At 44.5% G+C, this 144179-nt stretch overlaps 1 protein-coding gene across 1 annotated transcript; it reads right to left on the minus strand.

Moving 5' to 3' along the window:
- Positions 1–7440: 7440 nt before the first annotated feature.
- On the minus strand, positions 7441–114413 carry LOC121837867. The gene is made up of 13 exons (XM_042293721.1): positions 114328–114413; positions 102400–102572; positions 102217–102306; positions 98401–98524; positions 98121–98177; positions 97896–98005; positions 86837–86908; positions 63396–63538; positions 60542–60591; positions 32457–32565; positions 11022–11169; positions 7599–7712; positions 7441–7485 (listed from the first exon to the last, which is right to left on the minus strand). The coding sequence occupies exons 1-13, from the start codon at positions 114389–114391 to the stop codon at positions 7441–7443; spliced, it is 1299 nt and encodes a 432-aa protein (XP_042149655.1). The 5' UTR covers positions 114392–114413.
- Between the last annotated feature and the right edge of the window lie 29766 nt (positions 114414–144179).

Raw genomic sequence — 144179 nt, forward strand, 5'->3', positions numbered from 1 at the left:
CCGACACCCTGTTTATAAGCAAGCCCGCGTTCGCCCACACCAGGTGTGAGCAGTGTGCGTGCGCAAAAACCAAATTCGCGTAAAGTGAAGCGTCTGCGCTGTGCCGCCGACAGCGCCACCGCAGCTGCGTGACGTCAGTGCCACGTGCTGGTCTATACAAGATAACCATGCTTCCCTGCCTTGAAAGTTACAGCCTAATGACAACCAGTGTTCCCATGTTATCAATTCATTATAAATATGCAGCAGCGTAATTCTTTGTAAAATTAGTACAGCTCAAATGTTTGTGCGAGTTGTGAAAAAGGGCGCTACGGCACGATAAATGATAGGGTAATATAGATTATGTCATTCTATGACACATCCTGTGGACTTGACGCATTTCAAGATTTTCTCACATTTGCATAAACTCGACAGTGGCCAAGGCTTCCTTTGAATAGGTAAATTCAACACGTAAAAAGCTCCAAACAAGACGCATACCGCCTTCAAGAATGGCATAGGCTCTTTAAACATTGGCCGATGCTCAGTGACAAGGAAGCAATTGACGTTGAAGACGCCTCCTGAAAAAAATATGAGCTTGCATCTCAGACAATTTGAAACTGCAGGAACGGTGGTTATGTTCCTTACAAACAGTCGGACTGAGGAGCCAAGATTAATGCATACAATTTTGCAGTCCGTGGAACAGTGGTATTACGTGCCCTCCTGAGTGCCGCCGTGCAAGTATTGAGCGGAGGTATATTGCTTTATTATACACATAGAATATTATGAGCATAAAAATGAATATCAATACGATGGTCTTAGACCATCTGGTTGGGGGGAATCAGCGTACGGTGACAAAAGTGCGTTCTGTGAAATCAGAAATTCATCGGCTGCATTATGACTGCTAACCAACCAGTGAACGCGAAATACGCAGTGGTGATACACCAATGGGAATCAGTTCATCGAACGACGTTTCCTCGACAGATCGTTTCATCGACAGTTCTAATTAACGTTTTTTTTTGTTTTTTTTTTCTTTGTTTTTTTTGTTTTTTTTTTTGGGGGGGGGAGGGGGGGGGGGGGTAAGCTGCATGAGACTGTCGCCGCGAAGCGACCTGTACAGGTTGGTTAGGTGGGTTAACATTTTTGTAACGAGCAGCCGCAGACTGGCGCCGCGAAGTGGTGTGAACGCAGGCGGGGGTGTGGGTTTACGCGCACTTCGGTGATGCACGAGTGGCGAAACGTCCCTACAGCATGAAATTCGCGTAACGAGTGTCGATGAAACGTTCGTGTCGACGAAACGTGTCCATAAAAAGTTGTCCACGAAACGTACTTACCGTCGCGAAACGATAGGGACCCCTCGGCAAAATGTGAAGGCTACAGGGCGCGCGAACAACGATGCGAAACTAGTAAAGCGCACCCACGCACTGAGACGATGCGTTGTCACGTGCTTTACTGCAACACTCTTGCCAGCCAGCACGCGCGAATAGCCTACCAATCGCTACAAACGACGAACCGCGCGTCCCAGCGAGCTCGCGACATGACACAAGGTTCAAACGAGCACCCGACTTGAGCTTTCAACTCTGAGAAGAACGTCAAACACGAACTGAGATAGCGGCGACAGTCATTGAACCCGAATGTTTCAAGCGACGCAAATCCGTGGTTTCGTTTCGTTCGAGGAAATAAGTGTCAAAACTATGAACGTATATATGACAGTCCCCAATCAATGTTAATAAAAAGAGCAGAACAAAGTCACCGTTTTGATAACAACAAGGAAAGCTCGCACAGAAACCACCAAGCACCTCTAACCCTCGACAAAACAAGCGCGGCAGTAACGGCAGCAAAACGAGCGAGCGGAGATGGGTAGATGAAGAGATAGCGGCTGTGTGATTATACTAGACAAAATTCTCACCTCGTGCTTTTCAATTGAGCGGTAACTAGCGCCATCTTGTTTCGGAACGTTTATCATTAGTTGTTTGACAGCGCAACAAATGAACCTTTAAAATGTGAGAACCATTGCCTATTAGTCTAAACCAAATAAAACTATTTTCAGCTTGTCGCAAAACAATTTTAGTTGTTTAAAGAATCGTAACTTTAGATTTACGGATAAGTAAATCGTATTTCAGATTACGGATGCCTCTCCGTAGCTTTTAATGAAAAGCTCTACGTTTTTTTACGGAACGTTTTACCGTGCACACCAGATAGAAAGATATAAACTTTCTTGCCTAAACCTCTCGGACCGAGTCAAGAGCATTTCAGTATTGCAGCGAGAGGTTCCAACAATGAGTGCATCGCTCTAAAAAGTGCTTCGGCTGTATATGCAGGTAAACCAAGCAATCGTACATCAATCGCCATACTTCAGTTCTGCTCACCTGCCATGCAGAGTAGTTTCGCGTCGTAGAATCCTCCTTTCGTTGGAGCGTCTCCGGCCCAGTAGTACACATTGTCGTCTTCAACTACACCGCTAAAGTGCCTTACATCGTCGGAACTTACAACAGGCTGGGTCTTGTCGACTAGAAATTCTACTAAAACGTAAGACATTGTAGAGCCCGGGCAGGATCGACAAGTTGGAGCAAGCGGGCAAACAAAACGAGTCGAGATTGATCGTTCATGGAAGCTCGGCAAAGAAGTTCGGCGTTTCGGCGGGCTTCTGATCAAGGTTGTCGGTCGGTTGCGTGTCATATCTTTAACATCAGCGGTTTTATGGGCTCACGTCCCGAAATCGTTTTCTCGTGCATAGATTATTTTTCGCGTTCATAGATTTGACGAAATAGTGGTATCCGAACGAACTTTACGTCCTTTGACCGTACGTCTGTCTGCACGGCAAAGCTTTTTGACGTACAGTCAGAGACAGCCGATGTACCATCAGAATCGCCACCAAGAAATCTTGATGGCACTTCGCGGCGGCCGACTGCCACCTGGAAACCATCAGAAAGCCGACAAGCGGGGTCTGACTGGAGTTTGACTGTCGGTCAAAGTAACTTGTTGGACAGTCAGACATGCTTGACGTACCGTCAGGCACAGTCAGGGGTCCACTAGAAAACATTGACTGCCAAACAGGGTTACATTGATGGATTTTTCCTTCGGGGCGAAATCAAAAACGCATACATATTTGAAAGCTGTTACATTTTGTTTCTTTTTGTCATTCACACTTTGTTAAGCTTCAACACTCAAAACGTCGCTGAGTGCGTGGGCATTCTAAAACTTTTGATATCTTGGTACCATTTTGTAGTTGTTTGGGTGTCACAAATATGCCCTACGTTGGTGCAATATAGACGAGTGGCGGACGAGCAGGCAGAGACAGAGTAAAAAAATGAAAGCCGCTTACAACTCCCTGTAACGCCGAATTAGAGCGCAGCTCTTGAGGAGGAGGAGGGAAGGGCACTGGGGGGGGGGGGGGCGGGGTTAAACTAACCAGGGGGGGGGTCACGTTACCTTGGGGGTCACGTGACCCCCAATGCCGATGATGTCATCACTGACGTCACTGATGACGTCATCAGTGACGATGACGATGCGGGTACCGATGACGTCATTAGTGACGTCACTGATGACTTCACCAGTGATGATGACGATGACGATGCGAATGTCGGTGACGTCATCAGTGACGTCGCTGATAACGTCATCAGTGATGATGACGATGACGATGCGGATGCCGGTGACGACATCAGTGACGTCACTGATGACGTCATCAGTGATGATGACGATGACAATGCGGATGTCGGTGACGTCATCAGTGATGATGACGATGACGATGTGGATGCCGGTGACGTCATCAGTGATGATGACGATGACGATGTGGATGCCGGTGACGTCATCAGTGATGATGACGATGACGATGCGGATGTCGGTGACGTCATCAGTGATGACGATGACGATGTGGATGCCGGTGACGTCATCAGTGATGATGACGATGACGATGTGGATGCCGGTGACGTCATCAGTGATGATGACGATGACGATGTGGATGCCGGTGACGTCATCAGTGACGATGACGTCATCGGGGGGTCACGTGACCTCGAGGAGGGGGCCACGTGACCTCGAGGAGGGGGCCACGTGACCTCAGGGGAGTCACGTGACTTCGGGGGGTCACGTGACCCCCCACGAGGTCACGTGACCTTGGTGGGGGGCTCGCGCGGTGCATTATGGGACATTTCCCATGATGCACCGCGCGGTTACGCCGACGCCGACGGCGACGGCGACGGCGACGGCGACGCCGACGCCGACGGCGACGCCGCTCAAGCCGGAAACGGGCCCCTAAGAGCTGCGCTCTAAAAACTCGATCTTTTTATCTTTTCGGAAACATATAATTGATTACTTGTAATTGATCGTAGAAAAAAGTGAAAGCTGCTTACAACTCCCTGTAACGACGAATTACAGCGCAGCTCTTGAGGAGGAGGAGGGAAGGGCACTGGGGGGGGGCTAAACTAACCGGGGGAGGGTCACGTGACCTTGGGGGGTCACGTGACCTTGGGGGTCACGTGACCCCAATGCCGATGATGTCATCACTGAGGTCACTGATGACGTCATCATTGACGATCACGATGCGGGTACCGATGACGTCATTAGTGACGTCACTGATGACTTCACCAGTGATGATGACGATGACGATGCGGATGTCGGTGACGTCATCAGTGACGTCGCTGATGACGTCATCAGTGATGATGACGATGACGATGCGGATGTCGGTAACGTCATCAGTGATGATGACGATGACGATGCGGATGCGGGTGACGTCATCAGTGATGACGATGACGATGCGGATGCCGGTGACGTCATCAGTGACGATGACGATGACGATGTGGATGCCGGTGACGACATCAGTGATGATGACGATGACGATGCGGATGTCGGTAACGTCATCAGTGATGATGACGATGACGATGCGGATGCCGGTGACGTCATCAGTGATGATGACGATGACGATGTGGATGCCGGTGACGTCATCAGGGATGATGACGATGACGATGTGGATGCCGGTGAAGTCATCAGTGATGATGACGTCATCAGTGATGAGGACGATGACGATGTGGATGCCGGTGACGTCATCAGTGACTATGACATCATTGGGGGTCACGCGACATCGGTGGGGGTCACGTGACCTCAGGGGAGTCACGTGACTTCGGGGGGTCACGTGACCTCGGGGGGGTCACGTGCCCCCCACGAGGTCACGTGACCCCGGTGGGGGGCTCGCGCGGTGCATTATGGGACATTTCCCATGATGCACCGGGGTCACGTGACCTCGGGGGGGTCATGTGCCCCCCTCGAGGTCACGTGACCCCGGTAGGGGGCTCGCGCGGTGCATTATGGGACATTTTCCATGATGCACCGCGCGGTTACGCCGACGGCGACGGCGTAACCGCGCGGAAACAGGCCCTCAAGCCGGAAACGGGCCCCTTAGAGCTGCGCTCTAAAATAGTAGTTGAATAACAGCGAACGTTACCGAAAAAAGAAAGTAATTATTTTTAGAGCGCAGCTCTTAGGGGCCCGTTTCCGGCTTGAGCGGCGTCGGCGTCGCCGTCGCCGTCGCCGTCGCCGTCGCCGTCGGCGTCGGCGTAACCGCGCGGTGCATCATGGGAAATATCCCATAATGCACCGCGCGAGCCCCCCACCGGGGTCACGTGACTTCGTGGGGAGGCACGTGACCCCCCGAGGTCACGTGACCCCCCGAAGTCACGTGACGCCCCTGAGGTCACGTGACCCCCTCCTCGAGGTCACGTGACCCCCGAGGTCACGTGACCCCCGCCGATGTCGCGTGACCCCCCGATGACGTCATCGACACTGATGACGTCACCGGCATCCACATCGTCATCGTCATCATCACTGATGTCATCATCAGTGATGACGATGACGATGCGGATGCCGGTGACATCATCAGTGATGATGACGATGACGATGTGGATGCCGGTGACGTCATCAATGATGATGACATCAATGATGATGACGTCATCAGTGACGATGACGATGTGGATGCCGGTGACGTCATCAGTGATGATGACGATGACGATGTGGATGCCGGTGACGTCATCAGTGATGATGACGATGACGATGCGGATGCCGGTGACGTCATCAGTGATGATGACGATGACGATGTGAATGCCGGTGACGTCATCAGTGATGATGACGATAACGATGTGGATGCCGGTGACGTCATCAGTGATGATGATGACGATGTGGATGCCGGTGACGTTACCGACATCCGCATCGTCATCGTCATCATCACTGATGACGTCATCAGTGACGTCACTGATGTCGTCACTGGCATCCGCATCGTCATCGTCATCATCACTGATGACGTCGTCAGCGACGTCACTGATGACGTCACCGACATTCGCATCGTCATCGTCATCATCACTGGTGAAGTCATCAGTGACGTCACTAATGACGTCATCAGTGACGTTAGTGATGACATCATCGGCATTGGGGGTCACGTGACCCCCCAAGGTCACGTGACCCCCCCTGGTTAGTCTAACCCCCCCCCCAGCGCCCTTCCCACCTCCTCAAGAGCTGCGCTCCAATTCGGCGTTACAGGGAGTTGTAAGCGGCTTTCACTTTTTTTAAATAAAAGTAAAAAGAAAGAAAGTAGAAAAAGAAAGCGTTAAAAAGGTAAAATAAAATGTAACCGATTACAAGCAATCAGTTACTTGTAACTCGTTGCGTAGAAGTCTGGACTGACGAGTGACGCAACAAGGGTCACTATGGTCGCGAGTGACGTCACGAAGGTCAATCGTAAAATTCACGACGAAGGTCACAACTTTCACAGTGAAGGTCATGTGAAGGTCACGACCTTCATGTGACTCGTACGAGGGTCACGAGTGATGTCACAAAGGTCACTAGGGTCACGAGCGACGTAACGAAGGTCACTCGTGAAGGTCACGACGAAGGTCATGCCCTTCACAGTGAAGGCCACGACCTCCATGAAGCCTTCACGAGTGACGTCACGAAGGTCACGGGGGTCACGAGTGACGTCACAAGGAAGGAGGGGAGGAAGGGGAGGAGGGGGGGAGAAGGTACGGAGGAGTTGGAGGGGCGTAACCTCCTCTCAGTACCCTCCCCTCCTCCTCGAGAATTGAGCTCTAATTCGGCATTACAGCGAATTGTAAACGTCGTTTAATTTTTAACCATGCAAAGTCACAGGAGTCCTCCACGTACCGACCCAATATTCAGCTTCCAGGGCGTGCTATCCCGGCTGGTTTTCTTATCACAAACACATGCGAAAGTGACACATAATTATAGAAGTAGAGCTCAAGCTTGAAGGATAAATTTATTATTAGAGCTTAGCTCTGGGTATTCACCACAAAGTTTGCAACAAAGCTTGTTTTAACGGTTTTATTGTGCTCAAAATCTTTGGTGCCTAGACTTCCAAAAAAGTAATCTTTATTCTTTTCTTTTGGTGAGAAACTAAAATCGTGTTTTGCGTGCAGAGTTTGACCTCAAGTGTTTTCTTTTGAGTCGACCAACAGGGCATGGTTGTTATTCCGACACAACACATTCCTCAGCTATGCAAAGCATCGGAGGCTGAAACAATGCGAGCATGAGAACAGTTTATTTCAGACTCAAGACGGCATGTAATTTGAGGGTGGGGGGTCTATAGTTTTATTGGCAACAAGAGAAGTGAAGTTGTAACTCACCTTTGTTTTTCTGCAAGGTGTCCCCTCCTCTGCTGTTACATTCATACTCCAAATAAAGTCATCTTCATCAGGAGGCGTTTTACAATGGAGAATACACCTCTGTAACATATTGTCCTGCAAGGAATATATTGTACAGCTCTTTTCGTATGTCTTAATAGAGCTGTTCAACTTTAAATACATTGGATAATTCACGGGGTACATGAGCTTTTGGAAGGAAGCGCCGGGGGGAAGAGGGGGGGGGAAGGTGGCAGGTGTCTTAGCGTGTTACAGCGCCCAAGTTGGGAGTCTAAGAGCGTGAAAACTAGGCCCGCAGAACCGAGGTATCCAGTGCTAGATATTCATCCTTGCTTCCGTGGATATCTAAATCGGAGTGTACCTTCGCGTTGTGAAATCAGTACTCGAAATGGACTTTAAAGGGCCACTGCCAACTCCCGAAATCTCTACTTTCATATTAGAGTCTTTGTGAAAACCGTATTCTAGAGCATGGCCGGACTGGAAGCGCGCGCTCTCTTTCTCTTCTTACGGCCTTTGCAATCGCCCGGGAGTCAATGGCATTTTTTCTCCGTAAGTAGCTCACTTGCTTGCCGCCAGGGGCGCAACCACCTCACCCCACTTCACCCCACTCGGAGAGTCCCTTCGAGCTGCTTTGCGCTGGTGTTCGAGCTTCGTAGGTTGTTGTTTTGGCAACTTTGGTGTGGTGTCCGTCGATGGCTATCTGGTGAAACTCAGTGAGTTTGGGTGCGACGCCTGTGTTATGCTGTTGACTACGAGTTGATCATCTGTTCGTCTTATTGCAAGGCCAGGATAAAAGCGGACTTCATTATCCAAATCCTAGGTTCCTCGCACTTCTGGACAACATTGCTGCTTTTTTTTAAAGGCTGTTAAGCACGTTCCGCGTACAAATGTGCACGAAGTTCTTCAACTAGATAGGGTGCAACCCTATCTTGAAGACGCTCCAATCCTAAGTTGCCCAGAGGGCATTGACAACAGTCACTCGAAGCGCTTGGCTGGTTTAATTTGCAACAAGTTCCTGAGAATACTTCTGATTAACCATGCAAAGACGGTCACGGACAGAAACGAAAAATCAGCTGGATATGTGCACAACCCCTCGACGAAGCACTTTAGGCTGTATTATGCACTGTGCGAAAATTGTACAGACTACTACACGGTGCAGGCGTACAAGTCTCTCGAGGCCTACGATTACTTCGAGCCTGTTTCAGCGCAGCTGGCGGGATCTGGAGAGAGTTGGTCTGCGGAAGTGCATTTAATAACCGATCAAATACACACAGCGTCCCTCAAGTCAAGGTATGATATTTTCTGAACCTCATAATCAGAAGGCACAACAAGCGGTAACGCTTTGTCCGTTCTACCGCCGACCTCATTCCGTTTGTTAGCACGGGCATAGCGAGCCACAGACAAGCGCTTGGCCGGTACTTTGTGCGCGAAGACCGTGGGAATAAAATATGAGTGCTCTCGATAAGGCGACGGTTTCTCTGTACGTAAGCAAGCCTCGGGATGGAGATTGAAATGGAAGCCACAATAGCTTTCAAGAAAGTGCTTGCCGGACAAACGGTCGTCTGCGCGAGGCGACAATTCTTTTCGACCCACAGATATTATCCACCTTCTGCGCCTTTCACAGTCCGCCGCTAACTTGTGAAAATGAAATCCGATACTTTTGCTGTACCTTTCGCTGCAATTAACGGCTAACACAGATTTGCGGGACGTTGAAATGTTGTGACGTCCATGCAAAACATGCTCCCTTTGGCCCACACCACCCGGCTTCGGTGCGATCGCAGCGCCGCCGCAGCTCTGTGACGTCAAGCCCACGTGTCGGTCTATAGCAATAATTTTATGCCACTAAATAACGACTGTTTAAAAAAATAAAAATAAAAGGTTATTTTGCAGAATAACAAGATTTACCGAGTTATATTATTGATCTCCTTAGATAAGTTTAGTTTTCTTAAAGTGTTAGTATCATAATTTACGGAGTGAGTACGTATATATATATATATATATATATATATATATATATATATATCAGTTTGTCGAACCGAAAAAAAATACGGGTTCGGTTACGGTTCAGGTTCAGGTAAATTTATTTTGTTCCGGTTCAGTTCCGGTTCGATTAATTCGATCCGCGAACCGGTTCGGAAATTATAAATCACAAATTGCAACATCAAAATAAATTACAAATAAAACATCTGAAAGTAGCATATACGAAACGGGATACATCGTAGTGTAAGGCTCAGGGATTTCTACCAGGAATGGTTTCTTTATGTGCACTCAAAGGTTACCTCACCGACGTTTACGTATTCGGACTTCATCTAATTGGGTCCGACGCAGTAGCTGTACAATCCGCGACCTCCTTACAAACCCACTTACAAGTAGAACTCGCTAACTATCCCGCCACCTCGGCGTGAAAGCAATTGAAGGAACAGTAGGGAGAAAATACAGCTTTCTTTATTTGAACTAGCCTTCGGTAACTCAAATTAGACCCTTCAAGAAGTTTTCATTAAACAAGATACGGAATATGAAAAACACTTCACCGAACGCAACGCCAGAAGGACGTAATAGGATAAATATTAAAATAGAAGAGTTCGCTGTCTCACAAATATGTTAGCTTCTAAGTGCCTATACGAAACCGGATGCATTATTATCAAACTCCACAGCCTTTTCTTTTCTCATTCCGATGGAAGCAAGCTTCAAGAACTCGCGCGTTCTAGAAACGTGTTATGAAATGAGCACACCGCAGCATTTAGGATTTACGAGATTGTAGAAAAATGAAATCCCGTGACGCGATTTTTTTTTTGCACAGCCTTCTAATTTTCTTTTTTCCGTGCAAGCCGCGACCAGCGCAATACTGGTTCCTATGTCAAGATTCATGAATGCAGCGTTTGTCAAGATTCATGGATGCAGCGTTTATATTCCTAAGACTGAGTGGAGAAGAAAAACATGTAAGCGAGGTGTGTGTCAGTTGACGGCGCTTAAAAAACAAACGGCATTGATAACACATTCATTGTCAACAGCGCGTGGCCGAACCGTTTTGACATGAGCCGGTAACCGTTATTTTTTTTCCGGTTCAGTTCCGGTTCGTGTTCATCGCGATAACAATATAACGGTTCGGGTTCGGGTTCAGTTCCGGAAAAAATACCGGTATATACATATATATATATATATATATATATATTAGTTTACGAACTTACAACAATTCTGATGGGCCATTTTATTTCGGATATGTGGATGTCTAGATGTACGAACATAATTTGAGATAATTATAAGGTGTTTTATAAATATATCGTTACCTGTTCATTCCGGTTTGGGACGTCCAAGTAAAAAGCATTATCTAAATTTGACTTTATGGATATTCATTCACCTGTCGTCGCAAAACCTATACCCATAACATACATAATGCGCTGTTGTTACCTCATCTTGATGAAATCCACCAGCATGATTGTGAGCTAGAAGTTTCTTCTCACAAATTTCGTTTGGAGTTGTAAAACTGGCAGGCAGCCTTTTTGTATCTAGATTGGTGTCATGCGTTTCAATTCTCAGGCATTCAAAGTCGCTCTCTCTAAAAGAAATAAAGGCAATATAAACAGGCAGTTTATCTTTATAAACGGTTGTGAATCAGATAACACAATTAGAAAGTGCCGTTTGAGACGGCATTTTTAGCGTAATTCCGAGATCAATTGACAATAATTTAGTGTTGGCTGGGAGAAAAAAATATTTTTTAAAAATTGATTTGTACTTTTTCTACTTGTTTGCTGCAACATTGAAAAAAATGAAGGAAGCGCCAACCAATCAAAATGTGGCTTCAGGTGACACCCTGACAGGTGCGGAGTAGAACTGAGGTTCCCTTTGTTCTGCTCTGGTGTGCTGCTGTGTGGCTTTCATGGAAGTGGCTCGGGGAGACTGTAGTTATTATTCAATCTCGGATAAAAGTCTAACTGACGTTATAAATACGTTAGTATCTGTCTAAATGGTGCTTGAACTTTACAGTTTTTAGCACAGCGCTGTTGCAGTAATTGCTGCGCGTTAACGCACGAGATAGGAGTTAGAGAAGAAACCAAGTCAAGACGCTGAAACGGGGATCGGTGTCAAGCCAGCCTTACCGAACATGTTCCGTGGACACTCACACTTATAAAACCACGGCATGGCGTGTAACGAACACCATATTATTGCTCGCATCCCACTGAATGGCGGGTTGGTCATTAAGCACGCCGAAGAACGAACCACGAAGCAAGAGACGTGAAAACAATAGGCCACGTCCGCATTTCTTAAAGAGATCCTTAAAAAAAATTAGACAGTCTGGTTGAGAAAAGTTTGTCGAAAAATCACTTTTATGCCAAAAAAAACTATTTAGAGCAATATTGGCTCCGAGACATCTAGTTTAAATTCTGCGCGTACAGTCCATGATGTCGCGGAATGGTCATGCACTCTTTCCACCTCAACGAGATGGTCATACACTCTCTCCTGCTCAGTGTGACTGACTGAAACGCGTCTCTCGCCGCGAATATTGCTTTTAGACATTTGTTTTCGCGTAAGATTATTTTTTAACCTGCGCGTCCCTATCAGACTGTTTGAGAAATATATTTTTATTTCAGGGGTATTTTAAGGATGAGGACCACGGCGGTCATTAAAAATGACTATATGGTATTATAACGCTTGGTCTCTACCTGATGAATTGGAATATATTTAATATATACCAGTGTGTATAATACGAAATTATATTTATATTGATATCAAATGTACGCATGAGTAAATTAAAAATAAGCCCCACGAGAACATGTTAAAAGTGGCCCTTTACATGTTCCTGAGTAGGTTTCTCACTTAGGGCGCTTCCAGAAGATGCAGCTTTTCTTTCGGAAATAGCGGAAAAATGAAAACCAGCTTGCAAAGAAAATCCTAGAGTCTCTGGCTATTGAGGCGCACGGGGATGACTGCGTGAGTGCCGCCTCCATGACGCTATTTCCGAAAAAACAACTGTATCTTCTGGAAGCGCCCAAAGTGAGAATCCTAGTCAGGAACATGTGAACGCTAGCCACCAAATATCATACCGAAGAAGTTACCCCTGGGAACTAAATAGTATAACTCATGAGGGTAGATGAAAAAGGAGAATTCTAGTAAATGGTGTCCTTCATGAGGGTAGATCACTCTCCCCCTCGCCACTGCTGGGTACTAATGGTTATTTCTACTTGCCGGTTCCCTCGAGCTACCACTTTTGCGGTGTGAAACTAACACGGTGAACCGAACGCTCGTGGCACATGAAATACTGGTATGGTCGCGAACGACGTTATGGGCAAGCTAGAACGTACAGTCTTCGGATATTACTACTAGGCGAGATCGTCACACGTTGACGCCATCAAGCGGCAACGCTCGCAACTACGGTACCCTTGGCAGTGGGCAACAAGCGCTTAGCTCTAACCGGTGTTTTTGTCGCACGTGGAGCCGCCTTCGCATCGTCGTCTTCAATTTCTCTGATCAAAAAACAAACAGAAAAATCCGGTTTATTTTCCCCACAGCTGAAGCGCACCGCTAGAGGCGTAACTATTTGATCTCTTCCCCAATAGTAAAAAGATGGACTTTGGTTTAAACAAGCACACATTATTGTGCACTTGGAAAAAGAAGTGGATTTGTATTGGGCTTGACATTGTGCTTGAGGACCGAGCTGATCTCTCAAATAATTCACGCCACTTCCAACCCACCTCATATATTTTCAATATTTCTCTAGTTACGTAATGTCGGCCTTAGTTTAACATCTATGCATATATGACAAAAAAGGAAACCTCTGCTTTAATATGTAGATTCAGAGAAATTACAGCATTATTCTTCATCGTGTGTTACTTACCCTACAACATGCCGTATGATTTGTTTGGAGCATTCTGACAAATGGTAGATATTTTTGTTTTCCCCGATCGTGACTGTTGCGGCCATTAGAAAGCCATCCCTCCCCGAACATGATTCGGCACCAGGAGAGTCTGGGAGGTTGGGAGGCGCTTCATCCCCGTCATGTGGGCAACCAAGCCTGCGCGTCAAGAGAGTATATATTTTTAAATATTCTAATCTTTAGTGCAGTGTATATTCCAAGTTCATAAAAACATAGTGACATGGCGATATTTACGGACAATATATTAAAAGAAAGTACCTCTATATATACGTGACCGCTTTATGCTCTTTTTTTGTGTTGGACAACCCTTCAGCGCTTTAGTGCGAAATGCAATAAAGCGCCGGCTGCAAACAGCTCCGTCGCGCTGTGTCGCAAAAGGGACTCAAATTTAGTTATTAACACGTGACCCCCTTACGTTAGACGATGGTTGCCTTTCCGGCGGAGATCGCGCATCCGGTTCCGGTATCATCAGATTTTTAGAACAAAATTTGACAATGAATAACTCCAATTGCATGCTTGACCCAGCATTTTTGAAAACTTGGCTGGCCATCAATATTGATTGTCTCTATTTCTTCAATATAAAGATATACTATAAAATGTCTAATTCAAAATCGATCCGTGAATCGTCGTATCATCCACATGTCTTGGTTTCATTCTCTCCTGAACATATTGTCCGCCTGGCGATAAAAAAGTATTGTGTAACGCAATTAATTCTTACGCCGCATTCACACTAGCGGCTGAGTAAAATTTTTAAAGTGGTTGCGAACGCCGCTGCTGAAAGAATCAGTACAATTTCACGCACATTTGATGATGAAAACGAGTACATCCGCTTTACGGATGCAATTCGAACGCCAGTGTGAATGCAGCTTTAAAGAGACACTTAAAGTTCCGGCAAGCAGACGTTGCAAGCAGCTACGAGGAGGCACAGCATCGCTTGGATTGGCTTGGATAAGTCGTATGCTGCACGTACGTGAGCCGCGAGCCAGCTCTATAAGGAGTATTGACTGGGCGCCATATGTGTGGGTGCTGTTTAGAGCGCATGCTCAGAAGGAGCCCACATAAATAGGCTGCTAAGACCGGCAATCTTGAGGGTGCGAAATGCACGTTAGAAAAGAACTGTGGAAGCTCGCCATCAGCACTCGCTCAGCAGTCCCGCACACAGCTATGGCCGCCAGTGAATACTTACTATACTCGGGGTTCAATTTTAGGAGTCCCGAGAGCAGTAGAACGGCATGCAAGTTTAGGAAATTGGCGATCGAGCACATTTCTCAAATTGTATCAGTACGCGCTATGGTGTTATCTTCTATCCGCGCGTTACATACCGCTTTTAAATTTAGAGCCGCTGTTGGTGTGTACAGTTCCTGGCTAATAACTTTTTGTATTTGACGGTGTTTCCAGTTGTGGTATACTGGAAGGGACGGCATTCCAGCAGGCGGCGGTGGCGCTAGCCCTGCGTGCGGCGCGCCACCAGACCTCGCGACCTCCAGGAATTCATCATTAAAACATCGAGCCTTCCACCAGGAAAAACCTGTCTCGGCTCTCTCGTTCACGATATAACACTAGCCAAGGCTGATAGTCTGTTTGAGCAAAAATTGGTCCGGGTCTTTGCTCAAGTTCAAGTTCAAGTTTAAAGACACCCGTCGGATGTTTTACATGAGGAGAGTTTAAACAAGTGAACAAAAGTTTAGAAAAAATCTAGCAATAAGAAATTTAAAGCAAGCAAGGACCAAAAGAAAAAGGATACAGCATATAAAAAAGGTTTTGCACTTGTAGCGGAACAAAAGGTGCTTACTATCGAATACCCTATGTTCAGTCAAGGAATTCCAGTTGTTGATGCATTGTGAAAGTGGGAAAAATCTGTGCCGAATAGTGCGTGATTGGAATCGTTCTATTTTGAAAGAATGATCACACCGAAGAAATACGGAGAAAGGAGGATGAAAATAAGTGGATCCTAAATGTAGAAGGTTATAGTACAGGTTATATAAAAAAACACAGTTGAGACAGTTTTCCACGTATATATAAAACCAAAAGACTGGATTCGGATTTGAGTTCTGACACGCTCGTGAAAATGAGTAGTTCTGATGAATGAATCAGGCCGCTTTGTTTTGTGAGAATTGGAGATTATTAAGCAAGTCGGCTTGACGATGATTCTAAATTATGCTTTCGCATACTGGCTGTGAATGAACAAGTGGTTTATAGGCTGTGAGCTTAGTAAAAGGTAATGCTTGATTTAAATTTCTCCGTAAAAATACAATTCTTCTCGCTGCCTTCTTTAACACGGTCTGAATAGGAAAATTCCACATTAAATCTTCTGTGACAGTGATTCCAGGGTATTTGTAACAGGATGTATTTTCTACAGAGGACGAGTTTAATAAATATTTTGCATTATGTTGACCAACATTAGGATTAATTAAGATGACTTGGCTCTTAGAAGAGTTTTTTACGGGAGCACAGTAAATAAACACGGGGGCAGAGCGAAAATTGCACGGTATTTCATCTGTGCGCTGTCTCACTTGTTATTTGTATTGTCCTGCTATTTTAACACGCCATGCGTTTGACCATATCGCGTATCAGATATAATAATTTTTTTTCGTAAGGGTCTTTTAATTACCGACTTTATGTGGCCACTCCACACCTTCTACAGCTTTTTTTTGTTTTTCTAATCGTTTGGTGCGGCAAAATAAATCAAAGCATGAAATCATGTAACACATTATCAAACACGGGGGGGGTCTCTTTCCACAAACGCAGTGTTTTCGCACTATGAACAAACTTGCAAAAGTAATGAATTAATGGTGCCAAACTGACTTAGTTTTTAATACTTTGCAAAGGCGTATGATCATGTTTCCCACCCTAAACGTCTCCGAAAATCAAGATGCTTGCTCGAGAACGATCAAATTGTGCGTTGGCTAGACATATATTTGACTAGGCGCCAACAATTTGTACAAGTATAAAATGTTTACTCTGAGACTGCTGGTTATGTCAGGAATACCCCGATGCTCTGTGCACTGTGCTCGACTCTTTGTTGTTTCTTGTGCTCATCAACATTAGACAGTCGATAAATCAATGCAGTGCATTTTTTGCAGACGACTGTGTGTTGTTCTCAGGTATAAGCTGTGCAGAAGATCAACATACTCTTTAAACTGTCTTCATACATTCATACACCTTAGAACTGGTGTTTATTTTGGAAAATGGTATGTAATGTTACGTTGAACACATACATTAACTATACATAGTGGTTAAAGCTTCATAGAAATTGTGAATTTTAAGAAGAAAACTTTGCTGCTGCACTTTCGGAACAAAAGTAGCGGCTTACAAAAGTCATCAAGCCCTTGTTGTAATTTGCCAATTCTGTGTGGGATGTATACACAAACATTAACATCAACCATCTAGAAAAAAATATAGAAATTGATAGACAGTCGTGTTCATTAGGCGAAATGTTCAAGCATAAAAAAGTTTTAGCGATACTTTTAGTTTTCCGAGTCCAGACTCCTACTTTAGAGCGCACTTAATTGGATAGTTTGACGCGTACTATATATGTACAATTCAAAGCATGTTCCAAGAATGAAGCGATGCTACCGCTAATCGGGTTGACAAATCTGGCGATCTTCAAGAGTCTTCCACGCTCTTGAGTTGCTCTACCTCAGTGCGCACAGGTGTTTGAGCTTCTCCTCAACTACGTTAGTCCTCCTCGCCAATCCCTCGGGTCACATGACCTCACCATTAACCAACGAGCGTCGAGCACCTCAGCCCCTCTCTAACCTATCAACGAATCAGTGTCCAGCCTCGCATCCACCTTTTTATCTGGGCTTCACGAAATGCCAAGCACCAGGCCAAAAAACGTTTTAGGTTAAAAATTAAAAAAAGAGAAAATAATTGAAGGCCAAAATTTTACACGCTACTCGATTCCATCTACACCTCCGCTCAAGCGGATGGAGGAAAAAAAACAAAACAAAAGGGAACCGTTCAAAAGGCACCTGGCTTCAGACACGCCTCTCGGCGATTCCTCCACGGTGGAATTCTTCGAGATTTTTCTCCTCACTCCATCATTCCCGGGGATGTCGGAAGACGAGATTATACCAGATGTATCGTATAAAACCGAATTTTGGTGGAAAATATAAATATATGTGTTCGTATATCTTTAAAAAATCTGCTTTACAAGCCCTCCAATGCTTCTAAAGCAGATGCTTTTAAATTCACTGATTCATGAATCAGTGAATTTTAAGATTTTCTCTAGTCAGCGTGAAAGTTTCAGTTGTTTTGTCGTTAAAACAAACACAAGCGCTTTCCAATCTGGCAACAGCGTGGGCAGAAGAACAACGGCCAGTTTCTCTTTGCACTAATTGCGCTAAGCATCAAGGCATTTTGAGGACTGGTCTTCTACAGTGCAGAACACATCTAGCTTATAGTTTAGATGCGTTCTTCACTGTGTTGTATTAACTGGAAGTTGCAAACTAGCCCAGTGCTTATCTTTGGCATCCCTCGAAATGTATCCATCCCATTCATACCAAGTATTGATGCCATGTGACGACAGCTAACATATCTTTTTTTTTTTATATTTGAAATAACGTGAAACAACAGTCATCTGGCACAAAGAGCACAATAAATCTTCCAGTGTCAGTGAAAGTCACATATTCACCACGCTGATTTCAGTTTGAGGTTGACGGCCGCATTTTTGAACGCTACTTGAATCCAACTCCACTTTTACTCAGTCGAGTAAATGAAAAAGGAACACTCATTTAAAAGGCATCTGGCTTCATAGACGTTTCTCTGCGATTCCTTCACGAAAGAATTCTTCTAGATGTTGTACTCTACTTTAGCGTCCCGGGGATGTCTGGAGACGAGTTTATACTGACATATTGCCACGCGCGTCGGCGAGCGACCGCGTGCGTGGCCGAGTGGTTTTGCAGGTTTTACACTGTTCGCGTGTTAACGTACAGAAACTGCATCGTGTTTTTGCGGTGTTCATCTGGGGCTCGTCTTGGGAGCGAACAAGCAGAATGAACCTTTTCAGAAGAAATCGCGAGGGAGGTCTAGGCTTATCGCACCTGTTTTTTGCGCCAAATAGTAAACCGTTTCTGTTATTTTCGTGATGTTAGTGATCCGTTTTTGCGTACGGTTTGTCAAGTAAGATTAGGTCGATGTTTGCCTGAGTTTGTTGTTTCCTCGTCCAGTGTGCCCGGCGGTATTCATGGGTACCTCAAAGAAGTAGTCGCATCATGCCGCTTTTTGGCGGCCCGTTTCTCTTTGGAGTATTTGAGCGTAGTAACCCGTAAGCGGTTGTATAAGGATGTTTGCGATCCTGTTTTTCCTGTTCTATTGTACAGGACCATGTACTCTACAGGCCGTGAAACGTGTGAAAAAGATGTTAGTTCCACCCGGGGTCAAGTCTTTTTTCTTTAAATTGCATACCGGTACATTACCGGTTAAAACGTGAATGGAAGAAAGGGGCTTGTTTGTCCCGTGGGGTGCTCATTGTTTCCTATGTAAAAAACCAGAGACTATTGAACACGTCTTCTTGGAATGTTGGGATGGCGTCTTTCCTTGGGATGTCCTACAGCGCACCTTGAAGAAAAACTTTCCACTGGACTCTCACGGGATATGGTACCTGCCGATAGAAAACGAGGGTGGTGCCCCATTCGATCTTGTTATGTTGCTGGGCCTGCATGGTATCTGGAGGTCTCGGATGGCTGTCCGCCATGCAGACCGTGATATGCGTGAAGCTAAGGAGTATTTTCGTAAAATTAATATTTCATTTATTGAAGTTCATAAGGCTCAGAAGTGCGAGCCTGAGTGGCTGCCGTGCATTGAAGAGCTGGTGAACATGAGCAAATTTTAGCCCCGCACTGCTAGCCGCAAACCGGCTGAAAATTTTAGCATTACCTCTTGTATGCGTACTGTCTGTGACTTTAGCTACTGTGTACTGTCCAAGTCCGGTAATAAAAAAAAAAAAGTGTGCGTGGCCGAGTGGTTACCGCGCTTGACTGTCGCGCGGAAAGTCTAGGTTCGATTCAGTCAGTGGAATCTTCTTTTATTTATTCTTTCAACATTGCATTCTCGCGAGTTCGAGATCATTGTTGTCTGATCGAATTCCAAATGTTCTAGTCGTCGAACATTCTGGGCCGATTGTTCTAGAATAGAAGCCGACGGGCGTACATAAGGGGCTCCGCGTGGCGAGCAGCGGTCAGTCTCGCTCCAGCGATCGATCCTGCTGTTTCGCCGACATCGACGCCTGCGACGCTACCTTACTTTTATTTAGTTCTGGGCACCAGTTCGCCTTATTAAACATTTAGTTTCTTTAGCTATTCTTCGACTCATCATTTATCATTCGTGCAATTTGGTGGAAGTGCGGGGTAGCATATTATGTCTCTTCACCGTATCCTTCCGAACACCCTTTCGGCAGAACAGCGCCTCCAAAATATTTACTTCGCGCTGGAGGGAACGGCAAGACAGTGGTTTGAGAACCACGAGGCTTCCCTCACGACGTGGGAGACTTGCGTGGAGGAGCTAAAGCGCACCTTCACAAACCAACACCGACGTAAACGAGCCGAGGACATCCTTCAAAGAAGGCGCCAAGGTCTGAACGAGAGCGTGACAAGCTTCACTGAAGATGTTCTGCGCCTGTGCGCCCATGCCGACCCTGGAGCCGCCTATGACAAGCAGCTGCGCGTCCTCATGAGAGGCGTGAAAACCGAGATTTTTGGCGGCCTCGTTCGCAATCCACCGACGACCGTGGATGAATTTGTTGCTGAGGCAACGAACATTAAGCGAGCACTGTCGGCCAGGGCGGGTCGTTATCAGAGACTCGCCGGCGTAGCTGCCACCTCATCCCTTACATCTTCCCGCCCTGACCTCGGTGAAGTTGGCATCGAGAACCTTTCGGAGGTCATTCGGGACGTGGTTCGAGAAGAACTGAAGTGGTTGCTTCCTTATCCAGAACGACCCGCCGCTGTTTCAATCGCCGAGGCTGCTCGCGAGGAGGTACACCGGGCCCTCTTGCCAGAGGTCCCCGTCGCAGTGGCTCCCGAACAGCCGGTCCTGACTTACGCCGCCGCCGCCAAGAGAGCACCTCCCGTCGAAGGACACTACGAGCCAGCTCCCAGAGGTGAGGGACCGGCGCCGCAGTATGCTCCACGCTCAGAGCAGCGTGGTGCGAGGGAGACCGACGTTTGGAGGACGGCCGATCGACGCCCACTGTGGTGAAGCGGACCATAGCTACCGACGATGCCCCTACCGTCAGCTGAACCTACGAGGGTTTGCGGCCAACAACCCACGACCACGTCTTGGAGAGCGACCTCGGGACATCGAGGACTACCTCCGCCGCTCTTCATCTCCTGAGTCGCCTCCCCGCCGAGCCCGTTCACCATCTCCTCGACGCTTGCCATCGCCCTTGCGTCGGTCTCGCTGAGAAAGACGCCACCTCCCGGCAATGCCGGGAGGTGCGTTGCCGATGACGAACGATGCCGAGGTCCTCCAGGATCGTCGGAGCTCTCCCAGTTTAACGCCGCGACGCCCCGAAACGACGTTTCTGTAACAGTTTCGTGTAACCTCGGCGTTATCATCGACGGCCACGACGCGACGGCACTCGTCGACACCGGAGCAGCCTATTCCTTTTTGAATGGGAGGCTCTTCCGCCGCATTCGAAAGGTCATGACGCCGCGGTATGGACCTCAAATATGAACCGCCGAAGGACACCTCATTACACCAGTCGTGAGATGCACTGCTCGCATCAACATCCACGGTGAGACGTGCCCTGTGAAGTTCGTCGTTCTACAAGACTGTTCCAGAGACGTCATTCTCGGCATGGGTTTTCTGTATGAATACGGCGCCGTCATGAACCTTAGTGAAAACAAATTGACGCTGCGCAAGCCTGTTCCGCCTTCGGAGAAACCCCGAACAGCGTCAGCCGCCGTCCGAGTTGCTGCCGACCACGTGAACAGGCCGCCACGATCAAGTGTTGTCGTACCCGTCGTGGCCGATACAGCTACCTGCGGCGAAGTTGTTTTGGAAGGCAACCTTCAATTGCTCCTGGGAAGAGAAATAGGCGTCGCAGGAGGAGTGGTTGAACTTCAAGATGAGCGCACCGTGGTCCTCGTGACGAAATTTCGACAAGAATCGCAACACCTCACGAAAGGTGCTTCTGTAGGCCACTTCGAGGAACTTCGGAACTCCTCCAAAATTGCCGCAATTGCTGAAGAATCAACTCCACCTCAGCAAGATATTACGCCGCCAGTGCAGCTCGTCATTCACCCCAAGCTTCCAGAGTCGAAACGACGGCAATTGACTAACCTCCTCGCCGAATATAGCGACTGCTTTGCGACGTCTTCATGGGTGGCCCAAACCGCCGTTGAGAAGCATCGCATCGTTACCAAGGACGACGTGCTCCCTGTACACTGATCGTCGTACAGAGTTTCCGTAAAAGAAAGGTAGGTCATTCAAGAGCAAGTGCAAGAAATGCCGAACGACGGCATAATCCAACCTTTAAGCAGTGCGTGGGCCTCTACAGTGGTGCTGGTTAAGAAGAAGGACGGAACGACTAGGTTCTCCGTGGACTACCGGCAGCTGAACGCGGTGACGAAGCACGACGTCTATCCACTCCCTCGCATAGACGGCACGTTAGATCGGCTGCGCCACTTTCGATACTTTTCATCGGTGGACTTGAAGAGTGGCTACTGGCAGATCGAAGTCGACGAACGGGACCGCGAGAAGACAGCTTTCGTCACGCCGGATGGACTGTACGAGTTCAAGGTCATGCCCTTCGGACTATGCAAGGCGCCAGCAACTTTCCAGTGTGTAATGGACACTGTACTGGCAGGACTGAAGTGGCAGAACTGTCTCGTCTACCTTGACGACGTCGTATTTCAAGTGACTCCGACGAGCACTTGCGACGACTCCGAGCTGTTCTCCAAGCCATAAAGACCACTGGACTCACCCTCAAGCCGTCAAAGTGCCGGTTCGCTTATGGCGAAATGAAATTCCTAGGTCACGTGGTTACTAACGAAGGCGTCCGTCCAGACCCCGAAAAAACTCGCGCCGTCATGGCATTTCCAGGGCCCACAGACAAGAATGCTGTGCGAAGATGCATTGGTCTTTGTGCCTACAATCGACGCTTCGTTCCGGGTTTCGAAAGGATTTGCGCACCGCTCACTAAACTCACGATGGACGCCGAGAAGTTCGAATGGGCCGAGGAGCAGCAGCACGCATTCAACGAGCTGAAGCAAAGACTCCAGACGTCTCCTGTTCGTGGACACTTTAATCAAGACGCGGAAACCGAGATTCATGCGGACGCAAGTAACGAAAGACTTGGCGCCGTACTGGTTCAAGAGCAAGAAGCCACCGAGCGATTCATCGCCTACGCAAGTCGAACACTGTCCAAAATGAAGAAAGATTACTCCACAACTGAAAAGGAAGGTCTTGCGGTCATCTGGGCAATCAAGAAGTATTGCCCGTACTTGTACGGTAGCCGTTTCCGCGTTGTCACGCACCACCAGTCGCTCTGCTGGCTTGTGAACCTAAAGGACCCGTCAGGACGTCTCGCTCGATGGAGTCTCTGACTGCAGGAGTTCAACATGACTGTGGTCTACAAGTCAAGCCGCAAGCACAGCGACGCCGATTGCCTGTCCAGAGCCCCTGTCAAGACATGTCCCGGCAGCAGCGACAACGATGACGACAAGTGCTACCTAGATGCAGTGAACACCGACGACATGGCGCGAGGTAAAAGAGACGATCCTGAGTTGCGCGCGCTAATCGAGCACCTCGAAGGACGAGGGGGTACTGTCCCCCGTGTCTTCTGGAAGGCCCTGCCGACTTTCGTCTTCCGACAACGTGTACTTTACAAGGAGGACCTCGGGGACAACAGCACGCCGTGGCTGCTGGTAATCCTTACCGGCCTTAAAGCAGAGATCTTCCAAGCCTGCCACGACGACCCGACGTCCGGACACCTTGGTTACAGCAGTACTCTGGCCCGAAGTCGTGGAAATGTGTTACTGGCTCAAGCTGCCGAAGACCGTTCACTTCTACACACGGTCGTGCCACGAGTGCCAGAGACGCAAGAAACCGCCGACGAAGCCGCCAGGTCTTCTGCAGCCGATTGGTCCTCTGAACGCACCGTTCCAGCAGATCGGAAGGGATCTACTTGGTCATTTCCCACCACCGACGCAAGATAACAGATGGATTATCGTCGCCACAGATTATCTTATGCGGTACGCCGAAACGAAAGCCCTTCCTGCAGGGGCTGCTGTGGAAGTCGCCAAGCTGAATTCTAAACCTAATTCCTCTCCTTCCCTACCACGGATGCTCATTAATTCCTGCAACTCTGCCCTGTTGTTAGCCATTAGTACTATATCATCCGCATACATAAATCCCGGTAAGCATTGCTGAATTTTTTGGCCTAGCTTACTGAACGAAAGGTCGAATCCAAGCCCACTCTTTCTAGTTTATCCTCCAGTCCTCTCAGGTGCAACATAACAGCAAAGGCGATAACGGGCACTCTTGCCTAAGGCCTCGTCTTATCTCTATTTTCCCCGTCGCCTTTCCTTCCCATGTTATAATCACCTTATTATCTTCGTAAATGTTCCTTAATATTGCTGTTAGTCCTTCATCGAGGTTTAAGCCCTCCACTATGTCCCACAGGTTCTTTCGGTTCACATTGTCATAGGCACCCTTGATATCCAGAAATGCCAGCCAGAGCAGTCTGTTTTCTTTTTTTCCGCTATTTCTATACACTGTGTTAGAGAAAATATATTGTCCTCCAACCTTCTCTGTTTCCGAAACCCGCTCTGTAACTCGCCCAGTATGCCCTCGTAATGTACCCATTCCTCCAATCTGCTCTTTATGATCTGCATTACCAACCTGTAAGTAGCTGGTGTCACGGTTATGGGACGATAATTCCTAATATCAGACTGATCTCCCTTTCCCTTATATATCATACTCATCCTTTTAAGCCTCGAATCATCTGGAATATTTCCTTTTGTTATCATCGTGCTCAGTACCTCCTTTAGTCTTGCCTTAGATTTAGGACCCAAATTCTTCACCAGCTTGATTGGGATACCATCTGTGCCTGTCGAAGTGCCACTTGGTACTCTTCGGTCCGCCTTTTCCTATTCTCTCTGTCCAAAATCCGCGATGTCACAAGCTGGACTGCTACTTCCTTCGGTTCTCCTATCTTCCACATGTTCCCGAAATTTCTCCTCCATCGCTGCTGCTATATGTCGTATCGCATCATCTCCCTCTAGTTGATCTCCCTGATGCGAGAGTATGAACCGCTGAAGATACAGAATATTACAGTTGAGAGAGCTAGTAAATACAAGTACCTAGGAGAATGGATATGTGATGGTGCAGAATATCTCAGTGAGCATGAAAAGTATATAATAGGTAAGGGCAACAGAAATGCAGCTGTAATGAAAAATAGAGCACTTTGGAATTACAACAGGTATAAGGTGGTCAGGGACATTTCGAAAGGGGTCATGGTGCCTGGCTTGACTTTTGGAAACGCAGTACTATGCATGAAATCCGAAGTGCATTCAAGACTAGAAATAAAACAGCGCGGAGTAGGTAGGCTGGCTTTGGGGGCACATTGCAAAACCCCAAACCAGGGAGTACAAGGACACATGGGATGAGCGTCATTTGAGAGCAGGGAAGCTGTGAGCAAGATAGAATTTGAGGAGCGGTTGAGTCAAATGGATGGGGAGCAATGGGCAGGAAAGGTTTTCGGCTATTTATACATGAGGAGTATAGACACAAAGTGGAGACAGCGCACTAGGAAATTAAGAGGAAAGTTTTTAGGCTATACTAGAGTTACGAAAGAGCAGGTCTAAGTTAAGAAGAAAGTTAAGGCCACAGAAAGAGATCGGCGGCTAGAGGGAATGCAGACAAAGACGGCTCTGGAAAGCTATAGATTAGACAAAACAGTTATTGCCAAAGAAAGCATTTATGACAATTCTAGGGGAAGCTCATCGTTGTTTGAAGCGAGGACGGGTGTTCTGCGAACCAGAACATACAGAGCGAAGTGTCAGGAAATGAATACAGTCTGCACTGCTTGAGGAGAGGAGGACTAGACGGCTGAGCACTTGATACTCTACTTTAAAGGGCTTCACCCTATGGCTACCGAAGACAACATAGAATTAATAAAGTCATTGGGTTTTAGAGACAGCGAAGGAAGAGTAGATTTCAAGACACTAGAGATTACCAAGCAAAGATTAAGTGAATGGTGGCAGAAAGCGAGAGAAAACTAGGTATTTTCTTATTAACTGATGGCAAGGGGGTTTTATAGCCTCACTTTCTTTTCAGTGCGGAGTGAATATAGATTTAACATTTAAATATTCTAAGTTTAAATGGTAAAACATAATGGCTAGGTGGCGTAAGCTACCACCCGATCCAAAGCGCTCAGCCGGATTCATCCATCCATCCATCCAGCTCCGAAAGCTGCGGGCTCAATTTTTGAAGGTCACCTCGAATGGCAGCGTTGTCATCTCGAAAGAAGTGAACCGTACTGACAAGTTGGTCCACTTTTCGTACGAGCGCTGTTCAAAGCCACCCGAGTCCACAGGCGCACTGCCCAGGAGCGTCCGGTCACACAATATCCTCGCCATCAGTACTCACGGAAACCACGATAGGCTCACTTTTGAGAATTCCAGCACTGTCCGGGTCACGGCGCTTGGTGGACGTAGCACATCTGTACGTTCTCACTCCGCTAGACATGTAGAAGCCATAATCGTCCCCCTCAACATTACGGCATTTATTGTGAAAGCGGCGCTTGCAGATGCCAGTACAATCCAGGAATCGTTGACGGCAGAAAACCTGAGCGGAGCACTTTCCGCACACAACTTTGCTCCCTGTGATTTCGGCACGAAACGACTCAGAGCATGATAGTTCCGCGACAACAAATATACAGGTGACAATCACACTGATTGAAAATGAAGTGCAGAGTCTTAAAATGAACGAGCACCTGCTTGTTGCGTCCGCCGTGGCCTTAATCAATTTTCACCAAGTAAGTTCATCCGACGTTGAACCACTCTTCGAGCTCGACGCTTCATCTCCGCTAGTGTTGATGACAATGCTGCCCACAACGTCATGAATGATCTGGTTCACTTCCACCGTCATGTCCTCTTCAGCAATATGATAACGACGTTACCCCTTGTCCGGTTCTTCGGAAGTGCCCCCCGTTTGCTTTCATGCTCGAAACACGTCTGCAGCGCCTGACGAAATATGTACTTTTGCCTATGTGTTTGATGATAAAAGCATTACCTTTATATCTCGGATTTTTTTGGGAAGTAGTAACACCCGAACTCTCCCCTTAGCTCGTACTGGCGACCGCAGTGTTCACCCAGACCTGGAATTTCGGTGTAGTATACTGATGCTTTTCGTTTGTTCCGCGAAAAGTCTACCACGCCACTGAATATTTTTCGGGCACTCTATCAGGCGCGCATTTCTTGACCATTTTTCTTATGTGATGCAGAGGTCTTTTGGCATACAATGCAGCGTTACTATTTATTTATTTATTTATTTAGTATACCCTCAGGGCCAAAGGCATTAGAGAGGGGAGTGGTTACAATCAAGAAGAAATTAAACAAACAGAGTACAGCAAAAATGGTAATACAAATAAACAAAAAAATGGCATATAATCATACAATGTTAGCTAAGGCGTTCTTGAAGTGATGGGAGTCTTCGATAGTGGCTATTAAAGCAGGAAGGCGATTCCACTCGTCAGATGTGCGTGGCAGAAATGACTGAAAGAAAGCGTTAGTCCTGGCTGATGGAATTCCAACCTTATTAGCATGATCAAACCGAGATGAGATGTACTGAGGAGGTAAAATAAGTTCGTCGTGCAGATGTGAATGGTAAAACAATTTATGAAAGAGACTGAGACGAAAAGCTTTACGGCGAGATGCGAGAGATGGCAGGCTGAGGCTAGACTTCATTGAACTTATGCTCGCGGTTCGGTTATAGTTAGAAAGTATAAAACAAACAGAAATATTTTGGACCATTTCGAGTGAGTTTATTAGGTTTTCTTGGCTGGGATCCCAAACTGACGCGGCGTATTCCAATTTAGAGCGAATTAGTGTGGTGTAAAGCAGTAGTTTTAATGACGAAAATGCTCGGGCAAAGTTACGTCGAAGGTATCCCAACATCCGGTTAGCATTATTAATCACGTATGTGGTATGGGCTGTCCAAGTCAGATCATGCGAAATATGAATGCCAAGATACTTGTATGAGGATACAGGGTCAAGAGGTATGTTATTAAGGCAGCATTTTGGCAATTGGCAAGGTTTTCTGGACACATGCATTAGTTTACACTTGTTAATATTTAATTCCATGCGCCATGCTTCGCACCAGACAGAGATAGCGTTAAGGTCAGATTGAAGGCAGATTATGTCATTATCGCAAGTTATTTCACGAAAAAGTACGCAGTCATCAGCAAACAAGTGAATGTGGGAGGAAACAGTTGACGCGAGATCATTAATGAAAATAAGAAAAAGAAGAGGACCAAGCACCGAGCCTTGCGGTACACCAGAGTGGACACTGCGCGGCTCGGATGTTATATCGTTAGCTGAAACAAATTGTGAACGGTTAATAAGAAAAAATTCAAGCCACGTGAGAAGTTTGTGATCAAGGTTTAGTTGACGCAGTTTATAGAGCAGCAGCTTATGACAGACCTTATCGAATGCTTTGGAAAAATCTAAAAATATGCAATCTGCTGATGATGAGTGGTCGAGGATGATATTCATTTTATGCATGAAGGACACCAGTTGTGTTTCACAGGAGTAAGTTTTTCGAAAACCATGTTGCGCGAATGTAAAAAATGAATTCGATTCGAGAAAGTTAGCAAGATTGGAAAACAGAATATGTTCAAGAATTTTACAGGGGATACTGGTGAGTGATATGGGTCGGTTGTTGAGTGCAGAGGTCTTGTTACCTGATTTGTGGAGTGGAATCACCTTCCCGACTTTCCATTCCGCGGGTAGAAAACCATTGTCGAGTGACTGCTGAAAGATCTTTGTTAGTATGATAGAGGAATAAACACCTGTGCTTTTTAAGAATTTTGGATTAACTAGATCGCAACCGGGGGCAGAAGAAGGCTTTAATGATCTAAGTAGGTGTTCTACCCCAGCTGGCTCAATCAATATGGGAAACATTACTGCGTAATCGTACGAATGAACGAAGGGTAGAGAGGGATCCGCAGATTCTGAAAAGTTGCGTATAATACATTCATTAAAAGTGGACGCGCCCAGGTTAGATGGGATTACATTATCAGTATCGTCGATGAGGATTATTTTATTATCATCTTTCGGATTTATAACGCGCCAGAACTTTTAGTGTCGGTTGTTAGCATTAAAGGTAACGTTTGCTGTTGAAATTCTTCCTTGGCTTTTTTTACTGCTGAGACATATTCGTCGGCAGCCTGTTTGTAAGGTATCCAGCGGTCATCATTGGAAGATCGCTTGGCTGATTTAAAAAGACGTTTTTTTTGTTTGACAAACGCTTGATGTGAAGATTGTACCATGGTGCGTTACGATTATGACGAACAGTATAAGTAGGGATGTATTTATTGGTTAGCTCGTTAACTTTCGCCAAATATAGATTCCAGTTAGCTTGTACGCTACGAAGATTGAAATCCTCCAAAAATATGTCAAGGAAAGCTGATGGTTCATTATTGATAGCTTCAAAATTAGCTTTTTTATAGTTTCGAAAAGTTTTCGACTTTTTAGGAGCTAAAGGTCTCGACAGGTTAACGCGAAATGAAAGGAGGGCATGGTCGCTTAAACCAGGCAAATAGGTAATGTCCGAAATGAAATCAGATCTAGAGGACAATACGAGGTCAAGGGTACGTGTTAGCTGCCGACTGGGTGATTTTCGTAGGCTGCTTGACAACTTGTGTAAATGAAAAAAACAGAGCAAAAGTCTAAAAACTCCTTCGCTAGAGAGGAGACAGGGTGCATCAGGGGGGTTCACTGTTCCATGTTATGTTCGGGATGTTAAAATCGCCAAGCAAACATAAAGGCAACGTGGGAAAGCGCGATGAAACAATGTTTGTTGCGTCGTGAAGCTCATTCACAAATGTGGAGGAATAAGTGGGGGGACGATAACACGCGCCAACAATTAATTTTTGATGAGTTAGCTCAATGAGAGCCCACACAATTTCAAGGTTACTGGAAATATGAATGCATTGCGATGGAAAGTCTTTGGAAATGGCCAGAAGGACGCCACCGCCCTGACGAAAGGTGCAGTCGCAACGATAAATGGAAAAATTATTAGCGCTCGAAAAAATTTCACAATCCCGAACATACGAGTGCAGCCACGTCTCGGTTAAAACTATTACGTCAGCATTGCAGGTGTCTATGGCAGAGGTTAAGGAATCGTGCTTGTTAACAATGCTGCGAACGTTAGAAAAAAGAAATGATACAGACGCTAAGTTTTGTCCACTGCCCCTCGCGTTTCCCTACGTGGTGGCACGTGCCTCGGTGCTTGGATGACGGTTCACTTGTGCCAGTAGTGGCGCATGCTCGATTACGCTATCACTCAGCAGATGGTAGACGTAATGCTTGTTGTTGATGATAACTTTGTTGTAACGCAGCTGGAAGGTGGGTGCGCCCGGTTGGTTTTTCGCAAACGCGATTAGCTTCTTACGCGCGTGTCGCGTGGCGGGCGAGAAGTCTTCACTGACCGTTACGTTTGTTGCTTTCAATTTTGTACGCGCGGAAAGTATATTCAATACTATCAATACTATAGGAAGGTGGTTGTGATGCAATATATATTTTGATATTTATTTTAGTTCACGAAAGCTGTGGTGCCGCAGAAAGGCAAGTTGCTCATGCCATTGTTCTTCTCGACATTTTACTTTTGCAGCTTCGCGGTTTAAGGACCTCGTTTGTCCGTTAGAAGCCATTGCAATCCTTTTATGTATGCCGAGGTAAAAGTTTTTGAGCCTCTTCTCCCACTGAGCCTTCTTGCCTCCTCGAAACATGGTTAGTCTAGATCTAACATTCCCGTCTTTTTCCAACGCGGTCATCCACTTGAATAAAGCCCTTTCACCTACATTGGTTAAATCTGTCGTTTTTTGAACGACACTCCTAATGCTGACTGACTTGCCGCTCACCTCAAGGAGGGCTCCTAATACATTCTGTGACATTGTTGGCTTCTTTAGAATAAAAACAAGGCTTAGTGCAGTGGTGGATCGATGACTCGGGTGCTACCATTTTTTGGGAAACGAAGCACCAGCTGAGCACTGTCCTCCGCTTCATTTGAATTGAAACCAAGGCATATTTATAATTTGAATATAAAGTAAAATAAAGCACCTTCTGAAAGAACTAGCCTATTACTTTAAAACAAATCCTGTTTGCTGTTCCTAATAATATATGCTGTTGGTTAGTCAGTAGGAAGTATTTCTACTATTCTTGTACATTTATCAAGGTCAAAAGAACACCAGGGATTTTAGATTGAATGCCCACTTCAGCCCGTTTCAATCTGGATGATCATCGTACTTCCGTGCGGCGTTGTGTCACTATTGCGCGATGTGCGTTATATACACCAGACTGGCGGTGGTACTGTACTGGCTAAATGTCTCATCTACATCTGATAAAACCAGAGGCCAGCTGAGGCGGTTAACATCAGGCTGTGTAAGCACACACAAAACACAAGTACAACTTTTAAATAACCACACTCAATTATTACCATAAACCAAGGCGGGCCTTTTACAATTAGGCAAGGCTAAAGCAGTTTAGACGTTTTCAAACTTTCTGTTCTCTTGAGAGAAATGGAACCAAAACATGAAGCGCACGAAGTAACTTTGTTACGTTGAGCTCTACTTAGCCTGCGTGCATCCGGCCGACTTCACTATGCTGTACATAATTTTTTTTTAAATGAAATATAGGTGGTGATGGGCCAGCGCGTCGTTGCACGCCCTGCCGCGTCTTTAGCAAGAAAACCTCTCAGGCAGGCCATACTTGTGCATTACATTACGGGCTACTGCGATGCCCTGTTCTGCGCGTGGAGCAATAGAGTTTCTTTAACACAACCATAACTGAAATAGGCTTATTACTTCAACACATACACTTTTGTGAATGTTGAAGAAAATCATAACACATTATAAAGGGTGTTTTTCAAAATGCGGGCCGAATCCCTCCTGCGAAAACTCCGCATCGTATATAAAATATTAATGCCGTAGTAGTCTGTGCCAAAGGATCCGTTAAAGAAACTTGTTAGCGTTCAGTGTAATCGGGTATTTATCAACTTGTAATTTTTTAATGGTATGATTTTTTTTAGAAACCTGATGTCCATCATCGAAAACTAAGAAATCTACGCACATTTTTCGGCGTTCCGAAGAAAGGCTCTAGGTTTTGTTTTCTTATCGGAGCGCCCTCTTCCCTCAAGCAAGCAATCATGCTTCCCGTGGTCCAAACGAGCAACGTACGTGCGCCGCCAGGCATCGCACGTAAAAGAGGTTAGATAAGAAAGAATCCGGACTGCCACATAAGGTTAGCCAATTTTACTTCGGTGCCAGTGCAGAGACTCACCTTTACGTGCGATGCGTGTTGGCGCACATGTTTTGTGCGTTTTGGACAAGGGGAGTTGGATGGCTAGGGCGGAAATCTGCTCCGATAAAAAAGCGAAACCTAGAAACGCGTCCGAATTGATAGCTTTGTTCCGGAACACCGTAATATGCAGACCACAACTTATATCATTATATAATTAATGATTTCGTAGTCCCGAATAATTCGCACCAACTTTACGATCGAACAGTACGTTTAAAGGTAATAATTAAAAGCTTTGTTGTTAAACCAGAATTAATAACCGAATGTACTGAACGCCAAAATATTTTTCTTAATGTGCCTTTTGGCACACACCACTACAGCCTCAAACATTTTTTTCTGCAATACGTAGTTTTCGAAGAAGCGGTTTGGCCCGCGCTCTCAAGAAACACCCCGTATATCGCATTGAAGTTTTTGCATGCATATATAAGATCTGTTGCTACTTACAGGTGTCCAAGTTCATGAGCAGTGTAGTGTACTCCGTCAAGGGTAAGGCCATCATCTTCCACGATTGCCACTTTTCCTGCTTTGCAGATAGTCCCACCATATGCAAAACCTAAAGGGAGTGTAATAATATATTATACATTATAAAAATGAGATATTGATTCCTTCTTGCATGCAATAGGCAAGCGACAAGGTGCTGCGAACGTGTCACTATTTACACATTTTCAGGTGGGAGACGTATTCCTAATTCTGACCCCTTTTCAATTAACTGAAATTGTTCAATTGCTTATAGTTGAAGTTTAACTTGCTCCTACATCTAAAACACGCAGCACAATTAATGCATCACTTAAAAAAGATATAAAAAAAGATTAGCATCAATGCACTTCAGAAAGTGAGCCATTCATCGGTGTCTTGTTTGGCTCATACGGGAAGGTAACCTGGAGATATCTTAAAAGGCAACCACCACAAAGAAAATTTAGAAGAATTTCTTCTACCTAGAGCACAAAAATTTGCGCAACGTGGTTTATTTTCTAAGGATTCATGCTTCGTGATTTGGTTTTTGGTGTTTTCATTAGCCAATTCCACTGTCTTATTTTGTGCGCAGAGATAATGAAATGCACGGGATTTGCCACCTCCAGCGTGTTTTAGGTCGCCTGTAGGTTGAAGTGTTCTCAATGAACTACCTTTTACACCTGGCCGCATTCCGTGATAAACTTGAAACTGTTGTATGCTATCCATGTCATGCAAATAAAGTGCTCACTTGTAATCCACTTTGTCTATTGTAGGCTATGAATCTTTTTATGCAACCCTGAGGCATATAATTGCTGCAGAATAGCATGCCTTGTTCCAGTAAGGATCAATATTTGTTCATTACACCCCCTTTGCCTCAGCCGGAAGTGTTCGATTCTGCCCAAAAGGAAATAGGAGTGGTACTTCTGTGGTTGGTGCCTTTCCGAGTCTCTGGTGAAGTCTTGGCGTCAGAACTAGCAATATTGTAATATTTCTGTGTCCACTGAATTCAGAGCGAATCAACTGGGACATTTTGAAAAAACGTTTTAATGCGTATAGTTCATATCGTACAAGGGTACGACTCTGGCAAAGTCATTTTACACTATGTTTTTTTTTTCGTCTACTCTAGCTTCCGAGAACGGGATTGGATTCATGAATTAACATGCTCGTAGACGCGTTAAAAAACCAAAAGTTATTAAAGGGGCAGTGTAACAATATTAATTTATAATGCATTTCTCTTTACAAGGGCTCACTTGCGCCAGTGGGACCCAAGTATTGTCATACGCAGTGCCACTTAGCAAGAAACTTAATTGTTGCAGTGAATTTCCAAGGACAAAAGCCAGCGTTTCTTTTCCAATCTTTCCTTCGCAGAACTTGATGACGTAGGTAGTAGCTTGCAGGTCTTAGTGTCGGCATATAGTCCCCTAAATGAAGATACTCTAACACGACTTATAGATTGAACCCGAGCATAGCGTGAGCACTTGGATTATGTGCTTGACAATCAATAGCTCTACAAGCATTCGGGAAGTCGCTCATGTTCAACCCCTGAAGTGGTGACAATAACCGAACCCTTAGAATGTCTGGAACTCGGCATATATCCGGCTCCATATCAAGCGGCCGCTCGTTCTAGCTGCCAGCTAAGGGGGTTAATGCTGTTTTTTTTTTTCAACGTTTTTTTCTACAATTAAAATAGGGCGCAAAAAGCTACTACCGTGTTTCATTGGTTATAAATGCCATGTATTCATTCTACACGGTACTTGCGCAAGGCACTAACATCGTTGCACGACCCTTTAAGGGGGAATGTAACACTATAACGATTTAATTTTAAATCGTGTAAGAAAAAGTCGTGATTCAAAAACGGCGGAAAAATTTATATGCCGGGGAAACTGTTTCTAAATCAAAACTGAATATCGTGCTTCCGGCAAATTTTTGTTCTCAAGTTTTTGCCTAAAAAAGGACAAATTTCATTTTTTTAGATTTCGGTCATTGTCACAAGTCGTGCGTTTAGGTTTTCCGCCAGGCTCCAATCCATTTCACACAAGAAAATTTTGTGCAGTGTTTTTACAACTGGAATAGTGCCAAATGACCATAAAAATCAAATTATGCCTTTAATTAGCTCCGTAATGTCTTAGAAAATTGTCAGTTTGACACTTTTCTACCTAAAAATAATAAGCATACATTTTGTGGCATTCAAAATAATGGCATAAATTATTTGCGGCCACGAGCGTGCCTGAAACGCTAAGCGTGTGCTTTACAGTGTAAACTTATCAATCAGAAATCGTGATAGCCAGCCGGCGACACTCGGGCTGCGTCAGCAGTGGGAGAGCCAACGGTTTCACCCCGTCTCGTAATTTGGCAAAGGGTGAACAACAGGCACCACCCTGTGCACGCCGATGGCTTCGATATGTGCTACTTATTCGAGCGAAACGCACACATGTTGGAGCATGACACAGCAAAAGGCCTGATACTTCTTCACAGCATAAGCGCACTTCGGCGATACGTAGTCACGTTCCGATTGGCCAGCCAGGGTCGTAGCTCCCGCCGTACCGGCGTGTTATGCGATCACTGCTTCCTGGCCTACCCAGTATTTCTCGCTTCAGGCACTAAACTAAGCGACGCTACCAGAGGGATAGCACACGTTTGAACAGTGCAGCCGTGTCACTCCCAGGTATTCCCAATGTTTCTTGCTTTAGTCGCGAGATGGCGCCATCCAAACTGCGTTGTAGGTTGCTTTGTGGCGTTTTCAGAAAAGATCGAACAACCATGTCCGGCGACATTTTTTTAAATTTTGATGAAAAAATATTTTGCTGGCTCCGTGCATAAAAGTAGTGCTTCCTTAAACAAAAAAATTGTTTTCGCGAAAAAAAAAATTATGAGCACCCTCCCAGTTGCGTGCGCGATTTGCGATCGGGATGTTGGCATTTCAAACGGCTTCTCAAAAAAAAAAAAACGGTTCAGTTTTTGGTTTTTGTTTAGAAATATTTACTGACAAAACAGATAAGAAAGGATTGACAAAAGGTATGAATCACAAAGTATTAGTGTCGTTAGTTTCAGCAACCAAAATCGAAAATACGGCACATTGCGCAATAACGCCCTTGATTGGTTTCTTTCCTCCGTACCCATAAAAGCTAAGGTCTACACACTTTGTCAGTTTGTTACCCTGTAATTACCTCATATTTGCATGAAACATTATGTTCCTGGTTTGTAGGAGAAAGTTACTAGAATTGCCCAAACAGGGGCATATGACGAAATATGCATTATTTTAAAAATTATTTTTGAAAAAAAAAAAAACATTTTATCTTTTAACTTTTTTTTAAACTCTTCAAAATTAAGGCTTATATATGTTCTAACGGAATCTGCAAAACACATCAAGCAATATTTGTGTTGCTTTGAATTTATAAAGCGAGAACCCTTGCCAAATTGACGTAAACGCGGTTTCAATGAATGTTGCGTGCACACACCTATTCTTCACAATTTTATTATTTTTTCAAAGCGTAAAAATACTACAGGGTGGTCAGAAGAAAGCAAGCTGACAGCACAGAGGTTGGCGGTAGTTTTAAGGAAAAGTTTTTTAAACATTTCTGTACAACCGACCCAAACTTCGCACGGGCCGGGGTGATCGAGAAGCGCTTCCCTGTCACACGCTTCGCGGTGCCTGTTAAAACAGCCGGCGTGTAGCGCCTCCGAGCACGCGACGTAATTGAAACACCCGGAGCAACTTTGCAAACAGATCAGCCTACAACATTGGCGGTAATATGATATAGGAGGCAGGGCGCAGCAGAACGTGCGCCGGCTCTGAGCGCCATTAGAACAGCTCCCGCGGAAAGCCGCACAACGCAAAGAAAATAAAAATACTGCAAAAAATATAATACCCTTTGACTGAGATTGTCTTCAGATAGGATCCAATGAACATGTCCGGTCGGCATATTATTTTTCTTAATTTTTACCAAAAGACATATTTTATTTGTTGTGCACTAGCAAAAACGTACTCATTTTATTTTAACAAAGTAAAATTATATTTTGAGGGACAAATATCACAAAGTCGCTGTCGGAATGCGCTCACGTTTTAGCGACTTGCGTGAAACCGAAGCTTTGGATGTTAGAAAAAAGAAATCGTTATCGCATTAGGTTTCATATTTGTTTGTGCGGAGACTGCACATCAAATAAAAGGAGGTAAACATGTATTATCGATTACAAAGCAATTCAGAGCTCTATGGGTCCGCATCTTAAAAGACTGGAAACATATTTTTTTTAAATGATTCGGACGCCTGTGTTAAATATGTGCATAAATAGTCATTAAAATTGAAAACGTCAATCTTTCTAAAAAAAACACTCAAATGTGTAAATACACTCCCCGGAGAATGGGAAAATTTCGTAATTCTGTCCAGCTAGCTTGCACCTTTGCATTTAATTGCATCCAAATCAAGCACAAATGTAGGCAGGTTCCTGATCTTGCAATAATTGGAAAATTAGTTTAACATAAATGCCATCCTATTTTCTTCTTTTTTTTTTTAACAGGTCAAGGCTCCTAACCAGTTCTATCAGGCCCTTCGAAACCTTTTCGCAATATATTTGTGTGTTTGAATCTACAAAGAGATAAATCTACAGAATTGCCATAATGAGAGTGGAAAAAGATAGGACGTTGGCGACTTCAAACAAGGGCAAGAAATGGTCCGAAAACTGTAGGAAGTCTGCAAACAGAAAGCACTGTGACAGGAGTTCGTGAAAAGTAAGAATTCATACGAAACTTTACAGACGCGTTTGAAGCACAAGTCAACAGTTTAAATACAGATTTCTCGATTTATCAAATTAGTGAATTTCGGAGCCTATCCTTCGTAGGGAGGCTAGGCTACTGATGATAAGGTGTAAATAGTGATAAAATCACGTTTAAAGTGATGAAATTGAACAGAATTTAGTGAATCAAGATGCTGTGCGGACTTTCAGCGCTTGTCGCGTGCATTCTTTCTGCCGGACTCTGACTTGAATCGGTCAGGGCGCTCTCCTGGCACTCCGTGGTGGAACATTTTTTTTCCTGTCTTTCCTGTAGCGACCAATGTTTGTTTCTTCTCAGTGGCACCGCAACCTCGCGACCTCAGTCAGCTTTTCGCAGACATATAAGACTTTACATTCAAAAATATGTTTTGTGCGTCTACTGTACTTGCTACAAGGAACTGTGGTTGCGACGTGCCGGGACGCGTACACTGCCACAAGTGAGGAGACTGAATTGCAAGCGCAGCAAAAACAGAATCCCACTCCTTTGCTTTCATGTCCTTGAGCGCCTTCACCCCAGTTACCGGAAGGCGGATAACCTTTACGTTCGGCAGTTTAGCGTTCAGTGCGGCAACTATCTCTGACGCCAACTTGATGACCGACGTGGTGGGCCCGCGGAGGTGTTACAAAATTGCCTGGTTCTTGACAAGGACACCGATTAGATCGTAGGTACTCTTGCCATGTCCAGTTGCGGAAAACATTCACTTCGTTGACCTGAACTTGCTGCTCTGCAGTTTGTATTGTTGGTATTTATTCTTAGAGGGGCTTGCTGCACAATTACTGACGTAGGTCACACGACAATACAGTGGAACCTTGTCCTCAAGCCACTCGTGTACCTTGCTAACAGCATAGCATGCGTTGGTGGTGTCGTGGCAAATGTCGTAGCGTGTGACGGCACAGCTGCAGGTTCCTGTTCTCGTCGCGACCATGCAGGTGAATATGGAGACTTGACTTGTGCTCCAGTCGTACGACTTGATTCGCTCAGGAAGGACAGTCGCACAGTTCGCCGCGAAATTGAAGTGGAGAACAATGCTAGATTTCCGCAGTCAATTCTTTTCATCGCTTATCGCCTTCCTCTGGAAGCGGCTGATATAATCGTACGATGTCCGATTCCTGACATACTCTTGAAGGTGTTCCAGAAATGTATTCGGGTTCACTTCCTTTTTTATTAGATCGACTTTTTCACAGACTGTGTAAAGCACTTCCTCATTTGGAATTTCAACGTTAGGCGCCTCAGAACACCCAACCGAGGGGCAGGCGCTGCACTTTTTAAGTAAAGACATGGCAGAAGGTGGACTGCACAGAGAAATGCCATGGAGGTCTTTGGCGTTCCTTATGACGCCTGCAATTTTTTCCAGGGCGCACATGGCGAGCTTCGGGCTAGCGCACAAAATGCACAGACAAACTTCATTCGAGGGAATGTGCAGAACCCATTTTAGCTTCAAAGAATAGAATTTCGTAAGGCCGATGGCTGTGTCTGGGTGGGCGGTCTTATACATCCGATAAGCCTTGCAAATTGACCGCGTCATCACACGTCTCGCAATATGCTCTATCGTTCCGTCCGCCATGACGCAAACGACGTTGTTTTTGTTCCGACTGTGCTGTTTACAATTAAGCTCATCTTTGGTGTAATAGTCCATCGCTACTCGCAGTTCCAGCTCGCTTGCTCTCCTTCTGTATGGGTCAGGAATTGCCCACACTCCCAGTTTTTCTTTGTAATGTCTTGATTTGCGGAGCTAATAGCGGTTGGTTGAAGGAATAACATCTTGAATTTCTTTCGTCGAGAGCGGCTCCGGTAGCAGTCTAAAAAGACGGCAGCGCTCATGGCATGAGTCCGAAGCGCGAAACGCAGACCTAAGGTTCCTCAACCACACTGAGCAGGCGCAATCAATGCGGGGGTCAACCAATTAAGCCAGAGGGTTACGAATCATTTTAAAAAAATTTGAAGAACTGTCGGGCGCTAAAAAGGGAAATTAGAGCTGTCTCATAAGACTTACGCTTGCTTGAAGGAATAGTAGACTAAATATCATGCAACACCGAGACGACTCGAGCTTTGACTATGACGTCGACGCTTTAGATAATCTGAAGCGCAGGAATAGTTGTATCTTCAAAAGCATTCCGAAAGAAGCCAAGAAAATGTGGGCCAGAACGGAAGAAATAATTACTTCTTTTGTTAGAAACAACTTGGCTTTAAGGTCCGGCGAAATTGAAGGAGCCCTCCGTGAAGGCAAAATGAATATAAATTTCTGCCGCCCTATTATAGTAAAGGTACTGAACTTCAGAGAAAAGCAGGCAGTCTAGAAAACGAAGCTAAGAATAAGAACTTTGTTTCCCCCATATTTTGAATTAAAAAAAAAGACTACTACATTGTAATACGGGATGAACGTATGAAGCTTTTGGACTGCGCAAAAAACTCATGGTAATTCCCAAACACGCGTGCGCTTAGCTTCTGATCAATTATTTTTGGATGACAAATTGTTTTTAGTTGATTGTGAAACTAGAGCTCTAGATAAATTGCAAAGAAGCATGCCAAATAAAAATTCAAATTGACATAAAAGCAAATGACCACCTCGCGTGATTTGACATTTCATGCTGACAACCTTCGAAGTGTAATATCAAAATAGAAAACGCTCGCTGATATGTTTTCAACTTGCACTCTTCATGTCGTAAAAAGAACGGAAACATTGCTTTTCGATGATATATTGATTAACTATAGTACATCGTTACAACTTCAGTCCACACGCAGCTGTCGCTACAAGTTAATGAGACCAACCAATTAGAGTCAGAAGCTCAAGTCCTACGTCTTTCCTTACAATGCTTTCTTTGGTGATAATAAAACATACAGAAACATAAAGAACACCATTATGGTGCACTTTGGACGCTGTCTGATTGGTCCCAAAGCTCGTAGCGTCCGCTGCGTCTAGACCTAAGGTGAAACCAAGTACAGTACTTGACAATAACTTCCCGATTCATAGAGAGGACAGAATACAGTCTCGAGGGTGTGGTGTTTTCGTTGCTGTCAAGAATATGCTTAGCAGTTCGAATTAAGACCCATGATAACATCGAAATACTCTGGGTGTGTGTTAAGGTGATTGATTTTTTCATTCTCCTCGATGTCTGAACCAAGCCTCTGATAAGTTATCTCGTTTTGTTGAAGAGCTGTATATTCTACTGGACGTGTCAACTCCCGTTACCCAAGTTCGTCAATTTTTTTTGGAGGCGATTTTAATTTCCCCGGAATCGACTGATACACTGTCAATTTGAGGAATGTTATAACATTCTACAATCAACCGTATTTCCGTACTCCTGCTAGCTTCTGTCTTATCCAAGTGGTCCTTACACCCACTCATGAAAATGACATTTCTGACCTGTTCTTTACGACCTTATCCAAATAGTTTAACAGCCTCCTGTTTTGAGGAAATTAGTAACCATAATGCAGTTTGTATCCACTTTAACCTGCCTATGTCAAGTGAATGCTTACAGTCAAATGAAATCCAGGAGTATTCCAAGCATTTATCCAGGAGTATTCTAAGCAAGCATTTATAATATAAATGCTTGCTTTGAACTGTCAACGCTAGAATGGCAAAAGAATTTTGACTATATACCGCTTACTTCTGGACGTTTCTTACACACAGGAATTTCTGCACCGGACCGGAAAAGCACACAATCAGAACTGTCCGGGATGTGATTGTGTGGAAACAATATCTCATTTATTATGTGACTGCGCACTTTACGATGCAGAAAGAGAACACCTAAAGAGCATTCTCTCAAATCTAGACGACCGGCCATTTACTACGTCCAAAATACTAGGGGCCTGCGACTCTCCACTTAAAAAGGAGAAAGCCGCAAACGCCCTTCTGCAATTTTTATTAGAAACTCGCCTCGAGTTTTGTTCGTTAAAAGTTATCTATTGTACATTATTTCCTGTCGTAGAGAGGACTATCCGTTTTACAATTCCTGCAAGTGTACATGTGCGCAACTAAACTTCGCGCTGGCGCGTACAAAAGCTCGAGTGTTTTGGGTTATCATCGGTGGCATCCAGCACGTACTTTCAGTATCTTAGTTTTAGTGACATATCGGAAACTGCGGCACTTCCTTGATTATAGATTATGCCCTCACAGTGTTAACGTGAGTGCTAGAAGGTTACCTTTATCTCCTCTGCTTTTTATATCCTCTCTTTTTTATCTCCTCATCCCCTTCCCAACTTATAGCAGCCAACCGAGGCAGGCCGCATTGGTTAACCTCTCTGTTTTTCTCCTCCTGCCCTTATCTTCTTCTTCTTATTGTAGCTTTGCCCATACCCATTATGTTTTGGCAAATATTAAAATAAACCGTGACGGCATTGACAACATCATTCAGAACTTGTTCACCTGTCTTCCCCTGGGGTTAATATTAGTTAATACAGAGGCAACACGTGACATGATTCAAATCCCGTGCGTTTTTAGATAAAGGTCGATTTCAAGACAGCAAGGCGGAATATGGGTAGCATGTAAGCAGTACAATAAGCGACTCCAAACTAAGTCCGTTCGAGTTCCTAAACGTGATCTCGTTGTTAAATTGTTTGCAATCTCTAACCCACAGGTTCCGTATAAAATAACGCAGGATGTCTGCGTCGTTCGAGAATTTCCTCCAGACTAAAGAACTTCTACTGACAGTTGCTCAATGGCCGCTTTACAATTCCAAATGAGGAACAAATACCTAAAAAAATCAAGTTTAGGAACACTAGCGCGCTTAATGTGGAGTCGATTCTTGAACTGCTACTATGCTACCAAGATTGCGTATTAGTGTATCTTTAAGTCGACCTATTTATACAAAAGCACGGGATCTGCATCGGGTTACGTGTCGTCCCTGTTATTTGCGTTTTTTTTTTTTGCGGAATTTGGCCGAGGTGTTTTTAACGATCTAGAAACAGGTAGATGCTAAGATACGAAGGTACGTGGATAGTTTTCTAGTGCTAGTATCGCAGCCCACTGTGTTGGATGTCAATGTTATTCATAGAGTGCTTGGGATTTTCTCGTTGAATCCGCAGGACTTACTTTTACTCACGAAAGATTGACGTCAATTAAAACTGCAATTTTTAGGTTTAAGTGTAGATTTTCAGGAAGGGCACGTGCGCTGAGAGTATCGACCACGCCCAAAGAAGAGGGTTCCCCGTCAATTAAGACCACTATAAGTTGATAAAAAGCGCGGTTGCTTCCTCTTTCATGGAGGCATTCATTGCAATATCGTGACAGCACACCATGAGTTGTTTTCAACGAGGCGGACGCCTAAGATCGTGGGCTACCCTGACCGTTTTCTTCAGGAAATGACCGAAACACTTATTTTTAAGACGAAGAAAAATAATGATGAAGAAGCACATATTTCCAGAGTAAATGTGAGACCCTTTGTCATTTCATATAATGTCACAAATGACAGACGACGAGGCACGCGAACACGGAATGAACTAAAGATTTACTGGCGGCGTACTTGTGCCAGAAGTGAAAAAAGAACACGTCGAGAAAGCAGCAGGACGCGACGGTGCGTCGGCGGAACAGCTGGCTATTGGGGAGGAGGACAGACCGTGACGCCCCAAGGGGTTAACTTTAGAACTACACGGATGGGGACAACAAATACAATGACTCGGCGCTCGGCCGACATAACCGAACGCGACGTCAGCGTTCGGCTGCAGTTCGTGTTCTCCGGTAAGGGGGAAGAGGGGCTCTTTTGTTTCCACTACGGCCTGCATGAACAATGCAGCATGCACGGTCCCAGCTCAGCACAAAAGCCGGAGTGGGTCAAGCTAGCATTCTCTGAGGATAGATCCGGCACTTAACGTCGCTTTGTCGATTGTTAGTATTTTTTACATTAAACTGTTCCCCGCGCTCTATTCTAGAAGATGACATGGACATGCCCATAAGGCCTGTCGGCATGTGCACAGGCCTTGTGTTGAGTAAACACCGAGGGTGGGGAAAGCAAACGGGTCAGAGCGCCCCCTATAGTTCGATCTCCTGCCCAATCGCGAGAGTGAGAAATAATTAGCGAATCAGTCGGCAATACGGCGCTCGGCTTTTCATCTCCTGTGCTCGTCATCTCTTCTTATAATAGGTCAAGAATGGTCGGGAAAGCGCTAAGGCGAGACTGACTAGACAAGGTCACACTGGCCTGCTTATCGTTTACGCTCGGGGAAAAAGCGTACGCGAATGGTCTACATAAACAGAGAAGCATATCTTCTCGATCATGCACGTGGCATTATACACAAGGTTTAACAAAACCCAAAAGGGGGCGTCGCATTTTGATGTGCTGACAGCGTTTTCGGCCCGAGAAAAGCTGTCTACTCGTTGCCGAAAACTTAACAACAAAGAAAATGAAGGCGATATGTGAAAGAAGAAACACCCTAAGCAGTTCGTAGATCGTGCCTCCTCAGCCGTGTATGAAATTACTGACCTGTGGTAAAGCGTACGTAGGTCAAACGGCAGGTGCGTCAATGACAGGGAAAGCACGTGCTGTCGGTAAGAACTTCTTTTTCGGGCAACCTGGCTATTTATTGTGATAGATGTCCTTGCGCTCCTGAACTTTAAAAGAAACGAAAATTCTGGGGAAGTTAATATATAAGATCTCGAAAATATTCGTATGAGTCCTTCAATTTCAAAATGTAAGGGGATGACAGAGGCATCATTGCCCCTACAGTTTATTTACCAGATAAATAATTTCATATCATGCTTGAAAAGCCCGATTGGGTGTAAAAATAGTTTGTGTTGCATCAGTAAAAAGTCACTTGAAAGTTTCCACTTGTGTTGTGTCTTACACTCTGCCCCTGACTTGAGGCGCGTATTGTCAAAAGGAACTTTGTACCAACTACTTCATCTGCCGCTACGAATAGGAAGTTCCACAGGTATCAGCATTGGGCCCACTATTTCTCCTCATTTACAATAATGTCATACCTACTGAAATTTCCTCTTCACTCAGATTCTTTGCAGTCGATTGTGTAATTCATAAGTAAACATTAATATATCCAAATAAAGAGACCTGTCCTTCTCATCAAAACTAGTCCAAGTAACCTTTAGATACCCAACAAGTAATCAAATCAATCGACCAAGAATTATCTTCCAAATATTGAGGGGTTATTTTGAGCGAAGATCTAAACTCAAAGGATCATGTTTATCATGCGACTAGTAAGGAAAGTCGCTTATTTATTTATTTATTTGTTTGTTTATTTATTTTACCCTGAGGGCCAACGACATTAAGCTTCATACGACAAAATTTACATCTTGCACCTCCTAAGCTGCTTACAGCTCATATCTTACATGTTTGGTTGCAATAAACTATTCTTGCATCAAATGACACGCTTCACAAATTTACTTAATGAATCAAATAGACTCAATGCAAAGCCGGGAGGCTGCACTTATTTTTAAAGATTACTCTCGAAGCACAAGTGTCTCGAGGGTGAAACAAAAAGTCGAGTTACCCCTACATTCTATGACAAGACATGTTTTCTAACTAACCTTCGTCAATTCCATTGACTACCTTCTAAGTGGGCTTTGCGTGCACAAAGAAGCGGCTGTTGGAAAATGGCGAAATTTCGCGCTTGGGCAGTGGGCATGTTACAAATAATGTATTTTGCCCTAATGGCTCACGTACACAGCCTGGGACGTTTGGAGGGAACAAGATTCTGATTTTCATAAGGCAATTTTTGAAAGTTTGTTTTAGACACCGAATTGCCAAAGTTTTCGTATTAACGAATTAAGCATGTGTAAGAAGACCCTTATATATTACATATGATATGTCACGTACGTATCAGCTTTACTTCATTCAATTGTGTGTTAATGGAAGCCGACTAATCCTGTCACAAGAAATATGTAAGTATAAAACAGGAAAAAAGATGAAACTACCCAGCTTTGCACCTTGGAGTAAAGCTTAAAATATATCGTCTCTTCCAACGTACCGCTTTGAGATAACAAAGCATTAAATAAAACTTGATCCTTATTGCATATTATATAATGTACGAAGGGTCTTCGTACGAAGAAAATTAATCAAAAATAATATGTTAAAATTTGTACTTTTAAAGTTTTCTCTCGCAATCAAATTTTTTCACTGAGTGAACTTTAGCTTATATACATATAGTGTACTTCTTGGGTTGGTATATCTGTAAGCTTTAATTTGATTTTAGGATTTATAAATGTGTTGCTAAACAGCCATGAAAGCTACACAAATGCGGTTCGTGGAGGTAATTTATATGACCAGGGGTACATAAAATATTAGGGTAATCGTCACAATAAGACAAATAATTAACTAAGATTTGTAATCAAACTTTTTATTTAGTGAGAATAAACGTAAGTTTTATAAGAAACTTGCTGAGGGTCATTGGCAATCACTTGACCAGTGAACTTTAGAAATACTTTAATCCGGTGACAAATGCGATAGTGCGCTAAAGTGACCATTTGTACGCTACAGAAGGAAGTCTACCCTACCAAAAAAAACGGTTTAAAAATAAACCGGAATGAATCCGGAATTTTAATCCGTCATATGGGCCCCTAAGCAAACCGGATTTCTAGAAACCGGAAATGAACCGGAAATACCCAGTCCGGAAACCCAACCGTAATTGGTCGAAGCGGAAGCTGAACCGTATCTGGCCAATCCGTAGAGCTTCACCGGAGTGGGTCTAACCGTATATTAAACCGTATCAGGCAACACCTGAATATAATAGAAGTAGTTTAATAGAGTGACACACCTACTGTTTCACCTTCCGATGTACTGCAGCTGATGCTACAAGCCATCCCTTACAAAAATGTCATATCTAGACTTATAATGAAAATACCGATATGGATATATAAGGAATGGGGCAAATATGACCACATATGCATAATCAGGCCATATATGGATAGATACAGCCATATATGCCCAATTCCTTATATACCATATATAGACTGCTTTATATGATCCCGTGTTTGGGCCTGGCAAATAGGGTACCCACCTCATATAAAGCAATTTTCATGTGATGCTCCTTCTAGCATCACATTAAAATTATTGCCATGGGGCAGGTACCATACTTCCAGGTTCAGACATGGGATCATATTATGCGTTTCTATGAATATCCACAAATATACATTGTACTTCTATCCCACACTGCCAAACGTGTGTTTACGTAGATACATCGGCAGAATAGGCCACTGACCAATCTTTAGTGGCCTGGCTCGAAATTTGTAATTCCGACAAATATGTATGCTACAAAAATCAAATGCAGGCGATCGCTAGTTAGCAAACATTGTAACATATCATTCGACGTCTGAAAGTCACAGCCCTTTGGCGAGATTGGTTGTCGAGGGAGCAGACAGATATGGTTTGCAAAAAAAGTTTTATACATAAAAGCGCCAAAATTCCAAACAAGGACTTCCGCCGTTCAAGAAAAAATAATAGTAATATCACACGAACAACCATTAAAATAAACTAAATATGTAATAGCACACAGACTCCTATTAAAATAAAACAAAAGGAAGGCGACAATTAAGCTGTAAACTATACGAAAGTTCCAAAGTCGTTGATCCTTACTCACAGGGTAAAGTTCTGATTGAACACTCCGATCGAGCACAGCAGTTTTGACATGGGCTTGCTTGCTAGCCTCGTCGTTGAAGTCCTTCCTTGCACCGTGCGATGTTCAAAGTCCCCCGTCGCTCCTCGCTGGCCTTGTTTGTCCGTTCAGTCCCGAAATCATCCCTTGTGACCGACACGTCGCACACACACACACGCACAGACACCATTGTTCGCCGGAACCAATACAAGATGAAAAGTTCATTACTGCTCCTTGAACACGACGAGGTCACCGCCGTTTCCCGGACTGGAAAATGACAAGGGCATCATATTTTTAACTAAAACTTAATAAAAGAAAAAAATTAATAAATAATGAACACATAAGTAACAGAAACCCGGACTAAATCATAAGAAAAAAATGAAATAACGAACACACAAATAAAAAGAGTAAAAACACAAAGGACTTACACAGTAAGCCACATTTGTTCAATTAAAAATGATGTTTAAGCCTGATAAAAAAATATTCCTGCTGCGCTAACCATAACCACTATGGTGTGTAAACTATGTGACTTTGAGCAATGCAGGAATATTTGTGATCATAATCAAATGTCATTGCGAACTCAAAACATGTGGCTGCCTGCCTAGGTCTTTCATATTATTATTTTTCTGAATTCTGTGTTCAGTATTGTGGCTGCTCAGGGCCAGGCGGAACTTGGTGGTGCTTTTTCCATTCCGACTTTATTTCGGACAGCTTTGTACCCATAGGGAGAAGCACTAGCTTCTCTACATAATCCCACCCCTTCTCCTTGGAGGTACCCTCCGTGTATGCTGCAATTGGAAGAAAACAAACAATAATCAGCAGATATACACATTATTAGCTACATTGTTTTGTAATAATTTTTCTAAATAGGCCCCTGGCCTAGGGCAACACAAGACCTTTTTTGGGCGATGTAAAGTTTTGACCCAAACAATTTGTTCCGCATTTTGCAGAACATACCCTGTAAAACCTTAAAGTGCACCATTACGATTTCGGCATACTTTACATCACCATTGTGCTTCCTATGTGCATGACATTTAAAAGCCACATCCGCAAACCCTTCACAATAATTGATGCGTATTAAGCAGTGTGCTTTATGTGGGGCCTTTAAGTGCAAAGCATCCAAAGTGCGCGTCCGTCTGCATTTGCACAGTATACAGAAGAGGGGAGAATGCGGGCGGACTGCTGTTTTCACTCCTTGCAGCATATAGCTCAAGGATTCTCTAATTTTGCTTATACAGGGCATTTCACCGCACAGAACGTACAAACACAAGCTTGGAGATCGCACACGCAGTCTCAAAAAACGATTACATCGCGTTTTTTTTTTGTTTGCACCATAAAACGTTTTGTAATCATAATCATAACATCAATGGGAGTACAAACGATTGCATGAAAGTTCCCAATTGGGTCTGTTTTATACCGCACAGCCACTGTCTATACACAAATCAACTAGCTTTACACATACCGCTCAGCACACCACTGCTAGGCTGAATCAGATAAGTGACACACTTGCCGAGCTTGAAGTACAGTCGTGATCTATACAAAGGTGAACAAGCAATTGTCGACTGCTCAGTACTGGGAGCATCATCCAGCAGCTGACTTGCTCTCCTTTTCAAATGCCTTGCGAACCAAAAGTGGTAAGTCGTCGGATAAGGAGAGAACGTCACCACACACGAAACTGAGCCGTTGATACTCGCCTGTTTACCTTCATATGGATCAAGTCTCTGTCTGGCCAAAGTAGCCAGTGTGTGTGCAGCACAAACGGCTTTATTGAAATCTCAAAAGGATGAAAGTTCAGAACAGGCTTGGTAAGGTTTCACATTGCAAGTATGCCCATGCAAATTTCACCTTCTAGAACACAAAAATGCATTTCAAATTGTCACCCAAGACAAGCTGCTCTTACACAGCTGTATATATAAGGCAGCTTACCCATCAACAACTTTTGCACACTGCCATGGACTGAACCTCGGCTTGGTCGATGCTAGCTTCTGTTCGGCGAGGGCTGCACTGAGTAGAAAGATGAAAAATGTGCCGTGGATAATGTGAAACAAACAAAAGCAATTCTAGCATGCACAATTCGCTAGAGGCACTGACAAATAAAAATCAGAGGTTAGGTCAATTATGTTAACGCAATATACTTCAAACGCGTACCATGAGTGCTGGCAAAATATTTGCTGCCTTCAATCTAGATAAGCTTGTAAATGTACACGCCAAATAACAAATAACTTAAAAGCTGAAATATATTTCGATGGAACTACAAAAACCGAAGACTAGCTCTGCAAATATAATGCTGTCTAGTACACCCTAGATGTGTAGAATCGGACTACAGCGTCCCCCTTACAAAGACTGAAGCAAAACAAGTATAGAGTCTGCAGTGTCACTACAACAGAAACGATGGTATTGTGATCTCGTGGAGATAAAAGTTCGAAACAAGTGTGACAGGCTTTGGCATGACAAATATGCCAATGGCATTATTCATTTTTGTATATTCTACGGTGACAGTGCAGGGAAACAATCACACAACAGATACTCAGAAAGACAAGCACACGCGCTAAACTTATAGCTCTTGTGTATTCGACTACTTCATTCTTCTCTTCAACGTCTGGATAGACTTTCCAGAACGTGATAAGCAGAAGAAATAGCACAAAATACAAAGAAAAAAGCGAAAGAAAAGACAAAAGAAGAAAGAAAACCCTTACACATCATCATTCTCTCTACCGCTATTGTTTAGATAGAAATTGAAGCTCTTTGGTCGACAACGCTATAGAAGGACTACTTACACACTTGCATACCTGCCAAGTTCGGAGAAATCAAATCCGGGAGAACGGGGAGGGGGGGGGGGGGGGGAGGGGGGAACATCATTATTATTTTTTTTTTTTAGTTTGACAAGAAACCCCGTAAAGAAGCACTCTGCGCTAATCACACTGTCTTCGCAGTTGTTTTGGAGTAAACTGCCAGTGGTGCCCTTCCCTTCTACGGCACGAGCATAGTTCTGATGCTTTCGTGAAGCGATGTGTATCTTGATGTCAAGCTTGCCGCCATGCGAAACGCTCACACATCACAGGCGCACATGGTACAGAATCCATACTTGTCAGCTTTTCGCGAAGCGACAAAGCACGGAAAATCAGTCGCGTATGATCTCAGAAATACTTGTAAGTACTTCTTCTTGGCTTTTGAAAGTGTCATCGATCGTTCCAACAGATCAGTGGTTCCAACTAAACTCGGGGAAACACGAAGAGTAGTTCGGCGTTCCGCACCTCACTCGACGACCTGACAAAGCCAACTGAAGCCTAGCGCACCCATGGTCATATAAGCAGTGTTCCAAAATGCGCTCTAACTTCAGGAGTAGAGGTTTCGTACCTTGGCGTTTGAATAGAGAGTTTTCGCAGACCGCGTTGCCCCCTCCGCTAACGTTTCAACTGCGCCTGCACGCCGATAGCCTTGACTGTGGAGTTCCCGTTATCGTAGCGGGTTGCGGAGGGCCTTGCGGGACGGCGAAAACGATCTACGAAAACTCCCTAATATCTACCCTCGTTTTACGCTACTGCTCTGAGTTGTCACGTGATAACCCGCCGGAGTAACCTAAACCTCGCAATGACACACGCGTCATGATTATAGCAATAAAACGTCATAAAAAAAAAAAAAAAACTACGGTGGATATTTTCCGGGAAATTTTCCTGTCAATCGTACAACCACACGAAATTGTCAAACTCCGGGAGTCTCCCGGGTAATCCGGGAGAGTTGGCAGGTATGCACTTGTCCTTCGGAAGCTCTATTCTTTGCGCTTTCATTATTTCTCTTGTCAATTGGTCTCAAATCATATCTATTATGGAACAATTTTCAAAATGTGCTATGCAACCACAATCTTGACAGCAGACTCCCAAATGCTCAGCGATGACTCGGTGGTTATTATAAAAATGTTCCCTTAAACGATCACTCAAACACCTGCCAGTCTGGCCTACATACGTCTCACCAGACTACTTATGTAGACCAGACTGGCAGGAGTTTAAAATGATCGTTTAAAGGAGCATTTTTATAACACCCACCGAGTCGCCGTTGGACATTTGGGAACCCACTGTCCGGAGTGTGGTTGTGTAGCACATTTTGAAAATTGCTCCGTAATAGTTAAGAGTCGAGACCCATTGCCAAGAGAAACAATGGAAGCGCAAAGAATAGAGCATCTGAAGAACAAGTGTGTAAGTAGTCCTTCTATTGTGTTGTCGACCAAAAAGCTCCAATTTCTATCTTCAGGATAGTAGTGAGGGAGAGGGATGACTTGTAAGATCTTCCTATTTTTGTATTTCCTCCGTTTCTTTTTTTTCTGTTCTTTGCTTCTTTCCTTGTATTTTGTGCTATTCTCCTTATCACACTCTGAAAAGTCTATCTAGACGTTGAAGAGAAGAACGAAGTAGTCGAATACACGAGAGTTGTAAGTTCAGCGCGTGTGCATGTCTTCCTGAGTATCTGGCGTGTGAATGTTTTTCTGCACTGTCACCATAGAATATGGTTCATCAACTCGCCCAAGCATCCATTCTATCATTTCTGCAACATTAAAATGACTCTGAAAGTGCGAGCACCTACAGGCTGTATTCACGCAAGTCTTGCAAGTGTCGAGTTGTAGGTACAGTCGGCACGGAATGAAACGCGAACAGTGGGTGCATGGTTTTCGCTAGATGCTGCACCACCTGAACCAGATGGGAGCTGCAAGAAGATGGCTCCTCCTTCGACGTGTTAGACTCTTGCTCAGTGCATCCAAACCTTCGGTGTTGCGTCTCTAGGTGACTCAGCGTGGGTCGAAAACCATGCGCTCCTTGTTCGCGTTTCATTCCGTGCCGACTGTACAGTGCCCTGGTTGTGTCCATGTGCGATATATGACCAAATACCACAAGGACTAACACTGCAAACTTCTCCGAAAACCAATGGGCGCAACGGCGAGCGGTAAAAGTGGTGGTGTTCGCCACTCTCGCCGTTTGTTTGTGTTTGTGTGTTGCTACTAACAAGCGCACCAATGGGAAGGCTTCAGCCATTATTGGGAACACTAAATAAACAAATACAAAACACAGATACAACACAGCAATACTGGATGCAATTAGTGACGCACCTCTGTTGGGGTTCTGTGGATATTTTTACAGCGTGTAGTTGGTGAGCCATTTCAAGTTGCGATGAGTTGGTCGCTGTAGGTGAGCAATTTAGCCAGTGCAGTATGACTGCTAGCCTGGAATCAACAACCTGCACCACGCAGTAGTGATACGCATGCCAGTACGATGCTTTCTAGATCGAAATGGACAGGGGTTCGGACTGAACCCAGGATCCCAGGGTTCTGCAGCGCAAGCTTTCGTTCCACGTGCTCCAAATGGTGTGCGCTTGCCCAGTCGGCCACCGACCCCCAACGCAAGGCAACGCAATGCACTTCTGTTGTAAACTCAGCATTCCGCTTACGAATGAAATGCGCAGTTTCCCTAAAGGCTTTCATTCCACGTGAGTGGCAACAGAATTGCTAAAGGCCAGCCCATAAATGCAGTCTGTGTCAAAAACAATCCTAGCAGCAATAAGTTGCTATTATATTGCTAACCTTACCATGAACAGCCTTGGCAGTCTTTCATGAAGCCAGGACTTCAGCAGGGGAGACTGTCATTTTGTGTCGTCTCAGGTCACTCACATCAGGATGGCGAAAGTGAATGCCAACATCTAATTGAGAAAGGCTGCAGTAAGTACAAGAGATGAAAACACAGATATTATTTAATGATAAAAAATATCACGGACCAACTTGAAAAAATGCACGAAAAGACAAGGACGAAAATACAGAAGCACGTAGGACACAGACTGGTGTACATTCGCAACTCGATTGATATTACACAAAAGAAACTAAGAAGATAAGAGAAATCAGAAAGGCTTTACTCGGAGAATGCGAGCTTCAGGAACCGGGACGTGAGGCAAAGATGTCAGGTAGATTGTTTTACAGACACTCTAGAACTAGCAACAGCCTTTCCATGTAGTAAAGTGGTGAGTTCATTCTGATTGAACATCTTGAAAAATAGTACCCAAAAAACAAGGAATAAAGGCTAGGAATACATACACTACATACGAGTGCAGACTCCCAACACACATACATTAGATAAAAAAAAAAAGGATGCGTTAGGAGCTTTAACAAAAATTCGAACAGGTCCAAGTGGGCCGTGCTAATTCACCCATATGCATAATACTGTAAAAACAATTTCCTCGGCAGCTCACGTAACCGACGGATGTACGGACACCATTGGTTGCCCCATACTACGAATAAGAAAGGCCTAAAATAATTATCTTCTATGTTTTTATAGTATCTGCTAATTATTGACGTTTTTCCTAAGGATGACATACACGAGTAGTGTAAACAGTGCATAGGTATGTGACAATCCATCGTAGATTTTAGAGAGAGATTGAGCTCTCAATATGTACTAGCCATCTATCTGTTACCTTCACTAACATAAAAAATTACGTTTTCGTTTTTGTTTTTTTTAGTCGGCTTTTGCTAACAGGTAAATCAGCGCGTTCCACTTGGGCCTGTGCTCGAGCCCTTCCGCATTTATATTTCTCCCTTCTCTGATTTATGCGAGTTCAGTTTGCGCTTGAATGAGGTCTATGTGTTACTTTCCCTGTCTCCTTGATTTTTTGCGAACTATTTTTCAAGATGTTCCATTAGTACCAGCTCACCACCTTACTACAATCATGCAACAACTAAAAACAATTACGACTTGCACCATTCGCTAAAGGCAATACCAAACGAAAAAACAGGGATTTGGTGAGGTATGTCTAACACTATATACTTATACTGAAAAAAAATATAGATACCAAAAAATGGCGAGACACTACCTTAATTCAGGACATGCTTGTAAATTTCCCTAGAAGCTTGTAATTAATACTTGATAGCCTCTAAAAAACAGCAGTAGGAAAAGAATAAATGCTTCACCATTTAAAGCAGCCTGAGTGTTTCTGGAGCTGTGAAATTCGTTGCACGTACGTTGGATCATGCAAAACACGTGTACAGCAAATGATATTTAGAGCTCGACATTTCGCGAGGAATAAGTGCCGGCGTCAAAAATTATTTCGCGGGCACAAATTTTTGCGATCGGAAGTGGTGTGCTATGCATTAATAACCATGGGGTGAATTCATTGCGGCACCAATTTTTGGCAATTCTTTTCTGATTACGAATCGCGAAAATGAAATCGTTTGGAGACGACTGGGCGGTGGAAGCTACGGGCTTGCTCGATCAATCAATCGCTGCTTTTTGTCGGGTCCAGCTCTCCGCATGCAATGGCGTCGGCGATGGAGGGGCACCGCACCGCGCGCTTCCAGACATTCTAGTTTACCAGTAAACAATACGGCAGAGGGAGGCCTTTGGGGAGGCAATCGTCCCCCATCCGCTTTGACCCCCACCCCCGCACCCCCCGTCCCCAAAGAGTTCCGCCGCTACTGATGAACCTTGAGCGAGTACAGTCTCTGCATCCGGGAAAAAAGAAGAAAAACAGCCTCGCATAACACCATTCGCGCACAATTAATAATACTGGTAAAAGCAAGCGATCTACAGACAATAACAAGCTTTCTGAACGCAGGAAATAAGATAGCCCTAACGAACAAAGAAACAAACTTACTTCGGTTCCCGTGCCATGATCTTGGCTGTTGAGCCGATTTGACGAAGTTCCACTTCTCACAGTCGCTTCCGTCTTTTTCGGACACGTTTGAAACTAAGGCAAACTCCACGCATCACGACTAATCGGGAAATTTAACCGTTATCCGGTCGTGAACGCAGACATTCAAACGCACACGGCCGATACGGCCGGCAAACCGTGCGAAACATAGGCTGTTGATTCGATGAGATTGTTTTCGTATCTTCAAAACGTTTCAAATAAAAGGATACGCAACCCGCGATATAAAACTTTGCAGACGTCATTATTGCCATAATATTATGAATAAGTCGTGAACACTTAGCAAAATATTAAATATGAAACTAAGTGTACAACGGTTCGAATCGAATTCAGCAGTCATGTATCCTTCCAGAAAACTCACTGGGAGAACCTTGCGACTTTAGGCTAGTGTGCTAACGCGCCATCTTGCAGAGCGTGCGGACGTTGGGTCGAATCCCGGAAACACCCATCCCTTATGTTTTTGTTTTTTGTATTAGTTTTTTTTATTTTAAATATTTTTTTATCTTTTGTGTTAGTTTTTATTACTTTAAATATTTTTTTCTCGCCTACTTGTGTTAGTTTTCATTATTTCTAATATTTTTTTCTCGCCATTTTGCATTAGTTTTTATTATTTAAAATATTTTTTCTCACCTTCTTGTATTAGTTTTTGTATTTTTAAATATTTTTTTTTCTCACCTTTCTGTATTGGATTTTATTATTTTAAATATTTTCTATGTTTTTGCAGTCGTCGGCACCGTTATTAATGGGTAATAATCACGGAGAAGGTGACAACAAAAAGTGCGAGCCTAAGTTTGAATCGTTGCAAAGCACAAACCGTGGCCCTCTTGTTTTGCCGGGATAATTCATAACCGTAGGCAAACAGTACAAGTCCTTTCAAAGAAGAAAGAAATGTAATAATAATGAGCATATTGCGAGCAAAATGGGAAAATGTGTAAGTGGTAAAACTGCCACAGTAATGCAGCTGAAGTTTCCATCTTCACCCACTGTCGAATCAAAAATACCGTCATTTTAAGGCAGTAATATAGCTGAGCTCATAGCGCGCTACGTATTAAGCACAGCTATTAATATTCTGACTTCCGGAAAGTAGTATCTAATTTGTTCTCGTAGATCAGTGCTATCCCCCGCGTGCCGCCAGGTTTTATTTATACAGGTTGCGCTCCGCAGTTTTACTTTTTTTATTAGGCCTAGACAAGTTTTTATTCCTGAGATTCAAGTGCAGCACGGATAATTAAACTAGCTTTCAGAAATGGCATCGTTCAACGTTGTAACAATTATTTTTCGTAGCGTCAAGGGGTCACATTCACAAACCCGGCAGTGTGAACATCCACAATGCAGTGGTGTTTCTCGCTTTTTTGCGTTAAAAAAAAAAAAGTTTTTTTATTCGCGTTCCTCTGGAACGGTATGTCGTATAACATAAGTTATCAAAGCGACAGATATCGTTTGGCTATGGAAACATTCGAAATATTTCTGTTAGATAATCGTAACTACCACAGAAAGCAGTTGATTCCTGTCTGAAATAGCATATTTTCGCACTCAATTTCGTAGCGTCATAAGCAATAAACACATCTCTTATTTTTCTAGTCTCTGGAAAGTAATGTTTATTATTGTTTTTGTAACTCAAAGCGCGTGCTCAATCATGCCACTTTTTTTTTTCTTCATTTTTAGGCTCCGTTATACCGTTTTTATTTTTTATCAGGGCCAAACACCTGCGTATACCACCGGACCTTAAGTATAGTACATCAAATTAAACTAGCTTCTTGAAAAAAGTAATGTTCGGCGTTGTAAAATTTATTTTTCGTGGAGTCGGCGGTCATATTCTCAAATCCTCTGCAGCTAATTTTCTTCACCGTACTGTTTTTTCTTGCGTTTTCGCGTTAAAACACGTCAGCCTTGCCATGCTGGGATAAAATACCCTAGCGTCGGCAGTCATTTAGGAAGGATTGATCAACGCAAACATTTCCACTCGCTATCCATGAATTGCCACAGTTTGTCAGAATCTCAATGACTTGACTTCATAGTGAAAAAGGCGAAAAAAATAAAACGATGCCGGTCATTAAACGGATCTTCCATGACGGGGCTCGCCAGCTTGAACACCAAAGCGCCGATGCCGGCCAGTCACTGAACTTCCATGTAAATACTGGCCATCAAAGGATATATTAGCTTTCACTTCACAAAATAATTTTAATTTTTGTGATTGTTTTCTGTTCAGATAAATTCTGGATCACGGTTAATATGAAACATACACTTAACGCCAATGTCAAACCGGTCACATTGTTTTTTCTTTCTGTGTTGTCTCAAAATCTAAAAGACTAAATGAATACCAGGTTTTCTTTTCCGCCAGCTCTGCATGACAGTCAATTTACCTCGTTTCTTCATACTGGCTACTGCATGTCAGGAACATTGGTGGTTTTGATAGAACCGAATTGGATGGACATCTGAGAATTCTAACTTCTTAGTTATTACACTGAAGGCGACACGTACTGACACATGTAGCGATGTAGGAGTGTGATAGATTTAGAAACAGACTTTTTTTATTATAAGCACGACTACTGATTCCAACCAAGTATCCTTAATCCTAACGTTAGATTGAACGGAAATTGTATTACCAGATGCACCACTCGCTGAAGGTAACTCTGTCAAATTGCCACAATATTTCAAGATCCGCCCTCCAAACCATACCTGAGAAATTTTTTTTTTCGGCTGCTATTGGTTAAAACTAGTTACCGGTAAATACTTTACGGTTACGCTTACGGTTACGTTTTTTGTTTTTTTTTAATTTCAAATAACAATTTTCTTCCTGTTACGGTTACTGAAAATGTTCGTTCCTAAATGGTTTTCGGTTTCGGTTACGGTTTAAATCCCTGCTTTGCGTACCTATAGTGATAAAAGCCCGTGAAATTGCCTGTAAGTACACCATAATATAATGTTCAGCATGCAGGCATAAACAAGGAGACCGCAGGAAAGCTGTCAAAGATACTGAAATGACACTTTCCGATTGTGTGTACATCTAGCTGTGGCATTGAATTAGTTCTTGTTTTTGTTTGTTTTATGTGGAGAAAAGTATATAAAAAAGGTTATTTGACAGTTATCAAGCAATTATTTAAAAATAATTAAAAAATAACAAAACGTAGTTTGAGCATAATAATGAACAAGTATTGCAGAGTGCATAAAAATGCTAGAAGGAATCAGATGGCGATGACTTGCACAAAAATCGCCGTGATGTCGCCTTTTTGGCGCCGCATATCAGCTGGCTGTCTTCTGCGGTCTGAGCTTTGATCGACGCAGCAGCCCGTACGTACGGTATCGGGATGGATTGTTTGCAACTTGATATTTCAACCATACGCTTGAAAGTCTTCGGCATCAGGCGGCTGATCCGATTTTCTTTGGAACAAGATATGGCAAAGTATGGTTTGTGCAAAGCGGATATTTTCAGTCTAGACTTTGTCCAATTTGTTTTTTAACCGAATTTGACAAGGAATGGTTTGTTCGAACCGCATATTTGTGTCTGGAATTCCTTCAATTGTACTTTGAACCGGACTCCAAAAATCACGGTTTGTTCGAACCAATTAGGAAAATCACGGTTTGTGTGAACCGGAATTTGACTGTCTGGAATGCCTCCAATTTGACTTTGAAGCGGATTGGGAAAATCACGGTTTGTGCGAACTGGAATCTGTCTGTCCGGAATTCCTCCAATTTGACTTTGAACCGGATTAGGAAATTCACGGTTAGAGCGAACCGGAATTTGCCTGTCCGGAATTCCTCCAATTGGACTTTGAACCGGATTAGGAAATTCACGGTTAGAGCGAACCGGAATTTGCCTGTCCGGAATTCCTCCAATTGGACTTTGAACCGGATTAGGAAAATCACGGTATGAGCGAACCGGAATTCACCTCTCCGGAATTCCTCCAATTTGACTTTGAACTGGATTTGGAAATTCACGGTTAGAGCGAACCGGAATTTGCCTGTCCGGAATTCCTCCAATTGGAGTTCGAACCGGATTAGGAAAATCACGGTATGTGCGAATCGGAATTCGCCTCTCCGGTGTGACTCTGGTTTGATCTTAGTCCGGATTTCACTTTCCGGACTGATTTCAAACCGTTATTTTTGCTAGGGTAGGTGCTCTAAACTCGTCAAACACAAAGTTGGGGCCGTCGTTAACGCAGCGCGCCGATTCCACTATTCCGACGATGATTTCGCGTTTTTTTCGCCTGCTGCCAATCGGTTCGTTCCACGAGCATTCGGCTCCAACTTTGTGTCTAACGAGTGTAGGGCCCTAGGGGTGCAAAAACGCGTATGATAAAATGCGGAGAAACCTCGCGGGCACGTTTTCGATCCCCAGAATTGTGCCATTTGCTTAAGTGGTAACTTTTGCGTACTTCCGCGCTTCTCACGCCCTACTGATAGAGTTTCAATGGCACTCACAAAGGTTAAAATTGAAACCATATACATATTTTCACTAATTAGAAATGTATCAAAAATGTTAGGTAACTATTCTAGTTACAATGATGACTTGCATCCTATATTGTGTCTCCTGGCCGTATAACTCATTTGCACAAACCGCATTCCTATGCAATACACGGCTTTAAATAAAACTCTCTGTAAAGCTTAAAAACATTGTATACTTTGTCATGGCATTGAAGTAACAAAAGTTGTCATAATTCAAGGCAGGTCAGTTATCATCAGAGCGGCTAGGTTCTGAATTATTACATAACACAACTATTAAAAAAAAGAAACAGATGCCAATTTTTTATGTTTACTTGGCACTTCTATAGTAGTTGTAAAAACCATGTACAAATTTTCCTGTCGAGTGAAAAATATCTGAGTCTCGCGAAGCACTGCGTGACTTATGACCGTCGGTGAAATCTCAAAATCCGCCTTTGGTTCTTTCGTAACAAAACAATATATTAAAACGTGCACCAAGGGCGCTGCTTTCAATTTCTGCCAGCAAATCTATTTTCTCTTATATTTGTTTAATCATGCCTTTTTTTTCTCGCACGATTTGAAATGAGCTTACCCGCTATTATACCTTTTCTCATGACTCAATTATTATTGTATTATTGAGGTTGCGTTGTAGGGACGTCTTTAGCGAATTCAGAAGTAAAACAAATCGTGAAATGTCAACTCTTTGCTGAACAATATATGATAGCAGGACACCTTGAAGGCCATGGTTATCACTGCTTCCTGGTTGGAACCAAACCTCACGTGATAGAAAATAGAATATTTAAAAAAGGGTGTGACTCCTCCCCTGAAAGAAGGCATTTGTATGCTTGTTTTTTCTAAAAGTGTTGTTGAGCTGCGTTGGTTATTAGTCATGCATTTTTAATTTATATATCATTTACACAATTGTTGAATATTACGAAATGTTCGGGGTGAAATATTAATGGCAAGATTTATGCAATGCTTCAGGTAAAAAAATAAGGTCTCTTGCCAAGCGTTTTGTTTAAGAAACAAAAAAGAGAAAAAACATATTCTAGCCCGAAGACATCTGAAAAGTACACCATATGGGGAGACTGTGCAAAGCAAGAAATAACTCATTTGTCACCAAAATATTGTGAGCGAGTCTTGAACCTCTGCAATGTTGTAGGGTGGATTATCGGAATACTTATCACAGATATACCAGAAACCTAAGAGGAAGCATTAGTTTAGAATAGAAATACGTTCCAGTAGAAATCATTTGGCTTGTGGGTACCGCTGCTCTTGGTAAGGGAGAAGGCATAAAAGTAGACATTTATAGGCCTCATACATTTGAAATTTAGCCCACACAAACTGCTATTTATTCTGATTTGGCCATCGATACTACTACTTATGCAGTAAAGTTCTAGGTGTCGCAAACCTAGTAAATGTACTTAGTCGGAAAGAAGGGTTTTGCTATATCGATTCGCGCCGCAGAAATGACGTGTTACCATATTCTATTTCACCAATAGATTTATCTCTTTTTTTTTCGATGACCCTTTCTTTTACCTCTTAGCTTCCATGTGTTTTGTTTTTACTATACCCACATTTTTGCCAATTTTTTATTTAGCGAATATATGGAGGACAACCCTGAAACATGAGGGTTATATTTTATAACAAAAAAGTTTCTTACCATTTAGTGCCGGGTCCAGGATTCCATTCTCAATAGTCACCAACTTTTTGCTGTACGAGGAATTAAACATTAGTAATATGTTATTCAACTACACTATACTCGTGTACTGTATCCTGCTTACGCGATTGTCAAGATAAAACTATGAAAGATATAGTTTATTTTTAAACCGCATGATTATTTTGTACGTAATTGCAGATCTGTTAACACTACTTGACTCAAAATGTGGAGATAGAAAAATTTTAAGGTGTTTGATAGTTTTCATAACACTGAGGTGTACACAATGAAAGGCGGAATATAAAGAAATTTTGAAGTAGGAAGTTTGAAGATTTAACAACTCAGCAGGAAGCATATCGTCGATAACTTTAGCGGGGAAATGAAATTAGTGTATAATTATAAACAACAACACATTTTCCCGATACGTTTAGCAGAAAAATTACGTGCTACACTTTTGCATTACACCTTATTTGAGCTTTTTTGAGAAATCATAAGAATAAACACATTTTGTTTAAAAACTCTTGATCCAATTACAAACATGCCCCTTTACCCGTACCCGGTAGGTCAAAACTCGGCGACTAGAGGATTGCGGAATACACAGGGCACGCTTAATTTAAATTATTTACCTCAAAGGCGTCTTTTGGGAGCACATTAAATGAGGGGGTGGGCAAAAGTACAAGACACAATAAAAATTAACATATGAACATAATATCACCGGTCAATGCGGAACAAAAAAAAAACCTCATGCGGACAGAGAATATACAATATTTAGTTCTCAAATGGACATAAAAAAATATCAATAAAGAAGACTACAAAGGGATTCTGAAGCCTTTCAAAATACATAAGTTCGCACAATTTCTTAAAATCTAAAGGATTTATGTTGATTACGATTTTATCGGGACCATTACTGCATTACGAAATACACAGTAATACAGGCAAAAATAGGAAGGAATTGTTATGAGATATGGTTTCCTTAAGCTTGCACCAGTTATCTGTTCTGAAGTAGATATAATGGGAAGTATGACAGTAAGAATTTCTGAAGTGTGATGTACCCTACAGCATTTTATGAAATAAACACATGCGGTTAGTTTTACCTGCGTCTGGAGGCTAATGAAGTGAGATCAATATTAGTTGTTTTAAGGCGGAGACGCGACTTAAAGGCGAAAATCGTTTGTGAGCTACCCAAAAAATTGCTTTTCATAAAAACCATGACTTTATTCTTCACGGTATGCATTTATTGTCTTGAAATTCCACATAACTATTAAAAAAAACGTAAATAAAAATGATGCAGAAACCTACATTGAAATTTCCGTGCTCTCCTGTGGTGTGACGTTACAAAATGGTACATATGTTCAGGTCGCACAGGATAGTCTTAAACAGAAAATGTCGAGCGTTTCTTTGGTGATTGCCGCTGAATGAGCTTCCAAGCATTCTTTTCCCGCAATCAAACATCTTGTAATCAGTTGGGAGCGTGGTTTACTGCCCACTTTGTACCATTTCTCTTCTCACGCTGCAGTTTTACGAGTAAGGGCTCTCGGTTTTAAAAAGACGAGAAGAACGAAATGCACAAATTCAATACCTTCGTAAAGAAAGCCAAACCTTCGTTTGGCTTCCTTTAACCAAGGTTAAAGGAAGCCAAAGCAACTACATTGTTGGTGTTGTTCACAGAACAACGATGAGGAGATATCTGCACTCAGAAGCAAGTGGCCCAGAGATGAAAAGCTGTGCAATAACGAGAATTTAACACGGAGAACTATGATCCCCCTGTGAAACACTGAGAACTGCTCTAAACAAACGTCAGACACGTTTGTATGGAACAAGAAAGGAAATACTATTTTCGTACACCAGAAGGAAGCTGCAGCTGTAATTCACATCCAAGTCGAAATATACCTAAATAAAATAAGTCAACGATGGAAAGAACGTTCGTGCCATTCAAAGAATAAATGACAACACTAAACGCGCCTCAGGGGAAACCTCAGGCGGAATAAAGCTAAGACTATTTACAAAGGCATTGTGATCAACTTATGATGCTGTTGTCCAAAAATAGCTTTCCTCGATGAGTTCTTTTTACGTAACATAAATATGGAAGAAACATGTAATACGTTCTCCCTATACAGTTTTCGCGCCTATCTACCGTCGCCTAGCGGAAGGAAAGCGTCGTTTGATATTCATGTTCGTTAGTGATAATTATTTATCAGTATCAGAAAGATTTGAGCGGGCGCAAACATGCGCTCCGATAAGAAACCGAAATCTAAAAACGCGTCCAAATGGGGCGTTTTTACAGAACGCCGTAAAGTGCAGCCCCGGCGTTATATCCTTCTAAAAGCAGTTGATTTAGTGGTTTTCATGATGCTCTACAAGATTCTAATTGGAACTATATGGCTTTTTTCACTAATTAGAAAGTTTATTAACGAATTTTAATTACTTATCCGACTTATCGGAAAGATTAGCCACCCACATAATGTCCGCCTGGCCGTATAACCCACCTGCACAAACCGCATAAGTGTAGCTTTCACGGCTTTTTTTAAACAAATCTGAAAGAATAAACAAAAACCTGTATATATATATATATATATATATATATATATATATATATATATATATATATATAATTTTTTTTTCTTAAGTTGCGATACCTTGCTTCGTTCTAATGATATAGAGTTCGAGCGTTTCTTTGGTCTTTTTAGGCAGCTTTAAGAAACAGCTTACCCTGAACATCGTAAGGAACGTGAATTTGAACATGAAACTGAAAATTTGACTGACCATTTTGAAACGGAGCAAAATGCATTTGCGATGAACAATTGTATGGCAAACTCGTAAACCTTCAATCAAATTAAAAGATACTGACGAACCCACTTACTCTGTTGACAGAATGACAGCATCATATGATCCGTATGATGTCCCTTGTACCTCCTTTTTAAGGTTGGAAAGTGTAGCACTGGCTTCGAGATAGGAGGTGCCACTATACTTTATTAATTTATACAACTTCTTCTTTAGGCCGTTCTGGAACGCAAAATAAAGATTAAACCAGAACGCACCTTTAGGGGGCTAGCAAGTCAGAGGAGATTTTTTTTTTGTGCGTATCAATTAGGACGCTTATGAGCCATCTCATAAATTTTAAATAATGCTTTCATAAAAACACAAAAAAACAACAACGCCCCTTTTGCGAAGTCGTGACCTGAGTTCTGAAATCAATTAAGTAGCACATTTAAAAGGAGTTTAGAGAAAGCATATTAAGAAATTATTTTATTACCAGGAAGAAACGTCGCTATTGTGCAGTGCCCCTCAAACGTAACGCCGCCACCCCATTACAAAAATAGTATTATTTTGCGAGCGGCTCAAAGCCAAATTTGTCACTACAACAGATGAAATATATTTATCAGGCTGGGTTGTGATTGCGGAGTAAAAACTTCACCACGTAGTTTGACCGGTACGCCTTGGACTAGCACAACACTTGTCAAAAACCGCGTCACTTCCGGCGGCGTTCGGTTCTGGGACTTTCTACATACGCGGAAAACTTTAAGGACGTAAGTATGAATAATCCACCAATACCAGAAATATTTGTGTGTTTATCAATACATTTTGGTACACATTTGGTTCCCATATTTTCCTATCACCGAAAGTTTAGCCACGGGTTTAAGAAAAGGGAGGACATGTGCCCCTGTACGAGTTCAGTCCATCAGCCGTATTCATCAGTCGTGACTAATTAGCGCTCTTTTAAAATTAGTATCGCGACTAAGTAGTAGCGAACTGAGAGAAAAGATCAGCGACTAAGGATCGACTAGTTCTGCGAAAATTCACAAGCGCGAAGCTAGCGGGTGACCATCTACTCAGAACTAAGCCGCGGAAGTGACATAAAAAGTTATATGTCGCGCGCACGCGTACTTAAACGCCGCTGCGTAAATGGGTATTTTATCGTATAAAAACTGATATTTAAATGTTTATCAGGAAGAAAAAAAGTTACAATGAGAGTCTAATTGCCCGAGACAAAGTTTAAGAAAAATAAAGAAACGCAAGGAACAAATACGGAAGCCAACTTGCCAGCGACATAAACAAAAAAAAAGTGAAAGCCGCTTACAACTCCCTGTAACGCCGAATTAAAGCGCAGCTTTTGAGGAGGAGGGAAGGGCACTGGGGTGGTTAAACTAACCAGAGGGGGGGTCACGTGACCTTGGGGGTCACGTGACCCCCAATGCCGATGATGTCATCACTGACGTCACTGATGACGTCATCAGTGACGATGACGATGCGGGTACCGATGACGTCATTAGTGACGTCACTGATGACTTCACCAGTGATGATGACGATGACGATGCGAATGTCGGTGACGTCATCAGTGACGTCGCTGATGACGTCATCAGTGATGATGACGATGACGATGCGGATGCCGGTGACGACATCAGTGACGTTACTGATGACGTCATCAGTGATGATGACGATGACGATGGGGATGTCGGTAACGTCATCAGTGATGATGACGATGCGGATGCCGGTGACGTCATCAGTGATGATGACGATGACGATGTGGATGCCGGTGGCGTCATCAGTGATGATGACGATGACGATGTGGATGCCGGTGACGTCATCAGTGATGATGACGATGACGATGTGGATGCCGGTGACGTCATCAGTGATGATGACGATGACGATGTAGATGCCGGTGACGTCATCAGTGACGATGACGTCATCGGGGGTCACGCGACATCGGCGGGGGTCACGTGACCTCGAGGAGGGGGTCACGTGACCTCGGGGGAGTCACGTGAATTCGGGGGGTCACGTGACCTCGGAGGGGTCACGTGCCCCCCCCCCCACGAGGTCACGTGACCCCGGTGGGGGGCTCGCGCGGTGCATTATGGGACATTTCCCATGATGCACTGCGCGGTTACGCCGACGGCGACGCCGCTCAAGCCGCAAACGGGCCCCTAAGAGCTGCGCTCTAATATGGAAGCGCCCGTAAATGCGTTTTTTCTCGCCGTCTAGCGCCCTGCTGAGATCGCTTTAGCGGTATCTCTGGCGGTTGACCATGAATATTTACACAATATTTGCGCCTCCAATTCATTCTACATGTGTCCCCCAGCGTTTCGAGACAGAGTAAGTGCTTTGTTAATGCTGGCGGTCAGAGGTGATACGAGTCGGCCATTCCTGGATCTTCGACTGTATGTGCTACCATATCACATCTGTTGGTCCCATGAGCCCAGGGGAAAGAATCCTCTTCTACCATTCAAATCTGCACATTCCAAGCTTGTAAAAAGAGGTATAGTGAGGTCATGCCTTAAGAACTCTCTTAGCAAGTCATGCTTACATTCAATGCAGGCGAGCTTCGAAGCTCAAGTATCAAGGCTAAGGTCCGCTGGATATCCTCTACAAATATTGACGTCGGTAACCGAGGTTCTCCTCAGAGAAATCAAGCTCAGTAGCGCCGCAAAATTACCCAGAGACAGGACAACCAGACCGGTAGTCGTGCCATATATGCATAATCTATCTCATGGTCTAAAGAAAATAGCGAACAGAGTAAATGTGAATGTAGCGTTTTCAGCACCACACAAACTTCAGAGCCTCTGCAAAAAAGTAAACACCTCAATCAGCACCGTCAGCTGCGCAAAGAAACACAGATCCAACTTTGTCCCATGTGTTGAAGGGGTAGTCTATTCGTTTCCCCTTTCCTGTGGAAAAGAGTACATTGGACAGACGGGGCGGTGTTTAAACGACCGCCTGCGAGAGCACAACAACAGCATTGCCAATGCCAACTCCGGTCACCTAGGTATCCACTGTAGGGATTGTGGCTGTTTTGCGCGACTGGACAACTGTGCTGTGTTAAGCAGGAGTAAAAACCAGCTCACCCGAAAAATTATAGAAGCGGAGAACATTGCAAAACGAGAAGCCCAGTGCGTTAGCACTCCGTCCTTAGCTTTATCGGAGAAAGAACTACATTATTTAGACAGAGGGTGTTTAAGACAGTAAGCCAGTATAACTACTGATTTTTGTTTACATCTTATATTATTTAACAACTAATTTCTGTAACTCTTGGACTTTTTGCATCACTCAAACTATTTACGCCGAGAGTGTAGTCGACAGTTGGCCAGCATATCACCTGGTTTATACCTGTTCGTGATTAATTTTGTAATTATTTCTTGTAATTTTTGTATCTCTTGGACTCTGGTGCATTAGTATTAGTCTCCTTTATTTTCCTTTTCTTTGTATTCTATTCATCTGTTTTCCTTTTCTTTTTCTTTTGCCTTCCCCCATTTGCCTTGTCTTTCCCCTTTTCTTCTTTGGCAACCTATTCTTTGGGGTCGAAGAAGAGGAAGTTTGAAATACAATTCAGTTGATAGTTCAGCGCTGCGTGAGTGCATTTTTTTGTGTGTTTGGATTTTGAATAACTGTCTACTTGCGCTGGTTCGTGATGATGTCAAAACAACTCTCGCGTCGTACATTTTGCTTAATCAGTTTTTCCGGGGATAGTCCTTTTTTTTCTTTTTTTTTCTTTTTTTTGCCATACAACGCCTGAACATAAGGTGCACAGCATGGCAAGCCGCACTCAGTTTTGCCCCAGCGCTCGATCCTGCTGTTACGCCGCCATCGACGCCTGCGACGCTAGCCTTTTTCTATTTTGTTTTTAGAAACAAGTAATCCCCATTAAACATTTATTTTTCTTCAGTCATTCGTCCCCTCATCAATTGTACTTGGTAAAATTTTTTGTTGAGGTGCGGGGTATGACTGAATGAAACTAAACGTTTCATGGGGCGAACTTGTGCCCAAAACAGAATAGGAAAATAGAAAAATAAATAGAGAAAGGAAATAGGGCTTTTAGAACAATCGGCATAGAATGTCCATGGTGAGACCTACTCCATGAAATTTGTTACTCTGCAAGACTGTACATGGTACATTATCATCGGAAAGCACTTTATATGCGACTACGTATTATGTAATCAATCGCGGAGTAAACCAGCTGACGCTACATAATCCTGTCCCACCAATGGAGGAACACAAAGTGACGTCATCCGCGGTCGGAGTCCTCGCAAGCCACGTGAACTTACCACTGCAGTTTAGTGTTTTCGTACCTGTCGGGACCGATGGAGCTTCTTGCGGCAAAATTCTCCGGGTGGGAAGCCTCCAGTGGCCTCTAGAATGAGGAATCAGCTTCGCAGGAGGAGTAATAGAATTTCGAGAAGGGCGCGCCATGGTCCTGGTTACAAATATCTGGCAAGAGCCGCAACACCTTACAAAAGGTGTCGGCGTGGGCCATATCTACGAACTCCAGAATTAAGTCGCAGTCGCTGCACTTTCGGAGGAGCCGACTTCATCGCAGCACGAGAGAACGCCGTCCTCAGAGCTTGACACTTAGCGAATTTGGCAAGTGTTTCGCCACAATATAAAGGGTGCGACAAACAACGATAGCAAATCAGTCGTCATACCGAGTCCCCTTGAAGGCAAGGGTAGTGATTCAAGGTCACATCGAGGAAATGCTTGACGACGACATCATTCAACCATCAAAATGACCGAGGGCGTCCCCAGCCGTCCTTGTAAAGAGGAAGGGCGGAACCCTGGAGGTCCTGGATGGACTATCGTCGACAGAACGCTCTAAGAAGGACGTCTATCCGCTCCCCCGCATAAACTATACATTAGACCGGCTGCGCCACGTCCGATATTTTTTGTCGATGAACTTGAAGGATGGTTTCTGGTAGATTGAGGTCGACGAACGCGATCGCGAGAAAACTGCTTTCGTCACTCCCGACGGTCTGTACGATTTCAAAGGGATGTCGTTCGGACTCTGTACAGCACCAGCCATCTTTCAGCGTGTCATGGACACCATGCTGTCAGGTCTGAAATGGCAGAACTGCCTTGTCTACCTCGACGATGTTGCAGTATTTTCACGGGATTTTGACGAACACCTGAAGCGACTGGGAGTCGTGCTTCAAGATATCAAGACCGCCGACCTGTCACTCAAGACTACAAAGTGTCGGTTCGCCTAGGGTAAACGAAAGTTCCTTGGCCACGTCGTAAACAACCCAGGTGTTCGCCCTGACCTCGAGAAGACCATGCCATGGTCACATTTACGCCGCCGTCTCACAAGAAGACCGTGAGACGATTTCTCGGGCCCTGTGCCTACTACATGCGGTTTGTTCGGGACTTTGCCAAGCCATCCGCACCACTGACGCACCTCACAAAAGAGGCCGAAAAGTATGAGTGGACGGAAGAACACCAGCGGTCATTCGATGAGCTAAAACGAAGTTTCAGACGCGCCCGACTCTTGGCATTTTGTTCAGTTTGCTGAAACAGAGATCCACACGGACGCCAGTAACACCGGACCTCCCGCGGTACTACTCCAAAGACAAAAGGACGCAGGGCGAGTTATCGCTTACGGAAGTCGGACGCTGTCTAACGCTACAGGAACTACAGAAGTAAAAAGGTGTGCCTTGCTGTCGTCTGGGCAAAGACAAAGTTCCGCCCGTCTTTGTATGGAAGTTCTTTTCGCGTGGGCACTGAAAAACACTCGCTCTGCTGGCTCGCGAATCTGAGGGCTCCCTCCGAACGCCTCGTACACTGTTAGCAAGTCCCGTGTATTTGGCGAATATTTGGGGTGAAAAACACGCTATTCACACAAATTACCATAAATTTACACGATGAGTAACGGATAATTCGTTCAGAAATCATGCGAGGTTGTAAAAAACGTGTTTTGGTTCGGTCATACACGCATAACCGTGTAGCCGACCTCGATAACGCGCATCGACCCCGGAGACGACCGCGGCATTGCCGGCTATCGAAGCACCGGAATGCTTGGGGACACACTTAGAAAGGACCGTCGAGACAAATGCCGCGGAAAGAAACATGTCTCGGAGACAGATATGCACCAAAAGCAATTGCGCCATGTCTCAGGACGTTGGCGAAACCCGCGCTTACCGTGCTCGCCGCCATCTTCTGGTCGATGGCAATGCGGCTTCCCTCATGTCGCCCATGTTTGTATTTAGTTTAGGGGTCCTGATAACAGTTTCTTAGACACCACAAATAAAGTCATGGGTCTAATCATTCGTTCCAAACAGCTAAAATGGATATAAAAAGCGTGTCCTCGATGTGAACACGTGACATTGCAGTTGGTTTCGTTTTTGCTTCAACATTCAACTGCAAGCGATCTAGCGACGGCGCAAGCGCAACGCCGATGTACGCTGGAAGCAAGCGCCGGTTGGCTTTTGTTGTTTTTGTTTGACCGGAGAAAATCTGGCAAGTACGCATGGCGCCGCTGGTGCCGCTACTGTTTTGGTTTGACGAGACGCGAGAAGTTTCGCATAGAGCTTCGGAGTTTGCGAGCACATAGTGAAGACGTGACCGGAGAAGTGCCCCTGTGATGTTCCTGGAAGACGGAAAGTAGCATTCGTAATCGTCGTGTGTGCTTTGAAAGCGAAGGGTGTCACAGGGTCCACGAGTTTGCAACCACAAGCCAAGGTTCACGACAGCGCGGCGTTGACTTCGGCGATCTCGTTCTGTTTGGTGCAACCCGGCGATGCGAAAAAGAGCTGAAACATTCGTCGTGTTTGGTGCGGTGCTTTGTATTCCGGGTCTGTTTGAACCACGCGTTTAACACGGAGCGTAAATTGTTTGGTGCGTGGTGGAGGTTCAATGGGTACAGTCCCGTCGTCGTCAGCTGATCCGGTCCAGCTGGTCCGGGAGGACGCAGCGTGCGTTTTTAAAAGTAAATCTTCCTTCGTTCCGTTTCAAACTGTGGAAGTACCCCGACACATACCGTGAGTAAGAAGCAGCGGGCGTTTTCAACAAAATTACGTTGTTTTAATTGAATAATGGACTCCGGATTGTTGTCTTAAATCTGCCGTTTTTTACGCTTCGTGTTGGACTGCGTTTGCATAGCGACGCACACCGCTCGAGTAGATGATTCGGTCCTGCAACGAGTTTGTTGCGCCAATCATACGGCGTGAATAAATTAGGGCAAGGTTTCCTACCTGCCCACAGATGCATGTACTGAGACCATTTTTTATGTTGTGAACATAGTGCTCTTTCTTTATTTTGGAAGACGCGTTGGTGCATTTATTATGGTACAATCACTTGAGAGTTGAGAAATTGGAGAGCGAGCAAGCTTTCCCAACTTTGTCTCTCTCTCTGGCACTGCCCTGTTTCAGTTTCAGTAGGCATATCTACTAGCAGGTACAAACTGCTCTAAAGCAGGTAAAAAACGGGAAGCTTAGGACGGTGCGGACTCCGTGTTTCGCGCTTTTCGCAAGGTGACAGGGTAAATGCTTTTGTGAGATATGCGGAATATGCAAGCGATTTTGTTATGCCCGTCGTTTGCGTCTCTCCAGCAAAATGAATAAGATGATCTACTACAAAGGCGCAATCACAAGCCAAGATTTAAGATAGTCGTTTGCTTCGGTGATCCGTGTAGCTGTATTTTACCCTGCTCTCTGCAACACCGTGTCATGACGAAGAGCTGGTACGGTCACGGTTTGTGCTGGCCTCCCGGTTGACAGAAACCTGCCTCACCCGCATCGGCACCAAGTGCGCTTGGGCTGTTGATGCTCAAGCCTTTCATCCGCGGCTTGTCGCCAGCTCATCCTGTTGCTCAACGGTGAGGAAGCGGGGAGAGTAACCTCGGAAGTGAATATAAATCCTCGTGCATTCAGTTATCCGGTGTCAAAGTGTGGAAGATGTCCAACGTGTACTGAGGGCGGGAACTACGAGCGTTTTGCCTTGCTTTTATAACCGAAACAAAACCAACGAGATAACTGCCTGGCGTACTCTAAAATGACGGAAGCAATAAGTTTCAACAGGTCGAGTACGTCACCGGGGATGTAAGGCGAGACGGTGCACACTGTTTAAACGCTTGCAGTATCCACGAGTGGTACCAGGAAAGCGACGTCAACAGAGAAGGAGCTCGCGATTCAGCATAGTACACTGCTACGGGCCCGTGTATCTTCAAAGTTCGGGGTGGTGGCAGTATAAAAAAAAGACGCATCAGCGCCCCACACCAGTGTTCACGAATAACACCGGTCACAAACTCCCAAGCCCCACCGCTCTTCTCGACACCGACACGACATACGACAACAAACTGCATCAAAACGCCCCAAAAGTGAAGGCGTCTGCTCCCGTACTGCAACTGCTGCAACTAGTGGAAGTGAAGTGTTGGGCGGATGTCCGGATGTCCTTCACAAAAATATATAAAAAATGCTTTGCGCAATGATCATTTTCATTTATTATTGTATACGTAATGACAAAATCCCAATAATTTGTTTTCCTATCTGATTCAAGCTAGTCGGACTGCTCATAACACTGGTCAAGCAAGAAAATAAAAATTTGAACTTTTTCATGGCCGGTTTAAGATTTATTCCTAACATATCGTTATTTATTGCAGCGGACTAACATTATAGATTTTGCCTCCATACTTTTTAAATGCAAACAGTTCTAACACACGGCTGTCCATTGCGCCGTGTTTTGTGTATTCTTCTATAAATCTGTAATGGTCAGCGACCAAAGAGCTCACCCACACATGTCAAGCTTATATGCGCCGCGGGGAGAAATGGATATCGAGTGGGAAGTGTCGGGCGTAGTGTCGGTTGCTGTGTTTGTGTACATGTGGGTGCTGTATACTGTGTTGCCTGCATTGTATGTAGGGTTGCTGTGTAGTCGTAGTCGTTCGCAGCGTTAACAGGCTCGTCTTTTTTTTTTAAAAACAGGCTGCTAGAAATCTCGATAGGTGGCGCAAGTTACCGCCCAATTTTAAATAGTTTGGTCAAGTTATTTATCCATGTAAGTTCAGCATTCGTTTTTTTTTTTTTTATTAGCGGTTTCTTGAAGCTACCAACGCCGGACAACGGACGTAGCTACCTCTGCAAGTAGCTACGTCCGCCGCTTGGAGACTTTACTGTGTATAAAAGACATCGAACGAGAACTAACGCGCCCTGTGTGCTTTCAATTCGGCTGAAAGGCGCGCGGCTCGCTGGGCTCGTCTCTCGCCTGTTCTCGGCCGCTGGCCGCCATGTTTCATAAGGAACACGCTCGAAACGGTTTTGCGGAAGGCAGACACGGTGTAGCGTGTTAAGTTTGCACAGCACCTCAAGTGTAGACGAAAAACACCGATGGCCTCGTGTAAAACGAACACGTTTCGACGTGTCCGCTATGGGACAATGGTTTACACGTCTGGGCGTGTTATTTTTGCTAACAGTGTACAGTGGGGCCTACGACTGCAGGATTTCGACATAACGGTGGTGCACAAGTCCGGCCGGAAGCACAATGACGCCAATTGCCTTCAAGGCCGGTCCTGTCTTTACCGAATACGACGAAGATGAGTATTTACACGGCGCTCTTGATATCAGCGACATGACAGCACTCCGAAGAGACGTCCCCGAACTGCGAGCATTCATCGAGCCCGTCGAGGGACAAGAGAGTACGCTTCCATGTGCTTTCTTACTAATTCTGCTTACGTTCTTTATTCGACAAAAGGTGGTGTATAAGGAAAACTTGTGCGACAACAACAAAGCGTGCCTGTTGATTATCCCTTCCAGACGAAATCTTCCAAGGGTACCATGACGACCAGACGGCGGGTCACCTCGGGTACAGCAGGACACTTGCCATGCTTCGTGAAAAGCACTACTGGCGTAAGCTGCCGAAGACCTCTCATCTCTGCACTCGATAGTGGAGCGAATGCCAACAACGCAAGGAACCGCCCACGAAGCCATCTGAACTTCTATATCCGCTTCCGCCTCCAACTTTCTCGTTTCTGCAGATCGGAATGGACTTGCTTGGACCGTTCCCACTCCCGGCGCAACGGAACCGGTGGACGATCGTCGCCACGGATTATTTCAAGGCTCGTTTAGTCACTTGTAACCGAGAACGACCGAGAGACAAGACCGGTTTTTAGGCCTCTTGCGACGTCTTAGGACCGGGTGCGTTGCTGCGGAACTGTACCCGAGACGTCGGAAGAGGCTAAAAAACCGATCTTGTCCGTCTCGGTCGTACTCGGTTGCACGGTTGTGAACGATCCTTCACACCATACCCCGAAAACAAAGCCGTTTTGTCGGGAACTGCGGTTGAAGACTCCAAGCTTTTCATCGAGTCTATCGTCCTTATAGCGCGGCGCTCCCAGGGTTTTAATTACAGATTAATGGTCATTGTTTTTAGCACAGTTGAAGCAAAAAATTCTTCGTCTGAGCCACACCAGCCATCGTCGCACCCCGGCATACCACCCGCAGGCGAACCGGCTGACGGAGCGACGCTATAAGATGATCGCCGGTGAAAAGTTCTCGAACGTCACGAACCCGAAGCGCAAGTTTTTAGAGCGCAGCTCTTAGGCGCCCCTTTCCCCGTTGAGCGGCGTTACTCGCGTCGTCGCCGTCGACGTTGGTGTAACCGCACGCGCCGTATAATGGGACGTCACAGTTTCCCCGCTAAATTTAGTAGAGATACTGAATGCGCAGTGTTGCATTATGGGACGCCACAGACCCACACACCAATTCAGTTTCCTCGCTAAATTTAGCGGGCAAACTGTGACGTTTGCCCGTGGCGTTAATTTCCCAGCCAAATTTTTGCGGGGAAGCTATATTTTTTTTTGTTTCTTTATTTATTTATTCTTATTTTCAGTGACCCACCAACAGCTTAACGCCTTCTTAGTGGTGCAGTTATCGATGAGTCAATAAGTAGAAAAAGGTTGAACAGGATAAAAGCGAAACGTTAGGAAAAAACCAATAGCCTCAACACACATTCCAAATTTACGCTTTTCATCAAAAATATCAATACTAGCATTCCCATAAATCTGTTCTAAATGATTATAAGTCAGTTGTAGGCGTTTCATGGGCGCTGCATGGTAAACGTCGGTCAGGTAAAACAAAGTAGAAAGTCTGCAAGCCTTACGAGGAACGTGTAAGTGGATGTGACTGAATAGCACTGGGGAATCAATTATAGCATTTACAATCTTATACAAATATGTCAGTTCACGAATCTTTCTGCTGTTGTGCACCGAGTCTAACTACACGAGTTCACAAATTCTATCATAACTATAGAAATATTTCGGTTGAAAATAACGATCAAACAAAACACGAACGAATCTACGTTGAACACTCTCAATTACACCTGAATTCGTCACTCCAATACAGTTCCAGACAACTGAGGCATATTCAACACGAGTACGCACCATTGAAGAAAACAAACGTAAAATACAAAGTGGTTTCGAAAACCGCGTGTCACTCGTGTAATGCCTCCCAGCGCTCTAAAGGAAGCATTCGTAATTGTAATCACGTGATGATTGAAATTAATTGCAGGATCCATAAAAACGCCTAGGTCAGGGATGACCTCAACGCGAGTAATATTGGTGGAATCTAAAACTTAGGAAAAACTGAGAATTTCACGATTCCTAGAAAACGACATAACTTTCGTCTTTGACTTATTTAAGTGTAGGTCATTTGAAAGGCACCACGCCGAAATAGAATCTATATCACGCTTTGAGAGGAGGGGCAAAGGAGGAGGAGGAGAGTACAGAGGAGGAGGGGAGATATGGAGGAGGAGGAGGGTACGGAGGAGGAAGAACACACGGAAGAGGAGGAGGGTGCAGAACCAGCTTGCATGGAATGTGATCTCCATTTGTACATATATATATATATATACTATATGTTTCTTTCTCATATTGTTTGGCACGGTATATCGTGAAATCAAAATACGTGCCTCTAGAGCTGCGCTCTAATTTTGCATTACAGGGAGTTGTGAAGGTCTTTATATTCTTTAATAATTATTCGCTACACACTTTATTTAAAGCGTCGAACGTTTTATAAATCGAAATATCTCTTTAACTTTTGTGTTAGTTTTGTTTTGCTCTATTTCTGATCTTTTTACGTCGAAACAACAACAAAAATATCTTAATTTCGGATCAAATTACATTAAAGCGAATCATATACAAACTTTTTTTTGTCTTTTGCAGACGCCACAAGGCGGTGTTCCAGTCTTTGACGTCCCAGCGTACTTCGCCTCAAGAAAATTTCATTGGTATCGTCTCAGTGGTACACTACAAGGTCTAAGACATTAAGGCATACTACAGTGCAGGCTTACTCAACTTTCCTGACCGCAAGAAACCGTGTCGTCAATCGCTTCAGAAACTCTTGTTCGCCCTGCTACTGGAGCTGGTTATCCAAGTAATGGACGACAATGACATACGATTGGTTGATCAAGGGAAAACGTGTGCGTGACCTACGACGCCGTCTGGATGCACGGCAATACGACCTCCATAATACAGAACATTCAACTGCGAATACTAAGTCAGCGTAATTGCCCCGCGGCCTCTGGCGCGAAAGGTAGCTCAGAACAAACACCCTCGTGATGAGCACTAAGAACGTTCGAGACAACAATATCGGTAATCCGAAATTAGAGCGCAGCTCTTGAGGAGGAGGAGGGAGGGTACGGAGGAGAGGGTATTGCCCTCCTCCTCCTTTACTCCTCCCGTCCTCCTCCCGTTCTCCTCCCCTCCTTCTGCTCTCCTCCTCCTCTCCCCTACTCCTCCTCTTCCCTGCTCCTCCTCCTTCCACCCTCCCCCTCTCCCCTCCTCATCCTGTCCTCTACTCCCCCTCTTCCCTCCTCCCATAATCATTCTCCTCGCATACTCCTCCTCCTCCTCACATCATGTTCCTCTCCTTCTCCTCCTCCCCTCCTCCTCCTTTTCTGACCTCCTCCTCCTCATTTATTACTCCTAATCCTCTCTCTGTCCTCCTCCTGCATACGTGGTCAATTTTCCCGCTAAATCTAGCAGCGAAACTGAATTCTCTCATAGATGACGTGACACCGTCTTGTGACGTCATTTTCCCCGCTAAACTTAGCAAGGAAAATTATATCGAGTTGGAGTCACGTGACGTCAATTTTCCTGTTAAATTTAGGGGGGATTGAATTGCTCTTAAGGTCACGTGACATCATTTTACCGCTCAATCTAGCGGAGAAACTGAATTTGTTCGTAGGTTTCGTGACACCAAGTCATGTGATGTCATTTTTCGCGCTAAATTTAGCGGGGGATTGAATTGCTCTTGAGGTCACGTCACGTTAATTTTCCAGTTAAATCTAGCGGAGAAAATGAATTTGTTCATAGGTGACGTGAGGCACCAGGTCATTGACCTCATTTTCCCCGCAAAATTTAGCGGGTTAACTCAGCTAGCTTTCTGTAGACCTAGTATTCTCGTATTTCTAAAAAGAGTAGGCTGATGCCATTCAGTCTAACCATGAATGCTACCAGAAGGCACCATCGGGAGCCTTCAGTTCCTTGCGTAAAGACTGTCGTGTATGAGAGACCCTTAGCATGCGGGATCAAGTACGTGCGACAAACCTGGAGGTGTGTTAACGACCGGTTGTTAGAATGTAAGAGCAATATAAGCCCAAATACATCGAACTCAGCAATTGCAAAGCACATTCCAGAATGGAACAATTGTTCTCCATACTCGTCAGAGACGGAAGTTATACAGAAAGAGCAGAATGATATCGAGACAGTCGTGAAAGAAAGAAAAAGGATAAAGTATATCGTAAACTGCATAAGCCCAGCCTCGGTGCAACTGAGAAGTCACGTCAAAAAGTTCATCAGATTGTAAACAACACCTTCGAGTTTCCTTTTTTTTTCTTGATGAAGCGAATGATGCTGGGGGCGGTGTTAATATTTAATAAGCTTCGCCCGGGTTGGGGAACAAAGCGCACTAGTCGCCGTGTTCCTGGGGTCACTTAGATGTAGGTTCCGGAACCCTCCCCCTTCGTCCTTGATGGTAACGACATTATATATTGGGATTGACCGCGTGGTCTCTTGTAAGTGTAAGTATTATCTGTTTGTGAAAATGGTTTCACTATAAGAGATCTTTCCATAGAAGGTGGTTGAAAATGATGGTTTTGTGGGTTGGACCGTTTGGTTTCTTGTGACTGTTTCTGCACTTTGCATTTGAAAATTCTTACAACAAGGAGGTCTTTGCGTAGAAGGTGGTTCACAGTGGCTTTGTTGGTGCATATACAATACTTGAAAAATAAAACCTTTAGCTGAGGTTGATTCGTTACCTTATGCGCTTGTTCCTTCTACTAAAAGTTGTTTTGTTATTTTTATGTACCACAGTCTCAATTGTTAATCGACATGATTAGGTATACCACAAGCTCGCCTGCGCACTTATAGTCTTTTTGCTGGGTAACTTCGTTGTCGATCCCCGAGAAGAGAAGTGGGTATGCCATCTTCCTAGATAGCTATTTGGATTACTGGGCATTAAAGCGTTGTTTCTTTACGGTTGTCCAGATATGTATTTTTTTCTATGTCTTTCTGGAGGTCGTCATAGTCCTTTATCGACTTAATATGTCAAACAAGAGTGAGGTGGTCTGCTTATAGCACATGAGTTGAGCTTATATGTGAAACGAGAGCACCGCTGAACAGCAAAAAGTGTAGGGCCAAGAACATTGACTTGTGAAATTCCCTATATAACAGATTTCGGTGGTGAGGGGGTGCCTCTCTGGTTTATGCATTGTACTCGACGGAGTATGAGGTCTGATGGCCAAACTAGAATTTTGTCTTAAAAACCGAAGCTGGTCTTGTGGGAAGGAAACTGCGAGGAGGGTTCTTTCTAGATGGAGTGCTCAGTCTAAACTCGTGAAAGGGGAAGTAGTGAGATCATTAATTGGCAATGCACTGAAGAAATCTTGTTTTCATTGTGTCGGGACCACTTTCGGCATTTGAATCAAACGTCTACAGTCGGCTGGGTATAGTTTAGAGTTTATCGTTTCAAGTGTACGTAGACTGATTGTACGTGCACCGGGCACCGTGGAGGAAGTTCAAGGTTGAACCTTTGCGGAGATTCCTTATTTTCATGGTATTTCTAATAGGCAAAAAGCTTTAAGGCGAAATTTAACGTAAATGCTGTTTTTAAAACAGGCTTATGCTTGGACGAGCTTACCCCGTTTACCTTCAGACGTGATGGATGTTCCGGGAAAAAAACATAGAGATCCCTCTGTAACCTGTGTCGCAAAGGTGGTCTATAAGATATATTTTGATTGCGGGTTGTGTTACGTTGGACAGACAGGGCGTTGTTTAAATGACCGTCTAAGGGAACACAAAAGACGTGTAAAGAATACGGTGCAGAGTTTTGAATTGGCAAAGCCCGTTGGTTAGTGTAACTTTGATTCCGCTTTTTCGGATGAAAATTCCGCCTTGTGTAACGAAAAAGATTTATCTAGAAATCTAATTAAGGAGACTTTGGGCATCCCCGACGGGGGATTTATGTAAGCGAGCCGTCTTTGGTTATCAGTGATCGGATGAGAGGTTTTGCTTGTGGTGAGGGGGGGCTTGTAGACTTGAGGGGGGGGGGGGGGAGGGAGCGGGAAGCGGTTGCTTGGAGTAGGAAATCGAGCCTAGGCTTTAGTGATTTGGAGGTCGCCCGGTGTGTTGGACCTCGGGGTTGTTGTTGTTCGGGTGGCGGTTTCCTTTCTAAAAGTGTGGAGACGGTGAGTGGGTTAAGCTGTCCGGGTAGAACTTGTTCATCGTATTTTTCATGCGTTTCAGTTCCTTTTCTCCCTTTGTCTTCCCCTGTCTCTTTCTCTATGTGTTTGGAAGTCTATTTATTGGTGTGCTCAAATCAATAAATGTCAGCTTTGTTTGAAATTTTGTTGTCTTCGTCCGTTTTTTTTTTTATTGTTCCCGAGCTCAGGGTGTACAAGATGTCGACTCAATACCAAATCGCCCGCACTCTATCACTGCTTACACTGATGACAAGTGCCGCCACGGCCCTCACTGTCCACGAACTGGCATCCAAATAATCGTGGACGGATTGATTGTTAAAAAGCGAATACGTCCGAGTGACGCAACTCTCCTGTCAAATGCGCGAGCTGGGTTTGGCTGACGTAGATGGGCACTGCGGATGCACTACCGCAAAAAGGCGAACAACTTCCGAAGTAAGACATATAAGAAAATGTTCTCTATATTTTAAAAAAAATTGTACGGAAAAGCAGGCTTTTGGCTCTGTATTTTCGTGTACTAGTTTTCTTTTTTGCTCACTAAACGATGTGCAACCGACTAAATTCCAATTTGAGATCATTTATCCCATCCCAAAATTAATTTTATGGTCACTTTAAATTGCCTGCACATATTACTCCAGTTTCTATATTATGCTCATACTTTAAAAATAAGAGTAATCAAATTAATCTGTTACATTATTTAGTAACGAAATCACATTGCAAATTACTGCAGCGAAACGGTAACGTGGCAATTACATAATTACTTAAAAAAGTAATAGGTTAGAAGTAAGACGTTACTTGTAACTGATTACTTCTCAAGTCTGCCCCCAGGGTAATCGCGATGGACGAACGCGCTGGGCCTCAAACACGACTATCCTCAACGAAAGGGCAAGGGTATTACTGGTGCACTCGCCCTTTCCAGGCGCCAAAGGCACCTGCGATAAGCGCGCGTATGTTCCTTTCGTTTACGGCAACATGACACTCGACCAGTAAGAGCCCACTGCAGCTGACGTTGTTGAAAACAAAAAGCAGGAACGTTGATATTTGTGCTTCGAAGAATGAATTCGAGCAACAAATTTTCTCCTGTCACAGCATACACAATATGCGCACCGAATCTTGTTAGCACGAGTCGGCGTCTTTTTTTTTTATTTTCAATAACTGCAGCGTTGATATTGGAGTTACCTAGAAGAAAAATGTCCCATCACCAGTCGCGGTAGTACTTAAATCCTGAATCCACTTTTTCCACGTTCCTCCCCCAAAACTTCCAAATTACATAACGCAAGCATTCCCTAAACCTGTTCAATTTTTTGTTTTGGTGGAGATAGAAGTTGATTATTTTCTCTAACTTTTTCATGACAAAACAACTCAGGAGCCTGTTTTGCGTGATGTAGCTTGGTTTCTTCAAATTATTAATCAATTTTCACCTGACAATGTTTCATGATCAGAGGACTATCACTCCGCAACTTCATTTGGAACCCACTGTAATGTTTGGTTTAATGTACATATTAAATAGTCTTCTATGTCCTCTCACCAATCGTTATTATAAAAATTTTGTGAAATTCCTACTTACTCTCACGAGGGATCTAACGTTCATCGCTCAGAAACTTTTATCTCAGACAGACAATGGGCCAATTTGCTTACTTCAAGTTAAAGCAGGTTACGAACCGTCAGCGTGACCACAATCTTACAAAATAGCGTCAGGCATTTTTGACTACCTTAAGGTGGGAGAAAACACTACTGCGCATATGCGACCTTGAAGCAAATACTTTCATGTGACCTGTGCGCGAATGATATACTTACTTTCTCAAATCGCCTGATATATCTGGACGCTAAATTATTTTGTTTGAGGATTGCAAGTAAAATGCATGGTCAGTTTTTGTCAAGTTTGATATTGGTGTATACATTTCGGTAGGGTGTTCGATGTACCCAAAAAGTAAAATAAGTCCGTCCAGACCGCAGTCAAGAGACAATACTTGGAGAACATAATAGTGCTTCACGACAGGGACGAAGAGTAGGAACGAGTCAACACAATGCGCTACGCATTGTGTTGTCTCGTTCTTACTCTTCGTCCCTGTCGTGAAGCGCTATTAGGTTCTCCAAGTTTCAGTACCAACTCGCCCAAGAATCCGCATTGCTTAAGAGACTATTTTTCCTTTATAACCCGCTCACGCTTCACCTGCTCACACGAGTCGACGGGCTTGGCGACCAGTCTGTTGTCTAGGTTGGGTTGGTCGTAGGGAGTCGAATTTCTCAAATCTTGTAGGAATGACCGAGTAGATGGAGATCCCATATAGGCGAAACATTCCCCTGGTAGCCGATATGGGGTACCGTAGACAAGCTCGGCTGAGGTGCATGTGGTGTCAGCCTTAAAGGTAGCATAGATTCCGAGATGTACAAGAGGAAGGTGACTTGCCCAATGGCCGCGATCTCTTCTCCCCACTGCTACCTTTAGTTGGTGGTGTGGTGGCTCAACCATTCCTTTTGTACGCAATGGTGTGTATGAAGCGTGCGTCTGAGCTCTTGACGGGGGTGGTGGAAAATGCTCTTAAACTCTCGGCCCCGGTCGCTTGTGACGATAGAGGGACAACCGAACCGTGCCATCAATATGGAGATAAAAGCGTGCGCGACGTTCTCCGCTGCCATATTTTGGAGTGGAACAGCGACTGGCCATCTCGTGATTCTGTCTACACATATCAAAATATGGCAAACCCCTTTTGAGTATGATGGAAGGCCTGCTATATCAATGTGGACATGGTCGAGCCAGGCATCCGTTGGTCGAAAGGTGCGCAGCGGTTTCTTCGTGTGTCGAAGAACTTTAGCACGTTGGCCTCTGCAGCATGTTTTCAACACCGGTCAGATGTCAGATTTGATTCGGGATTAGACGTATCCTGATGTAACGAGGCGCTGAGTTGCGCGAATGGCGGGATAATTAGGATCATAAATGACATAAAATATTGGTTGCCGGAATTGTTGAGGTGTATATGGTCGAGGTGTGCCAGTTCACATGCCGTAGATGACCTCGCTGTTGGAAAGTGACTGTGCAACGGGTTGTAGCTGCGGGGATGTTGAGGAAACCCTAAATTCTGCAATTCGGAGTCTTCCTATTGAGCTAGCGCCAAGTTCGAAAAATTGAATGCCGGAGACTCGGAGACAACGTCAATGCGAGAAAGTGTGTTTCCTGGCAAGTTTTTTGCTCCGGTGGCATTACGTAGATGTACTTATATACCGAGATGAAGATGAGGTGGCCAGCTTATCTGGCGGAGTACGAACTGTGATTCGCGACGAATGTATAAGTAAATCAGTGGTTTGTAGTTGGTGAGCAAGGCCAGGGTTCGGCCTTTGAGGAAGTATCAGAAATGGTGAACGGTCGTGTGAAATGATACAATTCAAGTCCAACGTGCTGTACAGGGTCTCCGCTGGATTAAATTGAATTTCTCTGTAATGCTGTAGTACGGCTTTGACGGCAACATCAGGCACGTTGACCATGACGCGCGTTCAGACGTTTGGCAGCGGGTGCGCAAAAAGTGTGGTGTCAGCGATGGCATGTTTTACTAGAGTGAGGTCATCCACCACGCTGGCAGTACACTGTACCTCGTCGAAGGTTTCTTCGGAGCGCGGAACAAATCTGCGAGAGGCTTATGATTTTTGCGCAATGTGGAATGTTGTACCCATTAAAGTTCATGATACCCAGAAAATCCCGCAGCTTCCGTCGTTGGTTGCGGGAAGTTTGGAATGACTTAAATCATCGATTGAAGAGGCTGAATACAAGCGAACCTGATGCGATGCCCGAGATATTCCAAGGCTGCAGCACCAAATTTAAGGTACACATCGCAACATTGATGGTGAGCCCGTACTCATGGAGTCGTTCGAAGAGCAGCCGCCGATGTTTGGCGTGATCCTTTGGTGAGCTTCTCACAATAGAGAGGTCATCCACGTAGGCAGAGGTTAAAGGTAGCTCATGAAGGGCTTCGTGAACGAATCTTTGCACAGTTTCGTAATTCAAAAGGTATTTAGATATACTCGAACAGGCTGAGCGCAATAGTGACGGCTGTTTTCGCGATACCCGTAGGCTCGATTGTAATATGTTGATATGCCTTCTCCAGGTTGACTTTGCTCATTTGGCTCTTGCCGTGCGACTTTGTGTCGTTCACCATATAAACAACCAGGGCGCGCAAAAGTGAGTGGGCCGGGAGTAAGGATGCGGTGGGTCACACCATTTGGCAGTTTCTCTGCCATGCTGGATGTCTTCGTGATTTCTGGATCTCGTACAGGTATGTCCGCAAATTCTTAAGTAGGTACACTATTCTAATTATAAGGAGAAATCAAGGATGTCGAGATGTCATTGACAGTGAGATGAGTCCCGTTATCAATAAGACGTCGGTGGTGCATTCTGACGTTCAAATCAAAATGGGATAGGGGGCCTGAACATGGTTAAAATTGCGCACGAATAGAAAGGAATACTGAAAAGAGGGAAGAGGGAAGAGACAAGCGCAAACTCACAACTCGATTTATTGAATGAAGAAAAAAGAACTGCCCGCGAAATCAGCTCGAGCCGAGGCCACACTCGCATGGGGGCACCCGAGCGAGCGGAGGACTCACACCATCAACAACCATACTCAAACGATTGTAGAAAGGCCATTTCCTTGTCGATTAAAACCACAGAAGGATGGCTGACAGAACGCTCGTCTAGGTGGAGTATACCAAAAGCTTTAAAAATTTCCCTAGTGTGTTTTTCGTGGAATCTGCCAATTATCAAGTTTTTTTTGTAAAGAATGTGCACTCTTGACAATGCAGAGGTAGGTGACCCCCACTGTGGAATTTAGAGAAAGATTGTGCTCCCTTAACCGGTCATTAATACACCGTCCTGTCTGTCCTACGTAGGATCTACCACAGGAAAGGGGAATGCTATAGACCACTGTGGTTGAACAGGGCACGTAAGGGCGGACGTGTTTTTTGCGGCACCTTTTGTTTTGTAATATTTTCTACTTTTGCTCGAACCTAAGAACACATTTGACGCACTTTTGTGGGGGCTCACATCACTAAAGGGACTTTGTACCTATTGGCTACCTGTTTCAGATTGTGAGAAATTCTCTGTATATAAGAAACCACCACCACTCTTTTTTTTTTCGACATTACGTGCAGTTTTTTCAGATCCTTTTGCTTTTTTATCAGGGTCCCTACCACCTCTGTTAGCACCTGCGTTGGAAACCCAGACGCTGTAAGCCTCTCAATTTGAGCATTTAAACTGCGTGCTTTTGATGGTGCGGAGCCATGACCTCTTTAAGGCTGAAGCAAGGCAGGAAAGAGCTATGCCTCTTTTTACGAATTTAGAGTGCGAGAACTTATAGTGTAGTAAGCCTTGTTTAGAACGGGGTGAAAATGACCAGCACAGGTTGTTTGTTTGCAAAGGTAGGGAAAGGTCTAGAAATTGCAACACATCTTCCTTCGGAGTTTAAACCTTTTTTTAGAACGGGGGGAAAATGACCAGCACAGGTGGTTTGGCTTCCAAAGATTGGGAAAGGTCTAGAGATCGCAACACACCTCACTTAGGAGGTGTGTCAGCCATCCTTCTGTGGCGTTAACCGACAAGGAAATCGGCTTTCTACAATCGTTTGAGTGTGGCTGAGGATGGTGTGTGTCCTCCGCGTGCTCGGGTGCCCCCGTGCGAGTGTGGCCTCGGCTCGAGCTGATGCCGCGGGCTGTTCTTTTTTTCTTCCTTTAATACATCAAATTGTGAGCGCTTGTCTCTTCCCTCTTCCCTCTGCACTGTGCATTTCTATTTGTGCGCAATTTTAACCATGTTCAATCATTACCAACTTGCCTAACTAACCACTTTACTATAGGAAGCCTGAGCCGAGCGGTGCTGGGTTGCGTCAGGAGTGACGGAGACCCACCGAAATGTCCTGCGTAATCCTATGCGTGAGAACGTCCACCATGTTGGAATATTTGACCCATCTGCAGCGACGCAACCGTCTGTGGGCGTCGTCTTTCAGCTGATGTAGGTGAAATAACGGACGTTTTCGCAGTGTGTGGACGAGTAGGCTTTGACGGGAAACGCGATTTGTTATTCGCAACTTTCAGCGATGGTGGTACCGCGGTGCGAGAATAGCGCTCCATAGCTCCTGGATAAAAGGATTCAGTATGAAGGTGCTTGCCTGCACCTTCCTGACGTGAAAAAATAAAGTGAGGCTCTAACACTGCTCGTATACAGCAAAACTAGAATTACTTACGCGTCCCAGACCCCGCCTCGTGTTGTTCTATGACAATCATCCAGATGACGGCCATTTCGATAGGCACCAGTGCACGAATAAACAAGAGACGGCTTGCTTTTGGTGCCACGTCACTTGCCACCTATAGTGACGGGCCGCATCTCTTTTCTGCCAGTCGCACGGCTGTTGGTACTTGCGTGCGTTCTTGCCGAATGCCTGGTAGCACCAACAGGAAACGCTCGTTGTCACGGTGAGCTGCGACCTTGAGATGGATTGCGATGGCGACATGTGTTTCGATGTCAAGATGAAAATATTTGTTGGTGGACGCCGCGAGCAGCTAGCCGTTGTGTTGACTGCCTAGATGGCAGTTTTCAGGGCGTCTATGACGGTTCCTAGGGCTCGCATAGTGGGACACTGATGGGAGTTATCAGTGACGCTTAACAGGCTTGGCGTAGCATACGCAATGACGCGGTCCACCACCTCAGGAAGGCGATCTATGAGCAGGTCCGTTGCTGGGGCAAGGGCCATGCCAATCACTTGGGGCAAGCGCCGGAGGAAGAATTCGCATGAAGCATTTGATATGATCCACGGTCACCCAGCTTCTTGGTATTCATGGTAGTTTGGCACCCCAGATGCTTCTGACTGTCTTTCTGGCGGGCGTTTTTCACTTTATGTAGTCGTAGAAGTCGTCAGGAGGAGGCGTGACTAGGACGTCGTCCAGTTTATTAGCCACTCCTGAGGGAAGGACGGAAGCAACAAGATAACAGCCGGAGACATGAGTTGTGATTCGCCGTAAGTGAAATTGGGCTTCCAGTTGGAAGAACCCAGCCCCAGGACTTTTTGCCAAGGAGGACGGAAAGTGGAGCTGGATGGCGGACAAGGTACCGTCGTTGTTGGAAGATGTGGCCTGCGTTACTCTGGCTCATGATGTTCGGACGTCCGGATCACCAATTTTTCGGTAGGGTGTTTGATGTACAAGAGAATGAATTGGCGACCGTCCAAAGCTTAAGCAAGAAACGATATTTTACTTTAAATTGAAATAATCAAGGTAAAAAGGATAGTTTTTGAAGAACCGCACCTTTCAGTTAGTAAAAACGTATGTTTATTTCAGGGCACGAAACATCCGCACGTTGGCCAGGATCTGGATAACACGGGCAGGGGTAGAAGGGAAGTAGTTATAATCGGGAGGGCAGATAATTCTTTTATCTGTTTTACCGAATATGATCCCTTCCGTTCGGCCGTCCCCCGTTTTTTAACTATATATCCTGGTCAACGCGCGAAACTTTTGTGCCCGGAAATAAACATTCGGTCGTTGCCGAATGAATGAGTATGATTCTGTTCGTGCACGTGCTTCGTGTTTTCATCTTTTTCTAGTTAAAGTACTCATAATCACAACACGTTCTCTTTAACCAGACGATTTTCGCGTCGGCTCGCGCGAGTCGGCGCGTACGCTGGTTTCTGCATTGGAGTGCTGGCACGCTCCCATTGTTCAGCTGTGGCGCTGCATACTATACACTTTTCTGATAATTGTAGAGGAGACAACCGCTACATTAGGTATCGCAATGTTCGGTAATTTTAATGCATAGATTGAGCTAATTATTTGTGATACGTGCAGTTTGATAGAGAAAGGTGTTCTTATACTTACCGACATAATTTTTACAGAACATAATTTCACTTTCAAATTCGGACTGGTCATTGAAGCATATCGAATGTTGACCTAAACCAAAAAGGTGACGATTAATTTAACCTTGCATTATAATAGACATAATTACATTTCACACGTAAAGTAACTAGAATTTACACGTATAGATACATTTATTCGAAGCACTGAGTATGAGGACCAGTTTCTTCCCCCAGTCTAAATGATCTCCTAATGCGTTTACCTCGAACGTATACAGGCTTTATTGTGGTGGATTAGGTTGTCTAAAAATAAGTTTAACATTTTTTAGATCAAGGAAAGTGCGCGCAAATGGTCACTTAGGAAACAGAATCTTTAAAGCAAATGCTACTTCACAAGCGTAGGAGGTACGCGACATTTATGCCAGCAACCAAACTTTTTTTTATATTTTTTTTGCAAATTAAATAATGCAAATTAAGATATAAGGTCGCTTTCACGGCCGGATTATATGGTGTCTTAAAATATCCCTCAAGCAAAGCAATCAAAGCTCAATTTTAGACCTGCCTGTTCAATACTCAAGTATTGAGCCGGATCAAATTCGTTTGCTTGTTAAAGGGCCCATGAAACGATTTTTGGGTTGGGATAAATCATTTTAGATTGGGATTTTACTAATAGCACATCGTTCAGTGGACCAAAAGAAAAAAGGTAGAAAGTCAAAAGCCTGACTTTCAGTGCGAAAATTTGAAAACAGAGCGGACTATTTCGTACCTCCTCCCCTTCGCAACCTCCCTGCCTTTTCACTGTGATACATCCGCGGTCCCAAAAGCGTGTCATCGGGTCCAAACTGACGTCACACGCAACCGGACCTCACTTATTCCCTTCACCCCTAAGCTGACATTGTGGTGGAAGCTACGCGCTTGCCGGATCAATCAGCCGCCTCCCTTTCATCACCTGATTTCATTCTCTGCAGCCACATTTGCCACGCTCACGTGGCAAGTGTGGCTGGCCCAACGAGCTCGTAGCTTCAACAGCACTGTCAGCTTCGGAATGAACGGGGTGGGGAAAGCAACTTTTGTCTGAATTTTGAGCGACGGGCTAATCTTCTAGGGGGAGAATGGATGTGTCCGGGATTACACAAACGGGAGTGCGAGCAAGAGGGGACACCCCCTTTTCGTCTTCTTTAACTGTTCGGTGGAATGTGCGATTTATGAGTTGAGGAGGAAAGCTAGACAGGAAAAAGTTGGAAAAGCGTTTCATGACCCCTTTAAGTTCAATTTCGTTTTACATATATTGATACATTGGATTATCATTTCACTCCTTAAAACGTTTTTGTGGCCACCGCGGTTAATTTTTATTTTAACTATTTGGCTACTTTAGCTCTCTATGGTCCTTAACATGTATCTTGTCGGTTGTTAAACCACACAAATGTAAATGCTCGGCGCTCCTGAATGTCAGAAGTGGAGGGTGGTGTAATTTATTTAATCTAAATGCAGTCTAGAATATATGATATGTCTTCTATTAGGGTGTTTAACGAAACTAGATGGCTGGGGTAACATGGTCGCATAATAAAACCAACATAACCCTAAACCTAATTAAGAACATAACCCAATTAAGTTTTTCACGCGCTGTTAAAAAGAGGTGTCATTACGCAAGTCATTTTGGAACGAATGAAACGCTCATGAAAGCGGAAACGAAATTGACAATAAACAATACGGTGAAACACAAAACTCCACAAAAAAAAAAGAGAGACTTGTTCCTGAGAGCTAAAGGGAAACAAATATTTCCCTTTTAACGCACTGCAGCATAACAGGAAACAAAGAAACGAGATTTGCAAAGAAGGGACACTGTGCAATACATGCGCCTTGGACACTTTAAAGGAGCTGTGCAACAATTTCAGGGCTTTGCTTAAATAATTGTGGAAGTTGATGCCTGACACTTCTGCAGTGAACTACAGAAAACAGATTTTGCCTGGATACCCTAGTTTTTACTTAAAAAAATGAAAAAGATCCAGGTTTTCACCGCCTCTCAACTCGTGCATCGTCTTCCGGGTCACGTGCACAGTGACGTCACTAGAGTAGGCGCGGAGTTCCGGAAAAGTTCTCTCTTTAGACCATCAGCGAGCAGCGAGAACTCATCCGCTGCCGACCGCGTGACCACCCGTCCTTGCCCGTCCGGCGCTGTCCCCCTCCCCTCCGGCTTCTGGCGGCTGTTCGCGGTTTTGTGGACCTAGGATAGATGGCGCCACTAAAACTCCGTATAATAAAAGTTTTGTGGATGATACCAGGGTGTTGACGCATTTATATATATGTTGGAACGACAAGATTTGTAAAAAGAGTTACCTTTTATCGAGCAGGTATTCGCACAACTTGCTATCTTTCTTACAACGACCCAAGTGACGTCACGCCGCTTGTTTCTCATGGCCGCCGCTCGTGGCTGCAGGTCGGGAAATATTCCAAGTTTTGCCTCGCTATTACGCGGCGGAATCGCAACATTGCGATGAAAGGAGGTGTGTTTTCTGCCATTTGTGACACAGTGAACAATATCAAAAGCAGAAAATGCCAATTCTTTCAACGTTAAAATCGTTGCACAGCTCCTTTAATGAATTCATGGACTGCGTGAGTGTTTTTTAGTTACTTATATAAGATGCGATGGCACTTTGACGTGGTGCATTGATTGTTAAGAATAACCTTTAGTCCATTATTCCACATAAGTTTATAAAGCGTGAACTGTAAAGCAGAATGATTGCAGTACAAGTAAAAGCACAGAAGTAAGCACACCTTAAAGGGACACTGACCGGGTATTTATGCTCGCCGAGGTTTCTAGTTGTCCGTGACATATGAAAGCCCAACTACCCAGAACAGGATTTGCGGTTCGAAATTCGTTTTCTTTCGGCCCGAAAACCGACGAGCAAGAACTGGCCGGTTTGAGTCGCGCTCAATCTCTTTTTCGTGGTCACGGGCCGTTTTCTAAGGTTTAGACACAACCACAAAATTTAATCAAAGTCGTGGGTCATTCAAGGCGCACACTCAATATAAAAAAATAGAAAAAATAGAAAACACATTTTTTGTGGATTCTGAAAACCTGCAATTAGGTTGATTGAAAAAAAAAAGCTGCACAGAAAGCCGGGAGCATTCTGTACGTTCAATGTGTAATTCTCAACATGGCATCGTTTCGCGTATCGTGGGACTCGCGGGGGCGGCGGTGGCAGCGGACGACGGGAGTGAGACCTCTACTTCAGAACTGCGTTCGCGGTATAGCGAATTCTGTCTGACTTTAAAAGAAAAATTTAAAACGGATCAAAAGAATCGGTATTCATCCCGTATGACACGCCCTACCTCCAGGCCGATTGGCACAAAGACGTCGCCGAGTCGTCACCCCTTTCTTGCGGCTGAAGACATCGCTCGCGCAAACGTCAACCACAAGTGCGTACTGCGAATTGAATATGCACGCAAACTATTTCTTTAGTAGGTGCGAATGTGGCCAATGCGTGGTGCTGCCCGGCTTCGACTCGGGAAAGCGGTTCAACCTACAGTAGCTCAGGGGATTCCATCGCCGGACGCGATAGCGAACGGACGTGCGATGGAGAGCTCTTCAGCGACTACGATAACGACGGTTTCAAGCCGTGGTGATGCTGGCTTCGGCGGTTTGCCAAGTGACTACGCGGTTATTTTGCCCTTGATTCCCTCCGGCGAAGCTTTGAACTGCAGGAGGGGACGTTGCGATTGAGTAGAAGATTTTGTTCGGCCGCTTAACCAGGTGGGTGTCCGGGAAGAAGTGGAGGGCCTGGGCGCCTTTGAAATGGGACACGTGTGGCTCCTAACTTTGCATACTACTGCAGCCAAGGAGAAGCTCCTAGCGACAGGGCACTTGCAAGTGAAGGACCGCTTGTGTCTGGCCATCGACCCCAACAAGCGGGAATTAAAAGTCAAAGTTCACTGGGTGGCGTTTGACGTGCCCGCGGAAACTATCCGTCGAGCCTTCGAATCCTACTGAGAAGTTAAGGGAGTGACCCGGGAAAGGTGAAAGGTCGAGGGCCTGTCGGACGTGGACACCACGACAGTCGTCGTGCGCCTGGTGCTTCAGGATGGCATGACGCGGAATTTCTCCCTCACCAGTTCGGGTTCCGAGGAGGCACAGAACTTGTTTTCGTTCCCGGGCGCGCGCCGTTGTGCCTTCGCTGTCGTCGCTCGGGACACATACGGCGTGAATGTAGGGTTCCTAAACACGAGAAATATCGAGCCTCCGGGCACGACGCTAGGGACTGCGTGCGGTTGTTCGCCCGAGGCGTCGCCAGCCATACCACTGACGACACTGGCATGAGCCACGTCATGGACGAGGCTGAGGCGGAGGAGTCAGCGTCACCCACGACGACAGCTCCCTCACCGACAGAGCTTCAGACAACGGGGGCGGAGGCCAGCACGGAGCCGTGTGTCGCGCAAAATCAGGCGTTGACCACTCCTACGGCACCGGGAAATGGACTCAGCGGCGAACCTGCGAGCGAAGTGAAGGTGACGGCGCAGGAGGCACCGCCCGCGAGCGACACGACAAAGGCCTCGGATGGTGAAGACGCGGGTGAAATGGACTTCGAGGCAGCTGCCAAGCGACCTTTCAACGAGGCGACAATGACGACCGACACGTCTGGCCCTTGTTCTGAGTCTTGGCTACAAGAGATGGCGAGCAAGAGGAAATGCCGAAGAGGTGGCCGTGGCGGGTCGTCGGTTGTACCCCGTGGTGGCTCGTCGGTCGTACCCCGTGGCGGCTTGTCGGCTCTACCCCGAGACGACGAGCAGTGACTGTCTGGTGCTGCAGCCGCTCCCTTTCAGTCACATAGATGAGCGCTATGCTCGAGGTTTGTAACTTGCTCAATGGTAGTGTCTCATGAAGGTTCATTACGTGTCGCTACGCTGAACGTGCGGGGACTCGCAGCTAGGCGTAGGCAACAGCAGCTCTACCGACTATATACCGAGCATAAGTTAAATATCGTGTCCATTCAAGAGACCAAAGTAGAGAGTGAGGGTCAAACTGACAGTATATTGCGGTCGTTTCTGTCGCGCTATGAAGTCTGCGTGAGTCACGCTGTTGGTTTGTCGGCAGCTTGCTGCTTGTTCCTTAAGAAAGCTGTTGGTGCTGTCGTCTACACTCTTACGACATGCCCGTTCGGGCGGTTTGTTATCTGTGATTTCACCGCTTGTAGCCTTGAGTGGCGCGTAATTTATGATTATGCTCCCAATAAGCCCGATGAGCGCAGAATGTTTTTTTGAAAATATTTATGGGCTTTGTCAGTGCGATCGACTTATTATATTTCTAAGACACTAATTGTGTTTGCAAGAGGGACTGCCGCTCCAATGGAGGGCGCTACAAAGACGCCAGTGTTATGGCTTTAAATACCCTTATTGGGCACTGTGAGTTGGACGATATTGCGTGCTGCGTGCCTCGTGCAAAGGGTCGGATGTACACCCACTCGCAAGGTACCAGTCACGCCAGGTTGGACTGAATATACATTTTCTCGGATCTGGTTCCCCTGTGTGGTCGTAACTCGGTCGATTACGTTTCCTTTAGTGATCACTGCCTCGTTAGTTTTCAATTAGGTGTCAAAGAAAACGGGCACCTTTTTCGTGAGAACAGTGGAAACTTAACGCGAAGCTGAATCGAGATGAGTCTTTTCGGAACCTAGTTAAGGAGAAATGGCAGGAAGCAGACCTGAAGGGAGGGCGTGTCTTCGAGAAGTGGGAGACCTTCAGGCTGGAGGTAAAATTCAATGCAATTGAGAAGGGGTGTTCCTTGAAGTTCCAAGAAAAAAAAAATCGAAGATCTGCTGCGTGATAACCTGAAGAAGCTATTACAGGAAGAATGCCGAACTCCAGGCCTTTTTATGAATAACATTATTAACCTAAAGCCCAACTCGGGATCATAGATCGGGAAAGATATAGGGGGGCCGCTATACGAGCCCGTTCCGAAAGATTCTTGGTTGGAGAAGAGCCCACAAAAAGGATGGTTGCCGCGGAAGAGAAATACGCGCGCGGCAATGAATTAGTGGAAATCGAACACCATGGCGTTCTCTCTGACGAGAAAACTTTTATAGAAAAAGCTTTCGTCGAACACTACACAGAGCTTCTCAGTCGTCAAGCCTCACAAAAAGCGGTGTTTGAAAGCGAGTTCTTGATTTTACTGATGATAATAAAATGTTATTTAAAAGGCTTTCCAGAACAGGCCGATAAGCCTGTCGGAGATAACAATTGCGATAGAAGATTTGAAACCTGGGAAATTGCCAGGCCCAGATGGGTTGACCGCACTTTTCTCTAAGACGTTTAAGCATGAGGTTTCAGTTATTTTGTTAGACGTTTTTACTGAAGCGTATGACAAAAAAATTCTTACCGCCATCGTTTCTGCGTACGCATACTGTATTGATTCTTAAGTGTGATGATCCCGTTAAACTTCGTAGTGTAAAATCTTATCGTCCTATAACGCTTAGTAACATAGACTACAAAATACTAATGAAAGTCCTCGTTAGACGATTGCAATTCGTCATCACGAATGTTGTGGGGCCGCAGCAGATGTGCGGCATACAGAATCGAAGTATCTTAACTAACATTCATGTCGCTCGCAGTATTTTGGAGTGCTGCGACTCAAAGATAAAGAAGGTTGCGATGTTACACTTAGACTTAGAAAAAGCCTTCGGCCGCGTGTCTTATGATATCCTCTTCAGTGTTTTGGAACATATACACCAACTCATGTTTACAAACAAACCGGAGCGCCCCTAGCAGAAGCCACCGGCGCCGCGCATGCGCGGTGGATGGTGGGCAAGAAACCCGCCGTCGCCCATAAACAAACCATTGAATTGCGTTGTTGTCGGCGTCGGTGGGAGTCCAAGTGTTCTTTTTCGCGTTGGAATTGTTGATTCGACGTCCTCCTAACAATGTCTGACTACTTCAGCGGCTTCAGCAAAACTATCGAGGATAAACTTTGCGTGAATAATGTGACGTGCGGCGATTCATTTCACGTGGACGCCGCAGAATGGGCGCTAAAGCCTGACTCCCACGATGAGATTCTGCTCGCTATTTTCAGTCGCGACGTCGCTCGGACTGCAAAAGCGTGGACCGTAGCCGAGATGGTGGACATCGATACTGAAAACCGCAAGTAGAATCGGGCATTACAAGTCGGTGATGGCCACTGGTAACAATGATCAACAACTTCTTGTATCTGTTTACACCTTAGCCGACTGACCCCAACCAACCTTCAAAAGTGTTTTGAGGCCTGCACTTAGTTCTTATCGCAATTACCGGGTCAACGTTTGGTTTACGGGCCGCTGTCGTTTGAACGAGCTGACGACAAAAAGCAGCCAAGTTTGAAAGAGCAGATGACAGTTCGAACCCACGCGCAATGGAGTACGGGCAAGAAGCACTGCGTCCCGCGTCAACAAACCATTCGAATGTCACGTTGTCGGCGTCCTGTCTGAGTCTGCATACTCTTTTCGCGTTGGAGTTGTCGATTCTACGTCCTCATCGCAGTGTCTTACCACTTTAATCGCCTGAGCGAAATTATCAAGGTTCGTTACGCCGCTAAACTTTCCATAAATAATTTGGCGTGCGGCGATTCATTCGCATGAACGCCGCAGAATGGACGCCAAAACCATGATGAGATTCTTGTAGCTATTTTCGGTCGCGACGTCGCTCGTGCTGCAAAAGTGTACAAGGTAGCGGCGATGATCGACGTCGATACTGAAACTCGAAAGCGGGAACAGACCAAGCGTAACAAGTAGGTGCACGATGGCCACCGGTACCATTAATTAACATCTTGTATCTACTATTTACACCGAGCCTACTTAAGCCTTTTGAGGCCTGCAGTTACTTCTTATTGCAATCACCGGGTCAAAGTTTGGTCTACGGGCCGCTTTTCTTTGAACGAGCAGACGACAAAAAGCAGACAACTTAGAAAGAGCAGACGAAAGTTCGAACGATCAGGCGGCCCTGTGAATTTGAAGACGCACTGAGCCCGTGGGTGGTCCGCACAACTCGGGGGTTTTCTCTGGTTCATGTTGGAACAAAGCAAATACATCTGGCGACCACAAATTGTGGCCCGCACACGCAATCGTAGTTCGACAGCGTCTGGTTTGCCCTTTTCACGGCTACTATCCACGTTCTCGGACGAACGGAGGGTGCAAAAACACATGAAAACTGATCTTCAAACCTTTACGGACTCTATTGGTGAAGCCCCCATCGCAGCATTTTGACGAGAAGGCAGGTTTTTTGTCTCGTTTCTTCCAAAGGAACACGGGAATGCATGTCTGGCACGGCGACTTCTGCCCACCGCCCCAGACCGGAAGTGCGTCCGGCGCGCCACCACCGCGGCGTGACGTAGGAGAGTTGAGTTGGTGTATAGGGGTAGGGTCTGTAATTTTAGGAGGAGTGCGGATGGCGTACCGAAACTGTACAACGATCTTGATTGTCAAGAGTGTAAGTGAACGCATCCCTGTCAAATCTTCGGTAAGACAGGGATGCCCGCTATAACCACTATTGTTTGCTTTGCGTATAAAACCCTTCTGTTTGCGCATTATTCATGAACAAACGCTCGCGGTTTTACTCTGAACACGTGTGAAGTGCAAATACTGGCTTACGCGGATGATATTGCGATATTCTGCGCTGATACAGAGAGCCTTAAAAAGTAATAGAAATCACACATTCACTGAACAGCATGCTAACTGGCTGTTCAGTAAATTGGTGAAAGTGTCTGGGTTTCTGGCATGGCGAGTGGCCATACAAGCCGAGAGTAAACGAAAATATCGAATGGGAAACCGTACCGACCCGTTATCTAGGCGTCCCACTAGAGTGTTACCGTGATAATGCCCATTTGTGACGAGAAGAAATTGATGAGTTACATGATAAAGCAACGCAGAGCGGTTGCCGTCATATGTCAATGTTCGCACGCGCCACGGTGTGTAACCTATTTTTTGTTGCAAAGGTATGGTACCTACGTCAAGTATTGCACTGTTCTCGTGTTTCCATTCAAAGGTTGCATCGTGTTTTTGCGGTTTTCTTTTGGGCCTCCTCTTTGGAACGTCCCAGCCGTGCGAACCTATTTCGACGTGTCCGATCTGGTGGCCTCTAATTGGCCCACCTTTTTATTCGACAAGTTGTTAACCGTTTTATCTTCCTGCGTGATCAAACCAGTCCCTTTTTGCGTACAATTTTTCAGGTTCACTCGTGTAACGCTTTACCTGATTTTATCGTTTCGTCCTGTGACGGAGGGTCTGGGCCATTAAGTGCCAATTTAAGAGAAGTAGTTGGTACTTACAGATTTTTTGTTGCTCGCTTTTTTTTAGAATATTTATGCAATGTGTCACAAAAACGTCTAACGAAGGATTTAATAGAAACGCCTTTTCCCCTCCCATTTATCAAATGCTGTACAGTACTCTCCCTGGGTAGGATGTACTCTGTCGGGTTAAACAAATGCTGGTATCCGCTAATATGAAAACGTTTTTCTTTGAATTACATGCTGGTACTCTGTCGGTTAAAACATGGTTACATGGGAAAGGTGTGCACGTCCCGTGGTTTGTGAATTGTTTTTGTGTAAGGAACCCGAAACTATCTAGCATGTGTTCTTAAACTGCTGGGATGCAGTGTTTTACTTGGACATTCCTCAGCGAACGTTGAAAAAAGATCTTCCTTGGAATGGGCATGAGATACAGTTTCTGCCAGTTGATATCACAGTCTCTGTGCCATATGGTTATATTATGGTCGCAGGACTCCACAGCATCTGGAGGAGCCGCATGGCAGTCCGGCATGCAGATGTTGGCGCGCGACCTGTGTGCCTGTATTTTACTGACAACGTCCTGAAAATTAGGGAAGTGTACAGCTTTTCAGGAGATGGCCCAGATTGGTTGCCAGTCGTAGACAACCTGCCTACGATAAGATGTCTATAAGCACTCCACGCTCACCGAATTTTCACTGACGTGTTTGTGAACAGCGTATCTGTATATTAATCCCATGTATACCTGCCAATAAATAAATAAAAAAACAACCTAAAAGTAGCTCAGTGGAAAGATGTCCGCTTCACATGCAGTGGAACAGGGTTCGATTCCCAGTGTGTACTTTTTTTTTTTCCAAGCATTTTCCGATATTTACATTTCTTTTTCTACAATTATCACTGAAAAAAAAAAATGTTGTGAACGAAACCTCGGTGAACTAAATGGTATGGGATTTCCTTTTCGGCACCTGCGAACTCAATGTAATCACCTTCCAGAAAATGCAAGGAGTATATAATTCGAGTAGCGTCCGCTTTTCGAGGTGCCCGCAAATTTTCTACAGGAATTGCAGCCAGCCATTGATCCCTGCCCGTTGATCTTTCGGAAACTTGTGCAGACTTCTCCCGCACAATGGCAGTTCTTTAGGACGCAGGAGATCTGAAGGAGTTCTTCGCGCAACATCTTGGGGGTATTATTTTCGGAGCCGATAACGAAAATTGACCGCGGGCACTGTCTACTCATCTCCAACTTCTCAATGTACAAAGGAACTCATCTTGAAGTACAGAACAGCCAGCGAAACAAACATATCTGCAAAGGAATCGCACGGCAAGCAGTTCTCGCCTTGCAAATCGCCTGCTGCGCTCAAACACTGGAGGGGAAAGAAAAAAAGCGCGCGGTCGGGTGTAGCCACGTGACTTCCGCCCCTCACTCTCTCCTCTCCACTTTTCCGACCTCCGTGTGCGGGTTTCAGTCTCGACTTCGAGCATTTGCGTTTCTTTGGCTTTAATAGAAATGGACGTGACTCTGAAGCAAAATATCAATTGGGTAGTATTCCGACACCATAATGAATCACCTAGCTAGAAATGAAAAAACATTTTTGGGGGGTATCCATGTTCCTTTAAGGCCCGTAGGGCTATACTCCCCTACATATTTTTCACTGTTTATATAGAAGCACGTAAGGTCTGTATTAAACTAAAAAATGCATATTTAGATCCAAATGTATGCTGGATTAGATCGTTACAGTATCTCCATAAATAGTTGGTCGAAAATCAAACATGATAGCTTTCGCCATTGACGATCTGCCCTACGTAGCGCTGGTAGAAAATGCGTGGCAAAAGTACTTACACTAGCCATAAGTACACCGTAGTAAACTACTGCAGTTAACGGCTTCTTTTGTGTCTTGTACTTGTCACTACCCACCATCACCAATATTTCAGGGCGCACCATGTCGGGAACTGCGAGAGGTTGGAAAATATGTATGTTATTATGTCTTTGGAAAAGGCGAGCGATTGAATGACGAACAGGAACAACTAACTAATGTGCAAATTGAATAGACCAGATGCACTTTACCTTGTATATTCCTCTCCTTGATGAGTTGAGTGGGTTGAAGTGGCTTAACTGCAATGTCTAAGAAATGTTTATCCTTATAGGATTAGAATATCAGACACTATTCGAAATATATTTGTGTTAAATGTATTCGTGCAAATGAAACTTATATACATCCAGTGGAAAAGGCAAAAGAGGCTTTTATTATTGAGCTTTGTATTTTTCTCTCTACTTACAATTCTTAATACATAAAACCAAATCACATATAACAACTAACATAAAAATGACGGAATGATTTACTCACAATCACCCCGTGTATTTGAAAAGTGCTCTTCATCTTCAAAAATTTCGTGTGGAATGCGTCCGGCACTAGATCTCCCAGTAATACCAACTGGTCTTATTCGTAGTGAGTCACGGATAATTCCATGCTGTGAATATGAGAGAGACAACAAGTCATTTACTTAAAGGCCGACGTACACTTCGCGCTTTCCACTTTTGCTCGCCTCCTCTTTTCCTATATCCTCTCCACTTTCTACCTTGCCCCATCTTGGCTCCGCTAAGAGGATTATCTTCCCTGCAGAAAATCGACGTTGTACGTCGGCCTTTAATGAAAGTAGTCAAGGCATGACATTAGTGAGCAGTTTTTTACACTGATCATTTGGTGTTTTTAGAACTTTTAATGAAGTAAGCCAGATAAACTCGACGCCCTAGAAAAGATGCAACCTGTTTTGGCGGAAATAAATATTAGTCATTATATTTGCTATACTGCAAACTAGATACGCCATACACCTGTGAGTCATCTAGCATGAAAAAAAAATGATTTTCGCGACATTACTTATAGTGACATAGTGACATTATGTTTATCAGTGAGTTGTCATTTATCACCACATTTCATTGGCCAAGAATGGGTATGAATGACTTGTTTGAATGACTAAAATAATGGTTACTGGGCAGGCGAGCTGGTGAACTGTCGTAGTGAAGAAACCTTGAGACTGTAGGGACGAAAATGGAACAAGACAACACTTTCTCAAAACTCAGCAGCAATGTTTATGTTTCCGTGTTAGAGTTGGTTGAGTAGCTGTAATCTACATAAAACAAACGCGTTAAGAAATCTTAAGTTGAGATTTGAGACCGTGTTGTCCAATTTATTGTCCCTAGTCTCAAGGTTTTTTTGTTTTTCTCTGTAAATATTTCATGCATTGTTTAATATTTTGACCAATATTCTTAAGCTAGAATATTCGTCCGGGGTATTTGAGTTTTTCGAATCGAGAGGGCACATTACCCATAAAAGAAGTCTGACAGCCCCGTGGTACACTGTTTGCATTGCCTCGAAGTGCGAAGCTAAATGCTTTCTTGCGCACGAACGCACCACTAAATAATTTCTGCTGTCGTCCGTTTTGATCACGTTTCTTGTTCTTAAGCGGTCCCGTATATCGTAGGAAAACTGAAAATTTTAGCAATTACATTTATTGAACTTGCACTACGCCCCCTCTTTTGAGATATCAGAATGAAAAGCCTGAAATAATTGTAGCAAGCACATCGCCCTTTCAATGCCTATTGCCTGCTCTCGGCATGACAACGGAAAACTGCTGAACTAGGTGCACTGCGAGTGACTATACATTAGTGGTGGCTAGGGCAGTCAGGCATATTTTTTCTCGTGAGATTTTTTCAAAAAAATCTGAAACATTGAAGACAGAAAATTCCTGACGTAATATAATTTTTATTTCTTTATTTTATTGGAATGTTTTATCTTTGATGGTTTATGGCACTCCACCACCGGAGGTGAGGTCCGAAGCGGGGTCTACACAAAAGAATAGAATCCGCGCCTGTCATTCTTGGATGCAAGCGGCAAACCCCTTTGCGACCGCCTCCAGACCAATCACAAATAAAAAAAAAAAAAAAGAAACGCTTGAGATTAAGGAGTTGAGAACTTCTTATTTTCCGTCATCAAAACGAAACCTCAACATTTCAACTAGTTATGAAAAGCTGTGGTGCCCTCCACGCAGCCACGGCACCTATTACTGTTACTGTTTGTGATTGGCGCAAACGACAGTGTGCACTCGAACCTCAAAGAGAGGAGGCTCTCACGGGCCAACGCGTGACCACCAAGCGAAAAGCAAGAAAATTGTAGATGGTCGCTCGTCTGCCGATGTTGAATCGCAAGGTTTGGCTTGACGCTGAAATAATCTGGTATATTTTTTCTCAAGCTTCTACCGTTTCAATAGTTTTTACAACACCTACCCCGGACAAAGTCTGGTTACCACAGATATAGAAAACTGTACTGAATTGCGGCTTGTCATCAATGGTTGTTTCATAAAAACGAAACAAACAAGAGGAGAATCACGCCCGTGGTCTTGTCATAGTTTTTCTGTTTTGGGTCAGCCAAATATAGAAGAATTTAATTTTGTCTATTATATGTCATCGACTCGGTTAAAACTTTGCATTTGTGTGTTTTTGATTTTCGCTTGTTTCAACTACACCGTTCACGATAATTTAAATGCGAGTGTGATATGTAGGAGTCATTTAAAGGTGTTTGGGACAACGTAAACAGTAATTTGAGAGTATCAAATTCAATTTACAAAAATAAATGTTAACAAGCACATCCATACATAATTTTTTTTACACCAAGCACGTGTGCCTGACGAGCCGTTACTGCAATGCAAGAATCGCTTCATTTTTTCAACACTATATGTTTTGGATTATGGGCATTGGCAATTGACATGTATTTGTCGCGTGGATTGATAAAAATGTGTTCAATACACTTTCAACAAGTCCCCCGCTTATTGCAGCACTTCGTTTTTTTTTTTTTGTTTTTCCTCTAGATACAACTAGTAATACAATAGTAAATCTTAACCTCTGTAAATGTTCTCAAATAGCAGCGAAAACGTTTTCTCTATATATATATTAAAACAAGTTTGTCAAACTAAAAATAAAATAAAAATGCAAGATGTTTACAATTATCTGTAATGCCGAATTAGAGCGCAGCTCTTGTCCTCCCCCTCCGTAACCTTCCCTCCTCCTCTCCTGCTCCCCACCCATTAAACGGGAAAATTTCCCCTCTAACATTGGCGGAACATTTGTCCCACTAGATTTACTGTCATTATTTCCCCGCTAAATTTATCAAAAAAAGTTCCCTCTTATTTGGCCAAAAACTTTTACGCCAAATTTAGCGGGACATTTTACCCTCGTGACGTCACACGTGCTGTCACAAGTGACGTCATTATGGGAAACTTTCTATAATGCAATGCGCGGTTACGCCGAAGCCGACGCCGTTCAGCCCGAAAACGGGCTGCGCTCTAAAACCCAAAACGCCATATTTTAGTCTTATTCCTATCGGTTGCAGAGATGGGATATTAGATTTGTTTTTGTATGCACAGCATGGTGACCGAACGCTTCTAAGGCACTTTAGTCGGCCCGCAAAAATTGGTTTCTCAACGTTTACTGGAAAAAAAAAAAAAAAAAAAAAACTGCTTACATCGGTAAAGAAAAAAATAATACTGTTCTTGGCAATTTGGGACGCCATTTTGCGGGCGATGCACGCGTAGAGAGAAATGCTGCCGACAGATGGCGTACGCCACATGAAAAAAGCGCCAATTAATTGGTGTTTTTTCTTGTTTTTTTTTTTTGCGATATTGTTTGCTATAAATTTGAATCGACCGGCGCTTTGTCGACGCTGCGCATGTCATCTGCTGGCAGGGCAGTACTTATCTTTATGCCCGCATCGTCTGCGAAGTGGCGACGTGAATTACCCCGAACAGGTGTTTTTTTCTTTCTTTTTTCGCAAGGTAAGTTTATTTATATTTTTTTTTACTGTAAGCGTTCACCACGTGCTTGCACCTATGAAGTAAATGGCAGCGCGATATGTTGAGAAACCCATTTTTGCAGGTCGTGTGTAGTGCCTTTAAAACCGTTAGTTTACAGGCTGCATATGTACCGAGATACACTTGTTGTCTTACTTTGATTCACTATTTTATGAAACTAAGTAGCATTTTCGTAAAGAAGTTTCTGGATTTTTGCCGTTTTCACTATCTCACAGGGTGATAGCGCTCAGTTCAATGACATACTGCTACGTTTAAAGAATACACTTAAAAAATATCCGAAGGAATTATTATGTCATTACCACGCGTAGTCCATTATCCCTTTCAAGAGAAACGGCCGCCCTTTGATCCATATCATGATATACCATTTTGTTAAGCTCCATTCCATTCATCTGAAACGGGGAAGGAAATGCAATTGAACCCTGCGTCCTACTTATTTTGACTGGATGCTTGAAGATAAAAAGAAACACAAAAAAGACACTCACATATTGTTTCACTGGGGTTCCTCCTTCTTCGTACTGCAACAAAAACGACTTCGAAAAAACATCGGCTGGTTGCAGAGATAGAGTGGTGTCTTCATCGATAAAGAGTGTTAGCTGATCCCCGTCACTTCGAGCCTCTATTACATGTGGATACACAAGCCTCCTTCTCCCAACACCTAAGAGCGAAAAAAAAAAAAAAAACATGAAGTGAACAATCAGCTCCTTGAAAGACCACATAAAGCGGCATTGCCATTCGCCATCTCATGGGCCCGAACCGTGCGATTGGATTCCAGTGTTCGCTAAAGGCTGGCGCACCACTCGTTATTGATAGGAGCTGAGCTTGGTTCACCTCGAACACAGCTGCAGCTTTTGTGTTCATTATATGCCCAATGCATGTGCCAAAGCAATGGTGTATTCGGATAATTGGCACAGTCGCAACTAGATGGCGCAAACTTCTCAAAAGGCCCTATTATTTGTTTAACCGCAAACTGACCGCTTATAAAAATATGACATAAAGTTCCTCTCGCAGGCTATAGGTGAGGAGTTATTTCAGTTATTTGTTTAGCTCTTGATCTTTTTACGCATGGTTTAATCTTATGCGGCAGCGCTCAGCGCGATACAGACAAACATGGACCATCGAATTCTAAGTGCTTGTGAATTTAAAAACAAAATGGGGTACTTAAAAAAACAAAAAAAAAAACATAAGCGCGTGGCTCGACGACTTACAATCAAATTTCCCAACATATTATTTATTAAGCCTCAAGTTCGTTCACTGTACGAGTTCACCGTACCTTAGTTGAAACTATTCGGACGCTACACTAGGGAGGTTTAGTAAATCGTTCCGATTACTCCGATTACGATACCAGATACTGCGCCGACGCCTTTTTGTATGCACCGAATTGCTGTCGCGTACCGTTATTGAAGGTATCTGGACGACCAACTAAAACTTCCTGTCGTCTACTCATATGCAACCACTAAAAACGTTCACATTATGTATGGCGGTCACCCCTCGAGATGCACCATATTGTTGGGTCACTGACATATTGATAATAATGACAATTTAAGTTGCAGCGAAGGAGATCAAGATACAGTGAACCTTCTAAACCAATTGTTCCCAACCCCTGGCCCGATGATTTGGCCTAGTAGTTCAACAGACAAGAGTACCGAGTGTTTAGATTTACGGCCGTGGTTAAAACCCGAGATTTCACTCTTGACGTTTTTAAAGCTTTTTTGTATACTATCTCTACACATTATTTGGTACCGAAATACGCTAGTCATACAAATCAGTCTTGGGTATCAAAGCGCTACTGTATATGACTTCGGTACTCTGTTATGACGTTTAATTGTAAAGAGTAACTTTTTGAAAAACAGTAAATTGTGACAATAGTACTATTACTTTCTCCGAAGTAACCACGAAAGTTAATGACGTTACTTTAATTGGTACTTCCCAGTTTTTTTTTATTTTTTTTTTATTTATAAGATATCATTCAACGCGTACAATTTTTCCATTCCTTGCACTTTCGAAATTATCTGTTCCGACATATCGGGTATAAAGTTGACCTTCCACAAACGTTTTATTACGTTCTTTCTCGCGAGTCACGAACCAAATTTAGCCACACGTGTACTTTGAACTGAACATTTGCACCTTAGCATTATGAAGGTCTAATTATGTTGCAGTATTTTCATCAGTGCACTGGTAGATGCGCCGACTTTGAACTGGCTTGAAGAGCACGAATCTAAAGTTCGCAACATCGCCACGGGATGGCGCCATAGCGCCGCGGGCTGACATTTGCTTACAACATTTGCTTCTCGAGTGTCCAGCACTGGAACCTGTAGCAGGCGTCGGTACTCGCATTGAGCAAGCTCTTGGATTTACAGAAGAAACCAATTTTGTGGCGTGCGCGAAGCGGAGGCTCGAGGCTTGGTGGGCGATTCACCTGTAACGCTCGCCGAGAAGGCATTGCTGGAGACGCTGCTGCGAGACTCGTGCCAACAGATCGACTACTCCGACAAGGAGCGGGAGGCTCTGCTTAGGGTGAACGAGCGAATGGCAGGCAAGAAAACTTCAATGCACATCACCATTCATGGTTTAGAAGATGCTTCCCGACGTAGCGCCATTGCTGCTTCCGAGGCAAACAAGGTGGCGGAGAAGGGGAAGGCGTTGGCAGAGGAGATGGGGGCATACCTGCTGGAGGAAGAGGAGAAACACAGGCAGGCCCCAGAGAAAATGTGGCAGGAGTTTGAGGAGAAGCTACGCTTGTCAAACGAAGCACCTCTTGTTGAGCAGGAGCGTGCGACGAAGGTGACAGAGAACGAAGCGGCGCTGACAGTATACAAGCGTCTGCTGCCCTCTATGAATGAGGAGGTGCTTCAGCGCAAGGCTGAGGCGCAGGAACGCGTGGACATGCTACAGAAAGCCATTGAGGAGTCCAAAGATGACCTGGAGCAGTGCAAAGCAAGGCAACGTTCGGACGGCTGCACAAAGCTCAAGGCGCAGCTGGACGATGCCGTAAAGGATCTCACCATTCATCTGGAGATGTCAGACAACCAGAAGTGCGATTTCGAGAGAAAGCAAGGAAGCTGAAGCAAAGAGCACAGGACAACATCGAGGAGTGCAAGATGCAGGACAAGAGAGGATTGTCTAGGGTGAAGGAGTTGAAGAGGCAGTTCCAGACGGAAAGAAGACGGGCAGACAAGCTTCAGGAGAGACTTCAGGAAGTTCTCAACGGCACGAGTCTCGGGAGATCTGACGAGCTGTTTCGGCCCATTAACTACGAGGAGCGCCAGTGCGGTGACTCCAGCAGCAACAATACTCCAATTTCTTCTTCTTTTTTTTTCTGGGGGGGGGGGGGGGGGGGCGTGTCTGTTTTGCAGACGCTCGTTGCAAAGAGCAAGCGCCGCATAAATACATACATACATATATACTGACGAAACTGGCTGATAGAGCTACTGTATAGACCCTTTCATGCAACATTTCATGGGCGCCGCCATCTTGACATCACGTGACCCTTCCGCCATAGCCGACCTTCAGTTTCTCGCCGTGAGTGCTGCGCCGGCCGCCACCGGAGCTTTGTTTTCGTGTTCTTTTACGTTGCGCGTTGAAATCGTGTGTTTTCTTTAGGTCTTTTCGATATTTCGGGGTTTTCTTTTAATCATTCGATATCTATATTTGAACATAGCTCTTGTATTTTCTTATTTATAGAACTGAATCGGACAGCGAATGGGTCGACGATGCAAGATGATGGCCTAGGCTCCAGAGACCACGTAAGTTCATTACATTCTTTCGTTTTGTCGCTAATAAAGGGCAGTCAACATCATTGTGACATGAAAATTTCAACTGACGCAGTAAGGTTACCGCAGTCGTGCTTCTCGCTGCATGTGCGCGCTTTAGACATGGCTCTTTGATTCTTTGTGCTACCAGATCTTCGCGTTTCAAACCGGCGACCATGTACCTACAATGAATGGCGAGGTGACCAGACGGGCTAGCTCACGTAGCCGCCTCATGCTCACGGGCACGGTCGTTAACGCATCTGCGCGTCTAAGGTGTTTACGAAATACGTCTTTTGCGTGCCGCAAAAGATGTATTTCGTAAACAACTCCTGAGGCACACTCAGCCAATGGAGATTTGTGTTTTTTTACTGCAAAGATGATATTGTTGAAAGGGGCTGTTTATTTTATGGCAAAGTCGAACCATCCGATTTGTGGCTGAGAAAACCACAGGGACGTTGAAACACTGGGACACTTTCTTTAAATTATGTGAAATCAAGTCCAGCTAAGGAACAACCGCCGGTCTCACATTGAGTGCCTCCCGAGCGGGTTGGCGTGTTCGTCTGAGCCCTCTTAACAAACTGTCGGTGTCCTCGATTATACACCCTTGTGGAAAGTCCGCCTCTTGCAGTTTTACGACCTGTCGCGCAAAACGTTCTTGAACAGAATGCTGTCAAGATTTTTTTAGAGCAGAGCCTAAGCACGTTTTTGTGATGCTCTTAAGTAATTTAAAGTGAGTTGACTCATATGGTAGGATAGCCTTTTTAAATCTTGGATCAGAGGCCCAACAGATCTGGCCTTCCAGAAAACTAAATTTAATGTCTAAAAGTTGTAACTTCCCCTCAGTGGGAGCCTCAAATTAAAAGTCACGCATTCCGCGCAGGCACAGAAGAAAAGCCACATCTCAGATACAGCATCTTCCAGAGATACCTAAGCTGATTCGTTGAAAATAATGGAACTCATCTACGTATCTACAAATCGTGGTTTCGCCATCGTTGCTCAGCTTCTCTAAGATGCTATAGTCACAGCTACTTAATACAATATTGTACAGACCTGAAGCCACGCAAGAGCCAATATTAACGCCCTTCTGAACGAACAAGTCACCTTTAAACGCAACGTCATAAGATAAGAAGTTAAAATTTCCAAAAAGCTATCTATATTAACGCCACTGGATGTCTGAAACGCCGCCCCTCCGTTTTTATCTATGCATTTCTAAACCGCGCAGAAAAGTAAATTATGCGGTACAGAATGAAAAAGATCTTCAGCAGCTTGCGAAAAAAGCACCGTGAAATCCGCGCGATCCTACCCCCAGGAATTCTATGACGCACTCCGAGTGCGGAGTACTTGTTTGTTCAGAAGGGTGTGTTTATTGGATCTGGCGTGGCGCCAGTTCTGTGCGATATTTTGAAGTAGATGGGACTACGCTATCTTGTTGAACATGGGAGAGGATGGCTAGACCGGAAGCGTTAGATACGTAGATGATCTATGAGCAGAACGTAAGGGCGCAAGTGATCTGGTGTATATTAAACATATTAGTGAAAAACCCGAGACTGAGGTAAAACAGACGACGACAAGGAAGAGAAGGAGAACGTCTTAAACTCAGCTAAACCTTTAGTGAGGAAAGCACCCTTTATAATAGGGTTAAAAAAAAGGAAGGAAAGGGAACCCTTCTTCACATCACCTCTCTCCACAAAAGACACGACATCAACTCTCTACACCAAAGACACGACACCGGGCCTCTAACAATGGGGTCAAACGAACAAAAGAACTGACAGCACGAAAGATGACACATAAAAAAAAGATGCTGGGAAATTAACAGATTGCACTGGACCTTTCACTGAGAAAGTCAGCTATAAAACGGCACCTACACAAAAAAAAAGTTTCCAATATTATTAGAGATTTAGAAATCGCTTCCATTCCGTATCTAAAGGCAACGAAGGCTTGTTCACTGCATTCCCATGCTTCGTTATTGCGATTGGCTCTTTCAACAGGCGCTTGTGGTCGTTTCTTTCTTTTACAATTGAGGTTGTAGAGTTCCATAAAGGCACTTAATTCCTAGACTCCTGAATATGCTTGGACACCTCGGAATACGGATCCTTGTTTTTCACACAACATTTATGTTCACCTAGTCTATCATTAATACAGCGCTTCGTTTGACCTATATAGCATAAACCACAATCAAAAGGGATCTTGTAGACTATACCTGAAATACATGTAACACACTTTTCCCTGCGTTTTTAAAACAACCTTTCTGGGCGGAAGCGAACAGAGTTAACCGTTTCAAACTCCTATCTGTGCTAAACGCCATGCGTAAACCAAACTTATCTCCGACTGATATTCAATTGTGTGAGATTTTATGAAAAAACTGTACGACTACAAATTTTTTGTGCTCCGGCATTTTCCTAATCTGTTTGCCTTTTTCAAAAATGTACGAAAGCTGCTTGGAAATGAATTCTTGAGGATACTTTGCAACATTTAGCCGGGAAAACACAACTTGAATCGACGTCATAATGGAGTGCCAACAAGACTTTTGAACCGCGTTGTTAATCATATTTCGAACTAATCCTGCCTTGACATGCTCTGAATGGCAACTATCAAAGGGAAGTACTGGTTTAGCCTTTTTTTTTTTTTTGCCATACGACCAACATAAACCGGGGACCAATCTGATTAATCTGATTAATATGATTAACAGCGCGGTCCAAAAGTCTTGTTGGAACTCCATTTTGACGTCGATTCAAATTGTGTTTTCCCGGCTAAATGTTGTAAAGTATCCTCAAGAATTCATTTCCAAGCAGCTTTCGTACATTTTTGAAAAAGGCAAACAGATTAGGAAAATGCCGGAGCACAAAAACTTTGTAGCCGTACCATTTTTTCATAAAATATCACAGATTTTAAAATCAGTCGGTGATAAGTTTGGTTTACGCATGGCGTTTAGCACAGATAGTAGTTTGAAACGGTTACCTCCATGTTGAAATAACCTGAGACTGGGGTAGAGAAGAAGCATCAAATCGTAGAAGGGACAGAAAATAGACAGGACCACGTCTCTTTTTGAGACGTGGTCCTGTCTATTTTCTGTCCCTTCTACGATTCGATGCTTCTTCTCTACCCCAGTCTCAGGTTATTTCAACATGGTTAATATTCACCAGCTCGCCTGCACCCTTACAATTTTTTCTATGATCATCCCAGAAGCAGGCTTAGTCCCCTTTTCCTATGGTTTGAGACGTGGTCCTGTCTATTTTCTGTCCCTTCTACGATTTGATGCTTCTTCTCTACCCCAGTCTCAGGTTCTTTCAACATGGTTAATATTCACCAGCTCGCCTGCACCCTTACGATTTTTTCTATGGTTACCTCCGTTCGCTTCCGCCCAGAAAGGTTGTTTAAAAAAAAACACAGGGAAAAGTGTGTTACATGTGTTTAAGGTATAGTCTACAAGATCCCTTTTGATTGTGGTTTATGCTATATAGGTCAAACGAGGCGTTGTATTAATGATAGACCAGGTGAACATAAACGTTGTGTGAAAAACAAGGATCCCTATTCTGAGGGGTCCAAGCATATTCAGGAGTGTAGGAATTGCGTGCCTTTACGGAACTCCACAACCTCAATTGTAAAAGAAAAAAACGACCACAAGCGCCTGCTGAAAGAGTCAATCGCAATAACGAAGCATGGGAATGCAGTGAACAAGCCTTTATTGTATTTAGATACGGAATGGAAGCGATTTCTAAAGCTCTAATAATATTGGAAACTTTTTTTGTGTGTGTGTGTGTCGTTTTATAGCTGACTTTCTCAGTGAAAGGTCCAGTGCAATCTGTTAATTTCCCAGCGTTTTTTTTTTTTTTTTTTGATGTGTCATCTTTGGTGTTGTCAGTTCTTTTGTTGGTTTGACCCCATTGTTAGAGGTCCGGTGTCTTGTCTTTGGTGGAGAGAGGTGGTGTGAAGAAGGTTTCCGTTTCCTTCCTTCTTTTTTCAACCCTATATAAAGGGTGCTTTCCCCAATAAAGGTTTAGCGGTGTTTGAGACGTTCTCTTTCTCTTCCTTGTCGTCGTCTGTTTTACCTCAGTCTCTGGTTTTTCACTAATATGTGGATGATCTACTTATTTTAAGAGAGGAAGCTGAGGTATCCCTGGAAGATGCTGTATCTGAGTTGTTGCTTGCCTTCGTTGCATGCGCGAACTGTTCGACTCTTATTTTTGAGACTCCCACTGAAGGGAAGATACAATTGTTTACGGTCAGTTTTCTGGAAGACCACATCCGTTGAGATTATGAGCCGAGATCCAGAAAGGCTATCCTATCGTATGGGTCGGCTCAATCTAGGTTTTTCAAAAGGAGCATGGGCAAAACATACTTAGGGGATGACATTAAAAAAAAAAAAAATTCGAAGCATTCCGTTCAGGAAAACCTTGCGCGCCAGATCGCAACACTGCCAAAAAGAGGGCTTTTTACTACTGTGTTTAACTGAGGTCACCGGCAGCTTGTTAAGAGGGCTCAGAGGAGCAAGCAAACCCTCTCGCGAGAGACCCAATGTGAGCCCCGCGGTTATTCCTTACTTGCACTTGGTTTCACTTAATTTCAAGAAAGTCGCCCTTCGTTTCAACGTCCCCATGATTTTCTCAGCTATGAATCGGATGGTTCGACTTTGCCATAAAATCAACAGCCCCCGTCAATAATCTCATCCTCGCAGCAAAAAAACACAAAACTAAATTTGCTGACTGTGCCTCAGGAGTTGTTTACGAGATACTTTTTTTTTTGTGGTGCTGTGTGCATAGGGCAGACGGGCAGATGCGTTAATGACCGTGCCTGGGAGCATGCGGCAGCTACGGGAGATTGCCTGCCTGGTCATCTTGCCATCCATTGTAGCAGATGCGCTTGCGCGCCTGTGTTCCGTGACATGGAGATTTTGTCTGAGTACCAAGATAAAACAAGCCGAGTGGTGAACGAGGCATATGAAATCCGGAATAAGGTTGTAGATTGCATTAGTGAGGAGTCAGTCGCCCTTTCAAAGCAATCATTTGGACATATAATAAACAAGGGTTGCATCGACACGATGATGATTGACAAATTTTTGGGAGCCGATATTAAGCTTGTACTTTCTGAATAAAGGCTGAACCGCATGTAAGTGATTTAGCAAGCGAAAAGGCGAGCGACGGCAACAGCGACGAGGGTCAGCGACGAGAGACGGAGATTTCTGACAGACGCTCGTTGCGTCGCTCGGTTTTTGAATTTCCAGAAAACGTTGCTCATCGCCTTGGTCGCTTGCTCCCGTCACTTTCATGCGGTTTGCCACGTCGCACGACTGACCGAGCGACAGCAGAGCGGATCGCCGTCGATGTCTCGTCGCTCGCCAAATAGCTTACAACAGTTGCGAGTGCGCCTTGTGTTCTGCCTCTTCGTCTTGGGCCTTGTCCTTTTTCGGTGATTTTTAGAGAGTAGCTCTTAGGCGACCGCTTCCGGGTTGAGCGGCGTCACAGTCGCCGTCGCCGTAGGCGTAACCGCGCGTTGCATTATGGGACGTTTCCTATAATGACGTCACACGTTACGTCACGTGCTACGTGACGAGGGTTACTCTAGTGAAAGCTACGAGGGTTACCCTCACGATGGTTACAAAGGTTACCCTCGTAAGGGGTTAAATCTAGCGGAAAATGTTTCCCGCTAGATTTAGAGGGGAAAATGACTGCGTGACCTCAACGCCAATTCAATTTCCCCGCAAAATTCAGCGGAAAAACTTTCGCTAAATTTCAAGCAAAATTTAGCGGGAAAATGTTGGTAAATTTCGCTCTAAAGTTTGCGGAAATATTTCGCCACGAAATTTAGCGGCGAAGTTCGTGCAAAATTTAGCTGGAAATTTAGCGAAACTTATACGCTAAATGGGAGAGGAGCAGGAGATGAGGGGAAAGGTACGGATGGGGGAGGAGGGGCATACCCTCCCCTCCGTACCCTCTTCTCCTCCTTTAGAGCTGCGCTCTAATTCGACATTACAGAGAATTGTTAACGTCTTTCTTTTTTTTTTACTCCTCCAACTATCGAATTTGCGGCCACGTAGGTCCGGTTTCCGAAATACGGTCCTAAGTGTTCTGCTTTCACCCGTTGCAACTGATTGCATTGTTTTTAGTAGCAAACGGCCGGAATACGTTCATGCCAAATTTTCGGTAATTTCTCTTTTGTTCATCGGACAAATAGTGCTGAGTTCGTTGGACGCGCTTCGGGCATTGGCGACTGCGAGACTTCCGTTGAATGTGGACGACCGTCATCCTCCTCGACTTTGCGTTTGCGTTGCTCTGTGCTGCCAGACACGGATTATGCATATCCAGTATCACATGAAACCGCCGCCCCCTACACTGGCAGGTGCGCAGGGCACCGCCCAATATGAGTCGGACATCGCACGCATACTCTGCTCCATCCCGATTTTTTTTTTTTTTTTTGGGGGGGGGGGGGGGGGGGAGGCGGGGGGGTTTGTGGATTAACCTTGGTCCGCGTACTTGTTTACAGGGATCCTGCAGTGTGCGGGAAGCCGATGAAAATCGACGGTCGATTACGAAAGACGTCGCTGTCCGGGCGGTAACGTGTCGTCGAGCTTTGTATAGGCGGTGAAGGGCCGTTCAGGAGTTTCAGACTCGAAAGGATGATTACCGACGCCAGCAGAGTCGGCGCCAGGTCATGGAACACAATCTCGGCCGCCGCCAGCTCCGTCTCGAGCGGACTCGATGGAGCTGTACACCGCCGGCTCCGTGGACCTTAGTCACCCGCTCTGTATACCATCCCACACGTCAGCCGAACTTCACCGAGCGCCTCGACTGCCGCCGTCCTCCCGCTCATTTACGAGAGATTCAGGCTGACGTCCAGTTCCTGGCCCATGATCACCGAGAGTGCGCTTTGTATCACCTACCGCTGTTTCATTCAGGCGCTGTCGAATCCGGTTGAGTGGTTTCAAAAGTTTGACATGTGCATGATTGTGCTGCGTGACATCTAGGTTTGGAGTTCGCTGTCACTGTACGCCACCAAGGTTTTTTGGCATCTCTTGATCATTCGCGCGAAGCGTGATCAAAACTGATGGGGAGTGTTGTTGTTGCTGTTTTGTATCCTTGTTGCAACTCCTATTAAAAATAGAGTTTTTCTGTTGTCATTTTGTCATTCTTCCCTACCCCGTATCATCTGCATGTGCCGAACTTAGTGTCCGTGTTATTTCGTCTGTAAAATCATCTATTGGAATTCGCAAGGTTCTTGAGAGTGCAGAATTTCAGGCTAGGCAAAACAGTCGTATTAAGTAAACCATAAAGATAAACACCCTTTAAAAAAAAAACAAGGAAAACAAACAAGCACGAGCAGAACACAAATGTGCTCCATCGCTATCCATTTGTTATACAGGAGTTTATGGTTTTATTTTTTCACGTATTAGGGTATCTAAACCTGCTCATTTGTATTTATGGAGAGAATAAATTTATGCACGCTTATGAGGCATGTGTAATATATTCGAAGCACGAATTTCCAGATCACTAGAAATATAGTGGGAGCATACTCAAAGTATGGCGTAAAGGTACACTTGAAATACGCCATAAGTACACCGTGAGTATACTCCATATCGGCCATATTCACGCGGAGTTATTACGAAAAAGTATGCGTACTGAGTTCGTACAAGTATATTAGAAATATGCTGTTTTTCACTAAGGCTGGTTTTCAACGTGATGTGAGTTCTATCTATAAGTGGTGCCTGTCTAATGATCATGTCCTAAACGAGTCGAAAACACAAATTATTCTCTAGGTTCAAAGCGTGTCATTATGCAATCCTGCTACTCTTCAGATACGACTGTTATTAGTCGTGTGTTTCTGCTCGGGAACTTGGGTATTTATATAGATACCGAGATTCGTTTTAATCACCGGGTTACGCGTGTTATCAATTTGCCTCTACGCATTTTAGGTGTCATAACGCGTAGATGTAACATCTTTAGGAACCCCCTTTTTTATCTCATGTTATTCGTAACCTTTCGCGAAGCCGCCAATGTTAGCCTCAGTCGTGTGGAACTCCGTTGAATTGACCAAATTCTCTAGTATTGAGCAGGTTTAAAGGAACATTATAAGCGTGTTTTACGATCGTTATTTACAACCCACTGTATCTTATGACTACAAAAGAAGCTTGTAATCTGATTGGTCTAAAATGTTGGTGTACTAAACGGATGATTTGGGATTGTATGTTCTTGAACAATATTCTAGATAGTGGTTTAGACTCACCGCGCTACTGAACTGTGTATGTTTACATGTTCCTCAGAGGGTGAGAAATATTTACAGCTTATTTTATATTTTTTATTGTACAAAATTGATCCCATGACTCGTGTGCAACTGGTTTTCAACAAATTCGAATCTAGCTCAGGTAGTCTTGATATTGTCATTCTTTTGACCTGAAGAAAAACTTCGAGAGTGCACTGACGTTTTTCTTTTACTCTGATATGTAGACCAATTCTTTTGTGGATTAGATATGTTGTTTCTTAGTGCATGACTAAAAAAGCCTATTTCTTTTTCTGTGGCACTCAAAATAAATAAAATAAATAAATAAATAAAAAACTGAAGGACACAATTTCAATTGGAGGAAAAAGCATACTGTTACCTACAGTTTAAAAAATTACATTATCACATGATTATGATAGACAAACATAACATTTTATAATAACTACTTACTCGCGCCGTCCAGCACCGCGATGAAACATGTCCATACAAAACTTTTCAGAAGAGCGTGCCACATTCTGAAAAAAGTGTTGAATTCACGACATACGAATAAAGCCGAGCGTGGCTGTATATAAGACGAGGCAGACAATGACAAAATCTCGCACATTTTGATGTTAGGAGACATTTTAGGTTTCAAAATAACATTTCTTGAAATGTGGTTTCTCTATATTGCACATTATAGTTTGGAAGGTCAGCATGACCTATGTGAAATGAACGATGTGGAAGTTGTTATTCCTGCCCTAATGTTAACCTCGTGGCCAGGATATACGTAGATTGGAAGGGCAGTACGAAATGTCAACAATCAAAGTACATGTAGCCTGTATGTGATATATCGTTTACCGTGGAACAAGGAAGAGCGAACACCCAATTGACAGCAAAATGTTGCGATTCGGAATCGTAATCGCAGTTGAAGTACCAATAATTTCTCGATTTACAGCGACGTATGCTGGTAGTGGGAACCACGGTGTGAGGTCATGCGGTGGACACTGTCATAGGACAGCAACTTGTGCCATTTTTCTGCCAATTTAAGGCTAAGTTCTAATAATTGCGATGTATAAGTGTCAATACACGGGTTGAAAACCGTGTATTATTACAGAAGGTTGAGGTTTTAGTATTTCTATATGAGGTTTTCGTATTTCTATATAATGGAAAAAAAATCCCCTCCACACTGCTAACGTACCCTTGTTGAGCGGGGTTTGTTTGATGAACGGAGAATAGCTTGGACTCGCGTTTTCTGTTTATTATAGATCGCGACCTTTCCCGCAGATGATGCTAAACGGATGGGGTGAGCTGTCGGGGCCGAATCGGACACTGACAAGTCGACAACCTATAAAAGATGGCCTCTAGACGTTTACGAAAATTACGATGGTGAACTATAACTAGGTGTTGTATTATAAGGTCAATCATAAAAGCAATATATTCACCTATAGAAACTTTTATGGCACACAGCGTTAAGCATCTCTCCCATCTTATTTTGTTTAACCATTGTATGAAAGCGGGCGCATGTCCTCAAAACGTAGTCGCTTAAACATTTATTTACTTCTCCTTAGCCGGCTATAGAATATATAAGTGTTTAAACTATAATATCTTGACCATTGAGTTCTCTTTAACCTACTATATTACAATAAATGCGACCATAGGATTTTGTTTGGCCGACTATAGAGATATTTCTGACTCGAACGCTACAGACACGCGACATTCACTTTAGGTGGCTATAGCGCAATAAATGTTCCAAAAATTATAGACAAACGCTCAGTAAGCTATTTTAGCCTAGTGTAGAGGACTTTTCCTCGAGTGCAAAAACCCTGCGAACATTCAATTATCTACGGCCGGCTGTAGAAAGTTGTGTGTCACCAATTTCAATCACTCATGTCTGTTACATTTTTATATCTGGCTATAGAAACTTGTGTGGTACTGGGGTAGAAGCATTACGGTCAAGAAATTGTTTTACCCTGGCTATAAAAATGTTTAAGCTAGATATTCTAACCCATCTAAATCTATCATATCTAAAATACATGGGCCCTATTTTATCCAGAAAATAACGCAAACATAATAAGAAGAGGCTGCATAAAATAAAAGTGTGCCTTTGTTTTTGGGCACGTATCTGCTATGGCTTTCCGAAATCGCATTTTGAATTTGTACTTAGAGCCTTTTTGTGACCGCTTGAATTGCTTCCAAATGTGTCTGTCTTAAACCTCTCGCTAAAAAGCATGAAAATTTATTTTTGTAGCTTCAAAAAACTTTTTGAGGGTGCAATTTTTTTGTTTGACACAATTTCTAAATGTTATGTCTATTGTTGCAAAAAAAAAAGAAAAAAAAAACTTTAAGGTGCAAGTATTGAACGTAGCGTGGTTGAAACTTGTGGTGGACATTATTGTCATTATGAGTCGACACTACAAAAAGCATCTTCGAAATTTTTGTTTCGCTGCATTGACTTTGCCAGCAAGAGACATAGCATTTAGAAATTGTATCATACAAAAAGTTAAGAAACGGAAAATGCACGAACACTCGAATAAGATCCTTCACTGAACCGAACACGGTCAGCGTGACTAGAAGTAGACCGCTCCCTCAACCCGTTTTGTTGCTCCCTTCCAGTAAGACAAAAATGAGGCTTAGGGAGTTTTCTCAGACCGCATTTCCTCCACCGTTCAGCCTTTCGCAACGAAGAAACCACTACTGCGCCTGCGAAGGGATGGCCTTGACTGAAGAGCTCCGGGTATCGTAGCGGGTTGCGGAGAGGCTTGCTAGACGGCGGAAACAATCTGCAAAAACTCCCTCATGTCACAAAAAATGGGCTTCCGAGTTTCTGGGTCAAGAGCTTAAAGGAAACCTACACAAGAGGGGGAAATCATTTCTGTTTTTAATTTTTCCATGGCGTCGTAAACGTTTCTATACGTGATAACATTCAGCCACGAACAGCTTGATTGACGTGTCTCTGAAGCGCCGAGTGACTACAGGCAACACCGCGAACAGGTGGCCAAGCTGCCCATATTACTTCATGCGTCTGCTCTGCTCTTGTGATTTGTAATTAAAAAAAAAAAAAGAGACAACACGAGGGAATGGGCAAATGTTTATTAATCCTTATTACGTTAAGCACGACGTTATGGAGTAAGAGCAATGCAGGTAAATAGAACGAATGCTTTAATACTTTTGCTATAGAATGCTGGTCGAAAGCATTGGAACGACCTGGCATGATGTCGGTACAAAACACGATACCTGCGCATGCGCATTACTAAAACAAAACAAAAAAAAAATAAAAGAAAACGACGCAATCAAGTTTGCCGTAGGTTGGTTTTACAGGACAAAGGAGAAATGAAACGAAATGAACGTATTGCATTTGCGCCTCTTCCTACACACTAGCATCCAAAGAATCCAGAATTGCGGAGCTGTAGATACAACTTATGCCTCGTTCACACTTCCGGCCGGATCCGCGAGAACTCTGACGCCCGGCGACGAAAGCAGGCAGAATTTCCGGCGGAGAGCAAGATCGCTCTGGGGACCAATTTTAAACGCCGGAAAAAAAGTTTTTCTCACCGCTAGCCAATCAGAACGCACGGGGGAAGTGGTGCTTGCTGGCGTCAGATCCCCGCTGATGAGATGGCGGTGATGGCGACGAGACGCGCGCGGGCAAGGAGGAGGTTTGGGAGCTTTCGTCAGCTCTCGTCTGTTCGGCAAACTGCAAGACGCTCGTGCCGCGTACTCCGCAGGCGGCAAGAAATGTGAACGGCCCGATCTTCTTTTCGGCGATGGAATCTACTCGGCGGTGAGTGCTTATTTCGCAAGTGTGAACGAGCCATTACAGGTACGACATCTTCGACGCTAGATACTCTAAACCACGCCAACATGAGATATCATAACACCGTATAAAGGCGTATTCCCTCCCAGCGTATGCTAAAAATACCTTTTTCTGGCGAGTTCGCCTGAAAAAGATTCTTTTTGACTTATTAATTTGAAATTATTACTTCCCACCTCGTTCTGACACACAGTCACTTATAAGCACTTTGAATTATATTTCCGGTGCTGTGGATTTTTCAACGAATGATATGATCATCGTTGGTAACTTTAACGTGCCTGGCGTTGATTGGAATTCAAACACGATTAGTGCTGCATTAAGTGAGGCATGTTCTAGAGTCGAAAAAACAATGGAGTTTGTGAAATTATTGGGCTTTTTCAGCTTATTACTACAACAAACGGGGCTGGAAATACGATTGGCTTGTGCATGACAAACATACCGGCAATCACGTTCGGGACTGCTGACTTTCCTATTGTCTTTATCAATAAATGGCGTCCAACATTTGCCCTTTTCATTGTACTTTCTTCTCGGACGTCGGCGAGTAATCAGTCTCTCGGGTATAACTACGTTCGTGGGGACTACCTTGGTCTTTACAATCACCTTCGCAACATAGACTGGAACGTTATTTAACTTTGTTCCAATATTGATGGCGCAGTTATATGTCTAACAGACATTGTAACTTCAGCCATGAATAATTTCATTCCACGCGGAAGTGGTCGAACTAGAAACGACCCTTTTTTGGTTTTCCGGAGAGCTACGTGATGCATTCGGTAAAAAAGCAAGTTACAATAGAAAGAAGTACACGAATACCGGCATAAAGAAATGGCAGGGTCTGTTTAAAAAATATCGTTCAGCAGGCAAAAAGAGTATACGGCGTGATAGGGAGAACTTGCGAAATTCAGTTGAACGCATTTTAAAACGCGATCCTAATACTCTGCAATTACGCGAGGTGTTTGAGGACATCTAGTCGATCGAAAACTATTGCATTGCAAGACGACTCTGGATATAAATCTGAGCCGTCTGACGTCTGTGATCTTTTTGGTACGTTCTACTCTTCCGTTAGTAACTTGATTACTCCGTCCACTGTTATGACCGATCCGCATCTTCAGTCTACCTGCAGCTTGGCAGTTTCGAATCTCACGTTTGAAGATGTGCTTTCCGCAATAAGTGACCGCGCTCCAAAAAAATGTCATGCGGTGAGGACGAAACGTCTGCTTTAATTGTTAAGGTATGCGGTATAGTTTTGCCCCTGTGTTGCTACGCGTTTTTAACATGTCCTGAGACGCAAATGTATTTCCTCAAGGATGGAAGAACACAGTAGTTGCACCTATACTTAAATCTGGTCGCACTGACTGCGTTAATAACTATAGACCAATTTCGATTCTTTGTTGTTTTTCTAAAGTATTTAAAAAGGCAATGCATAAGCATATTTATTTTCATTTTCAATCGCCTCTTTGTCTCAACCAGCATGGTTTCTGTCAAGGGCGTTCAGTGGAAACAGAGCTCGCATAATTTTTGGAACACACGCTGCTTAAGTTCACGTCCTGTGTACAAGTTGACGCCATTTATTTCGATTGCTCTAAGGTTTTTTATCTCGTAGGTCATAAGTTGTTCCATGCCACATTTTCCGCGTTGGGCATGAATAGCTGGTTTTGCAGTTGGTTGTCTAGTTATCTTGGCGGAAGACCTAACAGAGTGCTGTATGAATGGTGTATTTTCTGCCCCATATGTTTTAAATACTGGAGTGCCTCAAGGGTCCAATCTTAGGGCGTTGTTATTCAATATGTTTCTCGGTGATTTCGTAGATAGTGTGCAGAATTCAAAGGTGCTGCAGTTTGCAGATGATGTTAAGATTTATCGCGAAATTCCTTCAACGACTGACTGCCTGATGATGTAAGGCGATGTTCAGGCAGTTTTAAACTGGTGCTTGAAAAATAATTTCGTACTTAATCCCAGTAAGACCGAGGTACTTTTTTTTTACACGTAAAACAAGGTACGTTGAGTACGCGTATATTATGTTTCGTTCAGCTCTTGCAAGGTCAGATACTATTCGTGACCTAAGAGTGCTTTTTGATTCCTGGCTTTTGTTTACTGAGCATGTTTCGAAAGTAATGAATGATTCTCATCAAATGCTATGCGTCATTTCTCGAATGACGCGAAATTTTCACACTTACGCTAGCATGATTCATCAATTTCGCGCCCTTGTTTTGTCTAAAATGAAGTTCTGCTCAGTCGTATGGAACACCATTGGATCGACTCAATACTTTTTTTTAGAAAACATTGCAGTGTCGTCTCGTGCGTATTGTTTACGATCGATGGGTAGGGAGGCGCATTTATTTTGATTATGAATACTTACTTAATCTGCTTGACCTGGTACCATTGCACAAAAGAAGATTAGTGCGTGACATGACTCTTTTGTATATTATAGTGAACGCTACAATTAATGCACCTTTGCTTTGAAGTGCGATTTCTTTCAGTGTTTCTCAAAAGCGTATCACATTTTCCTTTTGGTTCCTGCCCGCAGAAAATTGGTGTCCAGCCCCCCATGACGCGCCTTCAGCTCCTTTATGACCGCGATAAGAGTGAGTTTGAATTGTTTTCACCCTTGTAATTATATCAGCTTGAACTTTAGAAATATCTAGAACACCCCTTTTAAATTTTAGGAGAGCATTGTTGGCCGTTTGACAAACATGTGTGCTCTGTTGTTCTCCGTAGTTTTATTTATTTCCTTTTATCTTTTCTAAATCCCGTCTTGCTTGTTTTTTTGTTTTTGTTTTTGTCTGTATCTGTTCTTTTACTGTTTGTAAAATTTGCGCACTAATAAGGCCACGAAATGTTTGGAGCCACATTATACGGAATAAATGAATAAAAAATAAATCTGTGTCCTCTAAGATCGTCAACAATACTCACAATACAATAGGCATAACGAGCTTTATAGTCGCCGAGTAAGAGTCGTCGCCGCACAGCAATGGTTGAGCCATCGCCGATTGGAGCCAAGCGAACCATGGGGATGTCCATTGCTCCAGATGTACACTGCGCTACATTGCTTGCAGGAAAACTACAATAATGTTTTTTCTCCCGCAACTTTACAGCATAGATTAGTAGACATCTTTTAGACCCAGAGATGGGGAACAATAAAAAGAAAAGGACGAAGACAACACAATCTTAAACGGAGCTGAAATTGATAGATTTGACCACACCAATAAATAAACTTCGAAACACTTGGAGAAAGAGAAAGGGAAAAAAGGAACTCAAAAGCATAAACAAGACGATCAGCCTGTTCTACCCAGATACAGAGAACTTAAGCCACTCTCCGGCTCCACACTTTTGGAAAGGGAGCCGCCACCCGAACAACAAAAACCCCAAGGTCCAACACATTCCTTATTTTCATGGTATTTTTCATGGCCTAAACTATTTGGGGGCAAACTTCAACGTAAATATGTTTTTTTTAAAGGTACTTTCGCTTGGACAAGCTCACCCTGTTTACCTTCGGACGTAAGGGACGTTGCGGGAAAACACCTAGAGATCCCTCTGCCACCTCTGTCGCAGAGGTGGTCTATAAGATCCCTTTTGACTGCGGGTTGTGTTATGTTAGAGAGATAGGGCGTTGTTCAAATGACCGTCTTACGGAACACAAAAGGAGTGTAAAAAATAAGGCACAAAATTCTAAAGTGGCAAATCACTTTGGTTCGTGTAATTTTTGCTCTACTCTTTTGGATTAAACTTCCATTCTGCGTAACGAAAAAGACGTGTTTAGAAGGCTAATTAAGGGGACTTTCTGTATTCGCGAGCGGGGGAATTGTGTAAGGCACCCGTCTTTGGTTATGAGTGGTAGGATGAAAGCGTTTTTGCTTGTGTGAGGGAGGCTTCTAAACTTTGGGCGTTGGGGGGGGGGGGGGGGGGGGGAGAGGAAGCGGTCTCTTGGGAGTAGGAAATTCAGCTTAGGCTTTAGCGGTTTGGAGGTCGGATTGTGTGTTGGACATTGGGGTTGTAGTTGTCGGGGCGGCGGTTCCCTTTCCAAAAGTGGGGAGCCTGGGAATGGCTTATTCTGTCTGGGACGAGCTCGTTGATCGTCTTGTTTATGCGTCTGAGTTCCTTCTTACCCTTTCTCTTTGTCCAAGTGTTTGGAAGTCTCTTTATTTATGTTATCAAATCAATAAATTTCAGCTGCGTTTGAGTTTTTGTTGTCTTTGTCTGTTTTTTTAATTGTTCCCCATCTCAGGGTCAAGAGGATGTCCATTCATTACCAGCTCGCCTGGTCTATCACTGCTTATAGATTAGTGCCACGAACTAGCCACTTCACCAACACGAGTTTTCATGACAGTCTTTCGGTTAAAAAAAACAAAAAAAAAACAAGAACTGAGGATAGTAGAGAGAAAATGCAGGTGATCGCATGTTCGTGCAATCCGTGTCACGCAGTACTCCACGTATCATAAACATACGCTTTCTTTGGTTGAAGTTTTCTTCGTGTGCTCCCCGGCATGCGTTTATTCTAGGACATATACCGCCTACTCAGAAACGTACTCGCTCCCAAGCATTAACCAGAGCAACATCAGAGTGGCTCGTTATTTTTCGCCTCGAGCGCTTCTCCGCCGTAGGCGATCGGGTACGCTAGTCAGTAATATTAATTGCAATAAAGAACGTATAAAAGCCCGGCTAGCACAAATATTTCGTTGTTGTTTGCAGTTACAACTTCCGATATTGTTGTTGTCAGTCCTTAAAGTTCGACCGCTTCTCTGAAAAGCCGTACGAGACTCGAACGGCGCCAAGCCTGAACCACGGCTGTGCTCCAACAATATTAAGTTTCTCGTTCGTTGGTAGATTAGTTTTGTTAAAGACACCGGAAAAACAAAATGGAATTGGTGTCAGAACAATAACAGCATGACTACCGAACGCGGGAAAGTCAGTTGGCAGTGCCTGCGTGACGGAATATTTGATTGTCGGGCGCGTCTGTCCCTTTCCTCGATGTGTTTGACGGTGCCTAGATCGTGATGTTGGATCCCTTTGGTGCGAATATTTCAACTATAATCACTGGCAGGATGAGAACGGCAGGGAGGAGCTTTAGTTCCTCCAGCACTAGCTTCCAACCTCCGATAAGGCTTCTATCTCTCGAGCCTCCAGCGTGAACGTGCAGCCAAATCGCAGCGAAGGGCAACGAAGACGTGCTGGAGGTCGGCCGTTCAGAAGAGACGCCCTGCCGTTCTTACTTTGTCAGCAGTCTTGTAGCTAGGGGAGGGGCTGTTGGGGGTTGCAAGTATTGCTTTGTCCTGCCGTGCGTGTTTCTTAATCATCGCTGTTCCCGTTTTTTAGCTGTTTAAAGCCATCATGTACGACCCTACAATATGCACATGCATTCCCCTCCCAAACAACACACGCAAGGAATGCACATCCAAATCGCCTCAACCAGCCACCCCCCCCCCCCCCCCAATAAAAGAAAAAAAAACTTGACTACGTGTTTACCTGTTAGGGAAAATAATAGAACTTTATTATTATTTCATATCGTTTTCTCCGCTAATCACACCAAAGATCTTATATTATTGATTTCTTTTTCAGTGGGGCCGTTCAGTTTTGATTCCGCCAACGTCAACAAGGATCTGCAGCATGCACTTCGTAAACACCTGCATGGACGACGCTGAGGCTCTTCATGCAACAAGTTACTAGACGAGTTGCCAGCGGAGGTGGCGTTAATTGAATAAAGATTTATTGCAGGGAACCTACCAACCCTGTAATTGCTCGTTAAATATGCTTAGTTAATTTAAATTAATTTTCACTCCCTCAATCATAGATACAGGTGACCTTTTCTCGTCTATTTTGCGTTCTCTATATGTGCCCGGTTCTTTGCCAGTTAAAAGTCTGGTTAGTTGATTGGTAACTTCTGTAGTCAAATCAAATCAAATCAGTTCAGTTTATTTTCTACCACGAAAATACATTCGTGACAAGGGCGCTGAAAAAAAAGCTCAACGTTAGCAGCTTGACGAGTCCCAGCGTCCCAAAACAAAGCAGCAGCGGAGCCGACATGAATACAAAAAAAAGAACTCAGTATATAACAATCACTAAAAAACCAACAACAGCAAAAAAACATCTACCAAAGTACACATATTTAGGGCTATCTGAAACGTAAATAGTGATTTTATATTACAAAATGTCTTGTATTGTACGACTGTTTACAGAGTATATATCGATTCCATGAGAAAAACGAAAGTTTAACAATAGCGGTAATTGGTAGCGGTATCTCTGAGTGCCGAAATTTGTTCTAAATACAGGAAGACGCCAGGGGGGCCTATGACGCGATGCGTAAATGGACTAGTTTTTTTCTAGTTTAGCAAGGTCTAAGATTATGTTAATATTTTTCCTTACACATTGTTGATAATTTAAAATCAATCTGGAGGAATACATATTATATATATCAATGATTTTATGTTTTTCAAAAAGAGGAAGAGAGTGATAATCACGAGGTACATTTTCAATTATTCTAACAGCCTTTTTCTGTAAAAGACGCAACTTGTCTAAATTGCTCTTAGTAGTTGTTCCCCACACTAAATGGGAATAGCAAATTATAGAATGAAAAAGGGAATTGTAAATTAGCCTTTTGATGTTTGCGGGAAGTATATGCCTGTATTTATTCATAATTCCAACAACTTTAGAAAGTTATTTATGAATGTATGTTACGTGATTATTCCATGACATATGACTAGAAAATATAACACCGAGAGTTTTAACGGTATCAACACATTCTATTGTGCATGACCCAAAATACAAATCACGTGATATTTGAACATACGATCCCGGGCATTGAAATAGGACAACCTTAGTTTTAGTGGCGTTAAGAATAAGAGAGTTAATATTTATCCAATTTTTTTAATTTACCTAGAAAAACGTTTGCTATGGAGGTAAGTAGGTCTTCTTTGAAACTAGAAAAAAATATGCTAGTATCGTCGGCGTACATTATAAATTTAGCGGTATTTTCGACTATATAATTCACGTATACGAGAAACAATAGAGGCCCTAGAATACTACCCTGAGGAATCCCGGAGTAAATTCGTTCAGTAGTAAATACATAATTTCTAATTCGAACATATTGCGATCGATATTGTAAATAAGACGTTATGACCGATAATGGGATACCTCAGATGTCATAACGTGCATGTTTATTTAGAAGAATTTGGTGATTTATCAAATCGAAAGCTTTGCTGTAGTCTATAAATATACCCAACGTCAGAAGTTGTTTTTTTTTCCAAAATTTTCTAATATCATTTTCTTCTGCACCAATAACGCGGTTTCCGTAGATTTATGTTTCCTGAAGCCGAACTGAGAATCAGTCAGTAGTGAGTATTTAAAAAAAAATATCTAGTAGTCGAGAGTGCACAATTTTTTCAATCGGTTTCGAAAAGACAGGAAGGATAGATATGGGTCGATAATTACTTATGTCATTGCGATCACCACCTTTATACACTACGGATACTTTCGCAATTTGCATCCTTCTAGGAAATATACCGGAAGACAATATAAGATTGTACAGATGAGTTATGCATGGTAATAGCAAGTCAACTACAAATTTCACCGGCACAATTTGAAGATCTTCACAGTCATGGCTACGACTGTTTCTGTCTTCTGTCTTCGAGTTACATGTTTTGGTTTAGTTTGTACGCCAAGATTCAGTATAGCTTGGATAAAGATAGATAATCTTAGGTCATGACTGCTTTCTAAAGAACTGGGAGACATCTTTCGTGATATCTGGGATATCATGAACAGCTGATCTGCCGTGCAAGAGCCCTGAAATAGGCAGGGTTCTCGGCCCTACAATTTCTTTGACAGTCCTTGGTTCTCGAGATTTGTACATCATCTGCAAGTGTACTGCCGGGCATACTTCGAGCCTGCGCCAATGTCACCGTGTTAAGAGCACGGGAAGAATTTTTATATTTTCACAAGGTTGCGTGTGTTTACCTACTCGCCTACGCCTACAATATACATAAATCATCATTAACCATTCACAAAATCCGCCTCGTCTCGTCATAATCGTATATGTTGAAAAACGAAAATCTCGTATAGTCTGCATAGCCTAAAATTTCAACTTTTAAAAGGTACATTCCTGGAAACGCTTGAAAACATGTAACGTTTTGTTTATCAATTTATCTGTCCACGAAATACTACGAAACAAACTTTATTCAGTAAAGCAGCAATTAAACACTGACAGGCATAGATTATTTTTCCAGAAAATTAAAATTGTTCTTATAATGACAACCTATCATGTGTCACTGGTGTTTTCTTTGCTACACATCATTTTCCTCCTAAAATGTCCCACACAGGAAAGTGTGAATCAAGCCCCCACTCAATATTTGAAAATCTTGCATGTGGATTGGACATCTTGAACCTGAAAGAGAAATGAAGTTTTTATAAATCCATCCAACCGAACATTGTCAGGAAAATTCGACTAAAATTATGTGCTGTCATCTGCATAGGAGACATTCATACAGGAGATTTAGTCTAGGCTGGCCTCTTTTAGTTTTCAACTGTTTTGCCCCTCTTTTTGGCGGAATCTCGCGGCACATGATTGTTCAATCTCGCAGAAAAAGTACCAGTAATCAGCAGGAGCAGGTCCCAGTAACTGCAACCTACTGCCTCGGTGATGTGGGACAAAAATACCTGGCACTAAATCCACGAGGCCTTTGTTCAGGTAGAGTCTTGGCGTATTAGATGTTTCCTACTGCTGAGGCAGGCTGGTGCAGGAAGCGTGTTCAGCAATACTAATAAAATTAAGATCGTGGACACAATGCTCGCACCGGTACGCGACTCCAGCCCAGCGAGGACCCTTGTAGTCGCAACTGTACGCGGGGGTCTTATCTCATCCCAGAATTATCAGCCTATGCCCGCACGATCCCCGACACGTTAATATCTCTTCGACGTGGACAAGCCCGAAGAGCGATCCCACTCGTAGCCTCTAGCGCGAGAACCTAGTCTGCCGGGGGTTCAGCGACCGAAAAATAGTATCCCGACGTCGTCTAACATGACTCACGAGAACAGTGGTTTATTGCGATTAGTAATCTTTCTTTTAAGAGGAGAAGGCACAATGTTATTACAGCGCAAAATTTAAACAAGTGACGCTCACCTGTGAAGTTATCTCGTAGACGCCACACGTCCGTACTTGCGAAACGGACCCGACTCGTTGGCGGGGAAATCAACCTTTTTCTCTGCGGGAAGACGTGTGCTATTTCTCTATCGTTTCTTGACTCACCAAGGGAAATAATTCTCGCACGCTTTCTATCCTTCTCTAAATCTGCACCGTACGCTCGAAACACCTGCATCGCCAATGCAACGCTACGAACGCGACCAACGCGACACGGCCATGTGTTGTACTGCGGTAGCGCTACCATCGCAATTTCGAAGCGACCCCTGGTTGGGCGAATCGATTCTATACACCAGAAAAAGCTCCTTCCTACGCCACTGGTTAGAATATGTCAATCTTTTAAATATGCGCTAGTGCCAGCGACAGTCATTCTACAGGTTTTCCGCTCATTTTAATCCAAGCGACGACCAATTTAATTCCGGGGTCACTCAATTTAATTCAAGTGCCATACAATTTAATCCAAGCGCCACAGAATTTAATCCCGGGGTCAGTCAATTTAATCCACAACACACACATATATATATATGCACTTATTGTGTTCAGTCAATTTAATCCACAGTATATATATGCACTTATTGTGTTCGGGGGTCGTGTTTCGCTTACACATTTGGTAACTTAGAACAATTGTTTATACAATTAGAGTTTTTGGAGGCCAATTGATATTTTGATCACTAATGTGATTACGTTGAGTTACTAGTCCCACTATAGACGAGGCTTAATTGATATGTTGGTTACTCTTTTTAGAGCACAGCTCTTAGGCACCCCTTTCTGGCTTGAGCGGCGTCGATGGCGCCGTCGTCGTCGGCGTAACCACGCGGTGCATGATGGGTAAATTCCCCACTAAATTTACCGGAAAATTTTCCCCGCTAAATTTAGCGGGAAATTTTCTCCGCTAAATATAGCGGAAACGTTTCCCCGCTAAATCTCACGGCAAATTTTCCCCGCTATATTTAGCGGAAAATTTTCCCCACTAGGTCTAGCGGAAAGGTTTCCCCGCTAAATTTAGCGGAAAGGTTTCCCCGCTAAATGTAGCGGAAAATTTTCCCTTATATTTAGTGGAAAATTTCCCCCGCTAAATCTAGCGGAAAATTTTCCCCGCTAAATTTAGCAAAAAAGTTTCCCCGCTCAATGCAGCGGAAAATTTTCCCCGCTACATTTAGCGGAAAATTTCCCCCGCTAAATCTAGTGGAAAATCGTCCAAGGTAGATTTAGCGGAAAATTTTCCCCGCTAATTTTAGCGGAAAATTTTCCCCGCTAAATTTAGTGGAAGATGGCGGGGCTAGGGGCATATCGAACTGAGCATGATCGGCGAGTCGGGGAATCGGAAGAAGTTCTATTCTTTAGGTGCCTGACGACTTCTCAGACCTCAAAAAGGAAATCGCAAGACGGTCAAGACAACGGGGTTTGGTGTCTGTTTATCGCATTTTCGCGTCTGACTTCGCCGGGGAGCCTTTCAGGCAGAATCGGCGCCACGTGGCCCCTCATGTCGCTCAAAAAAGTCCACTGCGCGATCTCTTCGACCTAACTCCGTTTCAAACAATCTGAGATCGCTGAAAGAGCCCTAAAGGAACTTCAAACTCGAAAGTGAAGCGTCGTCCACTCACGGCGATAGGCGGCACGCACGGAGCGGTTGGTCGCGGGACGCGTGCGAACACGACACGGATGCGTGAGAGAAACACGAGTTGTAGGACCACTTAATCTTTGACGGCACTGCACTGGTCCGGATCGCACAGGAAATTTCAAATTCGGCTTTTTGAAATTGTTTCTGTACTTCACAAATGCTAAGTTCATAAGTTTCGAATTATGAGGGCAATGTCCAGGCATCGTTTTCAATCGTTCCGGATACTAATAATAAAAGAAAAAATTGCAACATGTCAGTTCCTTTTTAACGAGCTCCTTAATGCTATCGCTTTAAGGAGCTCCTTAAGGCAATCGCTTATCCTTAGAGCGATAAGCTCCTTACGGCTACCTTTTTAAAAAGCTGCTGAACATACATGTATATCCTAATTAGTACTCTAATTAGGATATATGTTCAGCAGCTTAAAAAGGTAATTAACACGTTTTATTTCCGCATTCACAAACTAACAGCATCGGCGGACGCAAGGACTGCGCTAACATACTGATTAGCAAGATAATGAAGTAAAATTTACTCATTAAGTTTTAATAAGTGAAAAGAACACAAGCTTCCACTCAGAAACATGCTAAGCTTCATCGAAAACCACGAAGTCAACTCTTTATAAAAAGCTATTTAAAAAAACAGTTTATAATGTTTCAAAAAATTAGAAAAGAAAAAACGCTCTGTGGACGCGTTTTTTGGTTTTTCGGATTCTTATCGGTGCGCTTCTTTGAGCCCGGTAAGGCTGTCCGGTGGCAGCTCCCACCGGGGAGCCGGTGGTGGCGGCGGGAAGCCACAGCTTCGCTTCCTTCATAGGATTGAGAGATGGCGCACGTGTTTTGAGCGTCTCGCCTAGCGGGGAGCAGGACGGCGGGAGCAAAGACGCACTTGATAAGGAAACGAAACTTAGAAGCGCGTCCCAATAGAACGTCTTCACGGACCGCCGTAAAATGCTGCACCTTCCTTAAAACGTTCGAAAAAGAGTTCATTTAGTGGTTTCCAATTATGCTGAGCAAGTAGTAGAACCATGATGCCTATTTTCACTAGTTAAAATTCATTAGGAAAATTTATCAAATTATCGGGCTCATTGTTACGTTTTTGCAATAGTTCATGTCCACCAAGGATGTGTTTTTGTTTTTATTTTTGTGTCGCAGAGAGTTTTTTTTTTGTTTTTTTTTTTAAATCTCGAACAGCATATATTAAACCATTTTTTAGAGCTTTCGCAGAAAGAGCTAGTATATTCATTTCGTTGCACAGGCAATTGAAACAATGAGCCTATTTTTAGGTAATGACATGACAGTAGAAAAAGGTTGCGTGAATTTTTTTTTTATAGTCACTGACAAATTAAGGAACGCAGGATGTTTCTTGACCCTCTCATGCATTTCGTGTACATGCAAAAACACATGTCTTTTTTTTTTTTTTTTACAAAACTACAAACATTCTCAGGACATACCGACTTTGCTGCTTGGTGCCCTCAAGCCGCAAAGGTCACAGAAAAATCTCTTTCAGGTGACCGATAGGGGGATCGGTGGCCGAGTGGGCTAGCGCACACCAGCTTGGAGCAAGTGGAGCGAAAGCTCGGGCTGCAGAACCCAGGATCCTGGCGTACGTTAAAAAACCCAGGTTAGCGGTTGCACCGCGCAGGCTAAACTGCTCATCTACAGCTAGGACGCCAGACGCCCACTGAGGCAAACTAACTTCCGGCTGTATAAGCATACGCAAAACAATTTTTTTGTGACCGACAGATGATAGCGCTTGCCGGATGTTACCAAGATGGTATACTCCTGCTCAACTTATAGCAACGGCGAGCAGCAGTTTTTTTAGCTATATATATTTATATTGGCGGGGGTTTGCCCGAACATTGAAACACAAATTGGTAGATATTTCTAGCCATTAATGAATATTATTGATCATAATTTATAAATTAATTATCTACGTTTGTATTCTTGACGCTTATTATAACTTTCCTCAATCGGGGACACCATGCAGAAACACTGCCTTCATTTGTCTTCACGCGCTTTCGTCTTCTTCCTGGCCAAACACGGTGATTTCGTACACTTGCAAGATTTGTATCGCTCTGCATCATCTTCGGCGGAATGGAAATATCTAGACAGAAATTTCCCCTCTCCCGTGAAGACATTGACGCAATTTGAGACATAACTGGTAACCCTAAAGACGGCCTCGACGTCAGCGGTGATTAAGTAGTGCAGTCTACACAGGATGTCGTCTGTTGCGTCAAGAGTTGCCGTAGCAGGACATGCTATACCTGTGGGCGTTGCGATGACCCACGCTGTTCAAGAGCTTTGAAATATTAAGGCACAGGGATACGTTCATGTTGATTGTCCAGTGCCGGGAGATTCTTCTTAGTATTTTAATCCAGAAATTATACAGTACAAACGTTTTTAAGCCAAAACACACTAATCATTTTGATTAGAAAGAATGACTGCGTTACATCCAAGTTAAGATTACCTGACAGCTGGAATGCCTGTTCTTCTTAAAAAAGAACACGTCTGTTCTGCTTTAGCAAATTATATGATTAAGGTAAAAAATATGTTATTTACTTAAATTATCGTCAAATGAATGTCCTAACATAGTATACCTTTTATATAATCACTGAAGTTCATACTTGAAAATGTTAAGCTATGAGGTGCGCAATGCTATCAGTCACCCGCGCTACGAAGTGAAACCAACATCATCGATTTGTTGCCTACGCTCTCTCTCTCATGTCCTTCTGGTTCTGTGGCCAAACCAACAGGAGCAAGCAAGGTACACTCAGGGCTCCGATGTAAATTTATAACTTTAAAAGTAAGGTATCTGCGCAGGTCCTTTGACAAGATATAAAAGCTTCACGCGAAGAAGATCGTCAGCGCACCTAAATTTGCTGATTTAAAGGGTTTCGATTACGTTCAGGAAGCTTGGAGTTGAAACCGATTTTTCCCCAATTAAAAAGTGAGTTAGTAGGCCTAGCATTTATTATGTTTATATTTTTTTTTGCAAGCTCTGATGTCACCGTCGTCAACAAATTGTACCCAAAAATGTTTAGTTTTTGTTTCTTAACCAACCTATGGTTAGGAACGTTTGAAAGCATTCCCTGAAGCTCCCGTTATGTGCTACAATTTTTAATGTCAAAATCACTTCACTTCGCCCTTTCGGATTGTCAGACCGCATTGCCTCTTGTGGCCGTTAAACAACAATGACTCTTCTAATCTTCACGTAAACATGTTCTCGGTGACCAAGCCTAAAGGTCTATTGGTGTGGGCATTTGTGGGCGCTACTTGTTTACGTTGGTGTTAGAACACAAAGTGTGCGATTCTTTATGGTAGCTGCAGTTTGGTGTTTGGTATTTTACTGACATGACATTTTGAATTATACAATCACGCGATACATCAAACTTGTTTACAGCAATGAAATGCCAAATGAAACGCGACAGTAATTCGAAGGCCGTGTGTGAACAATGCGAGCAGTAAACAGGGTGCTTACATTTTAGTTGGAACAGATTTACTAAAAAATATAGGATGAGAGATAGTCGAGCTTCGATTTTCAAATTGTATGAGGCTCGGCGCATATCAAATTATGGGATAATCGTCCCGTTAAGTTAAAAAATCACCTAACATAATCTAATTAACTTTTACTTAGGCGTTTAAATTGAATAAGTTATGGTAATTAGTACTAGAAAACAGACGAAATTAAATATTTCCTGAAACGTATTTTTTTAGATACATTATTCGATCAATTCGCGCACTTTTTCGTCCGATTTAAAAAATGCGTGCGAAAAGAGTGCCATTAAACTCTGCTCATAATGACACTTGAAAGAGTGATGTAGTCCTTTAGGTAACGTCAAGACAATACCTCGTATCAGCCTACTTCCACCGCAGCCGGAGCAGCGAGGTAAAAGGACCAATCAAATAACTTCGAAGGCAGAAGTCACAACGCATTTCCGCTTTATGATTGGTTCAGAGATGATGGAGTAAGCACAGAAGCATGATAAGTATAATGATGTTGCATTTTTGATGCTTCCTGGGTGGTTCCATCAGCTCGCAGCGTCGCCTGCATCTGGACTTAATGTGAAGCGAAGTACAGCTTCGTTTGACTTACCTGCTCTTCCTGCACCGGTTCAGAAAAGTGTAAGGCAGTGTACTTCCGGTATGTGTATTGAGATACGACCGGAGGCTAACCTCCCTGCACTTTTCTGCGCCGGTGCACAGGAGGTGCGAATAAATCGAGCGAAGCTTCTATGTCTCCAGTGTTTCCTTGAACGGTGTGCCGGCGACAGAAAGAGACGACGTGACTTAAACAAATGCGTCACTCTTTCAAGCGTCATTGCGGGCGCTTTTCTTGTGCGCGATTTGAAATCGGGCGAAGAAACGCGAAAATTCATCGCAAAGTGTTTATGAACGTCCCTATTTCACAAATTTTAAAAATTGGTCTGGTGTGTACTTGCAATTCCAGTCGATTCTGCGATTCCAAGAGTATCACTGAAATCAATCAGTTAGAAGGTAATTAAGAAATGTTAATCAAACAGTCTACTTACTTTGACGATCTTACCCTCATCTAATGTCTGCCTAGCCAGATAGTACGTGGTAAAGACTTCACTCGCCTACCTCTCACCCGCCTTTGAAAACAAAAATGTTTGAATTTTGATTAAGTATCCATTATATTTAGGCTAACCCGAAAAACTTGCCTAGTATATCTAACCACCGTGACCTACTCAACAACACTCAATAACAAGAGTAAAATGGGTTTTCACCACCGTGTCTTTAAATATATATATATTTTTTTACTTGAAATTTTATAGTAAGAGCTGACTCAGTTCAATATTATCAACAAAGAACTTTTCTGATTATGCGTGGTATGTAAACACACAAAGCGGAGACGTAATATTATGGTTAGCGTGGCAGAACTGGCAGCTAATGGGGCTTAATTTCGGAGCACGGGATTCAAACTTCAATATTAAGATATCTATTTTACGGTGATAGCTCTTATGGGCTCTTCCCCCCCAATGGAAATGGGGACCGTTATCCTTATAGTCGTTAATGAAGTTTTCTTAGTGAGGAGTAGGGCATAGAGCATTCGTTGTCGTTATCGTCGAATGCTTGAAAAAAATCGCCCACCACCACGGTGTTCTAAACATTCGATCTTGGCTCCGCAGCGTGTTAAGCGAACGCGGCGTTACGCACGTGTTGCCATTTTATCGGCGTTTGATAAACTCTGCGCATATTAGTCTCCTGTAGCTCAAGCGAGATCATGCAAGATGTCCACAGTTGCTCTAATGTATTGTTTATATATATTATATATATATTCCTGTAATTGCAAATTTTATCGTAGCAAATTATTTGAAGTTAAAAAGCTTAGGCTCAGTGGCGTAAGCCGCTGCCCCATCCATCCGTCCTTCCATATATATATTCACACCATGCCGCTTGTCACAGCGTGTCACAAAAGCTCTGACGTCACATCACGCCACCTGGCAAAATTCCACATAGAAGAAACTTTTTGCTCATTTTCCTTAAACGTAATCACTATGGGAATCCCCGCAGCGCCAATCAGCTTGCGTCTTGCTGCGTCTCCTAACGAGGGCGACGCTAGCACCCGTTTACTCCAGGACGTACGCGTCCGCCGGTTTGCGGCGATTCGCATCGAGCTTCGGCGTGTGTGTTGCTTGAGGCAGGTCGGGGATCTACTAACGATGATGTCAACATGAGACTTCCACATCAAGACTTCACGGTGGGTGATCGCGGCACCGATGACCAACGACTTCGCCGTAACGTGTCGCAGCTATCGCTGTGACTGTACTGGGGATTCGCACAGGACTGCTCATTTTTTTTATCATTAGTCACTATACTCCGCGACAACTTTTCTTGGCAATGCAGTGGAAGGTACAGGCCTGCGTTTCCTCTCTCATTTTGAGTGCGCGCAGGTTCTCCTCCTCTCCCCATCTCCGGGGAGAGGAGGAGAGCCCACGCACACTCAAAATGGGGGAGGGAACGCAGACCTGTACCTTCCACTGCATTGCGAAGAAACGTTGTCGCGGAGTATAGTCTAGAGTCTTCCAGGTAATTATGAATAGCTAATTTTTGTTATGGTTTAAAGTTTCCTAAATTAAACCTTCCGTAAAGGCAACGAAATTGCGCTGAATTCGGTCAATGTTCCCCTATGTGCTCCGTTCTATACTCCTACCCGACGAGAGGACAATTATTCTATTTATTTTTGACACAAGTTCTCGATATTAGCATCATCTATTTCCCAGCAGATATGTATGCATTTGATTAGTCCGCATCCTACGCCGACGTCGTTAGACCGGTGGACTTCCTTTCCAACACACTATCTGGCGCGACACGCCAAGACGAAGCTCTTCCATTCGGGACTGCTCTAGAGCTTCGCAAGGTCTTTGTCGAGTATATCTTTTTCTGTCACCGCGCGCCAAAACTTCTGATAACCCATCAGAGGTCCTCCTTCCTGACCCATATCACGCAAAAAGTGAGTTGCGTAAATCCCACCACCTACTGCAGGGCAAAAAAAAGACAACACAAAAACAAAAACAAAAAAAACGATCCGCCAGCCGAATGAAGCGGCAAACTTTTGGACTGACATAATCGCTTTCTAAGGAGTCTAACAGTCTGAAGTGATTGCTCTCTACATATATAAAGTCGTCGAGCACAAAACGTGAGGTGAAGTTGTGCCGTCCGTTTCCTTTGTGTACAACAGTTCCGTTCAAGAAACAACTGGGATCACTCTGCTTCAGGCGGTGCACGCCAGAAGAGTTACCACGTATCCCAATGCCAAGTTGCCTCACGAGCCTATCGACGATGGCAACGACTACGCTTAACCGATCTCTCAGCGCGTGGAGGAGGTTGGTAGACTGGTAAGACTCAGGGTTCAAGATCAACAGTGAGTTGTCGAAACACGGTACAGCCGTGATTGTCACTATATCCACTTTCAGCCTGGAAATTGGGTATATATGTGGATGTCGGTACTGAGCCGTTGTCTCAGCGAGAAGCTTCTGAAACTCCCTGTGGCATGCGTAGGGTGTGGCAAGGGGGAGGGGGGCGGGGGGGGGGGGGGGTGGGGAGGCTGGTGCAGGTGCACTGGGTGCCGCATGGAAGTGTGTTTGTGGGGGGGGAGAAGGGGACCACCGGCTTGACGTGTACATGAGAAGGAAGCCCTAAGAGAGTATTGAAGAAAGGCCACTGGCGGGCCAGAATCTCTCTGTCCAGGCAGCCACTGCGCTCTCCACGGCCAGGTACGCTGGTCACCTGGTCGTCAAGGCTTAGGTATGCTAGGGCGCAACACTTGATGACATCCAGCGCAAAGGCCGCTGTGTCCTCCCTCTCTACCGTTTTCTTCCAACATTTCACAGCACAATTATCTTTGTACTTGGTGCCGCCCTGTTTGCTTATGCTGGCGCCACCACGCAACCGGGAAACTGCGGTGACTGCGCGGCTGATTTGTTTTGAGAAGTCTTGTATAAGTAGCGCAAAAATGACAGAAATTAGTAGTTATTGAAGGCCAATTAAAATTCTGTTACTAAAGGTGCTGCAAAAAGAAAGAAAAATACATATCGCAATTGCAACCCTCGACTCCGTAAAAGACTCCGGGCGTCTCGGATTCTTTTTGTCTTTCTTCACAGATCATAAAAAAGATTGTCACGGGCGGTCTGATATGTGGAGGTTGATTTTAAACTGACGTTCATGTTAATGTGTCGTTAATTGGACTTTGTCCACACAAAGAAAGATGCCGAATTTCTTTTAGGTGTGATCCTGAAACACCTAGCGAAAGACAAACTAGATTACTGAATTGTCGGTCCTAGTGCTAGGACAAAACTGCTGTAAAATGGCCATTTTACATCAATAAAATAATTGCTGAGAAAGAACCAATTGGCAGTGTTTCTATAGCTTGTGGGAGCCGGGGGTAAAAGACGAGGCAGATTGCACGTGACAGTTGGCCGGCCGAGAAGTGCGTGCTCAGCGAGGCTGGTAGCTGGACAAGGAACGTCGAAGCCAAGCTGCCTGGCCTAGGCCTAGGCCTGGCCTGGCCCATAACGAACCCCGGAGCGGTCCACCAGCGAGGTCTGGAGCAAGACCGGTGGAAACGGCGAGCCCGGGCCATATGACCTGGGCTATGACGATCCCGGGGTGGTTCCGCAGCGAGACTCGGGCATTGATTGCCCGGGACAGCCAGCCTACGCAGCGCTGGCGTGGGAAAGGCGATCCGCAGGCCTGGACACGGACCCCGACTGTGAGGTCTGATCGACGGGTGACAACAAGGGTCGGCGGGCCCGGACTACCGGCTCTCGACGACGGGCAACCGGTAGGTACAGTAAACCCACTCGCTGTCTTCTCGTTCCAGTGTGTAACTCCCTGGGTGAGGGGCGGAGCGCATACCGATCGGGCGGCGATGATTAGTAGAGGGATCTCCGTAAAGAAACCCACATTAAAATGGCGCACCCAACGTGGGGCCCGTTCGGTATGCCTCTGCTTCTAGTCGTCCCCAGAGAGTCCCACGGATTCGTTGAGCGGGTTGTTCAGTAACGCTAACGATGCCCGTTGAGACAAAGCATGTTGGAATTTTGGTGACTTGTCTCACAGCAGAGCTCAGCAGGTGTCTCCTCGAATCGAGTACTTAAAGGTCTCGAGGGACGAGGTTGCGGACGTGCTTTCTCCGGTACCCCAGAATAGTGGTTGGCAGAAGGTGACGCAACCGGGGGAACACGAGGAGCTCTGTTTAGATGTAAGAAAGTCGTCTTCGGAGGCAGAGGAGAGGCACGGCAGGTTCGCTGGAAGGCAGGATAGCGACTGGCAGGAGGGAAAACAGCCAGGACTTATTGAATATTTAGGATTTAGGCTTGGAGTGATGCGGTGAGCCAGTAAGCGCTTGTCGAGGCTCGGGGTGCAGATGGGTTTTTGTCAGTGGGTGTCGGAAAGATTGCGGGAATTGCAGTCGACACCGGGAACACTGGCGGACGAGATTGTCAGCGGGTGTTGGGTAAACTGGCGTAAATTGCAGTTGACACCGGGAACGCTGGCAGGCGAGTTAAGGAGCAGTATGATTTGTAGCCGCTGGGCCAAGACGGCTAGTTGCTTCGCGTCACTCCAACAATCCATGAAGGGCCGAGGCGATTTATAGGATAATAACTGGCGTAAATTGCAGTTGACACCGGGAACGCTGGCAGGCAAGTTAAGGAGCAGTATGATTTGTAGCCGCTGGGCCAAGACGGCTAGTTGCTTCGCCTCACTCCAACAATCCATGAAGGGCCGAGGCGATTTATAGGATAATTTCTCGACTTTACTCTGGCCGGTCGTGGCAGTGACAGCAAGACTTTTAATAAGTTATGTCGCGTCACGACCCGGCCGGGGATGAGGCGGTAGCCATTTAGGTGGCTTGTAGTTGTCCAGCTTGCCTTGAGGCGTAAACAGTTTAAGCGGGTTTGCTCGCTGAGCTGCCGCCCCTCCGAGGACCGAGCAGTCCCTAGAGCTCGTAGACACGTGGACGGAACGGGACGCTGACGCTTACATCGAGTACCACATGGTATATCTAGCCGTTTTGGAGCGCGGCTATGGAATATGGCCGTCCCGCCCACAGGGTTTGGATCCCTTCATTTGCGCAAAAGATGGACTAGGTTTACTCCATCGTTACCTGTTCAGAAGGAAACTCACGCGTTGAGCAACGCAGTTAGTGGTTTTGCCGCGTCGCTTGCTCCGAGATGAGGAGGGCGCCCGAGGTATAAAGACGCGAGCTTCGTGTCTTACTTCTAGGCTTACTCGGCGAGATACAAACGAGGAGGCTTGCCCGGTTCACATCGCTGACTTGAAAGGATAGTACCGGTGTCGCGATGGGGAAGACGTATAACATGAGGTTGCGGTAGGACACAAGAAATCCCCTGCTCTTGGCGACCCAGGAGCGAGCTCTGGAATGCAGACTTGCTGAGTTGGCCGCATGGTACACGAACCCGTCAGCAAGCTATGTGGCGGTAGAGGCTATGACCACCGCCACATTCTTCGGCAGAGTATTTGTTCGCTGTGTGTTGTTTTAGAGCGCAGCTCTTAGGGGCCCGTTCCCGGCTTGAGCGGCGTCGCCGTCGGCGTCGCCGTCGCCGTCGCCGTGGGCGTCGCCGTCGCCGTCGCCGTCGGCGTCGCCGTCGCCGTCGCCGTCGGCGTCGGCGTAACCGCAACCCTCGTAACCCTCGTGAGGGTTACGAGGGTTACGAGGGTTAATCTCATGAGGGTTACCCTCACGAGGATCACGAGGGCCACGAGGGTTACTTACCCTCGTAACCCTCACGAGGGTTACGAGGGTTTTTACCCTCAGAAGGGTTACCTTCACAAGGGTTACCCTCACGAGGGTTACTTACCCTTGTAACCCTCACGAGGGTTACGAGGGTTAGTAACCCTCGTGAGGGTAACCCTCGTGAAGGTAACCCTCACGAGGGTTACGAGGGTTAGTAACCCTCGTGAGGGTAACCTTCACGAGGGTTACCCTCACGAGGGTCACGAGGGTTATGAGAGTTACCCTCACGAGGGTCACGAGAGTTACCCTCACGAGGGTCATGAGAGTTACCCTCACGAGGGTCACGAGAGTTGCCCTCACAAGGGTTACTAGGGTTACCCTCACGAGGGTCACGATGTTACCCAGGTCAAGTGACCCCCCCTGGGGTCACGTGACCTGGGGATACCCCCCGAGGTCACGTGACCCCCCGTTGACGTCATAGCCACTGATGACGTCATCAGTGACGTCACTGATGACGTCACCGGCGTCCGCATCGTCATCGTCATCATCGCTGATGACGTCATCAGTGACGTCACTGATGACGTCACCGGCATCCGCATCGTCATCATCATCACTGATGGCGTCATCAGTGACGCTACTGATGACGTCATCGGTATCGTCACGTGACCCTCCGACGTCACGTGACGCCCCAAGGTCACGTGACCCCCACAAGGTCACGTGACCCCCAAGGTCACGTGACCCCCCGCCCCCCGAGGTCACTTGACCCCCCCCAGTACCCTTCCCTCCTCCTCCTCAAGAGCTGCGCTCTAATTCGGCGTTACAGGGAGTTGTAAACGGCTTTCATTTTTTTTTACAGTTTGTTCTGCGCAGAATAGCTTCTTGGAAAGACGGCCGTATACAGACGGCGTAACCCAGGAAGCCCACCGGGAGGGAAGACGGGACCATTCGTTTTCCCAAGTGCTCAGGGTGGCTGACAGTTGTTCGGCCTGACGAACGGTACAGGCGGGCAGTTCTAAGCCCGCTGTGACCTCTAAGCGGAACAGGGCAAACCCGTCTGCGTCGGCCGGACCAGCTTAGAGCAAGCCCCCTGCTGCATCGCGGTGAGTGGGACAGCAAGCGACAGACAGGTCGGCATTGTCTGCCGGCTTCGCTAGCCACCACCACCTACGCCGCTTTCGAACGCTGCAACGTGGCCACTCCGGCAACAGCAACAGCGGCCGCCCATGAAGCCCAGCGGCTCCCGTAGGCCCATGAGGTCCCCCGAAGTCCGTGCCTTGAGGGGGGGAGAGTGTGGGAGCCGAGGGTAAAAGACGAGGCAGATTGCACGTGACAGTTGGTCGGCCGAGAAGTGCGTGCTGAGCGAGGCTGGTAGCTGGACAAGGAACGTCGAAGCCAAGCTGCCTGGCCTAGGCCTGGCCTGGCCCATAACGAACCCCGGAGCGGTCCACCAGCGAGGTCTGGAGCAAGACCGGTGGAAACGGCGAGCCCGGGCCATATGACCTGGGCTATGACGATCCCGGGGTGGTTCCGCAGCGAGACTCGGGCATTGATAGCCCGGGACAGCCAGCCTACGCAGCGCTGGCGTGGGAAAGGCGATCCGCAGGCCTGGACACGGACCCCGACTGTGAGCTCTGATCGACGGGCGACAACAAGGGCCGGCGGGCCCGGACTACCGGCTCTCGACGACGGGCAACCGGTAGGTACAGTAAACCCACTCGCTGTCTTCTCGTTGCTGTATGTAACTCCCTGGGTGACGGGCGGAGCGCATACCGATCGGGCGGGATTATTAGTAGAGGGACTTCCCTAGAGAACCCCACAAGCTGTGAGTACTTTTGCCTGTAATCGCACATTCAGCATTAACATAATGAATTATTTTCCCCGCTAGCTCGTATTCGGAACTTCTTTAATCATCTTGACACGTCGTTTGTTGACATTTTCAATGATCTCAATAGGCCCAAGGCTGTTGGTAGGCACAATAAATAAATAAATAAAAAATATGTGCCATCACTTCCTAAGCACAGAAGACGTACAGGCTGCACATTAAAACACAATTATGGTTACAGTTTTCGCATCAATAAAGTACTTTACGGATTTATTTATTTTTTTGCTACACAGTGGTGGTGCAGAAAACTAAAAGGCGCCGTGCCTTTAGCTGTCAAGTGAGAGTCCCAAACAAAGAGGAGTACAAAGGCGGACGCAGTGAAACCGGTCAGCAGGTACCTTGAGGAGGCACTTTAAGTTCTACAGGTAATGAAAAGTAATAAGTGTAAAACGTGCAAGAAAAGACGCAAGAAGTGTCCTAAGACTTGTGCAATCGGACTCTGAGTCAATAGTTCCTGATTTTGCTTTGCCTTTTAAACAAGGATCTGATTCGTATATTTCGCGTTAAAAAAGGCTGCAATATCCAAAAATGATCTTTCATAATGCTGCCTTAAACAAGAAAGCGCTTTGGGCTTATTTTCATGATGAAAGTGAAACGCTGGTGAGCTAGTCACCTGACAAAGAGCTTCTTCTCTGCGAAGAGTGGGGCATCAAAATCGAAAGGCGTCCGAGAAAAAAAAGTGGCTAAGGGAAAATTGACAGCGTACTGCACAACGACCAAGCGGAAAATGGGAGTACGAAATGTACACTATACAGGTATCCTTTTAGAAATTGGCAAAGGGTAAAATGCTATTTTCTCATAATTCTAGGGCTGTGCTGTCGGCGCACATAATCTGTATGAAGAAATATAAATCGTTAAATGGCTTCTATCAAAGCGAATTGACCTTAAAGTTTGAAGACACAAAAAATAAGACGTTTACAATTAACTGTAACGCTGAATTAGAGCGCAGCTCTTGAGGAGGAGGAGCGGAAGGTACGGAGAGGTGCCCCTCCTCCTCTCCTGCTCGCCTCCCACTTAGGGGAAAATAGTCCGTAAATATTGGCGGAGAGTTTTTTCCGCTAAATATAGCGGGGAAATTTTCCGCTAAATTTAGCGGGGAAATTTTCTTGTTGAATCTAGCGGGGAATTTTTCGCTAAATTTAGCGGGGAATTTTTTTCGCTAAATTGAGCGGGGAAAATTTTCCCCTAAATTTAGCGGGAAAATTTTCCGCTAAATTTAGCGGGGAAAGTTTTTCCGTTAAATTTGGCAGGAAAGCTTTTTCGCTAATTTTGGCGGGGAAATCTTTCCGCTACACTTTGCGGGGAATTTTTTCGCTATATATAGCGCGGAAAATTGTCCGCTACATTTAGCGGGGAAGTTTTTCTGCTAAATTTATCAGGGAATTATTTCCGCAAAATTTAACGGGGAAAATGTTCCGCTACATCTAGCGGGGATGTTTTTTCGCTAGATCTAGCGGGAAAATTTTTTCGAAAGATTTAGCGGGGAAATGTTTATGCTAAATTTAGCGGGACAATTTTTTACGCTAGATTCAGCGGCGAACTTTTCCCGCTAGTTTTAGCGAGGAAAGTTTTACGCTACATTTAGCGGGGAAATTTACCTAAATTGCGCCGCGCGGTTACGCCGACGCCGACGCCGACGCCGACGCCGACGGCGCTCAAGCCGGAAACGGGCGTCTAAGAGCTGCGCTCTAAAAAGCAGATGTGAGGCACGGCAGCACATCTAAACAAAGTTCGTCGCTTGTCTGCAAGGAGTACGAGCAACCAACCTGCATGAAGAATAGAGGCCGGTTTAGCCGCATGTTCCTCACAGAGCTGCCGTGCAAACTGATTTGGTGAACCACCTCATTGCCAGTAAACCCTGCATGCCCTGGGACTCACCAAAGGGAGACCGAAGATGTGTGAAATGTGTGTAGAGCCGCCTCAAGGTCTGCTCGAAGACCTGGCGGGATGTTGCACTGCTGCAAGGCGCGAAGGGGAGCCCGGTAGTTCATATAGATCGTATATTTTGATGGGCGAGGCAGTTATTTTTATTTATTTATTATTTAACAATACTGCAGGCCCCGCTAGGGCCCCGGCAGGGGTGGACGTGTAATACGTAGTTCAGGACATAATGAAAAGGGAAAACTTCAATACAATGAAACAACACTCTACACCAAAAAATAGCAAAAAAAAAATCAAATCAAATTGTCAGGCTTGTAGAGCTCGTAGATGTTCAAGAACGTCATCCGGCGATGAGCTGTCGACGATCTCTTTAGGGAGCTCATTCCAATCGGTTATTGTTTTTGGAAAAAACGAGTTTTTGAAAGTGTTATTGTTACTGCGGTATGGTTCCAGCAATCTACCGTGATTGAATCGCGTATCACGACGCAAAACAGGTGTTAGGTAGGGGGAAACGTCAACCTTCAGGTGTCCATGGTAAAACAAATATAACAACCTAAGTCTCAAGTGTTTTCGACGTAAATGAAGATAATCTAATTGAAGTGTGTCTAACATTTGTGATGGACTGTCTAATCGCCGGAATTTATTGCAAACAAATCTTGCTGCTAGTTTTTGTATTTTTTCTAGTTCTTCGATCTTGTACAAAATCGTGTATAGTACACGTATGGTGATAACTAATTCTAGAATGATGACTGCTATAGGAATCGCGGGTGTGAGCTTGTAGGTTGGGGATCGTGGCGTGTAGATTGCGTATGTCTTAATTCCCGTCACCTCTGTTTTGGAAATGGGCGCATCAAAATAAGCTATGATTTGTGTTTGTAAGGATGGGTTGTCATGGCTGGCTTGAGCTCTCCGGCTTCAGGGACATGTGGCGAGGTACAGGGGCAAAGCGCTGGTTTGAGGGTAAGGGTTGGGTAGGCATATGTAAAAGGGGATCAATGGGAGAAAGTCCTGCCTGCTCCAGGATCCATCCACCGTGCGGTGTTCCCGAGAGACGGGCTATTTGTCGATCCCGATGTAGGAGCAAAAAAGAGGTGAATGGAAAAATAGTCCCGTGTAGCGTAGAGTTTCTGGTTGAAGGTGGAGATGGGAAGGTTTAGGAAGGCCTTGCATAAAATGTTCAATGCCGATGAGAGCTTGGTGTGGTGTTGTTGTGTGAATGTAAAATATGGTGTAGAAGAGAACATCATTTTATGATCCAATGCACGAACTAGATTGCTCGCTTGTTTTTCATAAAGTCTTGCATGCTTCTTGACCACTCTACGTACCAGGTAAGTAACAGAGTGGCATGTGTTTACGGTTGAATTTACGTTGGCATGGTGTGTCCTATCTTGTAAATGGATGCCTAAAATTTTACATGAGTATACTCTCGAGATGGGGTTTGGGCCGATGTGTAGATATCAGGTACACCCGCAGGCAATATGAAGATGAACGCCGGACCGTCAACCGCTCCGTGCTATCAGCGCCATGGCGCGGCTGCTATGGTGACTTGCTTTCTTATCGCGCGCTTCGCCGAGATTAAGCGCTTCGATCGAGCGCTTTTCTCAGCTCTGCTGCTATTCCCCGCAAAAAGCGCGAGGATTGGGGAAGCAGCCTTTCAGACGCTATCGGTAGACAGTGCGATTTAGTAGTTTTCGTTGTGATATGTGCTAAACCGGAAGGCCGCGGAACAAATCCAAAAGAAACATACTTTCTGCTTCTTAAGAAGAACGCAATATTGTATCATTCTTGT

Source organism: Ixodes scapularis, unplaced genomic scaffold, assembly GCF_016920785.2.
Source record: "Ixodes scapularis isolate PalLabHiFi unplaced genomic scaffold, ASM1692078v2 PGA_scaffold4__175_contigs__length_147842914, whole genome shotgun sequence".
NCBI lineage: Eukaryota > Metazoa > Arthropoda > Arachnida > Ixodida > Ixodidae > Ixodes > Ixodes scapularis.

Coding starts and splice junctions, on each gene's coding strand:
- LOC121837867 (XM_042293721.1), bottom strand. CDS start 114,391: ATGTGGCACGCTCTTCTGAAAAGTTTTGTATGGACATGTTTCATCGCG. Junction 98,525..102,216: donor GGGATAATGGACTACGCGTG/GTAATGACATAA, acceptor TCATATTCACAG/CATGGAATTATCCGTGACTC. Junction 60,592..63,395: donor GCTGTCATTCTGTCAACAGA/GTAAGTGGGTTC, acceptor TTCCTCGTACAG/CAAAAAGTTGGTGACTATTG.